The sequence below is a fragment of the Rattus rattus genome, chromosome 11 (assembly GCF_011064425.1).
Source record: "Rattus rattus isolate New Zealand chromosome 11, Rrattus_CSIRO_v1, whole genome shotgun sequence".
NCBI lineage: Eukaryota > Metazoa > Chordata > Mammalia > Rodentia > Muridae > Rattus > Rattus rattus.
Window position 1 is genome coordinate 30,354,803 of NC_046164.1, and position 144,179 is coordinate 30,498,981.

The 144,179-nt window shown below is 44.7% G+C and overlaps 3 protein-coding genes across 5 annotated transcripts; 1 reads left to right on the forward strand and 2 right to left on the reverse strand.

Annotated features, from left to right (window-relative positions):
- Nucleotides 1-40,519: 40,519 nt before the first annotated feature.
- Nucleotides 40,520-66,184, reverse strand: Lrrc66 (leucine rich repeat containing 66). The gene is made up of 5 exons (XM_032916121.1): nt 65,947-66,184; nt 63,172-63,618; nt 49,364-49,530; nt 44,244-44,433; nt 40,520-42,730 (listed from the first exon to the last, which is right to left on the reverse strand). The coding sequence occupies exons 2-5, from the start codon at nt 63,611-63,613 to the stop codon at nt 40,956-40,958; spliced, it is 2,574 nt and encodes an 857-aa protein (XP_032772012.1). The 5' UTR covers nt 63,614-63,618; nt 65,947-66,184; the 3' UTR covers nt 40,520-40,955.
- A 112-nt stretch (nt 66,185-66,296) lies between these two features.
- Nucleotides 66,297-81,391, reverse strand: Sgcb (sarcoglycan beta). Of its 2 annotated transcripts, none has more exons than XM_032916119.1 (6): nt 81,328-81,391; nt 77,821-78,030; nt 73,835-74,020; nt 72,945-73,136; nt 72,538-72,669; nt 66,297-69,235 (listed from the first exon to the last, which is right to left on the reverse strand). In XM_032916119.1, the coding sequence occupies exons 1-6, from the start codon at nt 81,364-81,366 to the stop codon at nt 69,032-69,034; spliced, it is 963 nt and encodes a 320-aa protein (XP_032772010.1). In that variant the 5' UTR covers nt 81,367-81,391; the 3' UTR covers nt 66,297-69,031. The 2 variants fall into 2 exon arrangements, with proteins under 2 accessions (XP_032772010.1, XP_032772011.1); XM_032916120.1 differs by lacking the exon at nt 81,328-81,391 and adding an exon at nt 78,521-79,628.
- Nucleotides 81,392-86,539: 5,148 nt separating this feature from the next.
- On the forward strand, nt 86,540-120,004 carry Spata18 (spermatogenesis associated 18). 2 transcript variants are annotated; one of them, XM_032916360.1, is made up of 13 exons: nt 86,540-86,822; nt 94,371-94,476; nt 94,644-94,759; nt 96,114-96,220; nt 101,596-101,691; nt 103,716-103,922; nt 105,314-105,668; nt 107,006-107,164; nt 112,184-112,359; nt 115,465-115,588; nt 117,547-117,666; nt 119,533-119,578; nt 119,887-120,004. In XM_032916360.1, the coding sequence occupies exons 1-13, from the start codon at nt 86,736-86,738 to the stop codon at nt 119,892-119,894; spliced, it is 1,707 nt and encodes a 568-aa protein (XP_032772251.1). In that variant the 5' UTR covers nt 86,540-86,735; the 3' UTR covers nt 119,895-120,004. The 2 variants fall into 2 exon arrangements, with proteins under 2 accessions (XP_032772251.1, XP_032772252.1); XM_032916361.1 differs by having other exon boundaries at nt 86,575-86,822; nt 117,547-117,630.
- Nucleotides 120,005-144,179: the final 24,175 nt, after the last annotated feature.

A 144,179-nucleotide genomic window follows, 5' to 3' on the forward strand; every position in this document is an offset into this window, starting at 1 on the left:
CAGGCCACACTATGTCTTCTTCTCTCAGCTTAGTGATTCATTTATGTTCCTTGGCCTTTGGTGGTGGTTCTGTGATGCATCCTGAGAGAGAGGCTGTAATCCTTTGACAGTATGAAGATGTGACATCACGCCTCTTGGCAGCCCTTTCTTGTGTCTCAGTGGGCATGAACCCCTTTCCACCACCTCTTCCACCTCAAGACTGATTTGCAAATTTGGCGTAGCCGTCTAAACCTTCATTGTGTAAGGCAGGCTTTCCATGTGAATTTGGTAAGAGGGTGCAAAAAGGATCAAGGAGTAGAAAGTCAACGGATAATAGAATGAGAGGGCTGAGAATAGCTCATGGACAAAAGAGTTATTTAGGCTTATAGTTCCAGAGGACTAGGAGTCTATCATGGTGAGGAGTCATGGCAGCAGGCACTCATGGTGACCAAAGCAGGAAGCTGAAAGGCCACACAGCTCTAATTACAAAAACAAAGTAGAGACTGGAAGTATGGTGAGGTTATGTAATCTCAAAGCTCACCCCTAAGCAACATGGCACCATCTAAAACCTCTCCAAGCAGCACCATCAACTGGGAATCAAGTGCTCAAATATCTGAGACTAAGGGGGACATTTCTTACTCAAACCACCACAGTAGGCATGAGCCCCCCCCCCGCAACACCACCACAGTAGACCAGCTGGCTCAGCTGAGACATCCTCAGCCCTGTAAGTAGAGGGCTAGATGGAGAAGGCAGAGGCTCTCAGAGGGCTGTGCACACTCGTGGATCTAGTTTTGCTAGCTTTGTGAAGCCTGGATGTCTACAAGCTGTGAGTTCACAGTTGAGTCTAGTCGATGGCTTACTGACTTATACATGGCAGTTCTAGGAGACCATGCTTCAGCCAGACAAGGCTCTACATGCTGGTCTCACTGATACTCTGGGACATTTTAGGAAACATACAGAGAAAATAAGGTGAAAGGGTGATACATTTAGTTTGGGGTTTCATTGTGGTTCCTGAATTTCCCTTCCCCAATGCAGGCGGAATACATACAAGCTAGAATGTCTCTTAACCCAGTTAAGTCATAGAAGCTCTTCCCCACCTGCCTCTTGGTCTTGGATTAGCTATAAATTATTTCTCTTAGCTATCTTGGTCTGATACTCATAGACCTTTTCCTTCTAGAAGGTGCTGCCCCATAATCTGGAGAGAAGAATGCCTTCCTGAGACCAAGAAGAATCTAGGCAGGTCTTGCTATGTTTCAACCCAGCCTACCAGTGCTAAGGCATTTATTTCACTCCCATCATATTCTAACGCACTTCCCCATGCCTCATTTATACCCAGCCAAATCCAAAGCACAGGAACTTCTCAATGTATGGCGGTTACTGGGGTGTGATGGTCCCGGAGGGGGCCTAACAGCTCCATACCCTGTCATTTCATTTGTGTCCCAAATAGTATAATCTGGTAAATAGGGGTGTCTCCCCCAAGCTCTTCGAACTCACACAAATTAACTCCAGGGGCAGGTATGGAAACCTCTTTAATAGCCAGCCAATGAAAAGCACCAGGAAAACTCCCAGAACTCATGACTGACATTTGGAAGTTAAGGGCTGAGCCTCAGCTATGGGATTTGGTGCTATCTCTAGGAAACAGTCAAATTGAATTATAGGACATCTAGGTGTCACTGGCTCTAATCAGTCATCTGTGTTGTAGAGAGATGTTCAGAAAAAATATTTTTCCAACACAGAGTCTAGTGTTTTTTTTTTAAGGTTAAGTCCTTTATCTGAATAACTGGGAAGCTGATATTTTTCTCCATTACTATTTGGTGGGAAGGCACAAGATACCACAAACCTCTGTCAGGAGCTACAAAGATCAGCGTGGGTAATCTCTGTGGGCTGCTTGGTTCATTTAAAGGCCACACATGCTCTTTACAGGAGTCCCCTCTTTGTTCTTACCCCAATCCAAATTTTCTTTCCTCCCTAATTTTTCCAGAATGCCATACAAATGGAATCCTATAGTAACTACACTCCTTGGTATATACTTAAATACTAGATAGAAAAACAAATACTTAAATCTGTAATGTAAACTTCCCAATTGTTAGAAGATAAAGAACTAAAAGAAGAAAAAAGTAAGGGAAGAGAATGTGGGAGGGGAGAGAGAGAGATTGAGAGATGACTTAGTGGCTGTCACAAAATTTGAATGCTGGAATTCCAACTTCTTGTATGAGGGATATTAGGAGGTATCTGGGTCATGAAAGGATTAGTATCTTTTATTTAAAAAAAAAAAAAAAGAGTCCAAAGAATATTGTTTCTGCCATTGGAGAAATGGAGGGAAGTTGGCAGTGCCGTCTGGAGAAGTCTCCATAGACTCTTGACTGTGCCAATATTCTGACCTTGGACTTGCTGTCTACAGAGCTCTGAGAAGTGCACTTCTATTTCTTATGAGGTTCCTGGTTGATTGTACTTTGTTATAGATGCCATAATTGATAAGCCTGGCACACACACACACACACACACACACACACACACACACACACACACACACACACACACACACGGTGGCAATGGGAGGAAATACTGGGACAATTACAGCCTTGGTGACTATAACGTCGCGTGGAAGACTGACATTTATAAACTGCCTTTCACTATTACCATACTGCGTTCCCTTTGCCCTGAGCAAGCATGTCAGCTGGCCATAGTTATTCACCAGGATGAATGGGCCAGCCAGACCTTCGCCCTTGAAGCCTTAGGAGTTTTTCCTAAATTGGGCCACCGTAGTTTCCTTTGTTCTTCTTCCTTTTTAAAATGTATTTTATTTTGTTTTAAGATAAGGTCCCACGTAGGCTACTTTGGCCTTAAACTCACTATGTGGCAGGAAATGACTTGGAACTTGTGATCCTTCTGCCTCTAAGGGCTGGGATTTTAAGCATGCACCATCACGCCCACTTTATGTTGGGCTGCGGATTGAACTCAGGGCTTTGCACATGCTCTTCCAGGTGAGCTACAGCCCCAGATCCTTTCTCACGAGACATAATGCCCACAGGAGCTCCTGTCTTTTCCTTCTACGTGGAGTTTCTCTCTGCACTTACGGCGTGCCTCCCTCACTAACAGCGGCACGCGCACAGCATGGCTTGAAACCAGGAAACTCACCTCACAGAAAAATAAATGAATGCAGCCATGAGCCGTACCCAGAACTGGCTGAATGTGTTCCCACCATAGAGAAATGAGCACAGTTTCTCCTTGACAGGATTGGTGTCCCTAAACCACCTGTAATCCCTTTTGTTAGTTCACAGGTATGACCGTTCTAAGAAGGCCAGCAGCAGCCTAAACTTCCAGCTCAATACAGCTACTGTTCTACCCTCTGGTGGAAACATCCTCCTTTGGGCACCAAGATGTCTTGGCCGGCAGAGCAAAGGCCACAGACTGAGGAAGTACATTTTGCAAGTGACTCACAACAGATGATAACGAATGGTGCCACTCCCGTTCCCACCTCATGAATCCAGGCTTTCAGAAAATAGCACACCTGATTCAGGGCATGTACGGCCTTGTGGAGATTCTTGTCCCAGCTTTGCAAAGTATTGCTATCTTGTGAGTTTCTATTATGCCAGCTACCTTAAGATGGTGGGAACATAATCAGTGAGTCCCTTGAGCATGGCCCGTGGCTGCACTTGCCTTGCGGTGGAGTGAGTTTCTTGATTGTGGCATGTAGTTGCTGCTGAGAGTAAGTTCACAGTGGGAGTTTGACTGAATATGCTGCGTGTAAGGAAGGCAAATCCACGTTCAGAGTCAGGTGTCTAATCAGATAGGACAAAACATTGTCCTGTCCGGGATGGAAGCTGTTCAGTGCAATCCAGCCGCTGTGAGAGAGCTCACTGATCACCCCGGAAGAGTGGTTCTTACGGTGCTTCAGTTGTTAGTCCGGTGCTGGCACACTGACCACCCAGCAATGATCTTAACCAGATCGACCTTGGTTGCTAAGCCTGATTGCCATGTCTGCTCCCACAGTCCTTTGTTCATGAACCAACTGAACAATGACAAGACTGTCTGGCAATAAAGACTGGCTGATGTCCACAGGGAAGATCAACTATCAGTTGATTAGTCAGGTCTTCCTCTGTTGGGAACACCTTTTGGTGAGCATTCATACAGGATGTACAGAAGTTGGGTTTGCCCATCCTTTTCTTTGTCTCCAATTTTACAGTCTTGTTTATCCCAACTCTCTGATCATCCAGCCAAGATATTAGTCACAGTTCATGTATATCAATGTCTGGCAGTCCTCTGTTTTGAGGAGCTGGGAGGATGTCCCTTCACTACTGTCCTTCAGAGATGTTCCAGGAAGGGCCATGGGGCTGCAGCCACCTTCTTTAAGGTGGTCCCTACATATCACAAGGAGCCATTTATAATGAACACCTAAATCTCTATTCTGTTGTCAGTAGGTAGCGAGGGAATTAATCCCTGCTCCTGGTCCCAGGAGCAGCTGGGATAGAGAAAACAGCATAGCACGATAGAGACCCAGAACCATTATATAAACCTTTCTTTATATGATTTATGAATGCTTTCTAGGCCTGCTCAGGCCTGGTCTCATACACTCACTCCCCTTCTGCTTGATGATGAAGTACTGAAGTGCACTTAACTTTATGGTCTAGAGGATCAGCCTACACCCAGCTCATGATGGGCAGTTCAGGTCTCATAGTAATTTAGTGCCTGTGGTCAAGCACTTAGTGTTTGCTCAGGCCCAATAACTGCGGAAGATATAAGGTGGATCTCAACTCAAAAGATTCCGATGAAGGTGGATCATCCTACTTCAAGTCAATCAAGAAAATCCTCCACAGGAGTACCCAGGTGCTTGAGTTTTGGTTAATTCCAGATGTAGTCAAGTTGATAACTGAGAATAGCCGTCTCACTGGGTCATGAACAGTCAAAGAAGCAGAACAGCCTACAGTGTCCTAAACATTACAAACATTACAGACATCTTCTTGTATTCTGGACCCTACTCACTCAAAATCTTTGACCCTGAAAGTCTGAAAGTTGATCAGTGGCTATGATAATGACCTTTATTTTAGATCTCCTTTCACTTCCCCACTCCTAGCTGCACACCTCCTCCCAAGGAACCACACCTCCTCTGACAAGGCTACACCTCCTCCCATGAGGCCACACCTTCTAATCCTTCCGAACAGTTCATCAACTGGGGACTAGGCATGCAAATATGGGTGCTTATGGATGTCATTCTCATTCAAACCACTCTACTTAAGAAAAAAGATGTGATAGGGCCTCTGGGAACAGGAAGATAGGGACACTCATTGCTGCAGTCCAGACACCGCCCGGATCTGAAGGGACCCAGTCAAACAGCTCCCTGCACCCAAATCCCGTGGGAGGAAGAGTTAGACCTTCAGAGGGGCAGACATGCCTGGGAAGCCAGAGGAGACTACTCTCTGCCCACATTTCTGACGCCAGAGGAAAATGCCTAGCGCCATCTGGGCCCCCTGTGCACAGGGTCCCAAGCGAAGGAGGGGCAGGCCCTTCTGGTTGCTGCCCTCATGGAGAGCTGAAACCCGGATCTGAGAAGTGACTCCAGGCCCGAGACCAGAGGCAAGACCAACTTTCTGCTCCAAGTGACCTTCCTGATGGACTCAGTACAAATGCCCACAGGAACACCTGAAGACCAGTAGACAGGAACGACTATACCCCTGAAAGCAGAACACTCTGTTCCCATAACTGGCTGAAAGAGAACAGGAAAACAGGTCTACAGCACTCCTGACACAAAGGCCTATAGGACATTCTAACCACTGTCAGAAATAGCAGAACAAGGTAACACCAGAGACAACGTGATGGCAAGAGGCAAGCACAGGAACCCAAGCAACAGAAACCAAGACTACTTGACATCATCAGAGCCCAATTCTCCCACCAAAGCAAACACTGAATATCCAAGCACACCAGAAAAGCAAGATCTAGATTTAAAATCATATTTGATCATGATGCTGGAGGACTTCAAGAAAGACATAAAGAACTCCCTTAGAGAAATGCAGGAAAACACAAATAAACAAGCAGAAGCCTATAGAGAGGAAATGCAAAAATTCCTGAATGAATTACAGGAAAACACAATCAAACAGGTGAAGGAATTAAAAGTGGAAATAGAAGCAATAAAGAAAGAACACAGGGAAACAACCCTGGATATAGAAAACCAAAGGAAGAGACAAGGAGCTGTAGATACAAGCATCAATGCAAGAGATAGAAGAGAGAATCTCAGGAGCAGAAGATTCCATAGAAATCATCGACACAACTGTCAAAGATAATGTAAAACTGAAAAAGATACTGGCCCAAAACATACAGGAAATTCAGGACACAATGAGAAGATCAACCTAAGGATAATAGGTAATAGAAGAGAGTGAAGACTCCCAACTCAAAGGACCAGTAAATATATTCAACAAAATCATAGAAGAAAACTTCCCTAACCTAAAGAAAGAGATGCTCATAAACATACAAGAAACCTACAGAACTCCAAATAGATTGGACCAGAAAAGAAACTCCTCCTGTCACATAATAGTCAAAACACCAAATGCACAAAACAAAGAAAGAATATTAAAAGCAGTGAGGGAAAAAGGTCAAGTAACATATAAAGGCAGACCTATCAGAATTACACCAGACTTCTCACCAGAGACTATGAAATTCAAAAGATCCTGGAAAGATGTCATACAGACCCTAAGAGAACACAAATGCCAGCCCAGGTTACTGTGTCCAGCAAAGCTCTCAATTAACATAGATGGAGAAACCAAGGTATTCCATGACAAAACCAAATTTACACAATATCTTTCTACAAATCCAACGCTACAAAGGATAATAAATGGTAAAACCCAACACAAGGAGGCAAGGTACACCCTAGACAAAGCAAGAAACTAATTGTTTTGCAACAAAACAAAGAGAAGACAAGCACAAACATAATCTCACATCCAAACACGAATATAAGAGGAAAACAATCACTATTCCTTAATATCTCTCAACATCAATGGTCTCAACTCCCCAATAAAAAGACATAGATTAACAAACTGGATACGCAATGAGGACCCTGCATTCTGCTGCCTACAGGAAACACACCTCAGAGACAAAGACAGACACTACCTCAGAGTGAAAGGCTGGAAAACAACTTTCCAAGTAAATGGTCTGAATAAGCAAGCTGGAGTAGCCATTCTAATATTGAATAAAATCTATTTTCAAACAAAAGTCATCAAAAAAGATAAAGAAGGACACTTCATATTCATCAAAGGAAAAATCCACCAAGATGAACTCTCAATCCTAAATATCTATGCTCCAAATACAAGGGCACCTACATACATAAAAGAAACCTTACTAAAGCTCAAAGCACATATTGCACCTCACACAATAATAGTAGGAGATTTCAACACCCCACTCTCATCAATGGACAGATCATGGAAACAGAAATTAAACAGAAACATAGACAGACTAAGAGAAGTCATGAACAAAATGGACTTAACAGATATTTATAGAACATTATATCCTAAAACAAAAGGATATACCTTCTTCTCACCACCTCATGGTACTTTCTCCAAAATTGACCATATAATAAGTCATAAAACAGGCCTCAACAGATACAGAAAGATAGAAATAATCCCATGCGTCCTATCAGACCATCACGGGCTAAAGCTGGTCTTCAATAACAGTAAGGAAAGAACACCCACATATACATGGAAGTTGAATAATGCTTTACTCCATGATAACCTGGTAAAGGAAGAAATAAAGAAAGAAATTAAAGACTTCTTAGAATTTAATGAAAATGAAGGTACAACATACCCAAACTTATGCAACACAATGAAAGTTGTGCTAAGAGGAAAACTCATAGCTCTGAGTGCCTGCAGAAAGAAACAGGAGAGAGCATATATCAGAGCTTGACAGCACACCTAAAAGCTCTAGAACAAAAAGAAGCAAATACACCCAGGAGGAGTAGAAGGCAGGAAATAATCAAATTCAGAGCTGAAATCAACCAAATAGAAACAAAAAGGACCATAGAAAGAATCAACAGAACCAAAAGCTGGTTCTTTGAGAAAATCAACAAGAGAGATAAACCCTTAGCCAGACTAACCAGAGGACACAGAGAGTGTGTCCAAATTAACAAAATCAGAAATGAAAAGGGAGGCATAACAACAGAATCAGAGGAAATTAAAAAAAAAATCATCAGATCCTACTACAAAAGCCTATATTCAACAAAACTGGAAAATCTGGAGGAAATGGACAATTTCCTAGACAGATACCACGCACCCAAGTTAAATCAGGAACAAATAAACCATTTAAACAACCCCATAACTCCTAAAGAAATAGAAGCAGTCATTAAAAGTCTCCTAACCAAAAGGAGCCCAGGTCCAGATGGGTTCAGTGCAGAATTCTATCAGACCTTCATAGAAGACCTCATACCAATACTATCCAAACTATTCCACAAAATTAAAACAGATGGAGCACTACCGAATTCCTTCTATGAAGCCACAATTACTCTTATACCCAAACCACACAAAGACGCAACAAAGAAAGAGAACTTCAGACCAATTTTCTTTATGAATATCGACGCAAAGATACTCAATAAAATTCTTGCAAACTGAATCCAAGAGCACATCAAAACAATCATCCACCATGATCAAGTAGGCTTCATTCCAGGGATGCAGGGATGGTTTAATATATGGAAAACCATCAACGTGATCCACTATATAAGCAAACTGAAAGATAAATACCACATGATCATTTCAGTAGATGCTGAGAAAGCATTTGACAAAATTCAGCACCCTTTCATGATAAAAGGGAATTCAAGGACCATAGCTAAACATAGTAAAAGCCATATACAGCAAACCAGTGGCTAACATTAAACTAAGTGGAGAGAAACTTGAAGCAATCCCACTAAAATCAGGGCACTAGACAAGGCTGCCCACTCTCTCCCTACTTATTCAATATAGTTCTCGAAGTCCTAGTCAGAGCAATCAGACAACAAAAGGACATCAAAGGGATACAGATCGGAAAGGAAGAAGTCAAAATATCACTATTTGCAGTTGATATGATTGTATACTTTAGTGATCCCAAAAATTCAACCAGAGAACTACTAAACCTGATATAAACACCTTCAGCAAAGTGGCTGGGTATAAAATTAACTCAAATAAATCAGTAGCCTTCCCCTACACAAAAGAGAAACAAGCCGAGAAAGAAATTAGGGAAAGGACACCCTTCATAATAGTCCCAAATGATATAAAATACCTCGGTGTGACTTTAACCAAGCAAGTGAAAGATCTGTATGATAAGAATTTCAAGCCTCTGAAGAAAGAAATTGAAGAAGATCTCAGAAGATAGAAAGATTTCCCATGCTCATGGATTGGCAGGATTAATATAGTAAAAATGGCCATTTTACCAAAAGCGATCTACAGATTCAATGCAATCCCCATCAAAATTCCAACCCAATTCTTCATAGAGTTAGACAGAACAATTTGCAAATTCATCTGGAATAACAAAAAACCCAGAATTGCTAAAACTATCCTCAATAATAAAAGGACTTCCGGGGGAATCACTATCCCTGAACACAAGCAGTATTACAGAAGAATAGTGATTAAAACTGCATGATATTTGTACAGAGACAGACAGATAGACCAGTAGAATAGAATTGAAGACCCAGAAGTGAACCCACACACCTATGGTCACTTGATTTTTGACAAAGGAGTCAAATCCATCCAATGGAAAAAGATAGCATTTTCAGCAAATGGTGCTGGTTCAACTGGTGGTCATGTAGACTGGTTCAGCATGTAGAAGAATGCAGATTGATCCATTCTTATCACCCTATACAAAGCTTAAGTCCAAATGGATCAAGACTTCCACATCAAACCAGATACACTCAAACTAATAGAAGAAAAAGTGTGGAAGAACCTCGAACACATGGGCGCTGGAGAAAATTTCCTGAACAAAACACCGATGGCTTATGCTCTAAGATCAAGAATCGACAAATGGGATCTCATAAAACTGCAAGGTTCTGTAAGGCAAAGGACACTGTTGTTAGGACAAAACCGCAAGCAACAGATTGGGAAAAGATCTTTACCAATCCTACAACTGATAGAGATCTTATATCCAAAATATACAAAGAACTCAAGAAGTTAAACCGCAGGGAGACAAATAACCCTATTAAAAATGGGGTTCAGAGCTAAACAAGGAATTCACAGCTAAGGAACGCTGAATGGCTGAGAAACACCTAAAGAAATGTTCAACATCTTTAGTCATAAGGGAAATGCAAATCAAAACAACTCTGAGATTTCACCTCACACCAGTGAGAATAGCTAAGATCAAAAACTCAGGTGACAGCAAATGCTGGCAAGGATGTGGAGAAAGAGGAACACTCCTCCATTGTTGGTGGGGTTGCAGACTGGTACAACCATTCTGGAAATCAGTCTGGAAGTTCCTCAGAAGATTGAACATTGAACTACCTAAAGACCCAGCTATACCTCTCTTGGGCATATACCCAAAAGATACCCCAACATATAACAAAGATACATGCTGTTCATAGCAGCCTCATTTATAATAGCCAGAAGCTGGAAAGAACTCAGATGCCCTTCAACAGAGGAATGGATGCAGAAAATGTGGTACATCTACACAATGGAATACTACTCAGCTATCAAAAACAATGACTTTACAAAATTCATAGGCAAATGGATGGAATTTGAAAATATCATCCTGAGTGAGGTAACCCAATCACAGAAAAACACACATGGTATGCATTCATTGATAAGTGGCTATTAGCCCAAATGCTCGAATTACCCTAGATGCACAGAACACATGAAACTCAATAAGAATGACCAAAACGTGAATGGTTCACTCCTTCTTTAAAAGGGGAACATGAATACCCTTGGGAGGGAATAGGGAGGCAAAGTGTAGAACAGAGGCAGAAGGAACACCCATTCAGAGCCTGCCCCACATGTGGCCCATACATATAGAGCCACCAATCTAGATAAGATGGATGAAGCAAAGAAGTGCAGGCTGACAGGAACTGGATGTAGATCTCTCCTGAGAGACACAGCCAGAATACAGCAAATACAGATGCGAATGCCAGCAGCAAACCACTGAACTGAGAATGGGACCCCCGTTGAAGGAATCAGAGAAAGGACTGAAAGAGCTTGAAGGGGCTTGAGACCCCATATGAACAACCAGAGCTTCCAGGGACTAAGCCACTACCTAAAGACTATACATGGACTGACCCTGGACTCTGACCTCATAGGTAGCAATGAATATCCTAGTAAGAGCACCAGTGGAAGGGGAAGCCCTGGGTCCTGCTAAGACTGATCCCCCAGTGAACGTGATTGTTGGGGGGAGGGCGGCAATGCGGGGAGTGTGGGGAGGGGAACACCCAAATAAAAGGGGAAGGGAAGGGGTTAGGGGGATGTTTGCCCGGAAACCGGGAAAGGGAATAACATTCGAAATGTAAATAAGAAATACTCAAGTTAATAAAGATGGAGAAAAAGAAAAGAAAAAAGAAAAAAGATGTCATGCTCTGGTCCTTTTGACCCATATGTAAGATCCACATGGTGATGGAGAATAAGTTTCACTCAGGAATTCTGAACTCCCCAATCTTCCTTATGCTCAACTCTCTTTATTGTTCAAATCTCAGGCAGAGTGGAGGAAGTTATGGCCTCGTCAAAGATGAAGGCCATCAGAGAATGTCATGTGCTTCACAGTGGACAGCCCTTTTTCACAAACACTAGTTACTTAGGCTGAGCATGTGTGCCTTCTTGTATAAGAACAGATCATATACAGCATTGGATCTACAGTTCCAGAAAACTCTTGAGAAAAGTCACCAGGTGTGACAGTCATCACAACAGTCAACAGTAAGTCCCTCTTGTTATGAAAGTGAAAAGGGGCCCCAGAAACAAGACCAATTCTTATTCTAAAATGGCTTTTGTTCTGCTTCCAAAAGTGGCTAAATTGCTTGAGTCAGTACCTGTTAAGAATAATTATAAAATTTAAGCGTAGTAGTAGTAGTAGTAGTAATAGTAGTAGTAGTAGTAATAGTAGTAGTAGTAGTAGTAGTAGAAGAAGAAGAAGAAGAAGAAGAAGAAGAAGAAGAAGAAGAAGAAGAAGAAGAAGAAGAAGAAGAAGAAGAAGAAATTGCCAAGCTACTAAGAAAATAAATATCCAGGCAGCAAACATCTGGAAGAAGAAAAAATCTGAGGTGTTCCTAGTATATGAGGTCGCTTTTTCTCCTGTAGGAAGTTGTCAGGTCCAAAACTGAACCCAGAGGCTGGGGTCCTCAGGAGACCTCTAGACAGTACCACTGGGGGACAGTAAAGAAAGATCAAGATCACACTGGCCAGACAGAGAAGGTTTGGTAAGCCTTCAGATGTGTGAAGAGGGATCTGAAAAGCCAAGAGCTCCCAGTAAGGACACGACAAAAATAGACCTATAACCAGAGGCTAACAACTCAATCCTAAACGGGCACACTCCCTGCTGGGACTCGGGTGGGCGCTCCAGCCTAACTGCCTGCCACAACCAGAAGTAAAGACTCTCTGGAAAAATCCATTATCCATCAGCGGCGACACAGACGTAAAGTTTGCCCTCACTAGTGAAAGACTCACATTGAAGACGAGATGCATTTGAACTTCAGTAGCGCTAGTAGGTAAAAAGAAAAGCAAACCAGGAAGTCTAATGACAGGGCCAGAGTTCATTTCCTGTAACCTCAGACATGGTTTCCTCCATGTCGGCTGAGATTTCACCCAAGGGTTACCATTTGTCTCGTTTGAATATTCCCTCTCTTCTTCCTGCTGTGGATGACTGGCCCAGGGTGCGTGCCCATCTCAGAGGAACCGTAATACGCCGTCCCAAACTCAGTGATGACTTAGCTTGTCATTTTATTTTTCCAACTTCCAATAGTATAAAAGCAATACACACTTAGTGGAAAACACCTTATTTTGACTTTGAATTTTTATATTTCCAGGGGCTTGTGATATAGAGGACAATATACTCTTAAGACAGTGGGCAAAGGACTACAACTTGCAACAGTAAACAATGACCACACAGTAAAACAGACCAAAGGGAAGCCTCAAACACTGAGTATAAATCCTGTCCAGGCCTCTGACTCATCCCTGATCTACACAGAGGTGTACTCGTGTGTTCGGAGGACGGGGTGGCGGAACCGAAGTCACATTGGAGTGTCCAATCTGAAGAACGTGGTGTGTGGGGAAGGACTGAAAGGCACACATAAACACAACAGGAGAGAGGGTGGGGGAGGCCCCTGAATAAATTGGGAAGAGGGACAAGTTGCAATAAAAGACTTTCCTCTGTAGGCCTCCCCACCTACTTTCTTTTGGTCCGAGCATTTTTAGCTTCTATTGGCCTGTGTGCTTGGGTATGTGAAATAAATGAATGTCTACTTTTCGCTCTGGTGTCTCTCATGAGCCGCTGGGCCAGTGCAGGAATGTGCCTTAGATTTGGACACTGTCTTAGTTAGGGTTTTACTGCTGTGGACAGACAGCGTGACTCTTATAAAGGACAACATTTATTTGGGGCTGGCTTGCTGGTTCTGAGGTTCAGTCCATTATCATCATGGCGGGAAGCATGGCAGAGTCTAGGCAGGCATGGGGTTGGAGGAGTTGAGAGGTCTACATCTTGATCTGAAGGCAAACAGGGGAAGACTGACTCCTCAGGCAGCTAGGAGGATGGTCTCTCAAAGCCCACTGCAACAGTGACACACTTCCTCCAACAAGGCCACACCTCCTAATAGGGCCACTCCCTGGGCCTAGCATATTCAGACCACCACAGACACTTTCCCCCACATCTAAACAACAAGAACATTCTCTACCTCCAAAGCTTTACACCCACTAGATTGGACCTCCTCTTATGGTAGGTGAAAGCTTCTTCAAATGTTTGTCTAAGAAACAAAATGGACGGTACACAGGGGGTTGGTGGCCAATGGAATGTCACCGGATCATTTTGACTCACTTCCGCACGTGACTCTGAGTTTCTGGAAATGTTTGCTTAGAGAAAGTTCTATGAGAGGACTTATCTATAAACAGGACCTGGCTCAGACTCGGGGTGCCAGGCTGGCTGAGATCTCTGCTTCCAACCCAGGTAACGGTTGGGCATCACCCGATAGCTGAGCATTACCTCCGATAGCTGAGCATTACCTCGCTGGAATGAAGTGTGGACGAAGCCACACACACTCCTGGAAACATTGCCCAAGGGTGAGCTCAGCACTTTCGGCTCCTGCTACTTATGGCTCATGTCATGCAACTTAATGATAAAACAATTAGTTTTGAGGCCATTTTCTCTTCCAGTCGTCAGGCTGATGAAGCAGAGGTTTAGAAACGCCAAGTATACAAGAGTCTGGAATCGAGCGACTCGTAACATTGGTTTCTTGGACAGGAGCTGACACAGATTCTCTCAGTGATTTGGGCTCTGTTCTGCTACAGATGGAATCAAAGGTGGGTTCCCATCTCGGTGAGAGCAAAGCTCACATCCGAGACAAAAATGAGCAGAGAAAGATTTCTGTCCAGGGCTTCCCTCCAACCAAGGCAGCCTGTTTCATTCAGGGGCCCTCCACATGTTCCTAAGGGGCTCATCCATTCCTGAGCGTACTCAGATTAAGGTCATGGAGATTAAAGCAAGGACGGGACATTAAAGAGTTGGGCATGCTCAGGGTTCATGCTATAAAGTTTACCTCCAATAAATGAAAGGGCTCTTGGAAGGCCAACACAGGAGTCTGACCCTGAAGGCCTTAGTGGCTGACGATGACCCAAGCAGAAGCTGTGAACCATAATGTGTAACTGAGACCCTTTGCTTCCTATGAGTGACTTAGTGATAAATGCGATTTTCTGTCCCTTCCACACCTTGACCATCATTTTATCAGAGTAATGCGAACGTGGCTCCAGGAATTGCATAATTCACCGAGGCTTGCAGGGAAAGCCCGAAGCCCTGCGCACCACCAATCTCAGCTTGGTCCACTGCCTATTTTAATATCCAAGAGCTTTCTCTTCGTAGTTGCTCATCTGTTCTCCAATGTATGTTTCCCACTGCTTAATTTTACTCAGTCGGTTTATTGTGGGCAACGTTTGGGGACTTTATGGGAAGTGACGAGCTGCCAGAAATATCTTTAAATTCAGCTATTTTTGAGTCTGTTAGACGACCTAGACTGCAAGGCCAACAGCTGACTGGAAATCCAAGGAAGGCAGGTGTCTTAGTTAGGGTTTTACTGCCGTGAACAGATACCGACACCATGGCAAGTCTTATAAGGACAACATTTAATTGGGGCTGGTTTACAGGTCCAGAGGTTCAGTCCATTATCATCAAGGTGGGAGCATGGAGGCATCCAGACAGGCATGGTGCAGGAGGAGCTGAGAATTCATCTTCATCTGAAGGCTGCTAGCAGAATACTGACTTCCAGGAAGCTAGGATGAGAATCTTAAGCCCACACCCACAGTGACACACCTACTCCAACAAGGCCAGACCTCCCCAGAATGCCACTCCCTAGGCAAAGCCTATACAAACCATCACAGTGGGTATTTCTGAAGAGGAAAAGGCCATAAACAGAGCAGCTGCTTCTACGCCATTCAAACCTGTAAGAACACCACCAAGGTATCCAATACAACATGGAAGCGTGAGTTTGAGCTAGTAGAATTTCAGAGGTCACGGGAGAGCTGCCCGGCTGGCGTTCTCACTGGACTCCACCAAACACTCACCAGATAGTATGCAGCAGTGGAGGAACGGTCTGTGCCATGGCCAAGGAACTCAGAGAGGGAGTCAGCCTCCCCTATAGTTAGCTACTGAGAGAGGTGTCACTTTATCCTTCAGGCAGCTTATGGTAACAGGACCCTGAAGGGGTCAGAGATGACAGCATCATATTCTTAACATTCAGTCAGACCACATGGAGCTTGCCTCTCGCAACAGGGTGCAGACATAGTCTCCACAGACTTGCCTCAGAGCTCTTTAGGGCCAGAGTTGTCTAATAGACATCTGGGTAGCAGCCATCTCAAGTGTCATTTGAAGTAGGCTATGGGTCTCAAGCAGGAGAGGCGGGACCTTTACTTGTGGCCAGTTTTCTGAATGAGGTATGAGACGAATAACTAGGGGAGGGTCAGTCTTGCTGCCCTTCAGTCTTGGGAGCGTCTCTTCTTTACCGTCCTGCACGAGGGGATAACACAACTATAGGTTTGGCTTGTGTACTGTATGGAGTGGAGTCCTGAGAGGTCAGAGTTAAGTTGTGTGACTGTTTTCAGTCTGTGTGTACCTGTGGTTTATGCTGGGGAGCTAGCGACTGTTCACTCACACAAACAACGTGCAATCTTTTTGCGGAGCATTGACTCTCCCAATGGAGCATACTGTTGTCTTACAAGATGGAGTCACTCAGGACAAAGCACAGCTATATGACGTAAAGAAGCTCAGTTGGGAGCACCATTTAATCTTCACAATGAGCAAAATATTTGCTCCGTAGAGGCAGCAATAAGCTTGATGGGAATGTTTCTTGTTATTGGTGTTTTATTTGCAACTTAGTTTCGCTTCGCCAGCCTCTGCCCCGGAGGGTATCATTTAGGGAATGAAAATCCTTAAGTGTCTTGGAATCATAGCTTTTTAGAGCAAGGGGGAAAAATGGCAACAATTCAGTCTACTTTTGTGTAATAAAAGCCAAGGTCACTGGGTCACTGGTCAAGGCTGTGACTAGAACGCAGTCCAAAGCTCTTTCTAGTGAGTCACATGGAACTTCATGGATATTAAATCAAGCACTAAATGACCAGGTGTCCACGGCCTCCGCCAAGCCTAGGATTCGCTGAGTGACCAAGGCTGAGAGCAGAAGGCTGCTCAGAAGCATATGGGAGGATCTGGAAATCATACCAACGCAATCGCAGTCCTTGTCTTTGGAAGGCTCACAGAAAGCTAATAAGTAATAGGATAAAATTCTTTATCCCCCTGACCTGGAGTGATCTCACAGAGATGCTCTCTGTGCAGTGCCCTCCATGGTAAAGGGAAATTCTATGTATTACCTGCAGTTCTCCCCACTGTCCTGTAAGGACTCTGTCAGGCTCTAGAAAATTCCCTTCAGAAGCCTCTAATCAGGAGTCTGTCTCCTCTGAAGCGTTCAGACTGGTCTTTTGGCGGCTGGATGTGAAGTGGTTGTTAATCTTAATCTCTGATTCTTCAGACTTCCTGGATGGAAAAAACAAAACCACGTGTTTTTCCCAGTGGCTGTTGTAGCAAACAAACCAAGCATCATCTCATTCTTCTCTTTGCCTTTGGCATAGCTGCTACCCTGAGGGGAATCGTTTTACACCCAATAAACATCATAATGGGTCCTGCGGCGCTCCAAATAATGTCCAGTTCCCCTCGGCTTCCAACTGCCGGGATAATTTTCTCAAACCCAACTATGCTGCAGTCTCATCTGAGATCACAAATCTTGTGAATGAATCAAAAGAGGAAATATTCACGGGAGGAAGGTGATCGCAAGTCAGCATGACCAGACTGCCTTGCCACTACGGCAGGAGACTGGATTCTACTGCTGACTCACCCACTAATTCTTTGCTGTTCTGGCAATGTGATGCTTTCTATGTGCCTCAACTGTTTTAACTGTTAACTGTTTAACTGGGCATAGTTAGGCACTAGCTATGGGGAGGTTTGAACCATGAAGTCCAGAGCTTCTCCATGGAAGGTATTCTGCCTGTCCCTCAATCCTTGTAGCAGGCTCTTTTCATTCTTTTCTATTACATTCTCTCTCTCTCTCTCTCTCTCTCTCTCTCTCTCTCTCTCTCTCTCTCTCTCTCTCTCTCTCTCTCTCTCTCTCCTTTCTTTCCTATTTTTCTTTCCCTTTTTTTTTTTTTTTGTGTGCTAGGGCCTTGAGCATTCTAGGCAAGTGCCCTAGCACTGAGCTCCACCCACAGCAAGCTTTCAAGGTGGTCCCCTCCCCTCATCGCTGCTCTTCATCTCTGTCTGGAAGAAGGGAGACTGATCACACAGAGGCCAGGTCAAGACCCATGGTGCCGGGACATTGCTGAGTTGAATGTGTATGAACGCTAACGTTCCCCAGTAGCAACCAGATGTTTTATTGGCTCGCTGGCTTCCAAAAAATGCAAAATGCTTTCCAATCCCGTATAAGCTCTACTGGAGTGGTGGGAGGAACGGTGGCTGTCCTTAGGTTAAAAGTTTGTAAGGTTAATTATTTATACCAGGCTCGAGTGAGCGCCCTTGGGAAGAGGGAAGGAGAAAAGTGTTTTTCCACTTTCTCAGTCTGGCTCTCTTAGGGTTTAAATCTCGGCCCATGCCCGGATAGAACACACCAAGCCAACATGGTTCCACGTGGAGAGGTTTAATGAGAGAAGAAGAGGAGAGGAGAGGGGAGGAGGCCGGCCATGGGCACGTGGAGGGAAGGTGGGGGGGAAAGAGAGAAGGGACAGGGAAGGGGGCAGGAGGAGCGAAGAACAAAGAGAGCAAGAGGGAGAGGAGGGGCAAGCAGCCCCCTTTATAGTCAGGCACAGCTGGCTGTTGCCAGGCAACTGTGGGGCGGAGCATACCTGGCTGTTCCCGGGCTGTGGGGGTGGAGCTTAGACAGAATACCAACAGGCTCCTCCTCCCTGCCCATATCCTTACTGTAACTCTCTCCCAGCTCTCCAGCCAGGCTAGCTGCTGGCTTGCTCTCCTTCCCTCCTTCACCCTTGATATTCATCCAGGCCGCTTTGCGCCCTCTCAACAACCAGCTAGAACAGACTATGCTCTTGGTCCACAGCAGCAGACTGGGGAATTTTCAGAAGTTAAGACGCTCAAAGACAGGGCTGGTGTTGAACTGGTATTCACTATTCTGACTCCAGTGGTCCTGGCAATGTGAAAGACTTTGGCATCCAAGCACAACCTCTTCTACCTGGAAAGGCTCTCATCGACATGGTACTTCAGCCAGATCCCTGTGCTAGAAGGTGGCAAACACCACTCAACGGATTTGAGCCTAGCATTTAGAAGAGTAGAATTTCATCCGTCATCTATCTATTAAACCGTGCGTTTCCATGCTCAGAATCCTTTCTTAGAACCAAGAATGGTTAGAGACAAACATGCTTCCCCTGCCTGGGACATATTCCAAGGCTCCTCCCACAAAGCTGACTTGATGGTACTTGTGCTCCTTTGCAAGCCTGCACCGTGAGCATAAAGCTCATTGGTTGGAAGGTTCCCAAGTAGGCCCTGAGGTTGTGCCCATTGTCAAGATGGTCTTGTCAGCCTGCTGGGATGTGACATACTCATGGAAAGTTTTACTTTCAAAAATGAGGTTGGTGGCTCTATTTGCTTTATTTGTTTTTACTTGTGAACCACGCACAACATCAACTTTCCCATCCTTACTGTTGAAAATGGCTGGTAGGATTGCTGTATTCACATTGTTAGGCTGTCTTAGGGTTTCGTTGTTGTGAAGACACACCGTGACCAAGGAAAGTCTTGTAAAGGACAACACTTAACGGGGGCTGGATTATAGGTTCAGAGGTTCAGTCCACTGTCATCATTGTGGGAAGTGTGGCATCAGGCAGGCAGACATGGTTCTGGAGAAGCAGCTGCGAGTTCTACATCTTGACCTGCAGGCAACAGAAAGGGACTGTGTGCCACGCTGGCACACCTGGGACATAGCAGACCTCAAAGCCCATCCCTGCAGTCACGCACTTCCTCAGACAAGGCCCTACCTATTCCAACAAGGCCACACCTCCTAATAGTGCCACATCCCATGAGCCAAGCATTCAAACACATGAGCCAATGCAGACTGTTCCTATTCAAACCACCACACGGGCAGTGGTTCTTTAGAACCTTCTCACATTACAAGTTGAGTCTCTTCATCCACTAAATAATTTTGGGTTCTCTCCTTACTCAGGCCCTGCCAATTGCCATTTTCCCTTCTCATGAGCTTGATTATTCTGGGCCCTATGTGTAACTGGAATCACATAGCATTTGTCTCTGCCACCACCTCAGCTCACTTTGATAGCCTCCAAGTTCATTCACATAGCAGGTGTCAGAATCTCTCTCTCTCTCTCTCTCTCTCTCTCTCTCTCTCTGTCTGTCTCTGTCTCTCTGTCTCTGTCTCTCTGTGTCTCTCTGTCTCTGTCTGTCTCTCTCTCTGTCTGTCTCTCTCTGTCTCTCTGTCTCTCTGTGTGTGTGTCTGTCTGTCTCTGTCTGTCTGTCTCTGTCTCTGTCTCTCTGTGTCTGTCTGTCTCTCTCTCTGTTTGTCTGTCTCTGTCTGTCTCTCTCTGTGTGTCTGTCTGTCTGTCTGTCTGTCTCTGTCTCTCTGTGTATCTCTCTGTGTGTCTGTCTTTCTGTCTCTCTCTGTCTGTCTCTCTGTCTGTCTGTCTCTGTCTCTCTCTGTCTGTCTCTGTCTGTCTCTTTCTCTGTCTGTCTCTCTCTCTGTCTCTGTCTGTCTGTCTCTGTCTCTCTCTCTCTGTGTCTGTCTGCCTCTCTCTGTGTGTGTGTCTGTCTGTCTCTGTCTCTGTCTCTCTCTGTGTCTGTCTGTCTCTCTCTGTCTCTGTCTCTGTCTCTGTCTCTCTCTCTGTCTCTGTCTCTCTCTCTCTCTCTCTCTCTCTCTCTCTGACTATGTCTCACTATATACTTCAAGCTGGTCTGGACCTCACAATGTGGCCTAGGCTGACCACTACAGTACTTTCACTTCAGTTTCCTGGAGTCCTGAAATTATAGGTGTGAGTCAACTACCATATCCAGCTCCCTTCCATTAAAGGTTCACTTGCGTTCTACTTTCCTTTCTGTGAGTGTGATAAAACACTCTGGTCAAAAGCAACTTAAAGAAAGAAAGGGTTTGTTTCAGTTTAGAGATTATAGTCCATTATCAAGATAAGTCAGGCAGGAAATCAAATAGGTACCTTAAACAAAAACCATGGGGAATATTATTTGTTGACTGGCTCAAAGACTCACACGTAGCTTCATTTCTGATACAGCTCAGGACTACATGCCCATGCCCAGGGAATGGAGCCACCCATAGTGGGCTGGGCTCTTCTTCATCAATTAATAATAAAAGATACCAATCTGATCTAGAAAATTTCTCAATTGAGACTCCTTTTCCAAGTGACCAGAGTTGGGAAGTTACCACTGTCCACCACTGTCCACTACTGTTGTCCACTACTGTTGTTCACCACTGTAAACTACTGTCTACCACTGTTGTCCACCACTGTCCACTATTTCCCATCACTGTCCACCATTGTCCACTACTGTCCCCCACTGCTGTCCACTACTGTCCACTGCTGTTTTCACCACTGACCACCACTATCCACTACTGTTGTTTACCACTGTCCACTACCGTTATCCACTACTGTTGTCCACTACTGTCCACTACTGTCCATCACTGTCCACTATTGGTATCCACTACTGTCCACTGCTGTTGTCCACTACTGTCCACTACTGTTGTTCACTACTGTCCACTACTGTCCACCTCCATCCAATACTGCCCACTACTTTCATCCACCACTGTTCACCACTGTCCACTACTGCCCACTACTGTTGTCTACCACTGTTGTCAATGGAAAGAGAGGCCCTTGGTCCTGTGAAGGCTCAATGCCTCAGTGTAGGGGAATGCCAGGGCGGGAGGTGGGGTAGTACTCTAATGGAGGCAGTGGGTGGGGGGATGTCATAGGAGGTTTCTGGAGAGGGAAATGGGAAAGGGGAAAACATTTGAAACGTAAATGAAGAAAATATTCTACACTAAAAAAAAGAGAAGATGGTGAAACAAATATGATACACCAGGAGCAGAAAAAGCCAATTCACTCTATGTAGTGTAGAAAGGAGAACAGCGTATGGTAAGGCCAGGGTAGAGATGGCCAGGACAACTAGCAAAGAGCATTGTCAGTCAAAGGAGAAGCTGAGTGTCTCAGTCAGGGTCTTACTGTGAGCAGACACCATGACCAAGGCAACTCTTATAAGGACGACATTTAATTGGGACTGGCCTACAGGTTCAGAAGTCTAGTCCATAGCTATCAAGGAGGGAGCATGGCAGCATCCAGGCAGGCATGGTGCAGGAGGAGCTGAGTTCTACATCTTCTTCTGAAGGCTGCAAGCAGAATACTGGCTTCCAGGCAGCTAGGATGAGGGTCACAGCCACAGGGACACACCTACTCCAGCAGGGCCTCCTTCTAGTAGTGCTACTCCCTGGACCGAGCACATGCAAACCGTCACACTGAGTTAGATGGTTTTCTATAGGACAGCAGCTTGCTCAGGCTACCCCGTGGAAATGTCTCTGTTGTTTTAATGGAGAACAAGGACATCTGTGCATTTGCCTCCGGGTCAGGATTCGCAATGCTCTTAGAGAAATTATGGTGATCTTATTCATATACAAATGAATGCAAATTTCCATGTCTTCCAGTATGTCGGATTTTGCCCACATATTGAGTTTTGTAATATTACATACCCCAAGACAGAAGTTCCACCTGCTTCCATTTGTAGATTTAGATGGTCCTGAGTTGCGGGGTCTCCCTAACTAAATGGAAATAGAATTTTGTTCATGAATTTGCAAATTGATTTTCTCTTTAGTGACCTATGTGGGCCCATTTTCTTCTGCATGCGATGCCAGTGCTATTATTTAACTGTTTAGTCTAAGTGATACAGTGACATCCCTTCTGCATAAATCCATGAAGCGTATTACGATATGGGCAGCAGTGTAGCAATGGGCTTCACCTCCCTTGCCTTTCAGTCACCCCCCAACCCCCAATCCTTTCCTTCCCAAACCTGAAGCTGATCTTCCTCAACAGCTCATGCCTGTATTTCTGGGGAGTCTTTCCCACCAATGCTAAGGTTCCGGGTTCTCTGAAGGCGAAACTGTCTAATCTCTACATCCTGCCTCCTTCACATCCCACCTGCACCCTGGGTTTGTGGGAGCATTGTGGACATGGGGCACTGTGCAACCTAGCAGTGTTCAGCTTGACTGAATGACAAATGCTAGAGTGTTTCCCTATGTGTGCACACTCGGTTTAGCTAGTCAGAGAGATGCTTATGATAGTGTATGGTTTTTATTTCCTTTTTCTCTTTGAGATGGGTGTACATATAGCCAAGCTGGATCTTGAACTTCAGATCCTCCATCTCCTGCATGCTGGGATTGCAATGTTAAATGCTATAAGTGCTGGGGTTCCAGGCATGGACCCCACTTCCAGTTAATGTGATGTTGGCGTGCCCTTCACCAAGCTGAGCTACATCCCAGTCAGGCAGTGTCATTTTACAAGTGTAGCATAGCGGATACAGTGGAGGAAGGTAATTTCTTCTAGCTTTTTGAGTCAGCCATAGTCAAAGTTGGTGCATCTTGAAGCCATTAGGTCCACAGGGAGCTGAAGGATGGGCTCCGATGCCCCCCCAGAGCTAGAACTTAATAGATCAGAAGGCTCTCAGGAAAGCTCTCTGCAAACTGTGTGAGTTTTACTGAATCCCCATCCCCCTCTTTCTGAAGAGAATTAAACCACACCAAGAGGCAAGAGACCAATCACATTTACACGTTTTTGGTTTTTGTCACACTTTTAGTTTTTCCTTGGCAATTGAGGGGGAAGACTTGGTATTCTGAGAGCCCTACGCAGGTTTGGGTGTGAGTGAATTTCTGATTTCACTACTGTGTAAATCGTTGTTCAAATGGCAGAGGCATTTTTGCAGCCACGCATGCCCGACGCCATGTGCATTATCATCTTTGCTGTATTTTTTATCAGCTGCATCAAGGGAAGCTCACGACACTTGCTTTTCTCCACCTCCGGCAATTGCTCTCACATGGCGTGGAACAGGTTTTGTTTTTTTTTTTTTTTTTTTTTTTTTTTTTTTTTTTTCCGGGTTGTTTTTTTGAATATTAAAATAGCATTGCCAGGTAAAATAAATAAAATAAAATCTGTTTGAATTTCAAATAAGCAAACACAGGATATAACGTGCATGGCACATGCTTAAATATTAAGAAGGCATTGTTTATTTGAAACGCAAACTTACCTGGGAAGCCTGTATCTTTATTGCCTGAATCCGGTAGCATGAATTAAAGAAAAAAGAAAAGAAAGAAAAGAAAACAAATCATAGCTGCAGTCAGAACTGTTGGCTAAATGTCTCCCTCAGGAAACAGGAGGGAATTGATGGAACATTTTTCTGTCTCAGCATCTTCTGATCTGTTCAGACTTTCCTTGGGAAAGGAGCAAGGCCTGCTGGGTATAGCCAGTCATGCTGGGCTGGCAGAGATGTGGATAAGGAGGCAGACAGACCGGTGTTAGAGAGAAAAAGGCCTCCATTAGCTGCCTTGCAACTGCTGAAGACAGGAACAATTCCCAACAAACACACTGGAGCTGCTAAAAATAACAGGGAAGGGGCGGGGCCAGCTGACTTTCCCTCTGGCTGAGGCTGCTGCCTGGGAGAGTTTGTGTCCAGGTAAACCTGGGGAGAAGCCAGTGGGGGGCTCATTGCCGGAAGCAGGAGGGAGTGAGCCATAGGGCTCCCTGGATCTGAAGGGGAGTGATGGAGAGGGGGGAGGAGAAGGAGAAGCAGGCAGAAGCCCTAGCTTTTGAAGTGGGTAGGCACTACAAGGTCATTTCAGAAGGCAGGAACTTGATGGTTCAGGCTGGGAACTGTAGATGACATCCACCTGCAAGACTTAGCTGTCACCGTCACAGTGAGGGGCAATCAGGACCAACTGCCACCACAGATAACTGCTTATTCCAGGAAGCAGTGTCTGCAGCACGCTGCGACATCCTGTAAAGAGTCTTTCTAAAATCACCCCATGCCAGGGCTCCCTGTCAAGCAGAAAGCCAGCAGGCAGGCGAACAGCAAGGGCAATGGCTGGGAGGATACGGGGTGGACTCATTTGATGCCAGGGATTCCAAGGGAATTCTGGGTGGAAATAAGAGCTGACTTGGTGACCGGGGCACCAAATGTGCCAGCCTGTGATCTTGAGAACAGGTTCTTGTTAATGGCTGGTTAATCCAGACTAATCTCACTGTTCCACTGGGAGTTGCTTCAAGCCAGAATTATGCCACCCCGGTGTCAGTTCAGGTCCTCCCTCAGCTGTGAGAAAGAATAGATGGGTGAGTCAGAAAACAGAGAGGGAGAGGCCATGCATTCTTTATTTTTCTAATATTTTTCCATTTTTATTAACTTGGGTATTTCTTATTTACATTTCAAATGTTATTCCCTTTCTTGGTTTCCAGGCCAGTATCCCCCTAACCCCTCCCCCTCCCCTTCTATATGGTTGTTCCCCTCCCCATCCTCCCCCTCATTTGTGCCCTCCCCCCAACAATCTAGTTCACTGGGGGTTCATTCTTGGCAGGACAAGGGCTTCCCCTTCCACTGGTGCTCTTACTAGGATATTCATTGCTACCTATGAGGTTGGAGCCCAGGGTCAGTCCATGTATAGTCTTTGGGTAGTGGCTTAGTCCCTGGAAGCTCTGGTTGGTTGGCATTGTTGTTCAGAGGCCATGCATTCTTATTCTGCATAATTCTCACATCTCCTTCCACTGGCCCGCATCACAAGTTCACTTCTTAAGTGCTGAAGGATGTGAAGAGGGCACCCAGGCACAGCGATAAACAGCCATGAATTGATGCTAAGGCAATTATCATACTGACAAGGTGTCTGAAAAATCTGGAAACAACTATAAATAATATTGGTTCGGATGGAAAACATTTGACATTGTGTGCCTTCCCCTAGGCTTCTCAGGGTTACGAACGTCTTCTGTCAGTATCCAGTGAGCGTGTATAACATTTATTATATGCAGATTTGTGAATCAGGAGTGGCTGTTTATGTTTTTACCCCCAGAACTCAGAAGGCAGAGGCAGGAGGATTGCCATCCTTTCGAGGCAAGGCTGTGCTACAGAGTGAGGTCAAAGCCATCCAGGTTATGTACCAAGACCCTGTCTTAAGCACAAACAAACAGACCAATCTATGTACATGAGGAAAATATAAATACTGTTTTTTTTTCAGAGACAGAAAAATATATGTAAAGACAAGAAAACAAGTTCTGGGAAAAATGTTAATTTAAAGAAAATCTAAAGCCTGTCTGTAGTACTTGGCAGTAACTCAGTTAGTTGCGAGCTTTGCATCCTGGACGCCTGTCCTTCATCACCATCAACACACTGGTTATAACGTTAACAAAGATACTGCATGGTCAATTGTGTTCACTTTGAATACATTTGTAATAAATAAAAGTCACTGTATTCGTCAGGGTTCTCTAGAGTCACAGAACTTATGGGTAGTCTCTATGTAGTAAGGGAATTTGTTGATGACTTAGTCTGTAGTCCAACTCCCCAACAATGATCAGCAGCAGCTGTGAATGGAAGTCCAAGGATCTAGCAGCTGCTCAGTCCCACAAGGCAGGCAGGCTAAAAAGAGAGACTCTTCCTTCTTCTAATGTCCTCACGTAAGTCTCCAGCAGAAGGTGTGTCCCAGGTTAAAGGTGTGCACTACCATGCCTGGATCTGGGACTTGCTTTGTCCCAGATGACCTTGAACTTTGCCTTTGTCTTCTGGGATCCATAGCCACTGTGTCTCAAGATCTCCATGCCAAGATCCAGGTCAGAAACTTGTATCTCCCAGCCTCAAGATCAGGATCACAGGTGAACCCTCCAATTCTGGATTGTAGTTCATGCCAGATAAAGTCAAGTTGACAACCAGGAGCAGCCACTACAGCCACCAATAATGCATTGGTGTTACATTAAGAGAATAAATCAAAGTGCTTCCCCTTAGTGTCAAGGGGAACCAAGATTTGAATGTTCTTCTTGCTCTCCCTGTGCCTTCTATCATCCCTGGCTTTGGTTATGCGTTGGAATCTGTGTCTGCCTGAAGATTCCTGATTCTGTCCCTGTGTGTCTGTCACTAACAAAGGGCTTTACTCTTTATTTTATTGAAGAGTATAGAAAGCATCATGAAAGGAAGGTATGCAGAATAATTTCCAGAAATATTTAAAAGATTTTTTTTTTTTAAAAAAAGGGATTCAGTTACTGACTCCAACTGGCCACAACTGACCTAAATAACATTCAGTATCACAGACAATATCAAGAAATGCCTGTACATTTTGCATTCAGCATTTATGGTAGATATTTATTTTATAAGATTTTTTTCAACTTACATTTGCTCTTTTCAGCAAATGATGATCATAACACTCGTTCAAACACTCGTGCATTAATTACTCTTGGTCTAGAGGCACAGAATCACACATGATTTAAGATCGCAGCTAGCCATTAGCTTTGGTTGTAAAAGTTGATAACGTGAGAAATTCAGGGCAAAAAAGGCTGATTGATCCTTTGTTCTCTTCAAGGAAGGTCAACAAACAGCCAAGAACACAGTAGGAGAGCAATCTTCAGTGACCGCAAGGTGTATTATTAACTTTGGCTGTGCCGTCCAGCAAGAGTTCCAGCTCTTAGAATAAAAGCAATATTTTTTATCATAATGCATTCACAGTCAGTGAAGATCTAACTCTAGGTTTTCTTCATAGGCGCACATAGGTAGAAATTCATTACTGAGATATAAAAAAATGACATCAATATTTACACTGGTATTATTAAGGCTGTCTCTCATAGTGGAAGGGTTCATTTCACATGAAAATAAAGAACTTATAGAAAATGTCAAGTACTGAAAAGTGGCCATCCTTACACACACACACACACACACACACACACACACACACACACACACGTATCTCGGACCTTTCCGTCTGACTTTGGAAGCATTTCTAACCTCTATGCCAAGCTGTAGTTTGATAATTTTGGCAACTCCTAGGCCCATTCTTCCCTGCAGACTCTTTACTGAGTGTGTTATAAGGGGGTTAATGACTGCAGTGTTAGAAGACATTGTGCAGGCAATCTTTGTGTACTTAAAGTGACAATGTATGCGCTGAGGAGGTTCTGCAGGCTCTCCTGGTCTACTTAAAGCAACAATGTAGCCAGTTTCAGTAAATCTGAGCAATCAACTCTTCTGTTGAAAGGAACCAGTCACAGGCAAGATTTCATGAAATTTTGCTTCCTGGAGTTTGGTTCCAGATGTGACATTAGAGTACAGTGGGCAAGAGAAAGGTATCCAACTTGATCCTGACCCCCTTCTTAGTCACAGTTTCTAATAATGCTGTGATAAAACGCTATCTGGAATCACCTTGGGGAGGTAAGAAAGAACTTATTTACTTGACTTAACTTCTTAGATCATGCCCCACCATGGGGATTCGAGGGACATCAGAGCAGAAACTAGAAAGTCAAGGTAGGAACCTGGAAGCAAGAATTGAAACAGAGACCACAGAGGAGCACTGCTTACTCCTCATGGCTTGCTCAGCCTGCTATCCTATACAACCCAGGACCACCCGCCTAGGGGCAGCACCACCCACGGTGGGCTGGCTTCTTAAACCTCCAATGTTACTCAAGAACATATCCCTACAGACTTATCTACAGGTCAATCTGAAGGAAGTATTTTCCAATTAAGCATTTTCTCTTCCCCAATACATCTAGGTTTGTGTCAAATTGATAAAAAATAAAAAATAAATTAAAAAAAACCTAGCCAGGACACCCTGTGTGTTCCAGATGTATAGATGCTGCAGGATACAGAGTGCAGTAGTCTTCATCTTACTAGTTCCAGGATGACCTTGAACTCACCATGTAGAGAATATTTATGCAGTTCTGTAAGGCACAGGAACCATAACCTTGCCCCCAGCTTTAATGTTTTTCATCCTTTCTGGGTACAGCTTAGAATATACTAGAGAAGGGGGGCAGGTTCACCTGATACTATGGTGTCTGAATTAAGTTACTTTTGCATTGCTGTGACCAATAATCCAGATGGAAACCAGTTAAGAGTCTGAGTTACTTTGGCTCCTGGTTTCGGAAGTTAAGCCTGTGGTTATTGGCATTTAGGCAGAATGCTATGGCAACAGAAGCAGGGGGTAGAGAAGCATCTTCACATCACAAATAAGAGGCAGAGAGTGAGGAGACTGGGGGCCTGATGGACTTTCAAAGGTGCACCTCTAGAGACCTACTTCTAGAACCTTCTGTTCCTGTAGCCTTCTCAAGGAGTATTGATATCTGGAGAATAAGCATTCAAAAACACACGGGACACATTCTGTATTCAAATCATAATCCACCTGACCTCGATCCCCAAAGGCTCTTAGTCATTTCATAACAAAGAATGCATTTAGGCCATCTTGAAAACCTTAATAATTCTGATAGTTCTGGGGGAAAAAAAATCCAGATTTGGTTTCTTTTGAGACGTAAGGCAATTTTTTCGCTATGGGTCTCTCTATAAAATACTTACAGAATATAATGTCACTGTGTAAATACCCCCAACCCAAAGAGGAGGTGTAGAGAGAATCTCTCATAAGCGTCACCTGTCAATAAAAGAAAGCTCTTATGGCCAATGAGCTGAGGCAGGAAATAGGAGGTGGGACATCCAGCAAAGGAGGGTGGGGATTCTGGGAAATAGTAAGAGGTGAGAGATTTGCCACCCAGACACAGAGGAAGAAGCAGGTGAGTACTGAAGGAGAAGTAACTGACTAGCAGGTAAATACATTCAAGTTAGAATAAAGGAGAGATTCACCCCAAGAATTCTGAGGAGATGGATGTAAGAAGCCAAGGAGAGGAAACCGTCCACGTAGCTGAACCAAGGTTAGAATAAAAGAGATAATAAATTAAGAGTAAGGCAGAGAAAAAGCTGAGGCTTATGGCCTAGGCATTTATTAATTAATAATTAGCTATTATTAATAATTAATTGTTAATAAATAATTAGTCTCAAGAATCTTCATTCTGGGATCAGGGGCTGGGAGAAAAAACATTTTTTTTTACCAGGAGAGATGGGAGAGCAGGAAAGGAGGACTGAACAAAAGCAAGACCTAAACCCAGTAGCACAGACATTAAATTCTGTCGCTACATTCCCATTGTCTGGGGCACATGCTGGCAGGATGAGACTCAGTGAGCCTGGACAGCCCTGCTCACATGGTCTCGATACTGGTTGGCTCTACACATTGCCCATGGCATTCCTCCTCAGACATCCCACATTATTGGCATCTTCAACACACTGAGGCCTCTGTTGCAGCTTGGCCTTCAGCTACATAGCTTTAGGCATACCAGCTGCAGGGACCTTAATCTTGTCACATGTTGCCTGCATCTTTTATAATCTTGTAACTGTCCCTATGTACCTAGAAAACTAGCATCACATGGCTAATGCCGGGGTCAGCTGCTGATTTGAGCAGGACCTGGGGGCCATAGCCTCAGTGGTTTCTAAGTGCCTGGGTAGCTGATGTTGGGAAAGCATTGCCCTGTGTAGCCTGTCTTAGTCAGGGTCTCTATTGCTGTGATGGATCAACATTACCAAAAGCAACCGGGGAAGAAAGGTTAATTTCTCTTACTGTTCCACAGCACAGCCCATCATCAAGGAAGTCAGGGAAGGAACTCAAGAAGGCCAGGAACCTGGAGGAAAGACCTGATGTAGAGGCCATGGAAGGGTGCTGTTTATTGTCTTGCTCCCCATGACTTTTACTTTCTATAGAACCTAGGACCATCATCCTAGGGATGGAACCCCCCTCCCCACTCCCCACACACAATGAGCTGGAGCCTGTGCCGTCAATCATCGATTAAGAAAATGCCCTATAGGTTGCCTACAGCCAGATATTATGGAGGGATTTTCTCATTTGAGGTTTCTTCCTCTCACATGACTCTCTATCTGATAGCATTCTTAGTCTGTTGGTTGATTGGAAACTAGAGTGTCTATGCATTCCAAAGGATTTGCCTTATGGTCACAAAGATGCTATGCCTCGGACAGAAGAGGGCACTCACTGCCTATTTGAAGGTCTAAAACGCTCGGGGGGTAAGGTAGCTCTGGACGTGCAACATTGTTGCACAATGCTGTTCTCCAGCTAAGCAGCCCGGCGGAAGGCTGGATGGGAATCACTGCATTTTCCAGGAGCTTTCATTGACCTTGGCTCAGTGAATTGTAAAAGAAAGGGAATTAAAATCAGTGTCTGGGATGGGAAGTGCAATTTATGTTAGGTATATCACAAGACAAACTTGAGGCTAAACTTAGAAGATCTTAATGTGCACTCACGCCTGCCAAGGAGATCATGTCCAGCTATACCCCTGTCGTAGCCCAGCCCCCAACTCAGCACTTCAGGCTATTGTGCCTTCGTACCTGGTTTTAATAATTAGCACTGTATATTTACATTGGTTTTTTCCTCGTGTCTTCAATACAATACCTGATGTAAACAACTAAGAGGAAGGGAGGATTTGTTTTGGCTTCATGGTCTCAGAAAGCTTCGTCCATTGTGGTAGTAGGAGCAGAACATCTCACATCATAATGGGAAGGACAGAGGGAGAATACAGAAATGCATCAGGGCAAGATCCAAACTCAAGGAGGGACCCCCAATGGCCTGCCGACTCCACCAAGACCCACCTCTCATCTTTCTCCTTCTCTCAGTAATGCCAAGACACTTTAATCCATCGTGGGAAAAGCCCAGGCGTGAGGTCAGAGCCCTAAGGATCCGTGATTGACTCATCCCTGGAGATGCTTCCACAGACGCATCACAGATTTGAGATGTGCCTCACTAAACTCCATGACAACTCCCAGTCTGTCCAGCTGACAGTCAAGATCAACCAGGACAATATCGACCTATTTTACGGTTAGCTGTGCGTAAACAAACCAAGCCGCTTCAGCAACTCGATGTTATTTCTCAGAGCTTGGAGGCTGATGATGCAAACCAAAGTTCCGAGAAGGAAGAATAAAAAGGAAGCCACGTTTACTTTGAAGATTCCACAAAGCTGATTGGCTCAACAGAACTTCACGACTGTGGGAAGATCAACGTCACATATCCAGAATCTTGGCGGCCATCTTTAGTAGCCATTCCTCACCCTTCTCTATATCTAACATCCTTCTAACTATTAGGTAAAGGAATGTGTTAACTCAGCAGAGCGCCAACCGCAAAGCTAAGCAGGCCATCAGCCAACGTCTGAAATCTGAGTTAGTGATGTCTCTTCTTTGCCGCAAGCCGACAGATGTATGGTCCAGAGTGTTTGGTATATACCTCGCTCTTTGACTTTCTCCTTTTCTGTGACTATAAAAGTTTGTGTAACACTTCCACAGGCTGTCTGGATCATGGGCCATAGTCACTTACATTTGACTCAGAATAAACTACCTCTTAATCCTTTGGAGGTGAGAACTGTGTTTTACACTGACAATGAGCTACTTTATTCTTAATATAAATTATCATTTTATAGACATTATCATATCTATAGTCAGCTGCGGCCAAGGCAGAAACCATTGTCATAATTAAACGTAGGGTGGTACCCAGTGAGTTTTGGCTACACCACTTTGGCTCTTGGCAGATTGCATGCGTGCACTCGCCCAGGAGCTATCTTTGGATCCATGAATGAAACACACACACACACACACACACACACACACACACACACACACACACACACACACACGAGCTTATTTTTAAAGGCCATGGCTACATCAAAGGCTGAGCACTGCTAAACCTTCCCTGCTACCTCAGGCCCAGTTGGGGAAGTGGCCATTGGCCACTGACCCAAAATCTCACATGGCTGATGGGTCTTATCTCCTGCCACTACTGTGTCCCATCCTTCTACCTCAGTCAAGGCAAATCTCCCTCGTTCTTTTCTGCATCCTTGCCTGTGCAACTCTAAGTGTCCCACCCTGTGCCCAATCATTAACCGTTGGCATCTTTATTGATCACTCAAAAACCAATTGGGGGTCAAGGTCTTCAGCATTTGGGCATGCAGATTCCCAACAGAATCAAAGCATTAGAACCAATCTCCAACAGTACCCAAGTTAGGCTGTCTGGATCAATAGCCAGCTGGTGACACATGACCTCTTCATGTCCCCAACCCCAAGCAGAGGATGAATTTGCACTTCCTTACAGCCTGGTTGTCTTGGGCTCTGAAGACCCTTAAACAGTGGCTGATTCATCCAGAACATTCCAAAACACCCAGTCAAAGTTGCAAATCATCTCCTATGTTCTCAGAAGCCCTGTGGTGTCACTGTGGCTGTCTGCCCCTTGGTCAAAGCAGGTCAGTTCAGGATCAGAAAGAGCAGATGTGCCTTAGGTGTAGGGAGGGGGGAGATTGATAGCTTCATCAGCGTGTTTCCATAATTTTAATTAGTCCAGGAACGAGTATACAAAAGCCCTAGGGGACCCCCACAGAGATGCACCCATGCCAGGCCACTTTTGGGTTTCGTGCCTAGGGAGTTCCTATATGAGTTCTTCAGTGTACATTGTCCAAGCATCCCATGGCTCTGCTCCAACTGGGTCAGTATTCCATTCAATGGCTTCTGTGAATGTGTGTGTGTGTGTGTGTGTGTGTGTGTGTGTGTGTGTGTGTGTGTGTGTGTTAGCCCAGAGGTTGCCTAGGGACCCTTCTGTTCTTCCTGCCCAGCACTGGGATCTCAGGCCTGAGTGTGCCGAAAGCGTTTTTGCCAACTGAGCGTCTCCCTCACTGCCTCTGATGTGCATTTTAAAACTATGGGTTCATCCTCCAGCCTGCTGGGGATTTCCAAAGATTTCCAAGGGAATCTGCATTCTGTTCCTGAGGCCATGCCCCTATCAGTAGTCTCCTCTACTTAGTCTGCCCTTGGCTTGTAGTGTGTGATTTACAAAGTGAGCCTTTTAGGTGATGCAAATTTCCCAGCAGAAAAAACCCAAAGTCATTATTCTCCACGGAAAGAAAGCAGAGCTCCCTGGAGCGAGAGCAATTTCCATTCTTGAGGAACATTCTGGACCACACTAAAATATTTATTACTGAAAAGCAATAATACTTCAGGAATAACAGAGAAAGACACAGAAAATAGCTTAAGGTGGTGATGGTGGGGGGAGGGGAGCCTATGGGTCCCTTTGTGAACATTTGAACATCTAAAAATAAAACAAAATTATGGTGAATTAAAATTATGTTGAGCTGTAAAAAGCTAGTCAGGAGTGATAGCCAAAGGAAAGTAATGAGAAGTTTCTTTTTAATTAACAAGACTTTAAATCCAGGATGTATTTACTGAAGTAAACAAAGATGCTATTCACGTTTAGTCCTATGAATGCACACACATGCACATGCACATGCATGCACACTCACATGCATATGCACACACACATACACACACATACTCACACATACACATACACACACACTCTCTCTCTCTTACACACACATACTCTCTCTCTCTCTCTCTCACACACACACACACACACATAAAATAATCAAAGCTGATTTCTTGTCTGTGTTTGGGATGTCCTTGGCTGCACTGATTAAAGAGCATTGCTGTCACGCCCACCTCGGCGGGCAAGGAAGACGCAACACGGTTGGATTCTTCTCAACAGCCTTTACTGCAGGACACCTTCATTGTTGACACGGGGACCACGAGCGGCAAATTCGCTCGCCTTATATACACAACAGTATGCTAATAATCTCTCAGGGATTGGTGGGGCACGGGTCACCCCACTATCACCCCACTACTTGTCCTCCAGGGATTGGCGGAGAACGAATCACCTCACTAGCATGGTACCGCCCCTCATTAGCATATTAACGGCCAACTGACACCAGGTGCAAAACCTGCACATGCGCAGTACCGTCATTCACTACTGGAGGGCGCCCTACACATTGCCATTTGCCGTGTTATTATAAGAGTGTGCAAAGTCTTAAGATACAGTAGTACTTATAGTAGGCTGCCCACATTGCCTAAAATTTTGAGCTAGGAGAGAAACATTGAAGTGGACATCAGGACATAAAATTTGGACAAGGGTTGTGCAAAAGTGGGATTTAGCTAGCTGTAGGTCTTTTTTCTGAACTTCTGGAATACGAAATATGAGATTCCCAGAAAATGAATGGCTGAGGCCCTTTCTCCCTTTTGTGCTGGCAGATGGGCTTCTGAGACCAGGGACTGAAGGCTGGTCGCTTGTCTCTGCTTGGCAGCGGAGTCTACTATGAGCACCACCGACCTTCATCAAACCTCTTTATTCACAATACGTGGGAATTCCTAACTGACTTGCTTTGTCGCCTTTGATCTGAAAGTGCTTTTGAAAGATCCCACGCAGAGAGACCCTTACTCAAGTCTTGGGAAATCGCAGACCCCAGACACAGAGAGACCATTTTGGATGTAATAAGCAAAGGCGAGGTTTGAGACCTATTACAGAGATCTCCGGGCCGACATGTCAGGAGACAGAGGTGTCGCCCCGAGAGCTGGGAAAAGAGCATTTAAAGGCAGGGCTGAAGGGGATGGGGGGGATGTCAAGGATGCACCACAAGTTACAGGATTGTTTTATGGCTCCAGGAGATAAGGGGGCGTAAAAGGTTTTAGGGATTCCTGGAACAACTACTAAATCAGGAGAACAGTTGGGCCTTTAGGTCCTTTATTTTAAAAGTTTTCAAAATTGATGACATTTGTATTTGAAACACCTCTGGTTAGGCTTGGGCTGCCCGGTTTCCTGGAATCTGTGGGACACAGTGGCTAGAAGGCACATTTGCTTTCAGGGGCTTATCAGGGTCTGGAGGACATCTGGTTAAAGTTGACTCTGAGTAAGCTGGGGATGTCTTTGGATGGTTTATGGCTCAGTCCTCGATAGCCTGAGCTGGTTTTTGCATTCCTTTTCTTTATCTTTATGGCCTGCTATTCAAAGCCCTAAGTTTGTGGCTTTTGGGGCTTACTCTTTTAATTTTATATTTTAAACCTTAAAGTATAACTTTGGAGCCCAGGGAAGAGTAGGGTTTATATTTTAAATGACCAGAAATGTGCGAGCATCTGCTGGCTTGCATTTATTTGCTGTTCTCTGTAGCCATTTCTGGTCTTCCTGGTTATTCCAGTGACTTTGTCCTGGCCCTATATGGTCACTCAAAATAACCGCTCAGTAGAAGAAACATGGAGCCCCAGACCTCGCACCTGCTACCTTTCTAGAGGCTGCAGAGAAAATGCTGCCAGTCAGACACCCAAGGGTTTCACTGAGAGGTGGCAGTAAAGGACAAGTGACTCATGACCAGGGCCGAGACTTATTTATGTAACGGTTTTGGAAACAGAGGAAGGTAAAAACCAGGGGTTTTTCTTTAAAGCTTTTCTTGGGCTAAGACGTGCTAGTATGGGACTGTAAGGCTGAGGAAAATTTGTTATAATTTTCTTATAACAAAATTATATTTGTTATATTATTTGCTATAGATTTATACATAAATGTATATTTCTTATAATTTGTTATAATAAAATTGTGCTATAGAAATGCAAAAGCGCAATCTGAATCGAATCAAGATGTTTAAAAGTCATCTGGGGGAATAACAGAACCGGAGACATAATCTCAGAGGAAATAAACAGGAGAAGTCGAGTGAGAGGGCTCCACAGAACTCAGGCTGAGATTTGAGTATCAAAATCTGGACTTATAGGCTTCCAGTCCCAGCCAAGCTGACAGCAGGCTCACTGAGAGGGGATCAAATGTGTTTCCACAAAGCCTAGGGGCTCGCTGAGCAATTAGACTGCCGTGGTGCTGAACTATTTCTGCTGCACTGTGAGAGCTTTTCTTGGAAGTTGGGAAGAAAACAGGAGAACAAATGGAGACAAAGCCCGGTGTACAATTTTCTGTGAGCTTCTCGAGCAGAAAGCAGGTTTTCACCTTATGAATAAGTGCCAGCAACAAGATGACTGTCATCCTCTTAGATTCCACATTGAAGCTGAATCCTACCCAACTGTTGTGAGGCAGGGGAGTAGCACGGTAAATGAGGTCAACATTAGCATATTAAAGGAACAGTTGGCACAGAGACTAGAGGCTCTTCGCCACCAAGGCTGTAACAAACAGAGCATAAACAGAAAAGGCCCCTGTTGTGTGGATAACTCCAAAGCCTGGGATATAAAAGTTCACAGCAGTTTGTACAGTGTTTGACCTTGAACCTCTAAACTTCCTCCTAGCTCTGGCCGCTCTCTGCTCCTGGATAAACATTGTTTCTCCATAAACTCCCTCTGTGTTTCTCCCATGTGTTTCTGTCGACGTTTTGGTTCTGGGACACCAAAAGTTTGAAACCCCAGTGGACATTCAATATCCACCAAGAGTTGGAGACTGGCTAACAGAAAAGTCTAATGTGTTCCAACCAAGCCTTATTAAGTCTTGTTGCTTCCACAAGACGAATGGAGCTATGGTGACCGCAGTGAGGGATGAAGTGGTCATTTCTACCTGCGTGGGATGAGGGGGAAAAGACTTACGAGGAGGTGCATCTTAAGTGGAGTCTTGAATGAGGAGTACACAGATGCTGGGGCTTGGAAACACCAGACACAAAAAGTAGGCTGCAGCACAGCTCAGTCATGCCATTACATAGGCTGGCGTTGGTAAGCATGAGAATTTGTATGACTGGAAGGCTTGGTTCAGATTGTCATAACCAGGCAGGATGTAATGAAGGATAAGCAAGCATAGGAGAAGCGGGAGCTGATCATGGAATGCCCTGGTCTGTACTACAGAGGCTGCTCTTTCGTTATTTATTCAATTAATGCATATATTAAGAACCTACTAAATGCGAAGTCTCAGAGAGACAGACACATGCGGTTTCTTTTGTTTGTTTGTTTTTATTGCTCTCGTGAAGCTTTTAGTGTAAAAGGGGCAGACAGATATTAAGCTGATGATCGTACAATAAGTGTTTTCTTTGTGAAAGCTAACAATGTGTAATGAGAGTTGTAGTAGGGGAATCCGACTGATTCTAGGGCCTAAGAGTTCCCCCAAGGAGGTAACAAGAAAGCTGAGCCCTGTGTAGATGCGAGAGTCAGCTAGAGGCCGCTCATGGGGGAGGGGGTCAGAAGGAGGAGTTGGATGTGACATGGACAAAGGTCTGGAAACAGAGTTAGGTGGAGTTTATCAGGCAGGAGGGAAAGCCTCGTGGTCATATCTGTGTCTCAGCAGCCATGCTGTCTGCACGGTGATGGATGCAGGACAGAGAGTATGGTGGTAGATTTATGTTGTGAGGGCAAAGGGGTGGCCAGGTAGCAGGCAAAGCTTTACTTTTGCGTGTGCCTAGTGTCCGTCTCTGGAAAAGATTAACAATTGATCCAGTAGACCTGTGAAGAACACAGCCCTCACGTGGGAGACAGCATCAACCTGTCTACCAAAGGCCCAAGAAGAACAAGGCAGAGGAAGGAGGGGGTAGCTTTCACTTCTTGGGCTGGATCCTTCCATCTTTTCACCCTTGTGGTGAGGAAAAAGAAACTTGACAGATGGTTAGGGTAAGACCTACCAAGTTAACCTGCTCTGTCCTGACCAGGAGCCAGCAACGCTCTTGTTCTGACCTGACTGGAAATGTCAGAAATGTGTTGGCCAGAAGACATCAGTTTGGTTCATGTCCTAGGTTATGTATGTATGTATGTATTTATTTAATCTTTCTTCTATTGCATAGCAACCCAAAGAGCACAGCTGTCTGGAAGCTATGAATGAAGAGGTAACTTCGCTGGTCCTTGAAGAGAACCTCAGCCCAGTGACAGGGATAGAGAGGCACATGGACACTCTGTAGGGCCCTGTGGTGGGACCTGTGGTTGGACCGGCTGGGCCAGCCCATCTCTTCTTATTCCTCAGCCCAGTCACTTCAAAGACTTGTTTACTTCTTTAGTCAAAAGTCTCATTAACTCTTTGACAAAGACCCTCAGAGGCGACCTTCTCCTGAGGCCCCTTCTACTTTCTGTACTTGCTCTCTCTATATAACAAAGGTCCTTAAATCATCTTCATCATCTGTGAAGTTTGCAACCCAAAGAACCTGGAATATCAGTAATTTGGTAGAGGTTTTGGTGACCGTGACACTGACCCTGACCACTGAGTCAAGCCCACTTGAGACTAGAAGGTCTCCATCATACCTAGGGGCTACCATTTTCCCCACTTCACTTGGACGTCAGTGATCCTGGTTCTCAAGGCTTTGGATTCAGACTGGGATTCACAGCATTAGATCCACGTAGTCCTAACTTTCATTGTCTGGGTGGGACTGGAGTGGTGGCTTACATGGGCACCAGCGTGGGGAGAACAGATCAAGGGACGTCTGTGTCTCCATCATGTGTGTCATCTTCCCACAGTAAACCCTTCCTTACTGGTCTCCAGGTGCTCTGTAGGATCTGTAGATCCTATTTCTTTGGAGACTCTCAGTTAATACAGAATTTGTAAGAGGCAGTTTGTGTGTTGTTGTGACAGATCTGGTGGGAGTGACCAAGTGAGGCCTAAAATTATGGCAGAACGGATAGGGAAGGTGGAGCAGACCTCACAGATATTTAGCATCTGAACTGTTTGCACCTAATGACAAATACGTTAAATCTGGGGATCACGGAGAGATACTTCAACAGGGCAATCCTTAGGTATCTGGGTGGAGCCATTGTCTGAATGGAGCAATGACGGTGTGAAGGACCAGAGTTGCGGTGACTGGGGGGACAGAAAAAGCTTCAGTGTGGATACACGCACCTTGAAATTGGATAGGCACCTGGATGTGAGCATAGAACCTTGAAGAGATTTCAGAGCTAGAGTTACAGAAGCAGAAAATGCTAGCAGAGAGGGTATGGTGCTGAAGCCCAGAGACCTGAGAACTCTCCAAAGGAATGGGAGCCAAAGGAGAAGGCAGGAGAGTCAAGCCTGAGCCTTCCGAAGAGTTGTTGAGGAGCTAGAGGTCCTGGAGGACTAGCAGTGATGCCATGAGGTGAACTGGGGACTCTCTGGGCCCTTCCTCCAAACTCTATTACTTCTCATCTTCCGTGCAAACCTTAATTCAATGCAGATCGTCTAGCCTGGATCCAGACTGCACACCAACTGCGCCCTCACACAGACAGTCGAGAACTCACGCTGTGCTTGTGGGTCCCAAACACAAAACAGTGGTTCTCAACCTGTGGGTCACGACCCCTTCAGGGGTGTTGAATGACCTCTCACAAGGGTCAAATATCAAATATCCTGCATATCTGATATTTACATGATGATTTATAATGGTGGCAAAATTATAGTTATGAAGTAATAACTAATTTTATGGTTGGGTGAAGTGGAAATTTCTGGTTTCTTTGTAAACTCAGTTTTGTCATGTTACGTCTTCCTGGAAGCTGTCTCGTGAGAGCGCAACATGATGCTTTTCTGGAAACGGTCTTTTGAGAGGGCATTTGATGCTTTGCTGGAGCAGACACTTGAGAAGGTACGTGATGTTTAGAAAGAATATAAATATAACTGCACAGACAGGGAGGGGATGTTCCTGCATTGCTACGTGCCAAAGAACTTCTCGTGGTATTCTCGCTGATTCTCGAAGCTCCTGCTGACTCCTGCCGATTCTGCAGAGCACTGCAGTTTTTGCCAGATAGAACTGCTGCTGCTGCTTCTTGTTTTGTGCTTGCTACTGGGCTGGGTTGCTGATATCCTGAGCACGAAGATTGGAATTGTCCCAAAGAACTACTTCTAAACAGGTCACCCCCTTTTCCTATTAACCTTCTTTCTCCACTACCTCTGGTTGGTGGGCTAGAAGGGAGGTTGAAGTGTTTAAGAACCCTAATTAAAGTAGGTTTTGAAAAATTTAGGCTTACAGTTGTGGTTCACTACCACATGAGGAACTGTATTAAAGGGTCACGGCATTAGGAAGGTTGAGAACCACAGGGTTAGAGGCTATGTAGATGTAGGAAATAAAAGAGAAGTCAAGACTAAAATCTGTAAATGGGTTTACTGGGTGGACACTGTTGACTAAAATAGTGAATTTTGGAGCGCATATTTCTGAAGAAAAAAATATAGCTTTTAGGTTCCAGGATGACCATGCAGATTTGGGCAACTGCAGTTGAGGATGTGGTCCTGGAATGTGAGTGGGAGACGGGGTCTTTGTAGGGCTGACATCTCTCACAAGCTGACTGTTGGAGCAACAGAGCCCACATTTGCCAGAACATTCCATCATCTGCTGTGCAAGAGCCGTTTCAGTCTCACGCCTGTTTCCTGCCTCTGCCTCCCAAGGGCTGGGCTGACAGTACGTGCCAGTGTGCCCGATGTCTCCAGTGCTGTGGTTTGCACCCAGGGGTTTGTGCATGGTGAGCACACACTCTACCAATGGCGCTCTATCCCCCAGCTTATAAGGCTGCCATGTTTACTTCTATTTGGTGTCATGCTCCTCAGGATCTGAGGGATCTTGATCAGAACACGGTGGTGATGGTGAACTATCTATATTTGGGAATTCCAGGTCTCTAAGGGAGTAGAGCCAGTCTACTGCCTCAGACTGGGGCCCTGTGTCACCATACACAAACGTGCCTAGAGTCTCATGGTGTGCTAGCTTATGGTCTGGGGGTTGGGTCCATGTTGGTACATTCTCAGGGTCAAGGGGGCTAGAGTCATTTTCCAGATGTGTTTCACACACACAAGAGTCTGGACCAGAAATGAGAGTGTTTCCGAGGTGAGCTTCCTGCGCTTCACGCTTCTCTAGAGTGTGTTGTGACGTGATGTCTTCAACACTTTCTGCTGATGTCACATTGTCCTTGTATTCCCCCAAGTTCCTGCTCGGGAGGGGCTGGCTGTCCCCACCACTCTCCACAAATGCCTGTTCTTCAGTCAAGCTCCTTGTGTCCTGAGAACCCTCAGAACTAAGGGTAAACAAAGAGCCCTCATCAGAATCAGACTCGTAGTTGGTCACCAAGTCATCATGAAGGTCAAAGGAAGCATCTCTCTGCACAGCCTCCTCAGTAGCAGAGGCGACATCATAGCCACTGCCGCGTCTTGGCATGTGGGAGGGTGGGTCATTGTATAGGGCCTCACTGTAGACGTGGGCAAGTCTTTCCTCAACATCGACTTCCTGGAAGCTTGGCTGCTGTGTGGCCAGCTCTCTATTGGAATTGCTCACTTGCCTTTCCTCAGAAGATTCCATCTGGGAGCTCACGGCTCCCAAAGGTTCAGGGAAGCCCCTTCCCACACTCTCCTCAGCCTCTCGAGTGCTCATATGTGCTAGGGTTTTGGAGAAGGAAGCCACAACATCCCTTGGCTGTGAAGGGCACAATTCATCCCAACCACTATTGATAGAGTTGGGGAAAGTTCCCAGACGGCCAGCAACAGAAGACCTATCCATCGCATTGTCAAGGAGAGAATATTCCTGGGCCACTGTGTCGTAATGTGATTCTTCAGGAACGTCATAGTGATCCTGCCCTGGTGAAATCGGCTTCTGAGCATCAGCCCTTGGAAGCCCGTGGACTGCAGGGTGGGCTACACGGCCATTTGGAAACAAGCTGCCATCTCCACTTCTTGCCTCACCGCTGTCCTCGAATTGTCCTGGGCTCTGCTGACTACTGGGGTCCATCCCATTGCTTCTCAGCATCCGTTCTGATAGGACAGCACCATGTGGGATTGCCTCTGTCCCCCAGGAAGGATCCTGGTTCTCAAACAGATTTAGGTGGTGGGTAGTTTGGCATAGATCTGTCCCTTGGTGCTGTACATGTTGGGCAGCTTCCACGTCGTCATAGAAACCCTCGTTTGAGTAGGCATTCTTGGAGCCAGGCCTTTTGTTCAAGCATCTTTGTTGCCATAGTCTGTCGATGTAGGGTCTTGCAAAAGCCCCCAGGCAGAACGCCACCACAAATGTGATGAACACTGACAGGCAGACGGCCAGGGCAAGGTCTGGGGGTTTGTCTTCCTTTCTGTCAGGGACAGGTCCATCCTGGGGGTCTCTGAGCTCCATCGGGGACTGCAGCCATATCCCTTTGAGATCACCAGAGCCAACCTGTGCCTTCTTCTCCAGAGCGGAAAGGTGTGCGTCCATTCCTGCCCGGGGCTTCTCTGCTTTGCTCTGGATGAGGCTTTGCAAGTCGCCGGAAGGAGAGCGAGGAAGGTGTATATCCCTGGAAATTCTGATCTGGGGAGCCTCCACATACGGTTTCTCATTCTCTGCAAGAGGGAGATAGAAAAATACTCTGATGAGATGTTGGAATGACCTCAGGCTTCCAGAACTCCTGTGAACCCGCCCCAATCTTTACCTAGCTATATTTTCAAGCATATATAAGATGAGAAGCAATTTTATTCATTCATGTATTCATTCATTCATTCATTCTTGTTCAAGGCCCACAGTGTGCGTAGGGCTCTGCATACATTTTTGTAAGACTGGGAGGTATAAGCCTGTTTCTCATGTGCCCAGGAGGTTGTGTTTCTGGCTTCCTGCTTCCCTGACACCCATAGAGGAAGAAGCAGGATGAGAGGGCTAACACATGGCTTTTCCTTCCTCCATACACTCAACTACTTCGCATTTGCTAGAACATTCTATTGAACCTCTATTGCACCTGCCTTATTCTAGTGCCTTACTTGTTAGATGCGTGTAATAGTGTTAGTATTATAACTATTCTCCAGTTCTGGTAAACAGTAAAATATCCAAAGTGTCTTCTGTGCTCACAATGCCAGTCCTAGCTGATCACCACTTCCCTCTGCTCTTCAAGAATGTCTTCTAAACTTGGTAGCTACGGCCTTGCGTCTGCTTTAGTGGCAGACCCAAAGAGGTCAGAGTCAAGGGTGTTTTACTTTTCATAAGTCTTGTTTTCAGGATCGTTAGTGTAGCAGGGGGATAAACCCTTCCCAGTTTGCCCCATCTCCATGGTATAATCTGCTCATGGGAAAGGGATGAGGCTCAGATCAAATGTAACTTTCCTTTTGAAATCTCTGTGCATTTGTTCTGTACACAGAGGTCACACTGTAAAAGATAGTAAGCATTTGGAATAAATGTTAAAGTTTCAGGCTTTAAAGCTATTTCTTTAATCGATTATTAAGAATTGGGATGACCTTGTGATATTTTGGAAGCTTCTAGGCAAGATTTCTTTTCTAGCTAAAGACCTGATTCGTTTGTCTGCTTCTTTGACCACGTGAAAAAGACCACCAGAAGCCAAGGGAAATGCTGACGTGGCAGGGATTGTCCCGTGACCCAGCCCTGTGCTGACTGGAGCCATGTGGTGGTTTAAAAGAAATGGCTCCCATATGCTCATGGGGAGTGGCACTATTAGGAGGTGTGTCCTTGTTGAAGGAAGTAGGTCACTAGGGGAAAGATTTGAGGTCTCACAAGCTCAAGCTAGGCCCAGGGTGGCTCTCTCTTCCTGCTGCCCGCCTGCTCAGGCGTAAAACTCTCAGCGACTTGTCTGTCTGCACAGCAATGCGGTCCCTACCTTATGATAATGGACTGAACCTCTGAACGGTGAACCAACCCAATGAAATGTTTTCCATCATAAGAGTTGCTGTGGTCACGGTATATCTTCAGAGCAATAGAACGATGACTAAGACAGGTAGGTACTAGCGTCCTTGCCTTTTCAAAAGCCTGTCACTACTTTTAAGGAGACTGCCTTCTTACATTCACTTCGCAGGTAGAAATGGAGCCATTTCAGAAAAAAGAAAAAAGAAGACAGAGATGCCCCTCACTTACCCACAGACGTGTTGCAGACGGCTTTCCATATTTCCCTCCAGGATACAGAGGCGATGTTTTGGAAGTTGGCGTCGCTCTCATTACACTGCCGCTGGTTATCAGCCAAGCCAAGTTCCAGGTTGGGCCATTCTAGAGCAATGGTCACAATTGGTACAAGCGTGGTCAGTGCACTGCTTCTGAGGTCTACCACCTGCTTGAAAGAAAAAACAAATGTAGGTCAGTCTGGGCACACGCTATTACTGTTCGGAATAGCATCCAGGCCAAGAATTTCTCAAAATAGCAGAAAATTTCTTGGAAACAGCAGAGGATGGTTACCGAGGAGGCTGTGGAACCCAGGAGAACTGTGGTTGCATTTACTATCTCAGGTAGGAGCACATGGTTCTCTGTGCATTGGTGTCCGGCTATTCAGTATCTACGAGATGACGCAGGTCTCCCGCAGAGTTAGAAACGTGTGCGGAACCAGGGGACAGAAATGATTCAGTGGCTCAGTGTCAGGGCAGGCTGTGCTGAAGCTGGACACCACAGTACATGACACAGCAGGGTAAGTTACGTTAGGTCTGACTGTGACTAGTGCTATCCTGGTGTACTGTATGCCAGGCATTCTGCTGAGTGCTTTCTTTCTATATATCATCTCAGAGTCTCCCAAAAACTGCCACAGTTCCCCTTTTCCACAGAGAAGTCAGCTAAGCCACACAGTGTATTCCACACAGAACGTAGTTGGTTTAGGGGTCTGGGTTAGCACATGTACTCAGTAAATAATGCAAATTGTAAACCTGGGGTGGTAGAACACACTTGCAATCCTAGTAGATACAAACAGGAGGGTCAGAAGATAGAGGTTGGATAGCTTGAGACCATCCTCCTGAGCTATGTTAAGACTGTCTCAAAGAATGGGAGTGGGGGTTCCATAGGCTTAGAGGACAGAGTTTCAATATCTTCTGGCCTCGTAGCTGTGTGTCTTCGTGCCAAAACAACCCTCTCTGAGCTACCATATTAGTCTGAAGGAAACATTTGGAGACAGGTGGTGACAACAGAACAGAAGCTCAGAAAACAGAAAATGCCAACCTTGCTTTAACAAAAGAGGGCACGTTTGACAACTAGAAAGGTTGCATAGTGCCAAGGTCAACAATTTTTCACCTGTCCACCAAGAATGGCCAGAAATTCTCTATATGATCCAGGCTGGCTTCAAGTTCATGCCAATCCCCTTCCCTCAGCACCTTGACCAAGGCCAAATTTTAAATAAGTGTCTTAGATTATACAAATTCTTGAGATGAGGGAAGAGAAACAACCAAACTTCATCATGAAAAAAAATCACTAGAAATAGAGTTGAGTCTTTCATGAACTTAATGAGGGTGACTTCCTGTCCTGAGCGGCTAGCTATGTGGTTTTGATGCGCAGGGAAGGCTGCTGAAAATGGGAGGCAGAGGGTCGGGACTGGGAGGGAAAGCACTTTGCTTTGGCCTGGCATTGCCCTGGGTCAAAAGCTTCTGCCCTGTGTGCCTCAGCCTTACAGTGAGTTATCATGCTCTCTGGGCAGACATTTTCTTTTTTCGTCTATTTTTGCATCTTAGCCTTTTAAAAAAAATTACAAATCATGGCACTGAGAGCCAGTCTGGAGGGAAGGAAATGAGGAAATAATTCAGAAAGAATAATTTCGGAGAAAAGATGAGAGTGGAATTGCAATTTAGCAAAAGAAATCCCCATCCTGCAGACTTTGAAAGGTACATATATTCCGGGAAGGCTGGGAGACCGGTAGTGTATTAAAGCACAAATCACCGTGTCGAAGGAGACCGAGATAAGATTAAGAAAAGAAAAGCTAATTTGAAACGTCAGTGAAACTTATTTCATCCATTGAAGTATGCTGATGGATTTATGTTTTGAAAATCTATTTGGCTTCCGGGAAGGTACCCCCACGGGAAGATGAACATAACAGGGCAAATGTGAAATTCATCTTCCAGAGGGGAGAAGCCAACCGCTGTGATATGCAGCTCCCTGGTACCAAACGTCTTCCTCACGGTCCACCGCCAGTATTTAGAGCTACTGCCAACAGCACAGAAGGGAGTGCCAAGCACAGGATTGGGAGAGGGTTCCTGGTTCTGGTGAGCTGCGGATTATGGCTTTCTTCCCAATATGCTCAGAGTTGATTTATAGCTATTATTTTTAACCTTGAGCTTTGAAGACTTATAAAGTAGAATAAAATGCACAGGAGGGAAAACACAGGACAAATTCCACATATACATGTGCCCATAACCAGGTATGGCTCCTTCACAACCTGCCAGTCTCTTGCCATTGAAGTAGGGAGCACCGCCAAGTGAAATGGGGAGCACCGCCAAGTGAAATGGGGAGCACCGCCAAGTGTAGTGGGGAGCACCGCCAAGTGAAATGCGAGCACCGCCAAGTGAAATGCGAGCACCGCCAAGTGAAGTGGGGAGCACCGCCCAGTGAAGTGGGGAGCACCGCCAAGTGAAGTGGGGAGCACCGCCAAGTGAAGTGGGGAGCACAGCCAAGTGAAGTGGTGAACATCGCCAAGTGTAGTGGGGAGCACAGCCAAGTGAAGTGGGGAGCACCGCCAAATGAAATGGGGAGCACCGCCAAGTGAAGTGGGGAGCACCGCCAAGTGGCGAGCACCGCCAAGTGAAGTGGGGAGCACCGCCAAGTGAAGTGGTGAACACCGCCAAGTGTAGTGGGGAGCACAGCCAAGTGAAAGTGGGGAGCACCGCCAAGTGAAGTGGGGAGCACCGCCAAGTGAAGTGGGGAGCACCGCCAAGTGAAGTGGGGCTTTTCTGCTCTAATAACTTCCATGGCAGACAGAAGCCAAAGTGGTTCCCCATAATCCTACGTTCTGGCACTCAGGCTCTTAAGCAATTTCTTTCCTCCAGTGTAGGTGGACCGTTTGATTCGGTTTCTAGCCAATCGTCTCCAGCAGTAACAGGGGAATGCTGCTTTCGTGATGATCCTCCATAACATAGAGATGCTTTTCTTAAGGAGGGCAGAGAACACCAGAGAGACTACTACCTCCAAAGAAAGATGGTCAGTCTGGTGGAGAGCACCTCAGGGCAATAACCTGAGAGCAGACTTAACCCAACAGCTGATAAGGAGTTGAGCCCTCAGTCCAACCTCCCAAGAAGGACTGAAGTCCTGCCTACCTTACTTAGGTGGCTGTTCAGGTGTGACTGCAGCCATGACACCAGTGACGTCCCTTGAGTGACCATCAGCTGGAGGACCCCACCCCCTCAGCTAAGCTATGTCTGAGTCCCTGCCCCACAGACATTGCAAGGTGATCTATGTGTGCAATTTTAGCTAAACTTAGGTAAATCGTGCTGCATTGATAGACAATGAACACAGCTACGCCAGAGCTTCTCCCATTAGCCATCCCTTTGTTTATTCAACAGGTGTTTTAAAAGGCACCCGGCTTAGTTCTAGAAACAAAATCAGGGATGATGTGTGCTCTGCAAGTACGTGATGACCCTTCGGTGTTGGTGAGGACAGGTAGGCATGAACAAGTAACTCTGCTGGCACCAGTGCAGTGAGGCAACACGGAGCCATGTTGAAGGCTTCTGAAAAGAGAGTAAGGAAAACCTCCTCGAGGAAGTGACAGTCAACCGAAGCTGGGGGAACTCATGGCCTTGCTCTTTTTGGGTAGGAGAGACCCGGAGTGTACTCAGGCAAGGCATTCATGCACAAGGCGACAGCAGCTTGAAATGAGGCTGGAGAGGCAGGCAGGGGTCAGGCCCTGGCTGTAAGGGTTCTAAGCAAGTGGAGTCACACTGTTAGATCTGTATGTTACAGAACAGCTTATAATCACCTCAGGCGATGTTTTAAGCTCGTTCTTGCAGGGAACCACTGTACAGATGGGAGACTAAGGCACAGAGACCCTGGAACTTGCTTGTGACGAGGTGGAGAGTCTAGACTGGACTCCACCCCACCCCCAACCCCCACTTCATCACTGCTTCCTCAGTCTGTCTCCATGAGGAGCGAGGGGTATTCAGGGAGCCATGGTGGTTAGAAGGGAGCAGTGGAAGCTTATCTTTAATAGTACTTTATATAATGCTGGGGAAAAATCTATGATCTCTGTCCAGGCTGCCTAATAGGACAGCCATTAGCCACATGTGGCCACCGAGAATTAAAATGTGGGGATATAAAACATGCGGCAGAGATCAAAGGCTATGTTTGAAAAATGGAATGTAAAATATCACCTCAATAATTTTATAAAAATTATTCAGGTAAAAGATAATTTCATGTTGCCCTACTGTGGACACCAGCGGTGTTTGGAGTAACACGTGGTGTGTGGTGAGTGGTGCACACACATATGAACTGATATCACTGATCACTATTGATTTTACTGCCCATGTATGCTTTGGACATAAAAACTAGTGGGTCATGGCCAGCAGTAGCAGGGGCTGGGCTGGTGATATCTCATCATGGTCCTCTGTGGCTCAGAAAGACGTCCCAAATGATCCAGTTTGTGCAAGAGCCTGGGCAGGTAGTATCGTTTCTTTGTTTGCTTGTTTAAGACAGTGTCTCATTCTGTAACCCTGGCTGGCCTGGAGCTCCCTATGTAGACCAGGTTGCCTTCAAACTCTCAAAGAACACATTTAATTCCTTGCCAACTGGTCAATGAAAAACTGGAGTTGAATTTAATTTGATTTGGTAAGTAATATAACAATTTCTTCTTTCCTTCCTCCCTCCCTCCTCCCTCCTCCCTCCCCTCCTCCCTCCCTCCGTCTTTCCTTCCTTCCTTCCTTCCCTGCTGGCCTTGAACTTGGTATGTAGCTGAGACTGATCTTGAACTGAATGATCCTCCTACTTCTACCCGTCCCCAGATTACAACTAGAGATTGAACCTAGGGCCCATGGCATTCTAGGCAGGCACCTTCCCAACACGGCCACATTCAACCTAATACGTGACTTCTTGCTGTTGAGAATTCTTATTAAGTTCGTGTCCATGGTTGTGATCGTTAATTTTTGAGCAACAGAGTTCATTTGTTTCAGGAGGTCTTAAATAGACACAAACTTTAACAGCCAGTACCCCTGCACACGGAGGCATTTAAAAGGAAACAGCCCTCTAATCTAGTTAACCACAACCCTGGATATTTAAGATGGTTGTAAGATAGATTTTAGAACCTGTAATTTTTTGAGTCCTTTGAAAGCTTCTGGGTGAATCGTGCGGATCTTGTTCTTTAAATAGATGCTCTCCAGCTGCAGACAGCCATGAAAACCAGACAGCCCAATGCCGACTCCCCTGTTGAGTGACAGATCCACACTGCACAGTGGCTTCAGCTTCCACAGTCCTGTGAAAAGGAGAAGCAGATTAAAACCTAAACCGGGGCTATTTGCTGCTGCACGGAGTGTGGTGAAAACTGGAGATATTAATGGCTCTCGGGTGGGAAGCTGTTAGAGTGTATTCACGCTGTGAAAAAATAAGTGGTCTTAAGAGAAAGCAGGGCCAATCGGCATGTGAACTTACTGAACAGGAAGGGAAAACAATGAAGTCGAAGTGTACAGACTCTCATCACAATGTTCTTGGGGGGATACGCATTACAAGCATATGTAGGTATGCATTTTGAGTAGGTGGAAGTAAGGAGGTGAATCAAATTATTAATTGTCATGACAGTGTGGTGTTAGATGGCTGACGGAGGGAAGAGGAGGTTGAAAAAGCTTTCTGTCAACTTTATGTACACTGGTTCTTTCTTTCAAATGATCATGTGCTAATTTTAATCACACATTCACTTATTAACTTATTTGTCTGCTTTATATTTCTATGTTCATGGTGCAGTGCATGTGCAGAGGACAGAGGATAACTGTCTTTTTCTTTTCTTCCACCATGGGGGCCCCAAGATTTGAACTCAGATCGTCTGGCTTGGCTGCAGGCACTTTTTTTTTTCCTGCTGAGTTGCCTCGCTGGTCTAATGTGTGCTCTTTTTAACTAAGAATCAACTTCTAAAAAAAAAAAATCGAACTATGATTAAGTGAGGTGATTAACAGATGTTTGTTAATTTGATTAACTATGAGTAAAACCGAATGATATGCCTATGTTAGCATAGGAAAAAGTCACCCCGAGGCTATATAAATGGATTCTTCCAATTTCCAAGTTTTCGTATTCATTTTTTAAAGCTTTTTTTTTTTTAAATAAAAGGTTCTCCTTGTGCATATTCACTCTTCATGGTCGTGTAGTACATAAGAATATTTTTGTGCAGGTGTATACTGTATGTTGAGCATCTACCCCTCCCCTATCCCTTCCTGTTTGTCCCATTTGTTCTGTTGGAGGGTTCTGGTAGGTGCTATTTTTCAAAGCTATTTTATTGGTTCTTATACCTCTACCTCCCTTCCAACCGTCCGATACTAGGTAGGAGAGAAAGGTTAGAGGGGAGAGGGGGCCCGTGGGGCGCTTTAGACTACTTCCTGCTGATTAGGGGTATTGAGTTTCTTGGGGCCATTCCAGTCTTCATTGGAACCCTCCAACTTCTTCCTCTCAGCTCTTTGCTCATGACCACTTGACAAACCCCAACAGCAGGGACCAAGAGCAGGGGAAGCAGCAGCCTCCACAGGCTCTCTCTGCGCTCTTTTTACATCCTCTCCAGAGTCCCCAGCATTAAACTATCGGCAACTGGTAGAAATCACGCCCCTGCCAGTGCACGAGACAAATCGTAAGCACCTGCTGTGAAGCAGCCTCTTACCCCACTCTTAGGATTAACACAAGAACATGTTTATAGGAGATATCTGGGTTTTAAACAAGCCGAAGTCCTCACTGTGGGTTCTTATTGTACTTCTAGGTCCCACATGTGCACATCTTTGTTTTTAGCCGCATCCATTCTCATAACTGTGTATCACTGGTGTTATGACTATTTTTAAATATTCTTGGATTTTTTTTAAAGATAAAGAGATGGCAGGCAGGCTTTTCTTTCCAGCGTGAGAATGAGATGGAGATCTAGCCTCTGCCTTCCCATTTCACAGAGAGAGAGAATGAGGTGGAGATCTAGCCTCTGCCTTCCTGTTTTACATTGTTCTGGGAAGTATGCAGAAGTTCCCGTTGGCACTGAGACGGTTAGACAGAGAAGGAGGTGCCAGTCACAGCAGCCTTGCAAACTCAGTTCCCAGATGGGTCTCCCAGGGAGGTGCTTGCAATTTCACGTTTTCTTCAGTGCTGTTCTCAAACGTCAGTCTTTAACTTCTATGTAGCAGACCAAATTGGTTTGGTTTCAGAGGGTTTATTCTGATTATGAGGAGAGAGGGTAACATAACTGAAATATGTAGGTGGGCTTTGCTACTTTGTGGGTTCTTCTTTTCTCCACTCTTTACCTCCTCCCCATTTACCCCCATTCATTAGATAGGAGAGAAAGAAGGACAGGATGAGAGAGAGAGAGAGAGAGAGAGAGAGAGAGAGAGAGAGAGAGAGCTGTGAATCTAACTTTTTTCTTGTTTCTTCTTTGAGCACAACTACTAACAAACTGAAACTAACCCCCACCCACTTCAACAACCAACCAACAACCGCCCACCCCATCAATCTGAGTCCTAGCATTTATATACCCTCTTAAAAGTTCCCAGTATTCCAAATATCACACAATTGCAGAAATTATCGGCAGCTGGCAAACCACACCTCTGTGCTCTGTTCAAGCACGAGGCAAATCAGAGTCAGCTGCTACTGACAGTCCGAAGCAGCCCCATATCCCCACACCTGGGATCAAAACAAAAACACATTCTTATAATATTTCTCTTTTTTAAAGAAGCCAAAATTCTAGAATTCTCACTACAGAAATGTCTGTACCATATAGGTAGCCTTATACTCAATTAAGTTACATAGATTAAGCCAGAGAACTTTAAATTCAAACATTCATCAAAAGATTATGATGCTCTTGGTGCTGACAACAAGCTTTCCCTTACTTTCCCTTGAAGCTCGGTGTGGTGGAATAAGACACGGAGAAGAGAAATATTACTTTTTAGGCAGAGTGGGTTCATTGTCCACACCACACCTCTATACAGTTAGCTGTTTGTCTGTCCTCCTGACTACCAAATGGTCAACTCTTTCCTGAGCAGCATGATGTGAACCCTGTGATGCTTGGAGTGTAGTGTTTGGCCTACCCAGAGATCCAAAATCATCTAGCTAAAAGGAGTCAATACAAAGTCTTTATCTCTGGCTTCTCTGGAAAGATTATGAGTTCCAGCTTGTGTAACTGATTGAAGGCAGCCTGCTTTAGATGGGGCATGAGCTTGTAGAAAGCTATTATTTCTTTGAACGAGAGAGAGAGAGAGAGAGAGAGAGAGAGAGAGAGAGAGAGAGAGAGAGAGAGAGACTTGGTCAGGAAAACTATATCAGAAAGTGACGAGAGAAAGCCAAAGGTGATACTAGTTAGCATTCATGTGTGAGAAATACTGTATTACTTTGTAAACACCAGTGCCCCATCTTCCCACTCTTCCCAATTCTTCACTCAGCTCCTTCTCTGCTCTACCACAGTGCCGAGGGGCATTCAAATGGAGGCTGAGGAGGAAGGCCAGTTGTCAACAACCTCCAGAGTTGAACGCAACCTCTAAAGAAGACACATTTCTTCGTGCAGAGGCTATTCCTCCACATTTAAATGTGCAAACATATGGGCCTGGGAGGGGCATGTAAGGCAGCACTGGGAGAAGCACCACAGGCTCTCTGACATTCCTTGTGCTTGTCTCGCCTATTTAGAAATGTGAATTCATGCTTCCTAAAATATCCCAATGCTTAACTGAACTAAGTTTCTAGGAGCTCGATGGAGGAAGAGCATATACTAGCTTTGATGGGCAAGGAAGCAACTATTTGAAAGTCCTGCTTAACTGTGCGCTCTTTTTCCTTTTCCTTTTTTCAAGACAGGGTTTCTCTGTGTAGCTCTGGCTGTCCTGGACCTCACTCTGTAGACCAGGCTGGCCTCAAACTCAGAGGTCGACCTGCCTTTGCTTCCTGAGGATTAAAGGCATGGCCACCACCTAATTTTTATACTCTAAGCACTTCAAAAATCTTTCACTTTTAATGTTCCCAGAGTCCTGAGGTTTCTTGCCATTTACAAATAAAACACCAAGGCATAAACTTTCCCAGTGACAGGGTAGAATGACCTGAGTCAAAGCTCAGATGTCTTAACTATTCATGACCCTGTATCTGGGCCTCAAAACTGTATACGACAAAACAGACACGGGCAGATACCAAGAGAACTTGAGTGTAAAAGGGAAAAGACAGGATTAAGAACTCACAGGGTGTCTTAGTCACTTTCTTATGGCTGTGAAGAGACACCATGATCAATGCAGCTTATAAAAGAAAGCATTTAATTGGAGGCTTGCTTCTAGTTCAGAGGTTTCGTCTTTCATTATCATGGCAGGGAGCATGGCAGCATGTGTGCCAGCATAGTGTTAGAGAAGTAGCTGATAGCTCTACATACAGATCTACAGTCAGAGAGGATCTGGGTCTGGCATGGGATTTTCAATCCTCAAATCCCACTTCTACTGATACATTTCCTCCAACAGGGCCGCACCTTCTAATCCTTTCAAACAGGGCCATTCCCTGGAGACTCAACATTCAAACCTATGAGCCTATGGGCCACTCTTCTTCAACCTACCACATTCTACCCCTTGGTTCCCATAGGATTACAGTCATATCATAATGCAAAACTGCATTCAGTCCAAGTCTGTCACTGTGTCAGTCAGTCTGTCACTGTTTAAAAGCCCAAAGTTCAAAGTCTCTTCTGAGACTCAAGGCGATCTCTTAACCGTTAATTCCCTGTAAAATCAAAATCAGAAGTCAGATCACAGACTTCTAGCGTACAATGGCCCGGGACATCCATCCCCTTTCCCGAAGGGGGGAAAGGGGACACCGTGAGGAAATACTAGACTAAAGCAAGACCTAAAACCTGCCCGGCAAACTCCAAATTCTGTGTGTCCCGAGCTGATGTCAAGGGCTCCTCAGATCTCTACCTTCTCTCATCTTTATCGACTGCATCACATTTCTTTCTTCTGCTCCCCGTTAGCAGCTCTCCTCTGCATGCATCCGGCAATGCTGGCGTCTCCAGCATCTTGGGGTCTCCAGTGAAATCGAGGCTTTGTCTTCAAGGCCTCACGGTCGTCTCTGGGCCTCCATGCAGGGACACTCCTGATACACGCCTGGCTTTTGCAGCTCTTCTTAGCTGCAGAGGGAGATGCTCACAACTCCTGTATCCTTCCCTCTTAAAGCCAGAACCACGCGGCTGAAGCTAACAAGTTCTGGTGCTTGACGTGGATTCTACTTGGCCTCTTGTTCAGTGACCTCTGCAGCAGCTTCCTGTTAGGGGTCACTGCCCTCACTGCCTAAGTTTCTTTAACTCTTTTCACAACTTGGAAGCTGAGCTGGGTGGAACCTTGCCCTGAGGTCACTATGCTCTTTATTCTACTTAGCACCAGGGTTTTCTTTAAACATTTTTAACTCCTTGAGCGTGGCTTTAGCTCCTTTCCCTTTCCTGATGCTCCCTTTCTTCTCAAAGCATACACTTTGCATTTCTCCTTGTCCCCATGCTCCTTTTCATTGCAGATCTGCAGAAGAGTCACCACTGGTAACCATGAGATACAGTCAATACGAGGCCGAGGCTGTCTTGAAATCTTTTCGACCAATGCCATTGATCCAAAATGCTGCAGTTTAGCCTAAGGCAGATTTTTTTTTGACAAGGGCAAAAAGCAGCCACATGTTTGCCAAAATACGGCAAGAATGGTCTCTAAGCCACTCACTAACATTCTCTTCTGCAACTTCTTGAGCTGGGCCCCACAGCTTCCCTGAGCATTGTCTTCTATGCTCTACGATTGCCCATTAAGCCTCATTTAGATTGTCCAATTGCTTTTCTAGTCCAAAGTCCTAAAGACTTCCATAGTCCTCCAACAAACAGCATCGTCAGTTCTGTCACAGCAATACCTCAGGGTCCTTGATACCAACTTCTGTCTTGTTTTATTATTTTATGTGTATGATTTCTCCTCCGCTCTCTCTCCCTCTCTCTCTCTCTCTCTCTCTCTCTCTCTCTCTCTCTCTCTCTCTCTCTCTCTGTGTGTGTATCATGTGTAATCTTGATGCCTATGGAAGTCAGAAGAAGGTGTTGGGTCTCCTGGGACTGCAGTCACAGATGCTTATGAGCTGCCATACAAGTGCTAGGAATCAAACTTAGGTCTTCTGTGAAAGCAACAAGAGTTCTTTTTTGTTGTTGTTATTTTTTAAAAGATGTATTTATTTTATTAATATAAGTATACTGTTGTTCTCTTCAGACACACCAGGAGAGGGCATTGGACCCTTTTGCAGATGGTTGTGAGCCACCATGTGGTTGCTGGGAACTGAACTCAGGACCTCTGGAAGAGCAGTCAGTGCTCTTAACCACTGAGCCATCTCTCCAGCCCCCACAACAAGGGTTCTTAACCTATGAGCCATTACTCTAGTTCTGGATGGATCGTTTATATAAGCCAATTGGATCAAGCATTTTGATTAGACTATCACTTCAGCGAGATTCTTACCGATTGTGTGTCTCCTTGATTTATTGATGAGGGATGTTGAACTATGGGGTTTTTTCCTTTTTCCAAGTATCCATATGTTGCATTGTTAAGTGCACTTATGTCTGGGAATATTTCAGGTTATTATTATCTTTAAAGAATTACCCTCCTTATCACTATGTAGAACTCTTCTTTATTCTGGTAATTTTTCTCATTTTGAGGCTTTTATCTGGAATTACTGGAACTTCTCTGGGCTGGGAAGTGGCTCAGGAGATAGAGTGCCTCTGGGAAAGTGTGAGGACCTGGGTTCAGACGCTCAGCGCTCTCATTACATCTGAGCATGGTAGTGCGAGTCTAAAACCCCATTGTGAAGAGGCAGACTCGTGGGAGCTTGCTGGCCATCCGGTCTCGCCAAAATGGTGAGTTCTGGGTTAAGTGAGAGACCCAGACTCAAAAATTAAGGTGGAGGGCTGGAGATATGGCTCAGTGGGTAAAGTACTTATCACACAACCATGAAGCCCAGAGTTTGGCCCTCATAGAAAAGAAACCAGGTGATGTGGTAGGCCACCTGCAGACTCAGCAACCAGGGGTTCGAGTCAGGATCTCTGGAGCAGGGTGGCTAGGTGCATTCGCCAAAACTGAACACCCCAGGTTCGGTGAATGACCTTGCCTTAACAGAAGGTGGAGATCATCCAAGGAAGCCACTTGTCATACTTGGCACATCCTAGAAATGTTTTAATTGGATAAATGTCTAATCAGGTTGGTTTGTGGACAGACAGGTCTGTGAAGGATTATCTTGCTTGATCGTCCAACCCATTCTGGGCAGCACCATTTCCTGGTCAGGTGATTTTAGCTCCTGTAAGGAATCTAAGTGCAAGCCTTTAAGCCAACCAGTGGGCAGCATTCTTCCACGGCTTCCGCATTCAGATTTCTGCCTTGAGTTCCTACCAGACACCTTCAGTAATGGAGTGTGACTCGGAAGTTTAAGCCAAATAACCTCTCTTGCTCAGGCTGCTTTTGGTCAGGGTGTTTTATCAAAGCAATGAAATAGAACTAGAACACTCGGTGGTAAACTTGGGCCTTCACATGCATGCACATACGTATGCATACATGCTCATACATAGGTGTGCTCACACAGAATGCAGGCGTGCATTCACACTCACACACATGCATACCTCATGTTATATACATATAACACATTAAGACAGAAATAGAGGAAAATATGTGGAGTCGACATATGCATCACACACACACACACACACACACACACCCACACACTACTTTTCCTTTCTGTGTCTGTCTAGTAGTTTATCTTTCTCCATCCAGCTTCACTACAGCATTTAGACCCTCCCCCATAATAGTCTATCTACCAACAGTCAATGATGGACTTATATCCATCAATAAAAAACAACAAAAATGTAGTATTTATGATAACATGAGTAAACCTCAAAATAAATACACTGAAATAATGATGCTGGACTGGACCAGAAAGTACACACAGATGCCTCCTGATGGACAATGACTTTGCATTTCAATAAGCCCATCATAGGCTAAATATATCATGTCAAAAATGCCTTTAGTAGAACTAACCTACCAAATAAAACTTTACATTATTAATATTATAAACATTCATAGCTTAATATGAAGTACATGGTTATTGGCTATTTACCCTCATGATCAAGAGGCTGACTGGGAGCCATGACTCTGCCACTGTCCAGCGTCACGCAGAACTATAGATTATGTATCAAAGACCCCAGAGGAACAAAAACAAAATGCAAAGTATGTTTAGGTTTTGACTTTTACTGTCTATTGGAATGTTTGGGCCCCCAAGACTTGGAGTCTGCACATAGCCGCTGGGACTGTGCCTCCATGTTAATTATGATTGGTGAATAAAGATGCCGACAGCCAATAGCTGAGTAGAAGAGACATAGGTGGGGGTTAGGTTTCCCAGGCTTGGGACCACAAAAAAGAAGAATGTGAGGAAAGGAAGGAGAAGGGAAGCATTGGTCCTGAGGGCTGCTCAGTTGGAGTTGAGGGCAGTCCAGAGGAACTGGTAAGAAATAACTCTGGGGATAGGAACGTAGAACTTAACAACATAAAGGGTAGACAGTCGCCTAGCTATTGTGCTGCTTAAGGCTTGTTAAAAAAATATAAAGGCTATATGTGTTTTTATCCGAGAAAAGGCAGGGAAGAAGCCCTGATCCGGGATTTAAATAAATTTCTACAACTGAAGTACAGTTTCTACGGACTGGGTGTTGTTCTGTCATCGCTGTAAAACCAAAGACATATTCAGTTTGAACCAGCGCAAGCCAAGCTCTGTCTGTACTGAGTAAGTCCATTCATATAAATGTGAGCTCACAATGCAGGAGAGAAACCAGTGTTTGCTTGAGCTGAATGGGGAGATGAATGGGAAGGACAGAGTAGACAAAGGGTGTGGAGAAATGTCTGTGGTGATGGCTCGATCATCTCTGGAGAGGGGAGAATGGCTTACCATGAGAGCACAGATCCAAGAATGCTTCAGGCAAGCAAGGGTAGGGGCCTCCAACACGACAGAGGTCCACACGACCACGAACTTCGCAACATGGCAGTTGAGAAATACCCTGAATTGCATACAGAGCTCGAACATTTGCAGATCATCTGAATAACTTTTAATATTCTACTGTACCCGAAATCAAAGAAGAAACGAGGACAGAAATGACTGGGGTGGGCCTCACAGTAAGAGTTGCAGGGCTATCCATCAGCACCAAAGGGAGCAAACTCTCTCTTGCTCTTTCCCTCTGATCCCCTCTTCCCTCTCTGTCCCTTCTCTTCTCATTCCCTCCCCCTTCTACTCCCCACCCAAGTCTCCCAAACTCTAAATAAACTCTATTCCATACTTTAAAAAAAGGGAGCAAACAGTGTTAAGCTATTTTATACGATGCCACTCTGAATTCTGCTCTTTACACCGTATCTGTGATCTTTGCTGACCCTGCATATACCTCATATATATGTAAGACTTAGGTTAAGTGAGCTGTTTAAGGTCAGTAAGTAAACAGAATGAGGTAAGATGCTTTTATTCAACTTCTCTCACAAAGCCAACCTAGGATTTCCCAGGAAGGGTAAATTTGAGACTTAGTATCAGGAACCTCTTCCAGCCTTAGAAGGTTAAATTTTTGTTTTATTAAGGAACTGGTGTGGTTTTTATAAATGACCTTGCCCACATAAGGTCTCCCAAGATGGAGTTAACCAATCCATGTTAATGGATAATCCAGGGTGCATTTCCAAGTGGGGAAAATGTGTTTCTTATTTGAGCTACTAATGATGGGTAGTTGAAATGAACAAAATTGCGCTGTGCTGGCCGGTACTGGGACATCCTGTGGCAGTTAGATTCCATGTTTTCAGAGAGAAACATCTGATGCTGAGAAGAAAACTCAGAAGTGGCTTTGAGGAAATGGAATTAACTACAGAACTTCATTCCGATGATTACCTAGGATATGAAGGGACGGAATTGAATCATTCAGTATCTCAGGGGCCAGAGACAGTCCTATTATTTCCTGGAAATCATATCAGGGTCAGTAAGTAAAAGGGCGGTGCCCAGAGTCTAGCCACCACTTCAGTGAACACTGTCTTGAACTTTGAACTTCTGCATACCTTCCTATGTGCTCATAAGGTAACAAAGCACATTGCCTCTCTGGGGTTATGGCTTCATGCTCCAGGTACTAAAAACTGGAGTAGTGTCTAAAATGATCCATGGAGAGACGTTTTATTCAGTGTCCTCCCTTACTGTGATCAAGGTATGAAAGTGACTCAAAGTCTGGTCCTCTTAGCTTAATGTTGTCATACATTTTACGTCTTTAGAAATTGAATTGATTTGGGGAACAATGGTTATTTGTATTTCTATAATCCAAATCTGGTGGATAAAAGAATACAGAAAGCTTTTGTTTTATAAGACACCGCATTTTGCTTTCTTGCTCAATTCTGTTCCTTTCGAATGTCAGTTCTCATCTCACTACAGCCCTCTGGTTTCTGAAACTTGGGTGGGTTAACCTGAGGATACCAGCCTGACCTGTCAGCCTCCCTGGAACCACAGAAAGGTGTTTGCCCCAGCATAATTACTCTATAAAGTACTGAAACACTGCTTGGTGTGGGACTTAGGGGCTGACCCCATTGCTTTAAATTTCTAAACTATGATTGCTGTGGCCCAGGTATGTGTCCTCAAGACGACATGTGTTATAGGCTTAGTCCCCAGTTCAGAGCTACTGAAAGAAAGTGGAACCTTGAAGAGACGGTGCTCACCAGGAGGTTGAGGCCACTGAGGACATGCCCACGGAGGGGACTGTTGGTTATGGAGTTCTTGTGCTCTCTCACGGCCTGATGATACCACAAGGTTAGACACTTTACCAAGTGCTTCTGTCACGATGTACAGATCGAAACAGGCCTTAGAGCAACAGAACCAACTGCCCTGGGCTGAAAACAATGATGTAAAACTTTCCTCTTTTTGAGTTGGTCATCTCAGGTAATATGTTAGTTATACAAAAACCAGTATGCTGATTTTTAGGCTATTAAATGTTAGTAATTAAGTTTTTGGAAGTTAATTAAGTTAAACTACTCCAAAGTTATGGGTGGAAGGTACACACGTATCCTTAAGGTTAAATCCACGTCTGGCTTCTCTTTTGTATTGATCAGCACCTGACCCGGGTGCTTCCTCAACATAAAGCTTATTGGTGACGTCACAGCAGACTCAACACAAGATTACTCGCCAACACCTTAGTCATTGTGGGGCTTCAACTTTATAATACGGGGCTTCTCTGAGTGTCATATAAACAGGCTCTATTTAAAGATACAAGCCATGCATTAGGAAGCTGTGTATGCTACATGACTAGTTGCTTGAGAGCTGCTTCTGGGCAGCTGCCCTCTGCTCATGAATTAGAGTGGGTTATGGACCCCATTCATGGCAAGAGCTATTTAACATTTTAAAAGAGAGTTTGAGATCTAGAGAGAAGCAGATTAATCATTTATTTCTAAGTATACTATTGTCAATTTGCGCCAAGAGAGCAATAAAAACCAATATTTGCAAATCATTTTCAGGTTTCCAAACTACCTTTCCATCTTTTAATGGCTGCCACGCGCTGAGCACGCATGACTTTCTGCATTCCAGCGGCGTGAGGGATCTTTTACAGAATCTTAGCAATTTGAATATAGCTTACGGAGCCTGATTTATGACGACGCGAGTTAACATTACTTTTTTTTTTTGTTTGTTTGTTTACAATGTATGGAAGTGTGTCACACAACCCCTGGTTCACACCTGCTGTATTGCGTTCAATGTTACATGAGCTATCTACCCAAGATTTTATCAGAGAATGGACTTTGTGTTCCACAGTTTTCTTCAAGCTGCCTGCTAACGTAGGTGTCCTGAGAATGTCTAAGGGAAGGTGAGTCCAGCAGCACCGCCTGACGGGTTAGGTGCCTGGTTAGTTTCTTTCCTGTCGCTGTGATAAACTATCTTAGTTAAACCAACGTATGGATAGAAGGGGTTTGACTCACAGTCCCTGAGGGCCAGAGCCCACTGTGGCCGAGGAGGCGTGGCCACGGGCAAGGTGGTGCAGGAAGAACGACTGGCAAGGGACCCAAAGTCTGCCCCAGTGAGGTACTTCCTTTAGCAAGATTTTTGTTCCCTTCTAAAATTTCTGTGATCTTCCCAATCAGTGTCACCAACTAAGGACCCAAGTGTTCAAACACACAAGCCTTTGGCAGGAGTCATTTGATCCTGAAACTCCATCAGGCGTGTATAATACGTGCATTCCTGACTTTCGGTGTTTGTGACCTATGGTGGGTTTATTGTGATTATAGACCAGGGAGCATCTGCATTATCTAGACGTTATCATTAGGCATATAAGCAGAAAAGCCAAGGAGAAAAGGGCAGGTCAGAAGTCGGGACATGCCCCAAGTGGCACGTCTCACTAACTCCTCCCCTCGGAGGTGGCATTCAAGGTTGCATGGCCAGTCCTAGTCAGAGTTGAATAATGGGTGTTGCAGGACATTCAACCTGGGGCAAACTTCAAGTGTATGTTGACAGCAGGTAGTGAACTCACATCACAAAGGGACTGGCTAAAATGACTGTGATGCCCAATTAGATCCACACGTTACATAGATTGTGGGGTCCAAATCTTCCTGTCTTGAAGGCATCATTTGCCAGAGTTCTAACAGAATTCCAGAGGCAGGGGTGGCTTGGTTTGCTTTTCCATGGTTTCCTTTACCATTTCCCCTCTTCTATTCTTGAAGCCAGAAGTTTAACCTCACAAGGAAGAAGCCCATCTCTACCCTGGACCTTTGGCCCGAAAGTGAAATTACATTGGTCTTAGCCCCCTGGAGAACACATCTGTCTTCAGGAGGGAGGGTCAGATCTCTTCACTTCTTTTTCACCCGATGACCCTGTTTGTCCCCCAAGCTGCCCGTTCCTTTTTCTCTCTATCTGAGGAGAAAGCAGGGCTGCGCTTCTGTCAGCTGCAAAGCTTAGGCAGAGGAGCCCCGAACCTCAGAGGGGGGAATTGCCAGGGTTTTCCTCAAAGGGCTTTGAAGAAGCACAAAGAGAAGGCTTTTCTCCAAACTGAAAGTCTGAAAGGGGGATGTTCTCTGAAATTCCGTCCCAGCTGAGGAACAGGACTTGGAATGGGAAGAGGAGGACTGGGATGAGTCTCTTCCCCTGAAAACACCCTTGTTGGGGCTCTGAATCAGAAATTCCCTTGTTCCAGAAAACTGAAGGCCTTGTCTCCAGGGCCCAGCTTAAGCTGCAGCAAGGAATTCTGGTTTTGGTTTCATAGTAGGAAGTTTTATATGCAACTCTATAATATTGAGATATTCCTGGTCTGCATTTGGATGACAACTAAAAAGGCAAAATGTGTTTTAAGAAGAAAGAAAATGTGTAAATATTTAATGTTCAATTTAAATTGTATTATATATTAAAAATACCTTATACATTATTTCTCACTGCTGGCATGTATTAGTAAGTATATATAGCAAACAGAATAGATAGCATTGCCAAGCCTGGTGGCTCTCATGTTAATCCCAGTACTTGGGAAGCAGAGGCAGGCAGATCTCTGGTCTACATAGGGAGTCCCAGGCCAGCCTGGGCTACAGAGTGAGATTCTCTCACAAACAAACAAACAAACAAACAAACAAACAAACAAACAACTGAGCACCAAACCCCAGACTAAATACATCAGAGATTATTATCTAGCACCCAGATAGTCCTGGTGTTTCTTGACAAACTCATACAACATTAATGTGAATGAGAAAGTGGGACATTATTCTGCACTAATTGTAAATTCCTCTGGCAGGCAGTGCCTCCTGGAAACGCCTCGATTGTATTTGCTGGGTCACCGCTTTGCTTTTTCAGCCGCTTCCTTGAAACTGAACATAACACAGAACTCTTGTTGACCTAACACGTCAGTTCCCCACATACTCTTTCTCTGCCTCACCCAGCCTTTCAAAGTGCTCACCTTTAGGAATAGGACCGAGTTGATTCCTTTGAAGTAGCAGCACCTTTAGCCGGGGATGTCGGCCATGGAAGTGACTTCTGTGGCGCTTTTGCTGTGAGGAAGAAGGCAGGGGCAGATCCAGGCAGAGGGAGTGGATAACGTAGTCGCCAAGGTTTAACATCTCCAAAGCATGCAAATTCGAGAGACGGCTGAGGGTCACTTTTGACAAGCGATGATTAGTGCGGTCCAGATGGTTCGTGTGGAAGAGAACTCTAAAGAAACAGGAGTTCCTGTCCACGGCGTCTGTTTTCTGGGACGCATGTCTTGTAGAAGACCAGTTTGCCAGAAGATCCCCATCCTGCTGATGAAGGGAAAGACTGCTTTTTCTTGATGGGTTTGTCACTGTTCCCATAAAGCAAAGACCTGTAACCATGACAGTAACTCTGGCGTAGAAGTCTTTCATAATGCCTGGGAAAGGGCAAACAAACCAGACCACTCAGAGTAACGTATAAGACCAAACAGCCAATCAACAGCAGAAAATTTAATCTCCAACTTAAGATTTAGAAAACACGCGTAATTATCAACCGAAGCGAACATTTGATTTCATAGAAATTGGGTTCTGAAAAGAAACTGCCCAAAAGGTGTAACTGCAGACTGAAGTGACGTGGAGACATTTAGTGGAAAGACCTCCCCTCTGTCTTCATGAAATGCACACTGACCAAAGCCTTACCTCTGCTTTCCCAGTATCCTCCAGCCTGCGCTCTGCTCTCTGGTGAGTCCAACTTCCTCCCACAAAGCCTCGGCTCGGTGTCCCCAGCATTGGGCAAAGTCTGCTCTGCTTATCTAGAGCACCGCTGTCCTGAGCTTTATGACATGAATGACTGCAGTAGCACTGAAGCAGGAACCTCACGGGTGCGTGCACACAAGGTGCAGTCACAGACCAGACACTGGAGCCTTCCTGACCAGAGCCACACCAGAGCTTTATGTTTATGGCTTTTGGTACTTCTCACATGATTTTAAAACCTTTCAAGTATGCACAAAGTAAAAAAAAAGGGGGGGCATGAAAAGGACATTCTGCTCCCAAGCCAAGAGATGTCATAAAATATGGAAACTTCGAGTCTTTCCCCTCTCAGTCTGCAGGAGGAACTGAGGAGTTTGAAAGCAGTGTGTACTCCGTGCAAAGACTGAATGATCGAAGCAAAGCACCTGTAAGAGGTGGGGGAAATGGATTCACTCGTGAGATTTGCTCTAAGCTAAACCCTGTGAAGACAAAAGCAGAATACAAACAACTTTTCTCAGCCGCCAATCACCCGTTCCCGCCTGGTCTCACTGTCATGTTTGAAATACTAGAGTAGCTTTGCTGGGCTTCCTGCCCCCCACCCCTCATGCTCGTCCTCTCCATGGTAGGTAGCTCCAGGGATCATCCATTCCCTCACCCCAAGCCAAACAGCATTTTCCACACGCATTTTTCTCCTTCAAAAATTTTAAGTGTTTTTTTAATAGCCTATAGTCCAAATTCCCAAAGTAGCCATTCAAAACTTCCGACTGTAGCTACCCTAACCCTAACCCTGATGAGCCACTCTTGTAGGGTAATTGCAAGCTGTGGTCTGGGTTAGGGATGTGTCTGTCCACCTCACAGTAGGTTTTTCTAATCTGCCTCTAATCCTCGATCGATGCCATTCGCTGCTGCAGTCTGAATCATGCACATCCATCAAGTCTCATCTCCATGCGTAGGGTCTGAACCTGCCTTTCTCACAGTCGCCAATGAGCCTTTGCTCCCCCGGTATGGTCAGTGAATATTGACAGAATGGATTCAGTACCGTTCGGCGTGACAGAATGCCAATGCTATCCACATTGTTAGCACACAAAGCAAAAGAAGAGCAAGGATCTCCCCCCTCCCCTACAGTGTGCCTCAGAGCTAAGGCTCTGGAATCTGTCGCTGTCTATGCTTTCTCACAAACGAACGCACAGAATGAAGGGCATTCTCCCTGCAACTTCCAAACTTTTGTTTCATGCAAGGTCGACTCTCCCATATCTCAGAGGACATCTAAATTTAGGTACAAAAACTGCAAAGGTGCCCTACCTCAGCGAGGAGTAAATGATAGCATCCCCCTTACGCAATACCAAAAACTGAAGTAATTTTCTTGGTCAGAGAGAGATTTATTTTGACACTAAGGTTGCAATCATTGCCCACACAACCGGATGCCAATCTGATGTAATAATAGCAAAACAAAACACAAAACAAAACAAAAACAATGATCATAAGTTTGCACATTCAACAGGGAGGAACAAGATGGGGTTCAAAGGTACATTTTTAAAACAGGATATAAATGAAAGGTCTTTATAGTCCTTTCAAGGAGAAGAGACTGATACGTGGATAGATTTGCACTAAAAACAGGCAGATTAGTATAATTTTATGTCTAAGATGAAAAGAAACATTGTATTACACACAAATGTCAATGTGTGAGGCAAAACAAAAACAAAAGAAAAGCAAAACCCCCCCAAACCCCAAACCAATCAACCAACCAGACAATAGCAGCAGAGCACTCCAGAGGAAAGGACAGTGATTAAGGAGAAGGTGTCTCTTTCGATTCCTTCAGGTTCAAGTGTGAGGAAGCAGTTAGAAATAACTAGAGACGTGTGTACGTCAGAGTGAGACAGAGAAGGTAACAGGAAAAACCCAAGTAGAGAAAAGATGAAGATTAATTCTTTTCTAAGAAATTGGAAAAAGAAACTGGAAACAGTGAGTGAAGCCCTTCAGGTAATCAGACCCGGGATTCCGTCCCTGGGGCCTACCTTAGGTGGTTTCTAACTGGTCTGTCTCCAGCTGATCCAGCCAGGGGTGGATTTTAAATCTGTGCCCTTGAGGCTCCGCCCACCTCACCCGCTCTGCAGCCAGCCCAACCCTTTCATCTCTGGGCTCTGCCCTTACGGAGTCCACACCATTTCCTGGGCCACGGGGGAGAAGCCTTCTTATAAGGCCCAGGAGGTGAGAGCATCTAAACTGCGAATGGGCAGCTTTCTACCTCTGACTGCAGAAAGGTCGAGTAAACAGGTCTCAACGCCCTCTCCTCCCCCATATTTAGATTCTGTGTGTTTGTGCTAATGTAGAAGCTCATTAATAAAGTCATGAAGAAACCAATAGCCAAGTTCTCAGCATTTTATTGTAAACAGAGGTCATCAATCAGAAATACATAGGTATATTTTTTGTGTGGCATAACTTGTAAACTTTGTCCCTCTTGATGTCATTCGAAAGATTATAATGACCAGCACTTCAATGGTCTCCTCTTCATTAAGTTTAACACAGTAATTATAACCCCTTTATAAAAACACTCATCAAAACCAGGTAGAAATTCTACCTTTCATCATCAAAACTAGCACACAAAGTTTACTTTGCTCCTGTTGCAATGCAAAAAGATTGCCAATAAAGTGATTAAAAGACTGCTGACGTTGGCAGGTAGCTCTTGCTTTGTGTTGTGGATGCCCTCCCCCCACTGGACAATCCAGAACGAATCTTACTTTTATTTTTTTCTATCTCTTTGCATTGATATTCATCTCTAGAATACTGTCCTTACTTTAAATGTGTGTTTGTTTTCCTCCCTGGGTTCCTCCTGCATCTACCTTCCAGAGGCCTGCAGTAAGTCCTCTCAGTGTGGTACGTTCAAAACAGATGAACGCATGAGAAGGAATATGCCCCCTGGTGGCCCTATTTAACAGTGCGGCTTCCCTGTACGCCAAGCTTGGCTTGGGCAGAGTTTCCAAGTCAGTGTGTCAGTGGGTTTACCACAGTGTGGTCTAAAATACCATACTTAGTAAGCACGAGTTTTACAAAGCATCAGGATATTCTCAAACTACAAAGTGCTCAATGGAGATGTATCAAAACACAAGTGTTTCTCACAGACATGTAAAAATACACTTTTTAAAAAAATGAATTGCATTTAGTAAATAATACTTTGTAATATAGTGTTCTGTGGATTTAGTAAAAAATATTTATTTAAAGAAATTCTCAAAACAAATTTAAATAGAACATGTAACAAATGTATAATTTAAAAATACACTGAGCATGGAAATGAGAATTCCAAGCATGATTTTTCTGAGCATTATTTAGTTATTAAACAATACTTGAATATATCCAGAGGTATAAATTGCTCTCTTTCTTTACATCTAAAATCTGCACTTAGTGTCAGGTCTCAAGTCAACTCTTACCTTAGCCTGAGTTCACAATCTATAAGGTATTCAGTTTTTCCATTTGACAGAATTGTGACAATATTGAATACAAATTGTTTTATATATTGATTTCTTATCCACACAGTTCTAAGTGGCCATGACAGACTACAAACACTTGTCTCTGTAGCTAGGCCCAGGATACCTCCCTACTGTACTTTAGAGCTATGTCTCTTCATCCCCCATCCCATGTGTCTTAGTAATATCAAGAAATTCCTTTCAAATCAAGTATAAACTATGCTAAGAATCAACTGACTTGGGGGCTGTAAGTAATTAAAATGAGACTGAGATGAGGAGCAGAGATAAAAGTTTTATACCTAGCTAAAATGACCTGCTTTGTCTCCCGAATTAGCACCCTTTATTCTCATGTATATTAATTTCTAGGCACAGTGTACTTCTAAAGGGTGATGCCGGTATGGGACACTGGAGGAATAACATCAGGACAGCTGGGCCTACTGAGGCCTAGCTTCCTCCCTTTCCACTGAGCTTCCCCAGGGCTTAGGGAAAAATGTGTTGGCTTCTCTATCACTCATTCAGGTGCTCTCACATGTCAAGCAGACCAAGGAGACCGGTTTATTGAATGACAGCTTAGAACTGGCTCAAAATAGTTTAAAATCTGACAGTGATTGGTCATGTTTTGCTAGCACTGTTATTTTAACTAGAGAGTAGCACACGAGCTAGATTTTTACCTGTTAGGTAAATTAGGATTTGGCTTTTCCCATTCTTTGAGAGTTTTAAATAGTTGAAAATTCAGTGTAGATTGTAAAAAAGGCAGAAACATACTTGGAATAGGTTCCCCTGGGTTGGAACTGTACTTGACTTCTAACCCTGAGTCCATCTTTTACCATACAGTATGGGTCAATTTTCTGAACCTCCCTGACGTTTCAGTTTCCTGATGAGTAAAGCTGGGAGTGAAGCACTTGCTTAGAGAGGTGCAGCCGGAATAGAGAGGTCCAGCGTACAGTGCCCAGGACAGTGCTCGGCAAGAGGAGGCCTGGGGATGACAGCTACTGTCACAGGAGTGAGAACCGTGCTTGTGTCTAATGTCCACACACTATAAAAGCTTACATGTATCATTATTCCAAGTAAACATAGCTGACAGTATTTTCTTTAGTGCAAAACTAAGGAAACATAGCTTTTTACAAACTTATATATGGAAAGCTCTTTAATGACTTGTTTGTGAAAATGTGGCTTTGGGTTAATGCATTAAAATACCTGTTGTGCCTTCCCCTTTAAAAGCCAAAGACAGAGCACAAACAGTGTCCCTGTGCCCTCCAAACATCTCTAGTGGATCTCTCCCCACGAGAAATGACCAAGGGCTTACTGATGGCGAGTCTTAACTGCTTCAGCCCTTTGTCCTTTAGGATAAGAGATAGTAGAATGTTAAAAACATTTCAAAGATTAATTTTGATTTTATTAATTTCTCATAATTATTTTAGAGAGCTGTCCTTTGAGTATCAGTGCAACTTACTAAATTGTATTAGAATTTAGGCACTCAAAACCCCTTAAATATGGAGAGCACATAATAGATACAGTGGTGTTTCCCAGTTAAAATAATTACAAGTTACGCAAACTGTAGAAACATGGCTCACATGCATTCTTCAAAAGGGGAGGGTCGAGTTAGATCTGAACACGCTGAGCCCTGCGGATGCACCTTCTAATGGGTGTTTCCACAAGGGTTGTCAGAGACCTGGCAGCCCATGTTGTGGCCTGTTACTTGTACTTTGAAGAGTGTGCCGTCTGCACACATGCAGAGCTTGTACCGCACCCAGTCACCACTGCCTGACTGGTCCCCGCCGGAGGAGCTGGGCAGACGTGTTGGGCTGACCATCACAGTGCCATTGAGGATGATGCTGTTTTCCTATGCGGAGAGTAACATGGTTTAGTCACTTCCTCCAGCGGGCACAGAAGAACATTACTAAACTAGACAAGACTTAGAGACATAAAGAGGAAGAGGCAGCAGTCAGAGAGTAAAGCCATGACCAAAACAACTGCGGCCACAGCAAAACCAAAATACACACCAGGATTCAAAGGCGACTCCTCGCTTAGTCAGCCCATACTGTGCATCAGCAAACCTGCAAATAGCTTGTAAACACTAGGCAAATCACATCCTGCACATAGTGTGACTGATAACACAGTTTTGGATAATTTTCACTTTTTGACTCCAGAGAATTTTTACTGACTGATGTTGATATTAATGGGGTGGGATTATTTTTCTCTTATAGGAAACTAATTTTAATTAATAGAAATTCAATTACATATTAAAACTATATAGTTTATTAAATTAGACCTTCAAAGAAACTGAAGTTTTATTTATACTCATAGCTACAGAACCATTCTCATCTGTAGACTCTTAAGACCGTGTGTGTGTGTGTGTGTGTGTGTGTGTGTGTGTGTGTGTGTGTGTGCACACGGAGCTCAGAGGTTGAACATGTGTGTCTGTGACAATGGCTTTAATAGCGTGCTCCTTGTTGCAAGGCCTCTCTTTCACTGAATCTAGAACTCAGCAGGTCAGCTACACTGTCTGACCCATCTGCCTCTACTGCCTTGGCACCATGGCTATAGGCTCATGCCGCTGTCATGTGTGGCTTTTTATTTGGGTGCGATGGTTCTGAACTCATGTCTCCATGCTTGTTTGGAAGCACTTGGCCAACTGAGCCATCTCAGCCGCCCAAGAGACCAGTAAGTTTCTACTTCTCTCCCTTCTGCCTCTCTTCTTCTTTACCATTTAACAGTTACTAAATACTATCATCTGGCAGACACCATCCTGGCATGGGGAGATGACAGTAAGCGCATGGGCAGCAGGCACACTCTTACAGAGTGACATTTAGCAGAGGGAGGCGATAAGAAACCAGCACACAGGAAACTCTGTAGGGCATGAGGTGGGATACGTGCTACAAGGGAAGACAAGCAGGGGGAATAGAGTGGGTGGCTGACGACTGTAGTTTATACAAGGTACCAGAGACAGTCTTCCTGATAAGGTCACATCCCAACAGAAGTGGAGCTGTGAGTGAGTGGGCCACGTGGGTCACTGGGGAAGGCACTCCAGTGGAGGACACTGACTGGAAGGCCCCCAGTGAGGGGGAGTGTTATGTAGGCTCAGGGTGTATGAAGCACAGAGGCTAAGGAAAGGGACACAGTAGGATGTGAGACAAAGAAATAATGGGGGCAGACCTGTAAGACTGGGGAGAGACGTGGGGGGTTATTTGGAAATAGAAGAAAAGCCCACTTAGAGGGTGATAAGAGACGGTTTTTAAAAAGGTTCCTCTGCAGCAGGCGCTGTGACACAGATCTATATCCACCCCCACATTCCGATTCAGCACTTGAGAGGCAGGAGGATTTGAGTCCAGGCTAGTCTAAGGTACAGGTGAGACCCCACCTCATAGTTTCTGGGTAGAGAAGTAGCTCATATCTAATGGATGAAGCAAAGGGGAGCCACCAGGCTGCCCCAGGCAGTGCAGTAGCCCGCCCACACATGCTGCATTGGCTAGGAGCAGCCAGGGCTGCAGGTGCCCTCCCTGCAGGGGAGCTGGGCCTCTGTGCTTCATACATCCTTTATCCCCCTGCTTGTCTTCCCTTGTAGCGTATCCCACCTCATGCCCTGCAGAGTTTCCTGTGTGCTGGTCTCTTATCGCCTCCCTCTGCTAAGTGTCACTCTGTAAGAGTGTGCCTGCTGCCCACGCGGCTGCTGGAGCCAGGGCACCAAGATTTTACACCCGAGCAGTTCAGATGCCTGTGGGTGTGAAAGTGGGGAAGGGGGTGGGCAGCTGGACCAGAGAACCCCAATTAACAGGAAAGGCCAGCACGGAGGTTGTGAGCATGGGGGGTCATCACTCAAGACTGTCAGAGGGGCAGAAATGGCAACTGCTATGGAAAGGCCTTGGCCTGGAATGTTTGGAATAGAACAGCTTCCTATTTCTGAGATTATTTATTTTCAGAACAAAACACTCAGTATTATTCTGAAAGTTGCGTGTAGGAAATGCAGCGGTAAGGGCTGTTTCAGATTTTGTTTCTATGCTGCCATCTTGTGGTCATCTAATTTTACTCTCTTGAAAATATTTCTTAAAGCGCATTCAATACGTTGTAGCATAGGGGCGAGTAAAGTTAACAGGATTCGTGTACTGAAAGTGGAGAGAGATAAACTCGAATGCTCTTCATCTAAGAGCATTGGGGATGTCTAGGATAGTATACATTCTGATTACTCTAACCTGATCATGTGCACATATATCCAAACATACAATGTACCACATAAAAAACAATATCGCAGGTCAATTAAAAGTGAAACATTTAAAAAGTAGTTTGGTGAAATTGTTGCTAATGATTAGCTTACCCTCTAAATCTAACTATTGATATCAGCTGACGTACAAAGCTGAGTATTTTTTTCAATATTAGAAATTAGGGGGAAACTGTCAAAGCGAAACACCTACTTTTCTTTCTAAAGTTTATTATTTCTAAGAATTATATTACTGAACGCTTTTTGAAAGGGGACAACGACTTCTAACCTGACTTCTGTTCAGGTTTAAGGCTGCTATTGTCAGATGCTCCTTGGTAACACACATTTCCTCAGCCCTAGGTAAGCAGCGTGCCTGAGGTGCCCAGAGGCACGTGTAACTCCATTCTGGCTGAAACTGCAAGCTCGTAAGAGGGGTGCAGGCTGCAGCTCCCCTGCTTGAAGTAAGACTGACTGAAGCTCTGGGAAAATCTGTGACGCTGAAGTAATGTCACAGTGATGACAGACTCCCTCCCTCACAGCTCACAGGTGTCAGAGAAAAGCGTGTGACCCCATTCAAGCATTCTTCTCTTGTAGCCTTGGACACAAAACTTGGAAATGAACAGGAATGACCTTCAATGGACCAACAGCAGCTACTTTAGGGACACATGGTTTGATCTCCTGAAATTATCGGAGGTCTGTTTGGGTTATGTTTTTCCTCCTTTTAAAATAACAGAAAAAATGTGAACAAGCAGAATTACAAATCAAATCACCTGTTATTCTACCATTCTTAGCTAAATATTATTAATATTTACTCCATCCTTCCAGATTTTATAAACTGTACATGTTCTGAAAAAATGAGATATTTTACAAATTTTATAATTTTCTTTCATTTCACAGTCTATCTTATCTTATTCAAAATAATCAATTCACACAGAAAAAAAGATACTCACAGCCTTCAGTTCCACATCCCCTCGCATGTGAAATTCAATGGTTTTGCCCATGATGAACACGCCTTCATTGCCTCGCACAATTGCACGCCCATCGACTTTGATGTTTAAGTCACTGGTAGCGTTGCTGGTGATCTAAAAATGAAAGCACATGCTAAGGGGTTTGTGGGTAATGAGAGAATCTTTATCACAGAGAAGGGAACGTCTCAGCTCTGGACTATGAAGGGCAGGTTTGTAACTGTGGGGATTAACATAAAGAGAGGACTTGGCAGTGCATGCGCAGGCTGAGGACAGGGCTCTGCAGGCCTCCAGTGGTCCAAAGTATGTTTTCAGGTGGCCCAAACCCTTCCCCCAGGGAATAACTGCTGACAAATTCCCCCATCAGTGATGATAAAAAGAATGAACCAAACCCTTTCAGTTGACGCTTTCTGAACGTTCAAACTTTTCACTCCACTTGGCAGGTGAAACTCATGAGTCTCGTAGTCTGTGCTGAATAAGATATTTTGTGTCCTTGGGTCAAAAAATTGCATTCCAATGTCGCTGGTGATGGAGGTTTTGTTCTTTTCAACACTCAGCTTGGTTGTCCCTTGCTGAAAAACAATCTTGAGAAAAATGCTTCATTGTCAGTATGATTGCAAAGAATGCTGCAAACAAAATTTATGAAGACTTGATTTTAGGAGTACCACAGAACAGTACGGACAAAATCTAATATGACAGTAAGAGCCAAACGTTAAATTCTTTTAATTGCACCTGCCCATTAAACTCTGGATGGTACACAATTTTAAAATGCAGGTCTGTACACTCCTTTGCTTATACATGACCTACTGTACGACAACACAGGACATGGGAACATGGCCGGGCCCTAAGACAGCCATGGTGGAGGTAAGGAACACCCTTGAGGTTTCATTCAGTTAAAGGCCTGAGTTTTAGTAGCCACCGTGACTTATCTGCCACCAAGTAGCATTTCTCTTCCTGATTCGCAGAATCTGGGCCTCCAGATCTGGAAGGGGGCTTTTACAATGGCTTTGTCACATGGAAGAGAAAATAGTGATCTCCATATTCTTACATCAGTGAGTGCTTCTACTGGGAAAATCTGGAATAGTAAGTACTTAGCTCCAGCAAGATTATAAAGCCAACATATCTCTGACTGTTGAGTGTTTATGGCTATGGGTAAGTTTGTGTACTGATGCATATTTTAAAAGGGAAGATGCTGATTTCCAGCTTTCATCTGTAGGTTCTGGTGAGAACTGTTGTCCACGCCCCTCCACCCCCACACACTGCCCTCAGTGTGGAGACGTACCGGCTGGTTGTTGCCAGTGATGACCAGGTTTTCATTCCGCCTTCCTCCCACTGTGCTCTTATAAAGCGGATGGATGACACCCATGTCGGACACTTGCTTGAATCGCAGCAGACCGCTCTCATGAAACTCCAAGCTGTCACAGCCATTTGGCCCAATGCGAATCACGGCCCAGATGACAAGTGTAATCTGAAAGACAGGCATGTTTACTCTTACGAGGACCCATGAGACACACCTGGAAGCAAACAGCAATGCTCTCCACGTGTGAGGTCTCCTGACACGTTTAATCAGTGAGATGAAAACACCACCCGGTGGTCGTCTTAGAGGATATTTTTATGAAGATGGCCCACGGTCAAGGGCCAGGCATGCCAGAAGGTCCATCATACATGGCAGTGTTACTTTTCCTATTCCATCGAGACCTGATCTCCCTTTCTTAAATAGTGTATCCTTTACTTCTTCTTTGCCGACTAAGGCTGTATCTCCTATTTTAGCAGATGAGAATTTGAGCTCACTGTTATGTCTTTTCTCTTCGAACTCCAAACAGACTTGGTGAAACCTGTGTGTAGCAATTACTGACCATGTAAGTATTCTTCACCACCAAACGCTATACCCTAATCTTCTTTTAATATTTATGTCTTCATAGTCCATATTTTCTTTTATTTGATAAATTGAACTAAATCTTGAACACTTGTATATTTCTGCAAATCTCTCAGTAAAATAAACATTCTGCAATTCAAGCTGCTCAGACAAGATCAGTTCTGCCTTTCTCCTCTGGTGAATTTTCCTGCACCTGGTCTCTCTGCTCACTGGGGACTGGCCATTCTCTGGGCCACCCACATGATGGAGCTGTGAACTTTCTCCCATGCTTTCTCACCATGAGATGCCCAGTTTCCTGTGTCTGCATCTCTCATGCTGTAGGACTTTGTTTTGGTAGCACAGAGGCTTATTTAGAAGGAAACTGTTTGGCACATGTGTATGGTAAGATGGTATACAGTCCCTCATGTATGTGAGACAATATGGTTAGACATGTGCTTCTGAGACCTGACCTCTGAAGGCCATAGCCTTATTGTCCGGATCTTTCCATTGCTCACAACAGGTCCAGGGACACCCTGTGCTTGGATCCTTCCCACAAAACACCTTTCTCACCTCTCTCGAAAAGTTTTAAATATCTTATTTACAGTTTTCTTAGATTTTATAGTGATAGTGTGGTCTGTCTGTCTGTCTTTCCCTCCTTCTGCTGCCTTCTCTTTTTAGAATGTATTACACTGAGCCCAGACTGGTTTCAAATTTTCTAGAGGATTTTCTCTTTTTACTTTTCTTTCTTCCTCCTCTTCCTCCTCCCTTCTTCCTTCTTCCTCTTCTTCCTCCTCCTCCTCCTCTCCCTCCTCCTCCGCCTCCTCCTCCTCCCCTGCTTCTTCCCCCTCCTCCACCTCCTCCTCCTCCTTTTCCTCCTCCTCTTCCTCCTCCTCCTTCTTCCTCCCCCCCCTCATCCAGACAGGGTCTCACTCTATCCCTGGTGGTCCTAGAATCCACTCTGTGGACTAGGCTGGCTTTGAACTCACAGAGATACTGCCTTACTTCCTGATAGCTGGAATTCAAAGATTGTTGCCACGACACTGGGCTTCAGAGAATTCCCTTAAAATCATTCTATTTGATTTATTTCCTTCAATGCTTTCTCTGTTCTCATTTTTGGAACCTCCTTTTATTAGCATGTCCCAGAATGATGGTTTAATGTTGTAGGACTCCATGGAAGAGCTTCTGTTTCCCTTTTTAAAACTTTGTTTACTTTTTGTGAGTATAGGCGTTCTGCCTCCATGATTGTCTGCATCCCATGCATGCAGTGTCCTCAGAGGCCGGAAGAGGACATCACGTCATTTGGAACTGTGCAGTTGTAAGCTGCCATGTAGGTGTTGGAAACAAGCCTGGACCTCTGCAAGAGAGGACAGCGCTTTTAACAGCTGAGCCATCTCTCCAGCCGCAGTGTGACTTTCTGTGACTTCTTTATTTAATTGCACCATTTGAATGTCACGTTATTTTTGTTTCATGGATGGAATATCACATTTCTCTGAAGATGCTAATTTTAGTTTTAAGGAGTTCTTTGTGTTGTAGTTTCCTGCGACAGGACCTCATGCAGTCCAGGCTAGACTTTCATGCCCTATGTGATGGAGGCTAGCCTCTAACTCCCAAGGACTGGGTGACAGGAGTGTGTGCCATGGCTTTGGGCTTTTGTTTTTTGCCGTTCATTTCATTTTTCTCATCTCTCCAAGTTTCTGCTTTGCCCATGGTGGTTTTTGGTCTCCATCAGTTTCCAGCTCTCATAGTTAGGCTCACAGTCTCCTGAGCCTTGACGGGGTACACTTACTTAACTGTGCAGCTGTAAAAAGCCCAGAGAGAATGAGTGACCCTGTCTCTTTAGCATCTCCTGCTGGGATTTACCAGCACAGCAGGCCCACAGAGGACTCTGTGGGTGGGCCCCTGACCTATGGGCTTTGCAGTAGGGAAAGCAGGCTTTTTATAGGCCCTGTCAAATCTCACTGTCATGTGGTGTTCTACCTCTGGGTGCTTTAACTCTCCAGGGAGGGAGGAGTCCTCCATCTCTGGTCTGCTTGGAGTAGCTGGAGGCAGAGGATGAAGGTAAAGGAGTGTAGGAAGTGAGGCTCTAGTGAGGCTCTAGTGAGGCTCTAGTGCTCAGTCAGGATGCCCGGCTTTCAGGATGGTAGCTCGCTCATGCGGTGGTCCAGGGCGTCTGATATATACAGTTTGGCTGTGGTTAGCGGGGGAATCTGCTTAGCTGGGAAATGAGGCTCAGGGAATTTCACTAACCACAGATTTTTCCCACAATTCATCTATTTCAATTCCTGTCTTGAACCTGGTTGGTAAGGCCCTTACTTTCTAATGCTGGCTTCTGTAAAGCACTTTGCCAATACAGGTTGTGACCCTTCACATTCACAACACACACACACACACACACACACACACACACACACACACACACGCACGCACACACACACACACACACACACTGATAAGTTATCTGCCATTCTCCTTCTTCTTTTGTCTTCATAAATTATGCCTGAGGGTTTCGGTCACCTCTCACTGCCTTCAAATACGACTGTGTCTCCTGCCACTGTTACTTTAGAGAGGGGGTTGGGATGTCGTAAGCACATGTGTAAGGCACAGTGGATTTAGAATGCTGAGGAGAACTACTGATGGTGCTTTGTTTAAACTGTGGCAGCTCTGATCTCAGTGGGGGATTAGACACAAATGTTTTGGAAGAACACGGAGTCCAAAGCCTTCTCAAGAACACTGGGAAAAAAAGAGAGAGAAAACCCACTGGCTCTCTTTTAACAGACGGTATCCTTCATGGAGAAGCTGGTGCCAGAGGGTTCCAGGGTTAACCGCCAGAGTTACAATGCCATATTAAAGAAACATTAAGTATCCAGGAGAAAACACAGGCTGGGGCCTCAACCTCAGTGAGAATGGGTCTGGTAGAGCCTTCAGCTTGACCCTGGGGGCTGAGACTACATATAAGACACAGACTGTCAATGCCGCTAGACTGCTCATGTTTTACAAACAACATTGAGTGAAATTGGTTTTTTTTTTTTTTTTGAGAGAAAAGGGCAATAAAGTCACAGTGAAGTTCTCTTCCACTGACTTTACGCAGCCTATATTAAAAGATAACTCCTTTAAAGGGAGAACCCTCAATGTTTTTCTAGATGAGATTAATATATGGCTATATTATCTTATAGGATTTCTCAGGTTTGCTTACTTATTTCTGTGGGACTGGAGAGAGAAGCCTATTAGGTTTTTATGTCAAGCACTAACATTTTATGTCGTCCACTGGGAGAGAAGAACACATATAGATAAGACTGTCCCAAAACACAGTACTAAGCAGAAACTATGATCCCATCTATGATTCCCATCTATGGTAAAAAGATGAAACTACCCCAGGGTAACTCCAGAGAGAGTGCAGTGTCCCATCTACTCACAAGCAGGTTGATGACAGCCAGGATAAACAGGAGGACAATCACGCAGATGGCTAAGTTGCCCTTTCTCCCTCTCAGCCCGGTTTTATGCAGCCGGTCTTCATCGATGGGAATGTACCCAGCTTTGAAGTTGCTGTTGTGCTCTTTGTTGACGTTCCTTCGTTCCACTGCCTTCTCCCGCATGGACTTCTTCACTGGCCCGTTGGAACCTTGCTAAAAACAAAACAGAATGCAACAGTCATTTGCAATGACCAGAATGCAAACGCCTTTTGATGTGTTTGTTAAATCCAAATTCACAATTAAAGAAGGCTGAACTGGTTGTTGGTAGATGTCCCACGAATAAGTTGCAAGTCACAGTGTGTTGCAGGTTTCAGGATTACTGTCATGTAGCACACTTTCTGCTTTCAGTCATCCTCCTGTCAACATGGGTACAGCTCACTTCTGGGCAGAGTTGGTACACACACACACGCACACACACATGCACGCACATATTGCAGTGGATAATATTATCTTTACTAATGAGTGCACATATACGTGCACACATATATTGTATTGGATAATATTATCTTTAATAATGAGTGCACATACATGTATGTACACACATTGAAGTGGATATCTTTACTAATCATTTATTAGATTTTTACTCATATATTTTTCACTTACATGAAAAGAATTTGGAATGATTGACACAGTTGCTACTTACAACTCAACGGATTAAAGCCTACATTATTCTAGATCAGTAATTTTCCAAGTGCTCAGGGGCAGGTTCATGAGCATATATGTTTAGGACGGATGTCAACTGAATATTCTTCAGGGTCTGAAATGTCAGAAATGTTTTTAAAAACAACAGTAAGATTTGTGTTTTACTCTCCCACTCTTTTGGATGAATGCTGGTATCTCCAGAGGCCGTGTGACCATTTACAATAACAGAATTATTCTAAAAGCTGATAAAGTATTTGCTCAAGCATTCCTTGTTTTCATAATTTCTCAGGTTAACTTCTAATTATGATAAATACCAACAGATAGTTAAGAGGATAAGTAGAATCTGGGATTAAAAAGAAAAACTTGAGAACTTCTGACCTTGACTATAAGTGACATTAAGTAATCATGTTATGTAATAAAAATACAAAAGGACCAGCAGGAATGGTTACTGCCCAAGTTTTGTGTTCTTTTTTCCCAGAGCTCTGAGACGATTCACTTATTGTAGACGGCACTAAGGACGGTTATGCTCAGCACTGTCACAGTAAGTTGGAACTTAAGAAGGAGGACATGATCCTTTTTTGTAGGTATTATGGACCTGCACTGTGAGTTCCATGGCACATGCACTCTATATGTCAGGGTGCCCGAGTCAGTAGTGTAGGCATGGCATGTTGCAGAGTTCGGGAGAGCCGGGACACTCTGAGTTGTTAGGAAAATGGGAGGAGTGGGCGGGTCAGACATGGCAACACCGGAGAAGAAATGTGGAAAGAGGAGCCGGGTTGAGCCAGTTCTCAGCAGGGTGTGTAGACTCTATTCTAATCTTATGCTCTGTTTGGAGTCACTGGAGGTTTCTGAGCACACGGGACATGCGTTTCAGCATGTTGAATGCTAGGTGAACACTTTACAGAGGTCAGCAGGCTCCTGCTGATATGTTGATGGAGGTTTGAGGTAATGAGGAGATAAGCGAGGGTGGGCTAGACAGATACATGAAGGGAAAAATGAAGTGAAAGATGTGGTAACCAACAAAAGCGTCACCATACACGAGATGAACTTAATCCTCAGGGCAGTGCCTCTGAGGCTGCTGTGGCTGCTGCTGCTTCCTCCTGTTTCTTCCCACTCCTCCTGCTAATTTTCCTCCCCCTACTTCTTCCCAATCTTCCTCCTTCTCCCCATCTCTCCTGCCCCAGTCTCTTCCTCCTCCCCTTCTGCACCTCTTCCTTTGATTTCATTTAGTGTTGTGGGGGTGGAGGCACATGCATCACGATATATGTGTGTGGAGGTCAAAGAACAACCTTTGGGAGTTGGGCCTCTCATCTCACCATGACGGTTCTCAGAACTGAACTCAGGAACCAAGTTGTCAGGCTTTGTGGCTGTCACTTTATCTACTAAGCCATCTTGCTAGCCCCTACTGAAGACATTTACACTGAAGCAAACTCACACTCTAACTGAGAACTGGAATAAAGAGCTGGAAACGAAGACACCAACGTTTTCCTTGGGTGAAGCTGGGGGAGAAGCTTTAAGAAGCAGACCTGCCAGGACCCAGTGACTGTGACACAGCAGGGTCTACAGTGACTCCCACACAGAATAGATTACATAGTTAGTGGGATCCCAAAGACTAAAGCAACCTTTCCTGCTCAAACATAAAGTTGAGACTAAGCCCAATGTGTGTTTCTCCTTAGCTTCCTTCAGTCAGCCCTGCTCTGGGTTAGGGTAGCCAAGTGAGCAGGCCATTGTAACTTTTCAGTAGAGTAGAACCTCAGAGTACCAAGATACACCCATAGAAGAACAAAGACTCCTCTAACCCAGAGTTAAGGGGTACACTAGGAAAACCAAGGAATGGCTTCATTCCCAACAAGTTCACTTGCCTATTGTCACAGCAGACTTCGGTGTTTGTTTAGCAGATTTCATGTCTATTTTTCATATCCCCTAGAACGAGTCCTCCAGGAACACAAACTTAACACCCATCTGTCACTAAAATCTTAGCCACTTAAGAAAATATTCCTCAATTGAATATTATCAACTTCACTCCTTCACTTTCTCCCCACGTTGAAGTTGAAGAATGAGACTTTTTAGAGAGAAATCATCTTACTGGTTATTTATAAAGGGAAACAACAGTAAAGAAGTGACAAAAATAGCTTTTTGTTATAAGAAGTCACTTTGGCAACTACATGCACGAGCATGTATTCATGCCCTTCACGCACATACACGTATATGTGCATGCTCAAGTACAGCTTGATATTTGAGGGGAAGCCTTTAAACTATTCTACGCTTACAACGAAGACCAGGAAACATTTGATAACGCATTTCTTAGAAGTAATCTTAAATCCACTAGACAACGGTCAGTTTTATATTGGTGTCTGAATCTCCGAGAAACCAAAGTGGGCGGGGAAATCAGGGCCGTCTGCACATCGGGCACGCCAGCCACACAGAAACAAGACCTGGCCACGATCCACGCCAGGCAACAGCTGACCACGACTTGGCTGGTATCGGGCAGCCTCCCAGCCCCAACTGATGTTATTTTTATCCTCATAGTTTCTGGCTGCGGAGAGGCACGTCCAGGCGCAGGCTCCGCAGGCCATGACCCGTATCACTCCCGCAGAGGGACAGCTCCCCTCTCCGGCCGAGCCGCTGCCCTGGGTCCAGCCCGGCCTTCGCCAGCATCTTGACTGCGGACAGCTCCCGCCCTGCTGCCCCGCCCTGTCGCCTCGCTCTGCCGCCTCAGCTCGGCTCTCGCGCCCTCGTCCCCGCCCTCTGTGGGGTCGAACCGACCACCCGGCTTCCCAAACCCTCGGCCGCAGCAGGCTCACAGACCTGCTCGGTCGCCGCCGCTGCTGCTGCCGCTGCCGCCATCTTGGCCCGCCGCAGCCCGCGCTTGCGCTCTGGCACGGGGGTGGGGCTCACACCCTGGATGGCCACGCCTTGCCACGCCCTCGCCACTCCTCCGAAAGAAATCCAGAGTGGGCAAGAGTCTGTGTAGGCTCAGATCCCTGGAGGCCGGTCACTCGCGACCGTGAGTCACCCGCGGGTTGCATGGGCGTGGCAGGGATCGCACGCACTCTGGGGAGTCCTCAAGTTCTTCGGAAAGGACGCCCTCAAAATCCAAAACATGCCTTTACCTTTCATCAACTCCCCATTTTGGGATACTGTACCATCCTGAGCTGTGACAAAATGAGGGAGAGATGTCATCGAGAGTGCTGGTGTGTGAGGCTTGGGTGCAGATCAAGTGGAAACGTTAGGTAGCTTAAACCAAACTAGCTGCACCCCTACCCTCCCCGCTCCCCCAGGACTGTGAAGACAAGTCTGGCACTTTCTTTGAGGCATTAAAGGCAGACAGGTTGTTTGATCATATAATATTGGAGATGTGCTGACTATATTATGTCCTCAGGAACCTAATTTGACACACAGTACCAGGAAGACAAGAATTGCAGGTAACTGGTGCACATTGGTTGCTCTCTGCTCTAACAGTCCGTTAAATTGAGTACCATCCAAAGCTCAAGAACTGTTCCTCAGATCGTGAATAGTTTCTAGAAGGTAGCCTGGGCCACCCAGGGAGAATGTCTGACTCGAGTTTTTTCTCTTCAGGTACCGGTCATTTTGCTTTTGTAACCCAACTTCAATGCTTTCCCTACTTCTGAGGATGGCTGTGGAGTTAAATACTCTGACACATAACAAATCTGTCCCCCTCACCCCATGTCTGATTTTGGATATAAGCTGTATCTATGTGGTCATTTGCCTGTTCCTGTCTTCTTCCCCCACTGCTGAAACTGCTTGGCTCCATCACTGGGACAAAACTGCATTTTAGTCTGGAAGCCTATAAATCACAAGGTACAGGTTTGAGACTCGGCAGTGTCTGTGTAATAGCTTGGCTCTGATCCCATGTATCAGCTTTGACGACATGGCTTTTGACTGATCCCGGGTTCCTGTGCTTCACTGTTTACTGTGTCCAAGTGTTTTCCCCTTTCTCTGACAGATATACTCTTTTGTGTCCCCGAAAACCCATCAAAAGTCACATTCTATTCAGAGCCTTCCAAAGTTCCGATCAGCAGTATGAGGTACTGTTTCTAATCTTGTGTCACGTCTCGATCACTCACAATAATGAAACTCCTTAAATGTCTTCCAGAGCTGCCTGCCGCCCTAGATTCTAAGAAGAGAAGAACCCTCACCTTGCTTTTCTTATCTCGTCTCCACACAGGTACTTTAATAATGGATTTTTCTGAAGTCAGATGCCCCCTGGCTACCTGAAGATGACTGGGTCTCCTCTCCTTGTTGCTGATGCATGGCTGACAGGACACCCAGTCGTTCTCATCACCACTGTGTCTTTTGGCTGCTGCTGTTTCCTAAGGTTTGATATTATTTGTGTATGAATGTATGCGTGTGCATCACCTGCATGCCTGGTGCTGGGGGAGGTCAGGGGAGGGGTTAGATCCCCTAGGAGTTGCAGTTGTGAGCCACCAGACATGTGCAGGGAAGTAAACTCACGTCTTCTGCCAGAGCAGCCAGTGCTCTTAACCTCTGAGCCATCCCTCCAACCCCCCCCCCCATTTGTCTTTTAAAAAAGAGAACCAATTCACTGAATTAACCACAAGGGCAGTGCTAGTCATGTTGTTTTGAAGCTTTAAGACATCTGAAATATTTGGAGGGTGCTGTGTGCTTGCAATGTCTCAAATTCTCACAGCAGTCTCATTTTAACTGGAATTATATCAGTTCACTATGACACCCACTTGATAGTCAATATTTTATCGTGTATCATTATGCTTTTAACATAATTTTCTCCTAAGTAGACTCTGTGCTCCTTCAAACTGAGTGGAGTATATCATTAGATATTACTCCAAGTCCTGATCACAGAAGGAATCGAATACACAATAAATACCAAATAGCTTTGACGACTCAAGACTGTCTTGTTTTCCATGAATATAAAATGTCGTAAGCATCTCTGACATAGATCTGCTTTCACACTCAGTGTACAATACCCCAGAGAAGACCACATTCCCATCACTCTCTGCCTCCTAAGAGCTCTTCCTAAGGCTAGTCCCACCTCTTCCAGTCTCTAAGACAACCAATTACATATTATTCTGACTCTATCCCTGGCTGCCTTCTCACTGTCCATGAATTAAACATTAATCTTGGCCTGCCTCAGACTCTGTAGTCACAGTGGACACTACTGTTTCTTATCCTTGTGGTTTTATTTCTCTGCACCCACTTTCTTGTTTCTTCCTAGTAGACTCCTCCATTCTGACAGAGCTGTCTCCGAATGTCATCTTTTTCCAAGAAGACAGGGAAGGAGGAATCACTATCTATCGTTCTATTAGTGTGCTGCCAAGGAGCAGGAAGCCATTCTGACTTCACTTTATACCTGAGGCAGATGGGTGGGTCACCATGGAAACCCAGTAGGTGCTATTAAATGTGTGAAAAGGATCCATTTCCACATTACTGCCTTCATGCTGTCCCATGTCATTCTCCTGAGAGGCTGAAGGGTATCTGTCAACACTGACCATATGTCACTCCTCTGCAGTGTCTCGGTGCACGCTAAGACCTCCCCTTCAATGGCCGTTATCGAAGCACGGAGTATTTGCTACTGTATTGAGCTAGTAGTGCAGAAAAAGTTGAGGGCAGCGGTACCTTCTGTGTGTAAGTAATTATAACAGAAATCTTGGTTGGGATTGGAGGGGGGATATCTGGGTCAATACAATATATTCACTTTGTTTTTCTCTTCTGTATTTAAATTAGGTTTAGTTACTAAGGTGATAAAATTGTGAAAGACTACCATTTCTGCATTTTTCTGTGTATTTTAGGCAAACTGGGCATGGAGCAGGAAAATAATTCTGGTCTGGCCAGAGAGAATGCACGCAGGCATTGGCACTACACAGGCAACCTTGGTTTCAGTGCTTCCTAGCTGAGGAACGTGCCTTTGGCGTCCATCTGAACCGGCTGATTCTTCCACTGATGGGTGTTGGTTGTTTTTCTGTTTAAGTGGAAGAAAGCATAAAGGACAAAATTAAGTAATCTCTCTCTCTCTCTCTCTCTCTCTCTCTCTGTTTGTCTGTCTCTGTCTGTCTCTCTCTGTCTCTGCCTGTGTCTCTGTCTCTCTCTGTGTGTGTCTGTCTCTATTTCTCTGCCTCTCTCTGTGACTCTGCCTCTGTGTCTCTGTCTTTGTCTCTGTGTCTCTGTCTCACTGTCTCTGTCTCTCTCTGTGTGTGCGTATGTCTGTCTCTGTCTCTCTGTCTCTCTCTGTCTCTGCCTCTGTGTCTCTGTCTCTGTCTCTCTCGCTTTCTCTGTGTCTGTCTCTATTTCTCTGCCTCTCTCTGTGACTCTGCCTCTGTGTCTCTGTCTTTGTTTCTGTGTCTCTGTCTCACTGTCTCTGTCTCTCTCTGTGTGTGCGTATGTCTGTCTCTGTCTCTCTGTCTCTCTCTGTCTCTGCCTCTGTGTCTCTGTCTCTGTCTCTCTTGCTTTCTCTGTGTCTATTTCTCTGCCTCTCTCTGTGACTCTGCCTCTGTGTCTCTGTCTTTGTCTCTGTGTCTCTGTCTCACTGTCTCTGTCTCTCTCTGTGTGTTCGTCTGTCTGTTTCTTTCTCTCTGTCTCTCTCTGTCTCTGCCTCTGTGTCTCTGTCTCTGTCTCTCTTTCTTTCTCTGTGTCTATTTCTCTGCCTCTCTCTGTGACTCTGCCTCTGTGTCTCTGTCTTTGTCTCTGTGTCTCTGTCTCACTGTCTCTGTCTCTCTCTGTGTGTGCGTATGTCTGTCTCTGTCTCTCTGTCTCTCTCTGTCTCTGCCTCTGTGTCTCTGTCTCTGTCTCTCTTGCTTTCTCTGTGTCTATTTCTCTGCCTCTCTCTGTGACTCTGCCTCTGTGTCTCTGTCTTTGTCTCTGTGTCTCTGTCTCACTGTGCTCTGTCTCTGTGTCTCTGTCTCTGTCTCTGTCTTTCTCTCTCTCTCTCTCTCCTTATGTGTGGAGGCCAGATATTTCAATCTCTTTACCTTTTTTAATTTAATTTAATTTAATTTTTTTGATACAGGATCTTTGCCTGAACCGGGAGCTCAAGCATTATCTAGACTAATTAGACAGCAGTCCCAGGGAGTCTCCTATCTCAGTGGCCAGCTTTAAAAAAACAAAACCAAAAACCAAAAACCCAAAACCAAAAATGAAAAACGTGTCCTGAGAATCCAAAATCAGGCCCTCTAGCTTGCGTGACAAACACTCACGGACTGGGAAATTGTAGCGTTGCGGAAACTCTGTTTTAAAAGCAATTTCGTGCAAATGGAACAGAAACTGGGTTTCCTTTGAAGAGCGATACAGGTTCGGACACAGAGAACAGTAGGACAAGAGTGTCATGGCACCCGCCCACCCCCACTTCCCACACAACACAGGCTTGCATCTGTCCATGCTGAGGAAGACCTGACAGTTGGGGCAAGGATCCCGTCATGTAGTTGTGTGTGTCTTTCTTTTCAGTACAAATCACCTGACGGACCCACCGAGTAGGAGGAAACAAAGTCCACAATAAAAGTAGTAAAAACGGACATTAGAGTCCCAATTTCACAAAGACAAATGGAGAATTAAAGGCACGAGGGGTGGATGAATAAAGAAAGAGCCAAGGAAGTGGTTGCCGAAAACTCTACTCAAACTTTCACGAAGAAGTTAACTGGCTTTCCTAGACTCCCACTGTCACCCAGAGCCCGGTGCTGCCCCAGGTTAGGTGTCCTGCGGTCTTCCAGCCCTCTTCTCCCGGCTGGTCTAAGCCCAGCGCAGGGTCCCATAACAGCCCCCCACCTTCACCCCAGGGTCTGGATGTCCTCCAGAGGGAGTTCCGAAGGCTTCGGTGCCTTCGCCCTGGGCCCGCAGCGCCACGGTGGGGGTTGGGGGAGGTCGCGGTAGTGGCGGGTCCCCAAGGTCCCAAGGCTAGGCGCGAGGAGTTGGGGGCGGGGCGTTGCTCGGACGCTAGCCGCGGGTCCTTGGCAGCCGGCCGCCACGTCAAGGTTTGTTTAATAATCGCCGGGGTATTTATGGCCTGGCTGGCAAGCGGCTGCTGGGGAGCCAGAAGATCGCCGGGCAGGGGGGACCTGCCCGGTCGGACCGGAGGGCGAGGATGGACACTCCAGCTGCGTTCTGAGCCTGTGTAGAATATAACATCTTTGTAAACTACATCACCCCGTCGTCCAGCCTAGGCCACCAACCCCCTCGTCCCCTCTACTACTAGATCTCCCGAAGTCGGAAGCGCGAAAAAGCGCGCGATGGCAGATAACTTGAAGAAGCTGGCTCAAAGTGAATCTTTTCTATCGCTGCAGGATAAAGTCTGCTTCTGGGCGAACGACTACCAGGTGAGTCAGGGTGGGAGATCCCAGGGCTCACTCTGCTTAGTTTCTCTGCACAGCCTTGACCGGGAATGGCTTCTGTGATGTTTCTCCGCAAAGCCACCGCTCTTGAGACCCTAACAGGAATCTCAGACTCCTACCCAGATCAAAGAAGAAAGTCTATCGGAACACTTCACCAGGATTGAGGTGACTCCAGAGTTCGGTAACCATGGAACCCCGCGGCCTTAGCAACAGAAGGGTAGCATGGAGCTGCCAGCCACTTCCATTCTCTGGGCTTGCTTTGGAATTATCTTCCACTGCACCCTCCCCGCCTTGCTTTTCCACAAGGCTCTCACTTTTTAGGGATACCCAGGATCCTAGCAGAGTGAACTTTTCTAAATGTCACGTGGGTGTTATTATAGGGAAAGGGACACTTGTAAAAGCTGAACCTTTTGCCTGCCTGCTGGTGAGCATGGCAATTAGAAGGGTACCAGAGCAGCTTCCAGGAGGTGTTGATAAGAAATTACTGTGTCTGAACTAGACTGTTGGGGGGAGGGCGGCAATGGGGGGAGGGTGGGGAGGGGAACACCCATAAGGAAGGGGAGGGGGGAGGGGGATGTTTGCCCGGAAACCGGGAAAGGGAATAACACTCGAAATGTATATAAGAAATACTCAAGGTAATAAAAAAAAAGAAAAGAAAGAAAGAAAGAAAAAGGGAGGGGATACATGGGATAGGGGGTTTTTTGGAGGAGAAACCAGGAAAGGAAATAACATTTGCAATGGAAATAAAAAAAGAAATTACTGTGTCACCAGCATTCTGTCACACCCAGAAACACACTCCAAACTTCATTAATGCCACTTCGGCCGTGTTTCAACAGCCACATGTTGAACTTGGGTCACTTTGATGGAAATGTCTTCAGTAGGAGGCTCCGAGTTTTACCCAGGCGTGGAGCAGTCTTCAGAGAGACTTGTTGGGAATTAGAGCCTAGGTTCTCTTCTGTACGTGGCCATAACAAGCCAAATAACGTTTCCAAGCCTCCCTGGGCCTCAGCACCGTATCTGTTCCATTGTTGGAATTGAATTAAACAATATGTAAACTTAGTTTCTAGATCTCATTTTAAAAAAATCTAAATCATCTTGTTTCTGAATTTACATCTGAACCTATCTCATATTTTGTTATGTGTAGATTCAATTTGGATCTGTTGCTAAGCACAGTCCTGTAATCCCCCAAAGAGGTTTTATTAGTACCAGGGAATTTTGACTTAAACCTTAAGATGTATATTCATTGCAGCAAAACTCTAGTTGTTAAAATCTTAGTTGTAGGAAACTACATTTATTTAAAGCTTTAAGTTTAAGTTTAAGTTTAAGTTGATTTGGAAGGTTGACTTTGCGAGGTGTACTCATATTGGCTCAGTTAGAATCAGCATAAAAAAAAAAAAAAAAACCCAAGCCAAGCATAACCCTTTAGAATCATGAACACAATTATAGCCACGCCTCCAGAGGGAAACAATGCACATTCAAGTTTCTTCCAACTTATGATGATTCTGGCTAACGCCTGATTTAGCTTTCCCTTTATTTTCCTCATGAAGTTTCCTTCTCTGATCCTCTTCATCTCTGCCTTGATTTGGGGAGCCCCACCACTGCTTCACTGTGTACCCCACCTTAGTTTCTCAGCTTCTCCTTCCTCAGTGTCAGCTACCCACTATGGAAAACAACGACAACAACGACGACGACGACAGCAACAACAAGAACAACAAGAACAACAACAACAGGAATCTGGTTTGGAACTAAACATTTCAAACAAAACCAATTGCTATGGTTCGGGTTGTATGTGGAGAAGTGATAGGATCTCTACTAAAGGTTGATTCATTTCTTGCTTAAAGTTGTCCAGAGTATACACGAGCTATACACTACCCATGACTAATCACTGCCTCAGTTTCTAAGTGAACAGCTGATGTTCTTTTCGAATATCAGTTTATGCCCTAAAGCCTTAAAACTGGCTTATTTTTAATCTCAAAGTGTCCAGTAGTCTTCTGGGTTGTGCAAGAAACAAAACTCTCTTGAGGTTAGATGAGATGGCTCGTGAGGTAACATCCTGTGCTGACAAGCCTTGTTTGACCTGAGTTCCATTCCCAGGACCCATATGGTGGAAGAAGACTGACACCTACATGGTCTTCTGATCGCCACACGGGTACTGGGACACAATTGCGCCTTCTACCCATACTTCAGTGTAATAAAGTGTTATAAAATATTCCAGGAAAAGGGTGCTTTTCAACCATCTCCTAGAACAAACAAACAAACCAAAAAAAAAAAAAAAAACCCAAAACCGAAACCAACAACAAGTGGTCCTGCTTCTGTTTACCATTCTGGTGGCGATGCTAAACTTAGTGTAAGCCTCCTCCCAAGTGTCTTTAAAGATGTCTTCTTTAGCTTAGTTTGGATACATGGCTTTCAGATTGCTTGCTTACCGTCTAGACAGAAGCAATTACCAAAAGCTTAATAACTCCTCCCACAGATAGTTATGAGCAGTAAGTCGGTGAGTTAGGCACTGACTTTTTCAATGCATCCTTACTTGTTCAGCGTTCCCTTTTCAGAGCGTATGGTGTGCCTGTCTGTACTAGGTGTGGGGATTAGCATTAGAAGCCACATTTTTTAATTAAAATCTTTATTTTATGTGCATGGGTGTTTTGCCTGTGTTTCACTTGTGCAGTGCTTGAGGGACCAGAAGAAGGCACCAGGTCCCCTGAAGCCAGAGTTAGAGATGGCTGTGAGCTGTCAGGAGAGAACTGAACTAGGGTCTTCAGAAGAGCAATCAGAGCTTCTAACTGTGAAGCCATCTATCCATCCCTAATAGAGCTGAATCTTAATGATGAGCCTCAATCTGTAGAAGAGAAAGGACAGAGGGAACTCCATGTGTAAGACGTAGGATTATTGGTAGGGGCTGGGACTAGTTCCAATGGATGAGGGAGAGGAGGTGGAGGGTTGGGCAGATGTCAGAGAGCATTGAGGGGTGTGTTTGGGAGTTCAACCTTTGCTTGAGAGCCAAAGAGAGACTGAGAGCACAACGCAGGACGACCGCTTAGGATTAGGTTTCATATAGGCCATTCTAGTTATCTTGTGATGGGGAAAGGGGATCTCGAAAAAGGCTTTAGAGCTAGATGGTACTTGAAGCACCAGAATGTACAAGTGAGTCAGCCTGACATGTTAAGCAGACTAGATGAAGGACCCCAAGAACGTCCCTTAAGATTTATGTGACAGCATGCAGTTTAACTTCCTGAAATTTATGGCCCAACATCTGTATTGGTCACTTCTGCAAAAGGCATGAATCACCCTATGTGCAGAGCTGAATTCTAATGACAATTACTGCTTGACGATGTCACCTGAAATTCATCGTATGTTAGAATACCTTCAGTTGGTCAGCCCTAGCCTCAATCCCTCCTCCCTCTGAGATGCTTCTGTTTCCCCTCAAAGTCCTGTGGGCTAAGGAGTTAACCCGAGTTATTTGTGCCAAGACTCGACTCTGAAGAAGTGTGTTCTAGAATTACAGGGGCAGACGGTAGATATGCTGCCCTTTGCAGTCTAATCTCAAGATAGGCTAGATGGCAATCTTTTTGTTTTGTTTTATTTGAGACAGGGTCTTGTTATTTCCTGGGTTAACCTCTAACTTGCAGTCACTGCCTCAGTGCTGACTTTACAGGCATACATTATCATATCTTATATAAATGATATTTTCAAAGTAGTAGTAGTATGTATTTTCAAATACATACAAGGACATTATAATTCAGAAATGTTGTTTGGTTTTTGCTTTTTTTTTTTAACAAAAAGGGTCTCATGTAGCCTAGGGCTGGCCTCAAACTTTATGCATCTAGAAATGAACCTGAGTTTCTAACTTTCCTGCTTTCTCCTCTCATGTACTGGGATTATATATGTGAGCCATCATGCCCAGTTTATGTGCTGCCAGGGATAGAACCAGGACTTTTCGCATCCCAGGCAAGCATTCTATCAACGGAACCCTAGCCCCAAGAAAGATTGGGATGTTTAATTTGTGAGTGAGACTGATGGGAAAGCTGGTATTATAGGACTTCTCTCTGCATTACTCTTCTCTTACATTAATGACAATAGTTAAAAACACGGTATTAAATACCACCACACACAAGGAGATCTTACTGAGGCGTGCCTTCTGTTTGGTTTAGAATAGTTTCTGTGGTGAGGTCTGTCGGTGTTGCCATGGTGGATTCAAACAGACTCCCTGCCCATTGTAACCACTCCCTAGTCAGTAGACTAACACATTCTTCAGGAGGCAATCTAAGCAGTAAACTCATCTCTCCACTGTCAGGTCACGTGGCAGGAATGGACGATTCTCCGAATCCCAAGTCTCAGTGGGAAGATGTTTTTCTTGAACAATCCCAGGGAAGCTCTTGGTCTCTGGCTCTGTTCACCTTGTGAGAGTGTAGCTGGCATCCCATGAGTCACTTAGAAGGGCGGCAGAGAAGGAAGCAAACTTGTTCTGCTCTTAAATGACACATAGTTCTCACTCATCATCCCTTTGCCAGAAACATGGTTATGTGTCCCTTTTGAGAAAGGCACCCTTGGCTGACTGTCTGTTAGCATCATAGTGCAGACTTACCCAAACTGAATCATGCCATGGAACCTCTATCTTGTCTATGGGTGCCATAAGAGAAATGTCCTATGACCATAGTTCTATCGCACCAGTCTGATCGTCAGGCAGCTAAAGAGTGGCCGAGAGGGGAACCATCCTCAGCTTCTCTGTCTTTCTTTATCTTTTCCTCTTTTCCCCCTTTTTGGTCACCATTAGTTTTGCTCTTTACTGTACCTTCTTTCTCTGCCCACTTCTGATGGTCCTCCTTCTTGACCTGCGTGCACCCTCCCCATCTTATCTCTTCCCTGTGATCTCATGATCTCACTTCTATGGGCTTCCACTCTCTCCCATCCACAGCCACACCCCCAATCCTGTCTCCTGAGTTGTGGTATGAAGCATGTCTCACATGCTGAGGTTGAGGGAAGCAGTGTGGAGTCCAGGTGAGCCATCCTCCCTTCAAATGACCTAACTTTACTTTCCTGTTTGGTGAGTCTCTGGTAGTAAAGCATTTTATCCCTCTCCCCTTCTCTTCCCTTCCCCATTTCTCTTTTCCTTCTCCATATTCAGAGCTGGTTTCATTAGGCCTCTAGTTTCTGCTTGCACAGAACACTTGATATAGTCTGGGATGATCGTTTAGAGGTATAGGGTTATTTTGAGACTCATCCTGTAAGGAATATGTGCTGAGAGGTGTAGAGGCTTAGCTAGGGACTCTCAGAAGACGTTTCTATTTCCATCTGAGGGTCCTGCTGGGATTCTGAACTGCCAATACCAAAACTCATTATCCTTTGGTAATGCTGGCGCTGGCATCAATGGGACCTTGGCTGATGCAGATGTGATTAACAATGGGGTTCCACGGTTCAACACCCCTCAGCCTGACATCCCTTCAGTTGTACTCTCCTACTCCAACCCCACCCCCAGTCACTGTACTGTACACGCTACCTCTCCTCCAGAGTCACTCTGATGTGAACCCTATGAGATCTGTCCCTACAATGAGTTTTGTAAAGCAAGGAGCACCTGTGACCTTGTCAGGTGGCCACCTGCCCTCGCCTGCCCGGTTGGTGTTTTCATAAATGGATCAAGCCCAGAACCTTTCTTGTGGTAGGTTCAGGCTGTCTGTTGGGTCTTTGAATAAAGGTGGCACATTCTGGAGAGGTACCCTACTGTTGCTTCTTGCTCCTTTTCTTGAGATGCCCCCTTCCCCATCCTCAGAGGTGGTTTCATTCAGCCCCTAGTTCCTGCCTCCACAGAACACTTGATTGGTATGGTCTGAGGTGATCATCTACAGCCCATTTGCTTCTTGTTCTCTACCCACGTCACCAGCTGCTGAACTCATCCAAGCCAACATATTTAATTTTAAAAGTAACTTTGACATGGAGGCTGGCAGTCCAAGGCTCTAGGCAGACTAGGAGTCTGGGACTCATAAATGAATGAATGAGTCCGGAGACTCCGTGTTCTGGACAGAGTGCATTTACTTCCTATCTTTTCTCTGTTTATCAGATGGTGGAGCTGGCTGGATAATGTGTAACTCAGGCGTCTTATGCAATGCTTTGTGTGGGGTGCTGGCATGTTGTAGCATGTCTTGGGATATCCTGTTTGAATATTTGTGTTGTGTGCACAAATGCCCCTTTGGACACCGGGCACAGCATGAAAGCAGGTAGTGGGATGCCACGGACACGCTTTTAACTTAAGATCTATGCTTGAAGGTAGCTGAAAAAGCTAATTGCTTCCTAAATCTGGGGATACAGATCATCTCATTTCAATGTTCTCTCCTAAAAGAACTCGTCTATTAGTGGAGAATGGGATTTGAACCCAGGGATGCTTGATTCCTAAGCTCTGACAATGCTACATAGCATCTCAGAGCTGCCTTCTGCTTCTTGAAGGGCTGGTTATGGCTGGATACAGATTCTTTCTCCTAACACTCTGCAGGGTATTACCTTTCTATGGTATGGGATGGGAAATAGGCCCATTCAGCAAGACTGGGTAACTTGTGCCTGGCACCGACATACATCTATGTAATTTGGGCCCACGGGATTTGTTGCTTGTGGTTTTGTTCCTTTGTTTTCAGTGTTAGAATCAGTTTGAGGTTTAGCTATGAACGTTAAGCAATGGTCCAAGTGGAATCTAAACTAAGAGGCCCACATGACCTTCGAGTGTTCCATGCTCATTCCTGTTCCTCCCCAAACCATCTAGTTGATTTAATTTATTCACAGGCTTCAGAACTCTTCCCCAGCTTTTCAAGATGGTGGCACTTCAGTGGACTTGATGCCCCTCATACTACCGTTTTTCAGCTGGTAGACATGGATTTCCTATCGTCATGCTTTCCACTGTACCCTTGCCTAGCACAGTATCTTCTTGCTGTTAGAGGAGTTGTAGACGATATACATACAATGTTAGAAACTAAACTTTAAGGACATGACGAATCAATTGGTAAAGAGATAAACAAGGTAGCAGTGTGTACTGTGGTGTAAATGGCGTCCTCAGTTCATAAGGGGATTTATATTTTTTTTCTCTCTTTTGGGACTCTACTAAGTAGAATCATTGCTCTGAAAATAATTCCCCAAACCTCAGTGACTCACACACCCACAAAAGAGCTTTCGCAGCCATTTGTCAGTTCGGTGCCACTGTTTGTCAGGTCAAACTTGTCTCTCCCCTTAGAGATTTCCCATGCTTCCTCTGCATTTCGCTGACAGATTTGGAAATCTAGAAACAGGATTCCTCAGGTGATTTTTCTCTGCCAGGCCTGGTACGTTCACACCATTCCCCAGATCGTGAATTGAGCTCAGTTCTAAAGTTACATAGGCCACACAGTTCAATCCTGACCACGTGTCCAGGGGACTAGATTTTGGTGGTGCCCAGCAGTCTCTGTCAGAGCCTGTCAGAACCTGGTAACCCCTGGATCACACAGGTTCCTGTCTATCTACGGTGGCTTCCAAAACTATATTGTACTGATATCTTCTGTTTCTTCGATGTTACAGTCAAACTCCTGTGATCAAAATCTAAACTGTTGCATCGAACTCATCGAACAAGTGGCGAAGGTGCAGGCACAGCTCTTTTCAATCCTCACATCGACAGCCCAAGAAGGTGAAAGCTGCCTCTGCTTCCTCCACCCTTCTTCTCTTTGGTTTGCTTTATGCAGGTTGTGTGTGTGTGTGTGTGTGTGTGTGTGTGTGTGTGTGTGTGTGTGTGTGTCCTCTGGTCACGATTCCTTTCCCTCAACCCCTGCTGACCTTCCCTGCTCCTTCTCCTAGGGGGACATAATGAGGGTGTGGAGACAATCAAGAGTCGCCTTTTGCCCTTGCTGCAGACTTCCTTCAGCTCTCTAGGCGTGGGAAAAATTGTTCACTCCGAGATCCGTCCTATACAGGTATGGATGCCCAAGTTTCACACAGCACCGTGTTCCAAGATAGGACAACTAAGCAAAGTGTCCTCACCGGGCCTGGGACTGGGAACTTTCAACGATCAGTGTTAGCTTCTAGAACATCATCTAAACTTCCCTCACTGGAAAGACAATATACACCGCGCAGTTAAGGCATCCGTCATATTACATTTGCTATTGTCACAATGAGCTCCCTCCAGGGTAGCTGATGTACACATAGGTGTATTTACTTTACACTTTTGGAGTCTGAAAGACCAAGCAGCATGGTACAGACTCCAGGGAGCATCCCACAGGAGACAGCTTTCCACTGGTGGCAGTGTGTATGGATCCCACGCAAGACAGGAAGCCGAAGGGTGGGAAGAGCCAGGCTTACTCCTTCAATAACTCTTGAGAACAAGCCAGGGTCCCGTGAGAACCTCTGGCCTTCCATATTCTAATTGCTTCTCCTACCTATCACCTGGCCACACCAAGCCCCAAGCTTCTAATCTGTGTACTCTTGAGAGAGACAGTATAGCTATACTGTGCATCACGGCAGGGGGTAGTTTTGCTTCCAAAGGTTTAAATGGGTTTATATAGATTCCTTCTAAAAACAAAAAGTAGTTAAATCTGACCAAGAAGCAGTAGCTGGAGGATTGAACCAAACTGGAGAGAAACCCGTATGCCCGGCAGATCTTGGGAAAGCTGTGAACTTTTATGTTTATATATGCTTACTGGCCAAAAGGGGACAGTAATTCTGCCAATTTAATGGTAGGATCCTGATTTTAAAATGTAGTAGGTATCAAAGATAAAACAACTCTCTCTCTCTCTGCAGAGAACCTGGCACGCGGTATGACCTCTTCCTACCTAGAGATGCCAGTTATCATTAGTATTTTTTGAGGGCTTAGGCTAGTCAGAGTTTTACTTCCTGTGGGTGTTATTCGGGGTGCAGAGGTTAGGATCATGCTTCACACTCTTTTTATTATGGGCCTAGAGATGGTATAGAATGGTGTTTTGAAGTCCTCGCTTAAAATCAAGTTGTAATTTATATTCAGTGAAGCCCACAGCAGATGCGTTTTGAACAAGGAACAAATACAAAACTCATTCCTGTACCGATCTGCAAATCATCAGCAACCCCCGCCCCCCCCCGCCTCTGCCACCCCCACCCCTGTCCCTAGCCTGCCTGTGCCACCTCCAGAGCAGCCACTGTTCTAGTTTCTGTCATTCTGACTGAGGCTTCCTGCTGTAAAAATTCATACAAACGGAGCCGTGTTCTTCAGTGTATGGCTTCTTTTGCCTGGCACCATGTTCCTGTTTTCTATCTACATCATTTTCAAGGTCTGTATTACTGCTTTTTCCTTTCCAGGATTTCCAACTTAGAAGTAAAAATAGACAAAGTTCTCTGGATCAGGAACAACAGCAGTCGGATGGTGATTCGTTCATAGAGAGTCAGCCAACCCAGGTTCAAGACGAGTAAGAGGAATGCAAGTTATCTTTTTTTCAAAAAGAATTGTTCTAATGTGTGTGTGTGTGTGCGTGTGTGTGTGTGTGTGTGTGTGTGTGCGTGCGCGTGTGTGTGTATGTGTGTGTGCATGCATGTGTGTGTGTATGTGTGTGTATATACACTGTGTGTCTTCTTCACATCTGTCTGTGTTCCCTTGACAGCTCGTATTTTAAATAAAGATCTTTAGATACCAATCTGTTAGTCATCAGAGAGTGTGCAGAAGGAGGAAGATTAAGGAGGGAAAGGATGAGGCAAGGCAGACAGTCGAGAACTGTAAGTGGGACAGAGACAGAATATCTGACAGGAAACAGTTTAAGCAGTGTAAGGGAGAAAGGGTTAATTTTGGCTCATTTTAAGGAATACAGTCCATCACAGCAGAGGAGGCCTGGGGGCTGAGTCAGGGAGCAGCTGCTCACATTGCTCCCACAGCTAAGCAGCAGAGAGACAAGCACTGGGCTCATCTCCCTTCTCCCTTTCCATTTAAGCCACAGGTACTTCCTCCCACTTGATTTTACCCTAAGCTAGATGATCCCTCACAGACAAGCCTTACATTCAAGGTTTTTGTGGTGGGTTTTTATTGTCTTCTGACAAGATGTAGACCAGAGCTGGCCTTAAACTTAGAGACCCACCAACCTCTACCTCCTGAGAGATAGAGAAAAGACATAAAGGCAGATGTCACCATGTACCCGACTTCTCTCCTAGATCCTGCCAAGATGATGAACAATATCGACCATCACAGTGTATATATCCTCTTTGAAGGGAACATTTATATCTTGGAATCACACACACACACACACACACACACACACACTCACACACACACACACACACACACACACACACACACACACACACAAAGTTAAGCAATGCCAGGCAGCAGAAATAATAGCATCAGGATAAGCTTCTGGAAACATTGCAAAGAAATTTCACTCTTTGAGTCTGAACTCGAAGAAGGCAAGCATCCAACACGCTTAATGAAAACAACAACAGTAAAACAACAACAAAAAAGCCTCAACCCCCAGCATCCACCTCATTCCTACCATGGACAGGACAGCAAGGAAGTCAGGGGTGGAATAGTATGTGTCTCTCCATCTTGTTCTCTGATGAAATTTCCATTTCCTCTTTCTATGTGGAAAAAAAAAAACAAATTTCCTTCTTAAATACGTAGAAATAGAAATGTCAAGGGGAAAGCATGTTAGCTCACTCTGGCAACATTTTGATGTGCTTGACTCCAGGCGTGCTTCTGGGTGCTTAGACCTCCACACACATCTGTGCAGCAGCCAAGTGTGCACACTAAAGCTGAGTTCCTCTGAAGGACTCTGCTGTGTTTGAACCCTTGTTAGCTGATCCCTCTGTTTGCCATTGCTGAGTGGTACAGACTTATCTTGTTTATTATAGTCCTCTTTGTATAAGGCGTCTACTAAGTTCAAAGGGCCATTTCCCTTCTGAGATGGTTTGCTTTTTATGGGACTCTCTCCATGCTCTATTCTTGGGCATCCTGAAGGTGAGTCACTTGGGGTCTTGTGTTGCCCTGTGGTCCTTGTGGCCTTGGTCCCCTCTGGACACTAGTGTCTTACACTGGTAACTTCTGAATCAGGATTTGTCTGGTTCTATTTCCTGGAACATTAGCTGGTAGCTGCTTCTGATGATGAGGGCTCTATGTTTTCTCTAATTATAAAGGAAAACTTTGAGAATTGGTTGAGTTTTGATGTCTGCCAGCAAAGATGGGGCTGGGATTTCCTACTTCCCTTTTGTGAGTTGAATGGGTCTCACGCCACTCTTAATGAGTGACAGGACCAGGAAACCGTTTGGGCTGTACTCTATAGCTGTGAAGAGACACCATCTCCATAGCAACTCTTATAAAGGAAGGTATTTAATTGGCACTGGCTTAACGGTCTCAGACGTTTAGTCCATTGTCATTATGGTGGAGAACATGGCAACACACAGGCAGACGTGGTGCTGGAAAAATAACTGAGAGTTCTACATCTAGATTCATAGGCAGCGGGAAGAGAAAGACACTGGGATTGGCTTGGGCTTTGGAAACTTCAAAGCCCACCCCCAGTGACTCACCTCCTCCAACAAAGCCACACCCCCTCATCCTTCCAAATAGTGCCATTTCCTGATGACTCAGCACTCACATATGTGAGCCTAAGGGTATTTATTATTCTTACTCAAATCGCCACACTGGTGAGTGGATATTTTTGTAAGGAGAGTGCCCACACCCAGGCATCCTTTCATCTCAAGCACCCATTTTCTTGATCACTTCCAAGTGACTTGTTTTCACACTCACGTAGATGCCTGCTGCCACGTTCCTATCTTGCTTAGTTTGTTTAAACACTTCTTTGGTTCTTTATTTAAGATCTCCCAAAGGATGGAGTCTGAGTAGCTTTTATCTCAGAAATTTGCTCAAAAAAAAAATCAAGTCAATCCACACAAACCATTCAAATAAAATATATTAACCTGACTAAAACAATTTCTAGCTTAGGAATGTAGCTCTATCTTTATCTATGCTTCATGTCATCCGAACATATTAAATAGTACATGTGTCTGTGAGTGTGTCATTGTGCTTAAGGAGGGGACGTATTTCCTCTCCATGTCTGCACTTTTCTTCTTGGTCCATTTTCTCTGCTACTGTTCATTTTCTTCAGTTCTCTCTTGATTAAAAAAAATCATTTTTTTATTTGCCTTTAAATTATAAGATTTTTATCCTGCTTCTATCGTCTCAAGCCGCTCTCAAAGGGCAAAATGAATTCAATTCTTCCCCAAGAGTCACCAAAGTCTTAGGAGTTCTAGAATTGCTCAGAAGCCCAAGTTCAAAGTGTTCTCTGGGATTCAAGGCACTTCATTAACCCATATAAAACAAAGAAGCAAGTTCAACGATTTCAGCAGACAGTGACACAGCAAACATACTCATTCCTTAAGGGTATGAACTGAAGTACAGCAAAAAAGAAAGGCCAGATAAAAGCAAGACAGACTTAGCAGTTCCAACCCAAATCCCGAGGCTCCCTGTGTGGCACCTGGCATTCTTGAGGGATTATCTGCGCTCCAGTGGTTTTAGGGGAGGTAGCCCCATTTTCCTGGTCTCTCTAATATTCTGGGGTCTTCCCTGCAGTGTAAGCTGCACTTCCACAGTTTTGTGCACAGTGCGCTCTGGAGCTTCACGCTGACAAGCCAACCTTGAGACACATGGCCTGCTCTCAGTGGTTTTCTGGATCCTTGGTATAGACCTTCACGCCTCCTTCTTGCATCTCGCGTTCCTGCCATACCAGTACCAAACCAAACCAAACCAAACCATGTTGCTAACACCAAATTCTCTCACTGTCTTGACATGGAACCTGCACCCTTGAGCCACAGGTGCCTTCCCAGCTGAACTCAGCTAAAAACGAAAACAGGTTCTTATTCAGCTGTTTTTCTGGGGCCTTATCTTGAAGGTTTTGTCTTCCTAGGCATTCTCCTTTCAGATGGATTTGCATCGACATACCCACGATTTCTTGTTGGCTGGGATCTTGTCTTCTAGGCACCTTCCTATGGTCCCAAAGTTTCTCTTTAGTGGTGCTAACGTATTCAATCTCCACCTGCCCCATCTTCAACTTTATCTGGCTTCCAATTCCTCCCCCAGTAAACTGCACACTTCTCTTTGTAGCCTTACAACCAGGTTCCCGTCATTCTTTAGCAAATTGCATGGAGCCTTGATGCTTCATTGCCCACTCTCACTGTAAATCTGGGGGCACACGGCTAGCAATCGCCACACCGGGATCCAGATTGTACTCGGCCCTGAAATTTCCTCTACCAAACTAACTATGCACTGTCAAACTCAGCCTCAGGGCATGGACAGAAGGCAGCCATATCCTTTGACAGAATGATAGGAATGACTTCCAGTCCAATTCTCAATGAGGTCCTGTTAGTTTGAAACCTTGCGAGCGGAACCTGTCCATGCGTCTCTACTCCACACTCCACACTGTTCATGTCCCCGTTCTGGTCCTCTGAGCTCCCAGAGACCTATGAAACTCTTATAGTATTATAGGGCTTTCTTTCTCCAGCCTGCAGTTTCACATTCTTCCTTATTATTTTCACAAAACAGTTCCATGACTATGTGACTATGGTCCTACAGTCAGAGCACTGACCCCACTTTTTAGGACTAATTTTTGGTGTTAGTTACTTTCCTCGGTGCTGTGACCAAATGCCTGATGTCTTAGGGTTTCTATGGCTATGATAAAATGTGGTCAAAATCAATGTGGGAAGGAAAGAGTTTATTTCCTCCTACAGCTAGAAGAACTTCATCTCGGACAGGAACTCATGGTACCTAGTGGCAGGAATAGATACAGAGGCCGTAGAGGAGTGCTTCTTATTGGCTTGCTCCTCATAGCTTGCTCAACCTTCTTTCTATAGCACATATCTGCCTAAGGGTGCCACTGCCTGCAGTGAGCTGGGCCTTTAAAAAGCAACCTGGTAGGGGTATTTTCTCAATGGAAGTTCTGTCTTCCCAAATGACTCTGGCTTTTGGCAAGGTGACGTAAAACGAACCAGCACACCCGAAAAGATGAAACTTAGTGGAAAACATTTATGTTGGCTCGTGGTTTAGGGGGTTACAGTCCATCACAGAGAGGAAGGCATGATGGGAGGATAAGGCGTGGGTGGCGGCTGCTTGGTCAAGTCTTCACAGGTCAGGAAGTGGATAGGAGAGTGCTGGCCTTTGGTGGTCTCTCTCTTTCCCTACCTATAGTTAGCCCACAGGATGCTCCTGACTCCATTAAAGGACAGTCTCTGCCCTCCACCTTCCAGGAAATCTTTTCTGAAAATATCCCCATAGACATTTCTCCAAACATGTACTTCATCAAAGTGTTTCTTAATACAGTCAGGTTGATGCACCACAACTAATCACCATAATGGACAAGTGACTATTTTTAAGATGAAAAAGTACTAGAAAAATAAATGCAGCCCCATAGTGAAAAGCAGCAATAAGAACTGGTGTACGGTGTAAACTGGAGATCTTACATAGAGAGGTTACCCAAGGACTGGATGGAAAGGGTGAAAGACATGAACGGGTTGAGGCGGGAAGAATTGCATCTTTTTTCATCCTTCACCATGCAAAGCTGATAGATATCACAGGTTTTTAGGGACTAGCTCTGTAATCTCTGTGTTTGACCAAGCAAGGGACAATAGCATGTTTCTGTCTGAGTCCATCATAATGTCTGCAATGGTCTGAGGGCTGAGAATCTGACGTTGTTTAAGGGGAATTTATAACACAGGTTAGACGTTCCCTAGATAACCTATGTCTCAAGTTGGAAAGTCTGCCAATTTGGAAAGATCTGGTTTGAGTTACTGATTTTTTTTTTTTTTACAGTCTGACTGAAAGTGGAAAGAATCTTGAAGGAACCAAAAACGGATCAGCCATATCCCTCCTGGCTGCAGAAGAAGAGATAAATCAGCTAAAAAAACAGTAAGAAAAAAAACACCCTATAAGAATTCTTGTAGCTGCTAGAGACACTGAGTTTAGCTTTTCAGTCATTTATTACAATATGAGAATTCCCCCCGCAAATGAGGTAGGGCTTTTATGAATATCTAGTTTCTTTTTCTCATAACAAGAATGTCTTACTGGCTATAAGAAATCTGGCCACCAAGGCAAAAAAAAAAGACCTTGTGGTCTGGGGAAACCCTAAATTCATTTCTACATCCTGTTCCCTCCCCCTGTACCATCAACACAGACTTAATTCCTTTAAAACCAGAGACCTGTTGGAGCCTCACCCCCAAAATTGGTTTTCTAGTCTATTGGGCGATGTGGACTTTGCAGTGACTTCGCGTGTTCTTGGAAGATCGCTGGTTCCTTTTATAAAAGATTGTGGATCTTCAGATTGATTCTGCCATGTTCAGTTCTTGACAGTCAGGGTCGGCTTGTGGAAAGTTGTTAAACAACTTCCTTAACGTGAAATGTCAACCCTCACTCTAAGCTACTTCCCCTTTCAAAGCATTGAATGAAGACTTCATTGGGTTTTATAGTGGATTTCTGATTTTGGTAGTCTATACAAGAAGGGAATTTGAAAGTTCTTGTATATTGTTGACTGTCTGCCCATGTCTTGCCTGAAATACCATGATTGTTTATGAAAAGTATCTTTAATAAAGCTGGTTACAGTTAAAAAAAGAAATCTCTAAAGTGTAGCATGGTATCCAGGAACGAAGGACCCCTGCCGTTCTAGTGTACTTAGGGTTTCCACTTGCTATTTCTTCTAAACAATAGACTGAAACATCGAAGAGCAGTGTGGAGTCTCTGTGGCTTTGGACTCTACCTTTCTATTTTACATGATTTTGTTTGATCACTGAGGAAAGAGTAACGCAGATGTCAGTTTCAAATGGGTTCATCCTTTTCAATTTTTTTTGGCATCTTTTTTTTCCTGTTGAACACTTTCTTGGACACTAACTTTTAACGCTGCATGCAACATTGGGATGAACTTTTGTTAAATCTTAATTTAGACTTCAGACTAGTTCCTAAAGTTCCTATTGATTATTTTTACAGAAGAACAATAAGCACAGGTCCTTTATCTTTTCTTAATTTTGATTGCCTTGAAGCTTAACTTTGATGCCCCCTCCCACCTCCAAAGGAGCAAGTAGGAAGTTTATTTGCACACACACACACACACACACACACACACACTTTAGCTTAATTTAGTATCCACACATGTTCTAGTGTTAATTGGTTCTAGAACACACTCTGGAGGCTTATCAGGATGTGGTTGTGGTTCCCACTTCTTTCTTTCCTGGCCTCCTTTTGACCTCTTACATCCCGGTTGACCCAGAATCTTGAATTTGTGAGCAATATTACCCAGCTGTCTTCTGCTTCTCACGCACCTTTAAATTCCTCAGAGCTTCTGACTTCTCTCCATCCTAAACAGCCCCTCCTCTTTCCTCCCCTCTTCTACTGTTCTCTTTGCTTCTGTTTTACAGTGGTCACACCCCTTTGGATCTTAACGAGGAATGCCAATTTTATTTCCAACATTTTTATCTTCCTGCTCCATTAAGCCCATAACTCCAGCTAGCCTTGTACAGTCTTCCTTCATACTCTCTATTCAAGAAACGAGCTAGGGGGAGTAAGGGATTATATTAGTGTTGGACTAAGTTTGGAAGGTCAATTGATTTTGGAGTTTTGTTCAACAAAGATGAACACTCTTTGTTCCCAGGGGATCCGAATAGCCTTTCTTCAGAAAGTTTCCTCTGAACCCCCAGGGAGCTGTAGACGTGGGTAGGATTCCTGACTCTGCAATTTTGTTCTTTGCCTATTGTATGAGTTCACATATATTGCCTAGAGAGTTTTCCTCTGTGACGATGACATGCTGACTGGTGTCAATTGTTTGATTCCTTCTCTTTCCCATCCCTTTCTTCCTTTTCTGTTCCCCTCCCCCACCTCTTAGAAAAGTATTCCCCCTCTTCTTTTCCCTTTCCTTCTCACATCTGTCTGTTTTCTGTTGTTAGGCTCAAATCTCTTCAAGCCCAGGAGGATGCCCGCCACAAAACCTCAGAGAATCGTCGCGCTGAGGTTTCAAGAACCGATCGAAAACCTTCAGGCAAACGAAATCCAGAACGGCCCCAAGATGTGGTGTCCAACTATGAGAAACACCTGAAAAATCTCAAGGACGAGATAGCTGTCTTGTCTGCTGAGAAAAGTGGTCTCCAGGCAAGGTCTGACAAACCTTTGGGTACTTTTGATTTTGTTTTCTTCTGAGTTCGTGGTAGAAGTCTCTGCACAGTGAGAGAGTTTGAGAGAGTGGAATCAAACCCCTAGTGGCCTGGGACGCTTCCATTTGTAAAGGGGTTACCTTTTGGAACTGCATCTTTCTATCCAGAAAAAATGGCTGGAAGCTATGACGGGGATGTGTTAGCTTTGAAACCAGGCTTGTGCAAGCTAGCTCCTCTATGGCTAGTACCTGTTGGAAGAATGTTCCAGAAGTCCAGTTAGATACTAGAGATAACTGTTCATTTCACTACACTGCATTTTTTTGTTTGTCTTTTTTTGTTATTGTTTGTTTGATTTTTTTTTCTTGAGACAAGAGTCTCATGTTGTAGCCTGCAGCTCACCCTATAGTTGGGATTGACTTGCAATCCTCCTGCCTCAACATCTTGACTGGTAGGATTCCAGTTTGAACTACCAGGCTGGCATGTACTCTTTTCTCTTTCAGTCTGTTAATGGCCATGTGTAAGTCATTTTCATGAAATCCCTCCCATTCGTCATGACCCAAGGGGCAGGTGAGAATGTCAGTGTTAGGTGAGGGCCAAGCAGGCATCTAACTCTGCATTACCTGTCTTGCTCTACTCTCCTCACCCTGGCTCCAGACTATCCGGGTTACCTAAATGCTCCTTGAGTCCTTCCTTTGGAGGTTTTCCTCTGTGCTCTACTGGTATTGACTGGTACTGACCAGCCAACGCTGGAAGTTTTTACCTTGTGGAAATTGGCAACACCAGGCAGGGAGGCGGCTTTCTCCGCTCTCTCGCAGAGTCTGCTGATTGGCTGACTGCTTTTTCCTGCTCCTTGCCTAGTTCTTTCCCCTAAGACTTTCCTTTGGGGTCTCCTTGCCTTGAAGCTTGCCTTGGAGCTGCTGCTCTGACAGTCCTAACAGTTTATTTTGCCCTTGATAGCAGGTACCTGGGTGCTGCATGAGTTCCTAGCATCTGACTTGAGTGCTAACTTTGGCCTTCGCTACAGGAGTTGCCCCTAGACCGTCCCTTTTGTGAAATGACCAATAGTCAAAGCCAGAGACGCGGGCTGACTGAAAATATTAATTGAGGTGCTCCCAATGAAAGGGTTTTGTAAATTTGAATTCATTGGGTAAATATGTGGTGGTGTTCTGATTTCTGGAGGCCTTTGAAACCTTTGGAGACAAAAGTGTTGCCTACATTCCACTTTTAGAGGGGGAGATAATCCCCGCAGGCCCCTCCTCCACTCATATGTGTGGTGTGTGTGCTGCTAGTGTGTCCTCTGTGAAGCATACCAGGAGAAGAATACTAGTTTAGGAAGTCCAGGAAGAGGGGAAGAGTGAATCAGTCTTGTCCTGATAATTCTTGTTCCCCCACAGTCATAGGCAGACCAGGAGCCGGTCTCCTAGCCCAGGCCCCCGAGGCCCCCGAGGGCCCCGTGGCCGCCGCCGTAGCCGCAGCCACAGCCGCAGCCACAGCCGCAGCCACAGCCGCAGCCACAGCCACAGCAACAGCCACAGCAACAGCCGATCCAATAGTCCCTGCACCACAGTGGCCAAGGTCAGAAGCCCGTCCCCAAACCGAGCCAAAATGTCCAGCGTGGCTCGCAAAGCAGCTCTCCTGTCCCGATTCAGCGATGCCTATTCCCAGGCCCGCCTGGATGCACAGTGCCTGCTGCGGCGTTGCATTGACAGGGCTGAGACAGTGCAGCGGATCATTTACATCGCCACAGTGGTAAATGCGACATCTGCAGTCCTTGAGGCGGTGGGAGATCATAAAGTGAATGCTCGTGCATCTTGAAGTCACTGTGGAGGGAGGATACCCATCTCCCTATCAGTTCTGTGTCTCCCTATCAGTTCTGTATCTCCCTTCCTTCCTTCCTTCCTTCCTTCCTTCCTTCCTTCCTTCCTTCCTTCCTTCCTTCCATTATATATACATTTGGTAACTATTTGGTTTTTCATGACTTAAAAATATCGTACACACATCACATATATTAACGTTTATGTTGACCAGACATCTACTGCCCTGTCCATCACACAACACAAGACTATCTCAAATGTGTCCATGTTAAACTGACAGATACCATGCCTTTTGCCCTATATGACTACATGAGCACACAGTAGGGATATTGCTTTAAATGATTATTACTTATTGGTCTTCTGCCAGTCTTAGAAAACCAGAGGATAAGTTAACTCACCCTTCAACTTAAGTTATTTATGAGTTGCCAAAGCTGGCAAATGTCAGCTATTCCAGTTTTGTAAATTTAAAAGATACTTAAATACAAGTCCTGTGGGTGGACGGCATCTTAAGATCTCATTATAAGAATAAACATTATAAGAAGAAAGAAAACCAAACATCGTGTTAATAGGAGAGCAGATAGATTAGAAATCCTGGCTCTATTCATTTATGCCAAACGTCAGCAAAGTATGGGCCACATCTGGCTTGTTCCTAGAACATCTGGCTTGTGCCTAAGAACTAGGAATGAAGGATGGTTTTGTACTTTAAAAGGGCTGTGGTAAAAATATTAAGTGACAGAGGTGGTAGGCGGTGAAGTCAATACATTTACTGCTCAGCTCGTCATGAGAGCCTGGTTTATGTAACTAAGAGTCACTTATTGATTTGGTTAAAGCTGTATGCATTTAGAGACTGTATTTTCCTTGAGAAACCAAGTCTTACCAGCAAACACTGCATAACATGTACAGGATAAAGGCTTACTGAGTTTGTAACAGGAATCTGGGATGAATTGTTTTCTCTTAATGTCTTGGCTAGCACTACAGCATTACTATGGGGCCATAGGATAGGACTTATGGGTCTGCATTGTCCTGCTTATGGCCCTCAGAATTACCAACCCAAGGCTCACCTGTCTTAAAATTAGTGGATTGTCATGTATATTTCTACATACTTTCAAAGGTTGACAGTCGTGTATCTCACGGGTCGAAGCCATGTTTGACCAACTGTGCTTAGTCATTTGAACTCTGGATGGTGCAGTGTTGAACTCTTCCTAGGTCCTTTCTCTGAAGCTTTTCATCTCCTCTCCTCATTAGATTAACCTGCTGTGTTTTCCTGTACAGGAGGCATTTCACATAGCTAAAATGGCATTCAGGCATTTCAAGATCCGGGTGAGGAAGATGCTGACACCATCACACGTGGGATCCAATGACTTTGAGACCGCAGTCTCTGACTATATCGTTTGTCATCTGGACCTATATGACTCTCAAAGCAGTGTCAATGTAAGTCTTCCATCTCTTGTGAGGAGGGACATGTGGCTGATGACAGCTACTGATGACTCAGGAATCCATGCGTATACTTGACATTACTCGAAGCACTGGTCCCTATTGGCTGTTGTTTCCTTTTCCTCTTTCTTTCTTTCTTTCTTTCTTTCTTTCTTTCTTTCTTTCTTTCTTTCTTTCTTTCTTTCTTTCTTTCTTCTCTCTCTCTCTCTCTCCCTCCTCCTCCCTCCTTCCTTCCTTCCTTCCTTTCTTTTGCATGTATCTGCAAGTGTTTGGGTGTTGCATGTGTCTGTGAGGGTGTGCACACATCTGTAGAGGCCAGATGTTGACACCAGGTGTCTCTTTTGATCACGCTCCACTTTAACTTCTAAGCCAAGGTCTCTTGTTGGATTTGAGCTTGCTGACTTGGGTACCTTCAGCTAGCTGGGCTAACCAAAGACTCTCCAGCCCCTGCCTCTTCAGTACCAGGACAATTAGGCTTCCATGGCCACCCTGAGTTTATGTGAGTGTTGGGATTCCAACACGGGTCCTCATGCCTGCAGCAGATACTTTATCCACTGGGTCACTCCCTTAGACTCTCACGTAGACATCTCACAGGAAAACGTTCTGAGCTTTGTAGCCATATCCTTCAGGCGGATCTTCGAGATGGGGAATTAAATGCCTTACTTCTTTTTAACATAGTTATTTATTTTTATCTTACGTACATTGATGTTTTGCCTGCATGTATCTCTGTATGAGGTCGTCAGAGTCCCTGGAATCTGGCGTTGAGGCAGTTGTGAGCTGTCATGTGGGTGCCGGCAACTGAACTCGGGTCCTTGAGAAGAACAGCCAGTGCTTCTAACCACCAGGCCACCTCTCCAGTCCCGAAACATCTTAGTTATTAAGAGAGAGGGCTCTGGGAAATGAGTGCCGGTTGGATCTTGACTTTGCTACATGACTGCTTTGTTGCCTTCTGCATGCATTTAGACCCCTAGTGCCCTGGCTTTCTAATCTCTGGATGGGAGCATAGAGGTCTTTGTCTCACAGCGATAATGGGTGGGGTCAATAAAAGGAGGCGGGCCATTTGTCTAGCAGAAGTCTTGGTGCACTGCAAACACTTAATAAAAAAACAAGTTATTTTGCTTATGTTGTGGTGTAGGGAGGTATTAGCTAAGTTTTTGGCTGGTGTCTCATACATGTACTCACAAAAGAAAAGCAAGGAGAGGAGATAGCTTAGCTTGTAAAATGCCTGCCATGGAAGCATGAAGTTCCTGTTGTAAAATTATATAAAATAGAATGCTGTCTTTTACCCTCTCTAGATCCAGCACTACAGTGCCCCGTGATATCTGGTAGTTATCTTGCCAGAAACACATGTCCCAATTCTGTGGCGGCTTAGTGTCCCAGCTGCCACACACTCTCTTAAACTTAAATCGCCACATGAAAGAACACACAGCACAATAACCTCTGATCCAATTGATAAGATATAATTGCCCACCTAAACATACAAAGTCCTGTGCACATCCATCCCTTAAGAACATTCATAACAACCTGTAAAGGAACAGCGTGGAATCTTAACATCTGCCTCTTATGTTCTCTTGGCGGCTTCCTCTCTCCAGTCTCCTTCCATTCCAGTCTCCTCCTCCTTCCTCAAACTTCTCTCCCGCCCATCCTTCCTTCTCGTCCAATGACAGGCCTCCTTCTATCCTGTACCTGCCTTCACCTGTATGACAGTCCTACATTTCACCCTTTTTGTCTAATTCTCTCAAATATAAGCTGAGCACAACTATTATCATTTTGTAATTAAAAGCATAAAACATATCCAACACCCAGTCTAACACTTTATCAGTTAAACAGAACATTTTAGTTATCCATTCCAGCTAAAGAAAGGCTTAAAGTCTATATTATATCCTGGCTAGCGTGTATACTGTCTGATAACTATCTAATAAAATATGCGTTTTCAGAGTTAAACAGCCTGATAGGCTATGAGACTATAATCAGTCTCCAACCCCATCAGAAATCTGAGAATGACCAATTATCTATACACATAGGAAGCCTAACACGGCTTCCAGAACTGATCGGTTGTAGAGACAAATCTCCACTAGCACAGTCCTCTGTAGGCAACATGTGAGCACAAGTCTTTAGCCTTCTGGCCCAAAATCAACTGATAGACTCTTGAAATGTAGAAATCTTGAAGGGCTGATAATCCTGGCTTGGCAAAATTATCAGTCGACTATTCTACATAAGATATCCGTTTTGGAGAGTATTAGTCTGCAGATGAAACAGACAGTTTCTGCCTAGTCACAAAGTACTGCCTCACCTGGAGGTAGAGATGTTCAATTTCTTCGTTAAATCTGCCAAAGGGGAACTGTTAGGAGCAGATATGTCTCAACCAAAGATAAATAACTTTATATCTCATATTTTGTGGATTTCTGATGTTTTTGAAAACTATCTATCTATATAAGGTAACCTGGACTGTTGTCCATTAATTATCTTATTATCTTGAAAGTATTCTCACAAACTTAGAGCCATGAATGTTCTATTTGGCCCTTAACTACTCACATGTGTAATCAACTGAGAAGTTTGTAATAACAACAATAGAAGGACTGGCTCTAAACCTTGTACTTTTAAACTTATTCAACAAATAAATCCTATACCAAAACAAAGATATGATTTTAGCTTAGTTACCAAATGAGATTATGACTGTACAACTCAATCTAGCTAATTCCTCCCTGTTAAATTACAACCATTTCTAGATTTCTCATAAAACAACCTTAGAATAAGCACTTTCAGCTCCCCAAAAGTCCAGGGAATTGGGGCCATGACCCCTCTATAACTTCTTCAAGCTGACCATGGGCATTGAGATATCTTTGGGGCTAGGGGGTAGGAAGAATGAAGCAAATGCTGTAGCCAAATGTGTCCTGATTGGACCCTGCTGAAAGTCCTTGAGACCAGGAATCCAAGTAGGTGCACTCTGCAAAATACAACTCTCAAGACAAAAGTTTAGAATTGAGTTATCTTTTTGTTTGATTCTCTTGAATCTAGTTTTTCAGGTGGTCTCCCTCTCTCAAATCTGATCAGTATGACCCTGTGAGGTTTCCAGAGCCTAATCACACTTTTTAAAACCACTAAGACAAAATCTTTCTCCAAAAATACTGTGTTCCTTATTCTGTAACCAGAAAAGCTTGTATGTTGCACTCTCTTCCAGAGTAATAATATAACCATAAAACTCAAAGTCACACCCATTATGAAGATTAAACAATTTTTAAAAAAGAAAGTATGCTAAACAACAGTGTATGAGCCTGATAGGCTTTTGTAATCTTTTGTAATAGTTTCATATCAGGAAACTAACCCAAAATTCCTATGGAACCCATGCTAAGAGAATCTGAGCTTCCTGTTGTGGTAAATATCAAAAATAACCACAAACCCTGGCTAGCCGGCATCAACGAGTCATATGGCCTTTAGTGGGGGTAATTCATAAAACAAACTAAACACCTTCTATCAATTCTAATATCAACAAGCAACGTATCAAACCAGGACTTTAGCCCAAAATACATCGATCTGTCAAGCTCTCTACCCGGAGCCTCACATTTTTATTTAACCTTAATACCCAAGATATCTTGATCTGTTAATCTCTCTACCCAGAGTCACAGATTTTTATTTAACCTTAATAACTTGTAAATATCACAATTCTCTACTTGGAGTCAGTGACTAATTTTTCCCTATCCATGGATGAAAATCCCCATGTGATTCAGATAATCTCTGTACTCTCTTCTTAAAACAATCAGCTTCTAATAATACCTGTCATTAAGAAGTAGCCCAACTAGGGTTTCAATCCAAAATTCCCATGGAGCCCACTTAAGAAGGAATATGAGTATCCTGAAAGACTTTCTAAACAACTTTCTTTAAAATGCAGTTTTGATCTCTACCTCTCTGAGCTGTCACTATTTATCACACAGCAGGGGACCTAGAACATGTCAGCCCAGGCTGTTTCTGCTTCTTTGTTTAAAGTTCCCCAGCTTGAGACATCACATGACTCAACATGGCACTGGGCTCCTCTTAGAAAACAAAACCTTTTTCTCAACTCTTAGGATTATTAGTGGATTCTTGCCCATCAGGTTGGTTCCCCATCTATTGTAAAATTATAAAAAAAATAAAATGCTGTCTTTTACCCCCTCTAGATCTGGCACTACAATGCCCCATGATATCTGATAGATACCTTGCCAGAAACACACATCCAAATTCCGTGGTGGCCCAGTGTCTCTAACCGCCACACATTCTCTTAAACTTAAATCGCCACACGAAAGAACACACAACACAATAACCTCTGATCCAATTGATAAGTTGTAATTGCCCACTTAAACATACAAAGCCCTATACACATCCATCCCTTAGGAACATTCATAACAACCTATAAATACACAGGATGGAATCTTGTCAGCCTCCATGTTCTCTCTGCCACTTCTCCTGCAGTCTCCTCCTCTTCCCTCAAACTTTTCTCCCGCCCATCCTTCCTTCTCATCCAATGGCAGGCCTCATTCTATCTTGTACCTGCCTTCACCTGTATGACAATCCTACGAGTGCCAAGTTCAGATTCCAGGCACATACATAACATCTGGGCGAAGTAGCACACATTTGTAATCACAGCATAAGGGGTCAGAGACAGGTAGATTGAGTGGTCCATCAAGACATCTGTCATTAACCTCTGGACTCCACCTGTACCTGCATGCATATGTACACTCATGGACATGTGCCCCTCCTCCATGAACTAATAAAACCAGGAGCCTCGTCCTTGGTTGCTAAGAGCTATTTCTCTTGCTGTTAGCTTGTCATTTCTGCTCTGTCTTCTCTCTTTTTTCCTTACCAGCGAGCAGCAGCATCCTGCTTCTGTAGCATACCTGCCTCCCCTTCTGGACTGACATATTTGCACTCACACACTCTTCCTCACTGCCCATCCCATTCCCGTTGATGTTGGGATCCTCTGGATGCCGGAGCTTCTTGTCACATATCTGCAGCCAACTGATGCCATCTTTTGTTTTTCAGGATGTGATCCGTGCCATGAACGTCAACCCCAAGATCTCATTCCCTCCGGAAGTCGACTTCTGCCTCCTCACTGACTTCATCCAGGAGATTTGCTGTATTGCTTTTGCAATGCAGTCCTTAGAGCCACCCCTTGATATCGCATTTGGGGCAGACGGAGAAGTCTTTAACGAGGCCAAGTAAGAAAGACGCTCACTGTCTCTGCTCCCTAGGAAGATGAAGGGGGAAAACCTTGGGTAGAGAAATCAATAGCCACTCCCCTGCCATGAGGTTCTCTGTATCATCATCTGGACCCCCATCTTGGGCTCATTCTTCACTGAACACATTAGCATTGTGGAGAGCTAAGGAGATACCTGGGGCCTGGTTGGAGCATTGATTGCTAAAAAAAAAAATGTACCCTGTAAATACAATACAGTTTTAACGTTTTATTTTTTTCCCTGTGTGGTGTATAATGTGTGTGCACATGTGTGCAGACGGATGCTCCTGTGGAGGTCAAAGGTCAATGGTCTGAGAGAGCAGTTCTTATTGCATAATGTAGACCAGGTCTCTCAAAGTGTGGTGTGTACAGTGCAGGCATTTGCTAAGAATGCATACATCTACACCACACTCTGCTATTTTCTGCAGTGGTTCTAGCTCAGGGCACGGGAGGCTGCAGTTCACAAACACCAGGCACACTCATGCATGATGATGTGTGCAAAGGGTGGCTCTGGACTCCTGTCTAGAACCATTACAGTCTACCAAATTTTCCCATGGTGAAGATTCCTCTAAGAAGCCTGAAGTTGAAGTAATGTGGAACATTGAGTTTTGGCGAGGTCTTGGCTGTAGTTCAAGATTACCAGTTGTTTGAGAGGATAGGCCAGGCTAGTGGTTAAGAAGGACAGCTCTGGTTTCACGCTGCCTAGCTTGGAATCCTGTTGCTCTGTGATCTTGGACATAGTCCTTTGTTTTTCTGTCCTTCACTTTTCTTCTATTTCAAGGTGGTGGGATGGGGAATACTAATGCCTCTTCCCCAGGTCTGTAGAGGTCCAGCCAGGATAACCAGATGGAGCTATTAAGATGATGTCAGACATTTAGTGAGATCTCAGGAAATATGAACTCCAGGTTTTTGTTTAAGCCATAGTTCAGGGTAGGTAGCTGGCCAACATTCTTGCAAGCTTGTTGACGAGAGAGACACACATCTTTGTCTCATAACAGGAATGGGCTTTCTGGTTGGTCTGAGTTATTCCCTTGATATTCCTAGTTTCTTTCAGGTCTTTGTTCTTAGCATATATCCACTTTGGAAGAACGGGATGTTTGAACATTGCCCTGAAGTTGAGTCCTTTTCTTTACAGAAACCCTTACCACTTTCTATCTTTATTTCTTCTTTAGAATATGGGTAGTATCACTCAGATGTTCACCCATTTTGGTTTATGTAATCTGCATGTTTTGCAGACCACTGTTGGACCTCTCCATCACATGCCTTTAACCAGAGGAAACCCACTGTCTTGTGTGCCTGATGGCTGGGCAATTGAAGTTAGAGTTCCTAACTACAATTGAATTTGATTCTACTGTTGTTTCTCTGTGTCTAAAGGTCCCTATCTGTTGAGCCAACCAACCAGGGATTAAAAATACCAGGAAAAAATATGAACACATATAAGCTATTTTTCTTTGTCATTCCTTAGTACAGAGTAATAGTTGTCATATCTTATTTATATTGTATTAGGTATTATAAGTAATCTAGATGTGACTTGAAGTATGCAGGAGGAGGTCCATAGGTTATAGAAAATATAACAGCATTATGTATGTATGTATGTATGTATGTATGTATGTATGTATGTATGTAGTATACACATATTGTAAACAGTCTTACTCTGTAGCTAGAACTAGCCTGGGGCTTGTTACTTAGATCAGACTGACTTTAAGCCCAATCCATTTGCCTTAGCCTCTTTAGTGTTAGAATTACACGTGTACACCACACACCCAATCTATGAGACCATTTTATGCAAGGCATGTAACTATCTGTGGACTATGGTGCTGTTGTGTCCCAAAGCAATCCTCTGTGGATACAAGGAAGGGGACAGTGTGCTTTAGGAAGTCACAGAACACACCAAAGCATTTGGTACCTGGCAGCCTTTTTCAGGAAGCAAACACCAAAATTCCTTTCTTAGCCTCATGCCTCCACAGTCTTCCGAATGGAATGGGCTGGAGACTCCTTGACAAGTGGTTCTGATGCTTGGGTGGGCACTGCTCTCTGCTGAGTTTTCTTCTTAACGGAGGGTCAAAGAAGTGGATATAGGCAGCTCGGCTGAAGTGAGCAGCAGAGAGAGGCCCCTTTTAATCCTTAGTTATCCCTAGCTATGATGTTAGCTGTTATAGAAGTACTTTCTAAAAATTAGCCTCAGAACACATCATGGACTCATTTTAAGTAAAACTAAGCTTGCTATTATTGTTTGCTGTTTGTGCCTTGACTAAACCATGTATTTCCTCTGTTTGGATGCTTAGCACACCTTCCATCCTCCGCCACGCCCTCGTGTGTTCATACTAAATATTATCTTCCTACACTTGCATTATTGCTCCGGCTTATTGAGCTGTTCTATTGGGTACGGGTACTGTCACCTGTGGCTTTTTTTCCTTCTGCCTGCCTTTGAGTAAGTTTATTGTGTTTTATTCAAGACACTGACAAACAGGTTGACTTGTCATCAGATTGGGGAGAAGCCTGATGAGATGAGTCAGTGGTTAAGAGCATGGGCTACTTTTCTACTGTAATCCGAGCTTCAAGGGTTCTCCCCAGAAACTGCACACACACACACACACACACACACACACACACACACACACACACACACACACACACACGGGGAGAGAGAGAAAAAAAGAGAGAGAAGGAGGAAGAGGGAATGAAGGAGAGGGAGAGGGAAAGGAAGAAGGAGAGGGAGAGAGAGATCCTAACATTTTCATCCAGATACTCATTGATCTGTTAATTATCCATCTTTGGATATGACCGCCAAGTCATAATTCAATTTATCTATTTAAACACTTCTTTAGATTTCTTTTGTTTTGTTCACAGAAATAGCATGAGAAATGTTAGGAACTATAACAGTCTGAGAGCACATACCATCTCCTGAACCAAGGAATGAGGGCCTGATCACTATTTAGATCTAAGCTTAGTCAAACATGGCATTTCAGTTGGGTTTCCCTAGTTATGCTACAAGACACTTACCTTCCCACTGGTGGCCACACCTGGGTTTGGTTCACAGTATGGAAAACAGTTTCTTACTATCTTTGGTCTCTTTGTGTTCCCACAGGTACCGCCGCAGCTATGACTCGGACTTTACGGCTCCCTTGGTCTTTTATCACGTGTGGCCTGCTCTCATGGAGAATGACTGTGTCATTATGAAGGGAGAAGCTGTCACCAAGAGAGGGGCTTTTGTACGGTGGCCTTGCATAGTGACAGTTCATCCCCAGAGTTTGCTTCACAAGTTCGAGACTATTTATAAACCCAAAGAGTCTATAAAAGAAGTCGATAGAGTTGCTTGATAAGATCTCATACAAAGGAGAAGGAGAAATGGCTGCTTATTTATGGGCTGTCCCACAATTCTTTGTAATTCCCCCGGCAGTGACTTCATTGCTGATGTTGGGTCTGAAGATGGAGCTAGCTATGACTCATTTACCTCCTCCATCTTAGATGTTGACATCCCAATTATCCACTTGGGGGAACTTATACATTTATTCTGCTTTTTTCTCCTTGGTATGATGTGTATGGAAGGGAAGGATGGAGGAAAACAGGACAGAGGACGTGGGAAGAAAGTCATTTGGCTTTGGAATGGTGCTTCCTATAGTTCTTGCTTATAGATGGTTTGAACATCTTGGAAAATTAAACAGCCTCCCAAATGGAGCCTTTGGTGTGTGTGTGTGTGAGTGTGTGTGTGTGTGTGTGTGTATGTGTGTGTGTGTGTGAGTGTGGTGTGTCTGTGAGTGTGTGTGTGTGTATGTGTGTGTCTGTGTGAGTGTGGTGTGTCTGTGTGTGTGTGTGTGTATGTGTGTGTATATGTGTGTGTGTCTATGTGTGTGTGTCTGTGTGAGTGTGGTGTGTCAGTGAGTGTGTGTGTGTATGTGTGTGTATGTGTGTGTATGTGTCTGTGTGTGTGTGTCTGTGTGAGTGTGGTGTGTCTGTGTGAGTGTGTGTGTGTGTGTCTGTGTGAGTGTGGTGTGTCTGTGAGTGTGTGTGTGATATGTATTACTGTGTGAATGTGAATGTGTTTATATATGCCTGTACACACATGTGTGAGAGTGTGTGTGTGATATGTATTACTGTGTGAATGTGAATGTGTTTATATATGCCTGTGCACACATGTGTGAGAGTGTGTGTGTGATATGTGTTACTGTGTGAATGTGAATGTGTTTATATATGCCTGTGCACACATGTGTGAGAGTGTGTGTGTGTGGCTCTGTGCTGGGATTCATGGCCACAAAACCTTGGAGATGCACATGCCATGATGTAATATTTACTCCAGCCTTTCCTAGACAGAATCACATGTATTCCTAGTGGCACCCCTCTGCCCAGAACAAAGCCAGGGTGGTAGATTCTGTTCCTGTCCTCTGAACTGGGTGACAGAGAATTGCTTTGAGGCTGAACATAAAAGGGGATAGGGCAGTTTATTAAAAACAAACTTAGGATAGTGGTGAGTGCTTTACAAGTTAAAATACCATTGTAGTGACAACTATCTTCATTCGAAAGAGCCGAGCCTATCAAATTTGGACCTTGTCTCTCTGACAACGTGTGCTCTACAGAGAATATTTTCATGAAACAGGATTCTTGTCCTTATAACTCTCTGTTAGAAATTTTTTTTACTAGTGGAGTGCAGTCTGGAAGGGAGGGAGGGAACTCAGTCACACTTTCTATGCTCAAGTCGGGTAGCTATTTTCCAACGATCTCTTCTCTCTCGTCATGTGTGTCACCCACACTTGACCTTTTTATTGATTCACAGTTAAAACAGCACATGCATTTGCTGTAGAATCTTCTTCATATGGATTCAGTAGCCAGTCAACAGAGGCCTCTTAGTGAGTCCAGTGACATTTCTTCTGTAATATGTATGATCTCAGGGTAGCATTGAGGTGCTAGAGATCTAAACTGAATGTACCACCCAAGCCAGAAGTCAAACGTGATTTCTAATGGCTCGCTCTGAGAAATACTTACCTGAGTGGGAATCAGCCTTGAGTTCATTATGGTGGGATTTTACTGCAGCAAATATTGGGCATTGCAGGAAAGAATAGGAGGAACATTGTTCACACTGGTGATGAGGGAAGGGCTGTCCTGCCACTAAGGCCCGTGGTAAGCCACATCTGCTCTCACAGACTCATGAGTCTCTCTCTGTCTCTCTTCGCAGTGGACCACTGTGCGACCAGTAATGCGATGCCGTAGCAGGAGCTTAAGTCCCATCTGTCCTCGTAGTCGTTTCGGAATAAGCACGGTACATTCCTGTGTAACCATTCCTGCAGATGACCTTGTATGATGATGCTTTTCTAAGAGGGGGTGATTGCAAATCCATAAGTAGAAAGGGAGACTGTTGCCTTGATTTGACTTCCTACGTGATTTCATTTCATTCTATTTTTTTACACCATTATGACAAGAAGTTTAGCATTCTAGAAAGAAACAGAAGTGCTTGTTTTTTTCTTCAATTTTCCTATTTCATTATTTCAAGGAATAATAGACTTTACTTATCTAATAGTTTTATTCTTTTCATCCTTGAGCAAGGTGTTAGATATCAGTTGGACATGTGGACATGGGGCACTTGAGTCACGGATCTGAGCAGAGGTCCCCAGTTCCTTTAGAAATCCATACACGAATTTGAGGAAATTACATAGAGATCCTTGACTGGAATAGTTCCTAAAAGACAGTTAAGGTATTAATTTGTCCCCAAATTCAAAGTAGGAAAGATAAAATTAGTTGCTAAAAATTAGTTGATAAAATTAGTGTATCAATGCTTGGAAAGATTACTAATCTTCTATTTAAATTTGAAAAATTATATAAAAATCATTTTGAAAACTCACAGTATTTATATCCCCAAAAACATCACGGTGACCCATCTTTGTTCATTAACTCACCAAATAACCTTCAATCAATGTCTGTGAAATGTGGGGCTGGACCACGATACCCATCTGCTATCCTTTAAGTGTACGTGGTTATTTGTATCTGTGTTGGGCTTTGTTCTCAAAGAGGATCGTGATGCAGGTCAAGTTGGGAGATCCAAGGGGTGGCACGGTATGACGCAGTCTACCATGCAAAGATGCAGGGGTGGTGAGGAAGCAGCGCACAGAAGCTGGTGTTTAGTTTGGTCTTTTAGGATGGACAGATGTCACAGAGGGAGAAAACCACCTAAGAAGTGCCAGGGGACTGGAAAAGCTACAGAATAGAGGCAGTCCTTTTGCTCTTGGAGATTTTACAAAGTGTAACCACATATATTCAGGAATAAGTATGTTTAGTAGGTTGAGGAAGGGCTCATGTATTTAGTGACGTGATAAATGAGAAGGGAGCCTTAAGAGCCTCCTGATGGGATATCTCTCTATCCCAAGAGGAGACTGTGTATCCCCAGTGTTTGCTTCACAAGGACAGGGTGGTTTACATATTAGAGTTAGTAGATAGTCCCCTAGGCCCTGGGGGCTTGAACTCTGGACTTTCAGTAGAAGTTTTATTCAAGGGGAGTGTCCCCTGCATTGAGTCCTGAGACATTTCTGAACCCCCTTCTCTATCATTCTTTGCCTGGGAGAACGACATAGCATCAAGTGTAGATGAGGACATAAAATATATTCTCAAAGATGAGACTGAGCCAACTTCTCTCTGTCTCTCCCTTCAACAAAGCTAGGCACCTACAAGATCAAATGTCAATACTGTTGGTCTGCCTCTCAGGCTTAAATAAGGCCTCAAATTTTACAGAATACAGTTTGTCTTGGACACTATCCCTTTACCTAATATGTTTGAGACGTTGGGACAGGAAAGAGGCATGTAGCTGGTATCGGACTTGAAGTCTCAGTGTGGTGGTAGTTTCTGCTTAGTGAAGGTGAGATTTGAAAAGTGTTTCTTTCTTGGATGCCCAGAGCCTTCCTTAGTAGGGCAGGGTTTTGAGCTTAATGTCATAATTTTAGTTCTTATTAATTATGTTAAAAAGTTTCCCTTCTATTAAGCCATCGAACCCAACTTCCAATCAACAATATAATTTAAATCAAATTACATATACATTGACTTATCGAGCCTAGGAAGACACATGCCATTCAGCCCCTCAGAGAAACTAATTAGCTAATTTTAAGAACTAAGCAAGTCTAGGTAATCCATGCTCTGAGCTTGTGTAATCCGCATCGTTCTTTTACACATCTAGGTATCTCGGAGTCGAAGTCCTTCGCCAATAAGGTGTACATTCGCAAGTAAGTGTGATAACGAAGGCTGAGGAAACTTCCTGCTTTTTAATTATTCTCTGGCACGCGCCACACTTTGGAGCAAAAATGGTTATTCTTGGGAAATATCTTTTCTCTCCAATTCGCACCGTTCATTTCATCCCTGGGCCCTTTCATGGACGATGCTTGGGTAGCTCTCATGAGTTACAGGAAGAGCATCCTCCACAGAGAGATTTAACCGAGGTGACCCAAGATTGGTTATTTCTTTTCAGTTAGGCAGCTCTGAAGAAAGTGCGGAACATGACCACAGTAATGAGCTGTCCTTTTTTTCTCCCTAGGGTATTAAAACCACCAGCCACATCCGTTTGCCGCAGTTGGACCAGCCAGCTTCCCCAGAGTATCCACCCACCTGCCTTGTCTGCCTCCGACCTCGTTAAACATGAAATGAAAAGGCAATTCATTCTGTGCGTCACTGCTCACAGAGCATTCCGTACCGTGGTCAGGGCCTTTGTAACACTAGGTACATAGCAGTCCACCTTATTTTATAGGAGAAAATTCCATTAATTTCATAAAAACGATTATTTAGGCATATAGGATCATATTCATTTGAACACAGTCCATTTCAAAGGTATGGACTTCCCCTCCTGAAGCACCAGGGGGCTCTTTCATAGCAACTCTGGGAGCAAAAATAGAGTTATTATTCAGCTGACTCCCAAAGAAAGGACAAGAGATTTTAGTTTACAGATCAGCCATTAACACTCCCATTGTTAACATCAGAGTTTAGCCTCCCAAGAAGCTTTTCGTTGGTGTCCTGATCCCCTCTTAAGGGTTCAAAGGCAGCCATACCACTTACTGGAAAGTCATTCCAGTTCCACTTAGGGTAAGTGGAGACAGTAATAAGACATGAATTTAAAAGGATAGAATTAGTTAGCTTGCTTCTCTCTTTGAAAATGCTTGTGGGTTTTCTATTTTATATTCTCTCTGTCTCTCTCTGTCACTCTCTCTGTCTCTGTCTCTCTGTCACTCTCTCTGTCTCTGTCTCTCTGTCACTCTCTCTGTCTCTGTCTCTGTCTCTGTCTCTCTCTCTGTCTCCCTCTCTCTGTCTACAGATGCCATTTAATCAGTTCAGATTTGAAAGCTATGGCTTCAAGGGTCTGAGAACTAACACCCCCTCACATATTTCCCCCTTTATGTCTTTCTTGTAATATACACAGTCAATTAGCAAACTTAATCAATTAACTAACATGCAGGCTTAATTAACAAACGAAACAGTTCATAGGCAGGCAACACACTACAGATAGATCAATGTGGCGTAATAAAAGACACACCAGATGGGGCCATGTAGGAGTTTCCTGCAGAGTGCTGCTGCAGTCAGATATCAGTTTGAGACTGGTGTTGACCATGTGCTGTTTTCTCCTAATAAGGAGTTTTAATGCACGTGTTAAGCATAAAGCTTACCTGCACCATCTCTCCACCTACATATCTAGTTGTAATCGAAGACCTCCTATGAAAGCCCTCTGGCTAGAGGACATGCGCTCAAGGCTCCCCAAAAGGGGCTTGGTTTACCGATTTTTAATTGGAGTTAATTTTTCTTCACTGCTTCTCTGTGATGTAGTTGGGAGTCCAAAACATGGTAGAAATGGACTATTCCTCTCCAGATAACTAAGGTTCCTTTATTTTTCTTATTTTCCTTTCAGGCCAACCTTACACACATGCCACAGGCTTGCTGGTCTAAGGTCAGAGTACAAACCAGCAACTGATGCTTTAGGGCTGGAACAAACATGCAAAATGCAACCTCTCCAAGCATCTTGCTCTATGCTGGAGGGCGGGAGTGGAGACCTCCTTTAGTCTCTGCTCCTTGAATCCCGTGAACAGCAGCTTATTCTGAGGCTTGAGTTTTTCCTCTTTGTGTGTGTGTGTGTGTGTGTGTGTGTGTGTGTGTGTGTGTGCGTGTGTGCGGGATAACAGCACACACAAATGGTCCCTCCTTCCCCTGGCTAATCATAAAGACACACAGCCATAACCCCATGATCTGGGAAACTAAGGCTGGACTTCAATTCATAATCTCTCTGCCTTAGTTTCCCAGATCATGGGGTTATGTCTGTCTGTCAGTATGATTAGTGAGGCCTTACTTCACAGGTGCATGCGTGCACGCACACATACACACACACACACAGACACACACACACACCCAAAGAGGAAAAACTCAAGCCTCAGAATGAGCTGCTGATCACAGGATCAAAGGAACATTTTGTACCCTGGTAACGTTTGTTGCCCATTGGCCATTAACTTGGTGTGTAGCCTTGAGCAAGTTACCTGACCTCTCTGAGCTCAGTTTCATAATAGAAAGAGCAGACTGGATAAAAGTGAGCGTTCTCTTTAATTTTAACAGACTCATTGCTTTACATAGCAAAGCATTTACTCTGGATATTCTGGAATATCGACCGAAGTTAGTGCAACCTATATGGCCATACAGACTGTAAGGGATTTTTATTAAAACTTTTTAGTAAGGAACAGGCAAGGACCATCCTTGAAGGTAAAATTAAAGCATTAAGTGATCAATTCTACCCAGTATCCACATGTGAGGTCACAGCTAGTGCTACACATCAGCACGGATAACACCATGTCGGTGACTTTTGAGATGCTGGGCTATTCTTGATAACATTTCGAGTGACAACCAGTCTAACTCGACTTAGACGGCTCCAGCATTCCTGAACAACCGAATGCATGTTAAAACTGCAGCGGCACCCAATACAGAGACATAGTGCAGTTATTTACTCTGAATCCTATGGGGCCACTAACTATTCCCCAAGCATCAAATTTGAACTATAGCCACACAGGGAAAGCCAAATAGTCAAAAGTAACCTTTGGAAAGCATCCATAAACCCAAAGAAGGCTGTCCTGTCCCCACGGTATGCGGGTGCGGAAAGCTGCAAAGCTCTTGTTTCGTACTGAGTCAACGTGAGTGTTTGTGTTATTATTTGGCATTTAATAATAAAATCGCAATAGAGTTCTTCCTTCCAGACTCCTTCCAGGGTTCGGTGGTGCCCCCTACCACCAGGTTCACTAATCCACGAAAGCGAACCGCGACCACACATTCAAGTAAATTCCGACTGTACCCTGCCGCAGGTTGACCTGGGATAGCTTCAGCTCCTCGGGGAAGCATGGCTGCCTGCTGTGTTTCCCTATGCACTGCTGCTCTCACCTCTTCAGGACGCCCCCTGTGGAACCTGCTTAGCTGTCTTCTACCTACATTACTGCAGTGGCTACCACAATAGCCAGGACTGGAACGTCTGTCTGCCACTTATGTAAGAGTAAGGATCTACTCGTTTCTTCTGTTTCTATTGGTACACAGCACACCGGCTCTGTGTCAGGTTGCCTGTTTGCAGGGAATACATGTTATTTCTCAGATTTTGAACTATACAATAGATATGTAGGGAAAGGGCTGGTTTTCATGGAGTTTACTGTCCCGTCTAGTATTCCTCGGCGACTTTATTGTCATAAAGAACAGATATGAACACAAAAACGTGAAGCTGATGAAAGCTGGGCTTGTGGCAAGAGGGTTCCCAGAAGTTTGAGGCCAGCTCTGGGCTAGTGCATTGTGGCCAGTCTGAGCCACATAGGGTGGCCTTGTCTCAACAAGCAGAAAGCAAAACACACAGTAAGGCCCAGTAATAGAGCAAGGGAAATGCTACCTGTCAATTGAAGGATTCAAAAATATTATCAGGCAAGTATCTCTAAAAACATGGAGTGGCTGGGAGGCAGCTCCTTCGGTCAGGTCCTTGCCGTGTACATGTGAAGATCGGAGTTTGGATTCTGGCACTCAGTGTGACTGTCCATCCTGTATCTCACTCCAGTGCTGGGAGGGTGGGGACAGGCACATTGCAGGAGCTCCCGGAGAGCCTGACTAAGATGAACGGGTGAGCTCAGGTCGGCGGGAGTGGGGAGAGTGTCTGGAAAACAAGGCGGAGACAAATTTAGGAAGATATCCAGCCTCCACATTCAATTCATACATACGTGTACCCACATTCACATGCACACATCACTTATACACACACACACACACGCATCACACACACACACGCGCGCACACTGGGGTGGGGTGGGGTGAGTGCTATGAAAAGTAGGGTAGAACAGTATGGTCATATGTGCCCGAGAATAGAACTCAGTGTTGGAATCTGTAACCCTGACATAGGACATCGTCTGAACATGCCTCATTAGCACAGCTGGTCGCTCCACTCACTGTATGTTTAAGTTACAGTAGGGCATTTGCTAACCGTTCTATTTTGTTTCTAGGTACCTCATACATCCATGCTATGGTGGGCAGAGAGCTGCTGTCAATCTGTAGGGTTGGAGTTGGTGGAAGATTTCTTAGTGGTATTGCTTCGAGTAGTTCCATAGATATAATTAAGGGTAAAGCGTTTATGGAACTTTAAAGAAACTAGCATTCACAAACTGCATTAGATCATGGAACTATGAGCCCAGGAGCCACATGAATAAAAGATATTTCGAATGGCAGTTTAGCCTTAATCCAGGACTGAGCAGAGGCCTTGAGAGTAAGACGGGAACCAGATTTCTCATTTCAAATGAACTGTAAGTGGATAATTTCACATTTGAAAAGCTGCCCGGCAGGGGTTAGCATGAAGGATAACATTGTCACCTACGATTCTCCATCAAAGCTGGGAGTCTATTTCCTTCTACCGGGTGACTGACAAGTGTGTGTGTTGCAGATTTAGTTACAAATTGAGCTATAGTGCTTTTAGAATTTCAGTAATGAAATGATGTGTTGAACTGCGCTGTAAAAGGCACTAGAAAAGCTACGTAGGAATTGTTGGGCAGCTGTTGGAAGATGAGTCAGGTCCTTTAGTAACTCATTTCTCTTGTTGGGACACTGGGATCAAGGGATGGCATCCCCATGCTACTTCTGTCTCTTTAGATCAGAGCCTTGCCATAGATGTGCAGACCTCAGCACTGGTCCAGCCCTGGGGGTCATGAGTGTGAGGTGGGATGGAACAAGTTTCCTTCATTATCATTCCAGAAGCATTTGCTGCTGTTACAGGATAGCCCACAACTTTCAGTTGTTGGAGAGATTCTGCCAGAGCTCTTGCACGGTGGCATTTTAGAAACCAAGTTTCAGCCTTTAGGATGCATTTTTTTTCACAATTCAATATGAGGCTGACTAATGGCAATCATTATCTTTTACAAGAGATTGATATATTGGAGTGACGATGTCTAATAAACTACACTGGACATCTAGTAAAATGCTATAGTCTGTGCATACTGCAAGGTGGTGCTTCGTGAAATTTGACTCCCACTGCGAGGTGCTGTGTGGGTGGAATCTTAGTTCTACTAAGGTGTTTAGGAGGTGACAGTGCCATGGGCGGGGCATGATTCAGTCCTGGTAGCTGCAGAAGAGACATGAATACATGCACTCAGTATCTTCTGCTGTGTGGAGCTCTGTGCTGTCTGTGGACTCTGTTAGCAAGAAGACCATCACACTCTGTCCCAGGGACCGCCAGGACCTTAAACTACAATAAAGTTATTTTTTTAGTATAAATAATCTGCCTTTAATATTTTATTACAGTAGGAAAAGATGTACTAATACAACTGGTTACCCAATAAAAGGTCCAAATCAGGAATCTCTTGTGTGTTTTATACATGTTTATCTTTGTTTTCCAATATATATTGTGTATATACACATACATATATATGTATATCATACATATACACATATAAGTTAAAATTCCCTCCATTTCCATTGCTGGTACCAGAACTTATCCAGTGCGTATGTCTTTGTTTAAGTCCCTTACCATCTATCTTTGCATCTTCATTTCTAATTTCTCCCTGGTTCTCTTCGAATTTCTCTCTTTTCCCGGTTTTGGTTGTTCTCATCTGATTGACACCCATGCATTTTCCCTCAAATATAAGCATCTAACCTTTAAGTGAAATGTGAGTGGATCTGAAGACAGCAAATGACATTTCACATTAAGATTCACACATGTCCTGATTCGCATAATGCATTTATTTTACGGAACATTCAAATATTTCCAACTTTAAAATGTTTAGGCTGTTAAAACATCAATTTGAAAAAAAAAGATACATTAGAGGTGCAATAAATCAATGAAAATATTAGCTAGTATTTCCCAAATGGTTGACAAAATATTCGGTACGCACACTGACGGCCCATCTGTGTGCTCCCTACCAAGCCCGCGAACGGTCTCTGGGGCATTTGTGTCAGCACCAACAGGCAGATTGGGAAATATTGGCCTAGCGTCAGGCTTTATTAACCCTCAAACAGGATAGGACGGGCCTAATGTATTTCCTGGAACTTTCTAGACAGTCATGGCTGTGTAACCTAAAAACTATGAGTGCACTCAGCTACTTGTTTCAATCCAGATGTATGTGCACCACTGAAAATTGACCATATTTAATTATACGGCAAATCATAGGCCACACATCTAGATTGTTGATAAAAGAAGGCTGGGAGGGAATGCCATTTTATTTCCCATACGCAAGTTAATATTTTTTGTTTATATTGTTGGATAAATTTTTGTTGTTGTTGAGAAAACTATATCTCTTTGCTCCCTTACATCGCAGAGATCTGTGCTCAGCATGTGTGGGGTGACAGCTAGGATTATGACTGCCGTGAGTGTAGCTGGATAGCAGCTATCATATGCTGAAGGGAACCAAAAGTTCCTGGGATGGCCCAGGCTTGTTATTACTCCATTGTCTCTAGAGGGAAATCCCAAATGAGAGAAGGTGACATCTGAACATCAGGCCCCATGGGTGGCCTGCCATGACTGGAATTCCCTCAGACATTCAATAGAACAGTTTGGACTTCTACCTTGAAAAAATATCAGTGACACCAGAACTGTCAGAAATGAACTCGATTTGCTCCCTAATGAACAACCCCACCCCCTTCTTTGAAAGCCCAATAGAATTTGCATCTTAGTGGTGAATGGTAGATTCCAAAGAAAGAGCCACATGCAACCCTCATCTGAGTGAGACAACTTTGGAGAGGCGTGGCTCTCAATGTTAGCTGGAAATGACAGCTCTTTTCAATGTTTCTTTGCTTGACTCCAACCTTTTTCTGTTGAATATCCGGTCATGAGAATATAATAGGGAGCTGGGTTTAGGATGTCCAAGTTGTAATACTTCATGGTGTGACCTCCTCCCCCCTGAGTAGCTGCCCCACAGAAGTCCAAGTGGGCAGCATTTCCCAAGGAAACTCAGGCCAGTGGCCCAGAATTTCCCTGGGAAATATCTGAGAGAAGACACTAGATGGCAATATTGCTTAGGACATGAGAGGCTCATACTTGCTGTTGGTAATGGTTCAAGAAAAAAAAATAGCCCTCAGATCTTATCTACAACGTCATTACTAGCTTAACTGCTCACTGTAAACTTGGAACATATTTTATATTGATAATGAATGGACAGGATAAAAATATAGACTGTCAGAAAATCTGCGAAACAACTCAACTATTTCATAGCACCCCAGAAAGGATGAATGTGTTTGATCCTCTTAAGGCTCAAGAAGCAATTTCTTCTTTTAAAATTCTTTTTTACTTATTATATGTAAGTACACTGTAGCTGTCTTCAGACACACCAGAGGTCACTGGATCCCATTACAGACTGTTGTGAGCCACCATGTGGTTGCTGGGATTTGAACTCAGGACCTCCGGAGGAGCAGTCAGTGCTCTTAACCACTGAGCCATCTCTCCAGGCCAAGAAGCAACGTCTTAAGCACAAGGGGTGAGGGTGGGAGTATTTCTTGTCTGTCTATCAATTATCTATCTCAATCAATATCTATCAATTAGCTATATGTCTATCATTTATCAATCATCTATCATCAATCATCTATCTCTCTGTATCTATCATCAACTTATCATCCATCCATCTGTCTGTCTGTCTGTCTGTCTGTCTGTCTGTCTAGTATTTTAAAGATTCAATCTAACACCACCAACCCCGAGTTATTACTAAGATGCCATGCAATGAACTGCTTGGGATGTTAGTTTTTACTCTTCCTGTCTGGCAGAGAACCTGGGCTGCATTCCCAGAATTGACCAATGACCACCTTAACACCAGTTGCAGAGGATCTGATGCCCTCCTCTGTCCTCTAAAGCCATCTGCACATACATGGTGCACACAGACTCAGGAGGGCACATACGCACACACAGGGACAGATGTGGAGCTGGCTTACAGCAGCTGTGGTTTCCTGCAAAAAAGTATGCACAAGATCCAGCCAGGCAGCATCTAGCATGGATAGGGAGGCTCAAGAGTCCTGACCACTGAAGAGCTATTGACAATTGGCCGCTTCTAGTGGAGGGAAAACCCTTTTATTTCAGGGGTGTGGCTCTGGTACATTGATCACAATCCAGTGGATTGGCCCCACAACGGAGTATATGAGGCTATGAGTAACACAAACTAGGCTTGGTAGATCATTTAAGAAGAAACAGGACACAACCTTGGCACAGAGTGCAGAGAAAATGGGGACTAGATCTGGAAGGAATTAGGTGGACGAACTGGGGTAAATATCATCCAAACACATTGTTTGCTTGCACAAATTCTCAAAGTATTAATAAAAATAGACTTCCTTCAAAAAGGAAGTCTTACTGCAATTGAGAAAGCAAAATGGTCCTCACCAAGCTGCTTAGGGACACAGCCCATTTATACTGGGAGTGAGGTTTCTTGCTGAGAGGAACCAGCGGCCACATCATGAGAGCTGTGGCAGTGTTACCGCCTGAGACAGACCATTCTGAGAGCAGTGTACCCTGGAACTGCACAGCATCCAATGGCCTGCAGGGAACCTGGGTGAGAGGAGGAGGTTTCAAGAAAGATTTAAATAATATCTTCAAAGTTCTTGGAAAGCCTCACCTAAGAAGAGAACAGTGTGCTCCTCTTCCCCAGTTAAGCCAAATTCTTCAATAGGATTCATTCTCTCTCATTCTCCTCCCTTTTCTTCCTCCCTCCTCCTCCTCCTCCTCCTCCTCCTCCTCCTCCTCCTCCTCCTCCTCCTCCTCCTCCTCCTCCTCCTCCTCCTCCTCCTCCTCCTTCTTCTCCCTCCTTCTCCTCCTTCTCCTCCTTCTCCTTCTCCTCCCTCCTCCTCCTCCCTCCTCCTCCTCCTCCTCCTCCTCCTCCTCCTCCTCCTCCTCCTCCTTCGTCTTCGTCTTCGTCTCCTTCGTCTTTGTCTCCTTCGTCTTCGTCTCCTTCGTCTTCGTCTCCTTCATCTTCGTCTCCTTCGTCTTCGTCTCCTCCTCGTCTTCCTCCTCTCCTTTCTTCTATTCTGTCTCTTTTTTGGCTTCTCTAGGGAAAGTTAACAGATCAGCATTTGAATTCAAATGAGACAATTTAAGCTGTTGCTTTAGATGCCAAAAACTCAGTAGTAATGTTTTAATGCAGTATCAAGAAATAAGGGTCTAAATCTATGATGAGCTATGTCAACATTTTAGGGAATTATGGGAATGCGTTTTCCAAGCTCTGAATGTACCTGATTGTCTCCAAACCAGCTTGGCTTGGCTGGTGGACACCTATTGTGATTTGTGTCTGTTCTTGAAGTCTTGCTAGAAACAAAGTCCAACTCAAGAAGTGACTTTTTTTCTCATCCCAGATCAAATAATATGTATCAGTAACTTGTCTCTGTGGTTATGAAACCAAAGAATGAGTGTGTGTGTGTGTTTGTAACAATGCCTAGCTCAGTTCCCATATCTGGTGACATGGCTGTGGGTAGGCACGGATCCCACCAGTCAACTGCCACTTCATTCCTGGAGGTGTTTCAGGTCCTACCCTGATCACGGAGGTGAACTGTTAGTCTGACATTACTGGCTGTTCTAAAAATAGTGTGCTTAAACTTTTAAAGGAACAGTGAGCAAAACTGAAGGAATTCATCAGCCAGAGGCTCTTATTTGAGTAAAATATCTTCATTCATATTGAAAGAGAACATCTTGTGTTGGAAAGATGGAAAGACAGATACTGACAGAATGGAGCTTGGCTGACCACTGGATGCAGCTCTACTGTACATTCTTTGCCTGAGTGTTTGAAGTGTGTATCTTTTGGACTATGTTGCCTTAAGCAAAATTAGCTTAACACTAGCACTCCACAGTCTGAGATTTTGCTTGGAGAGACCCCACTAAGCCACCTCTCTGTTAAGATCCGCTTTCCCAGAGAATTAAATGCATCAAATATATCAATTGCATCAATATCATCAATTTCTAAATATGCCAATGTTTGCAGTAGAGCTGTGGGAACCAAAGACGTCTTCCTTTTCCCTTTCCACAAATGGAGGATCCATGCTTAATGCCAGCTATGGGACCCCAGCACATTTCTGTTTTGATGTTTAATGTTTGAAAAATAGAGGTGCTGGAGAAAGGGCTTAGCAATTAGGAGCACCGGTTGATCTTGTGGAGGTCTGGGTTCTATTCCTAGCATCCACATGGTGGCTCACAGCTGCCTGTAACTCCTGTTCTTGGGGGTCTGACAATTTTTTTCGGCTTCTATCGATAAGAGACACCCATTTGGTCTACTTATGCATAGTAAAAAAATGTAGAAGTAGTTAAGTAAGTTTAGGGTGGGGGTAAGCATCAGAATTTTGTTGTACTTCAAGCTTTTAGATAGAAAACAAACCAGCCTGGTGTCTCTCTCTCTCTCTCTCTCTCTCTCTCTCTCTCTCTCTCTCTCTCTCTCTCTCTCTCTCTCTCCTTCCTTCCTTCCTTCCTTCCTTCCCTTCCTTCCTTCCTTCCTTCTTCCTTCGTTCCTTCCTTCCTTCCTTCGTTCCTTCCTTCATTCCTTCCTTCATTCCTTCCTTCCTTTGTTCCTTCCTTCGTTCCTTCGTTCCTTCCTGTCTATCTGTCTGTCTGTCTGTCTTTCAATGTAGAGACTAAGTGGCCCCGACTAACTTGAAACTCACGTAAACTAGGCTGGCCTTAAACTCACAGATACCCACCTGTCTCTCTCTCCCACATGTTCAGGTAAAAGAATATGACTGACTTGTGTGTGTGTGTGTGTGTGTGTGTGTGTGTGTGTTTGTAAGGCTGCACCTTACTTTTCCCCCCAATGCCTTTGCATGTGAAATAATGCATGGGAACAGTCTGTCTGCTGAGCCCTTTAAGACAAGCTGTTCACTTGTGCTCTCCTCAATGTAAGCTGAGGCCTCTGTGGCCTTTCTCCAAGGTCCCCCATATGTGAAAGGCCCATTTTTTTTTTATTGTCAGAAACTCCAAACTATTGCCATGATGCCTTGTGTTTCCTTTGTTCCTTTTAAATGTGCACATGTACCACAATAGCAGACACCAGGGCCAGCAGGCTTGTTCTGTGATGCTCCTAGTGTCCCACAGTCTTGCCTGCACTGTCAGCTTCAGCCCCAGGGCTCTGCCTGACTATAGACCTTTGAACTTTGATGTCCTAGAGCCCAGAGGGCGGCACAGCAAACGTAGAGGGAGGAACAGGGATTGTGTGATGTTAAACAGAACAGTCTCCCCTCCGAGCTTTTTTGAGAGAAGACAGCTGGGTATGACTTCATCACTTTCCCTCATTCGGAGCTTTAAGAATAGCAGACTGCCTAGGCTCCCCAGGGAACATGGGCTTCCAAGTAACTTGGGATAGTCGGGTACACTGAGGGGAAGATATTGCCTGTTCCCAGGGATGGTTCCCTCATGACTTAGACCAGCACCTTTCAGGACCAGCCCAAGCAAAATGGGATTTGGTCTCCTTTGAAAGCATGCATGCCCACCTTGGACTCTGTCATGACAGAAACTGGAGACTGCTCTGGATAGTTTTCCCTTGAATGTGTGAAGTATCCTGGTAGAGAAGTTTGTGTGTCCAAAAGGGAAGGTTCAGAGTCTAGTCAGCCATGATTCTTGAAGCCACTCATCCATCCCAGAGTGGCTTCCGAGTGGAGTGGATGCCATCTTCAGACATGAGGTGCCATGATCCCTTTCGGATATGAACAGTCAGGTCAGTAGCTTCAGACCTGGAGTGCCAATATTCCTTTAAGAGGATGACAAATCCTCCCAGGATGTCAGAGGTTTAGTGGCATTTTGTTCTCAGGCAATCCTGGACAAAAGGTTGGTAGGTTGCTCTTTTAGGATCTTTCTGCATCTCAACTGGGTAGGAGAGACTTTACTCTGAGACGCAGAATCTCCAGTTTCAAGAGCTTCTATCCTTGTTTCCCAGGGTGTGTCCTTGAATGAGAAGTGGCCTCATTCACAGGACCATCTCATGCAGGGGCTAAGGGGTACCAAGGGCTCTGGTAGATATAGCAGAACCAAGAGGATAGAGACAGAGCAGAAGTGACCTACATCCACCTCCATTAGGGCATCACTGTACAGATTCGTACGGTCAACTGACTCCCTTTTAATCTTTCTTATCTCTTCTCTCTTTTGGTGTTTTCTTCTAGCTGGGAAGACAAGTTAACTCGAACTTAACTCTTCTAACTCTAACTCTACTAGCAGGTGAGGGTTCCTCTTGTGATACTGAAAGGGAGAGAGCAAAAGGAAAGGCTTGTGGAGGGGTCGGTAAGAGGGATGTATTTGAAGTGAGAAGGAGAGAGAAAGCCATGAGAAGCAGGTGGGTGTTGCAGCTTTGTGATACAGGATGCCAGGGCTTAGGCACCTAATAAGGATTACAATTCTTGCTCGGCAAGAGTGGACACCAGCATCTAGTGGACTTTGGTGAAGGCCTTTTGGTGGATTGCCTCACCTTGACGAGAGAGTACATGTGGCAGTGGTGGATGACAGAAAAGGATTCAAGGGGATATGCCAGCTAACATTTTCACAAGAAATACTCTCAGACTCCCATGACCTATTCTCTCCTGTGAGACGACATTAAGCCATTCATGATGATGCAAGCTGTCATGAGCAATGTCTTCCACTGGGTCCCCCATATTAGAGGTTCTCCTGCCTCAATGCCACTGTACTTCAGACCAAACTCCAGTACATGGACCTTTGGGGCACATGCTTCAACCATATTTAAACAGTGTCAGTGGAGAAGAGTGGCAGATACTGGTGGAACCAAAGACGTGAACACTGGCCTCTGCTTCTGAGATGGCAGCCATCTGCCCATTTTCTTTGGTCTCATACTCTATCCCTGACTCCTGGGGCCACATACAACTCCGTTATTGAATAAGAACCAACCCTTTGCCCTTTAGGTACCAGGATCGGGTGGTTTGCTCTTTGGGCTCCTTCTCAGATCTAAGGATTTAACCCTGGCTCTGCTTCTTTCTGAACTCAAGGACATTAAATAACTTTCCAGAGACTTACTGTGGTGGTTTGAATGAGAATGGCCCCTATAGACTCATATATTTGAATGCGTGGTCTCCAACTGTTGGAATGATTTGGGAGGGATTAGGATTAGGAGGGAGCATGTCACTAGGAGTAAGCTTTGAGGGTCAAAAAACTCCTGACATTCCCAGTTCTCTCTCTCTCTCTCTCTCTCTCTCTCTCTCCTTCCCCCTTTCTCCTCCCCTTCTTCCTTTTCTCTCCTCCTCTCCCCCTCCCACTCTCTCCCTCTTTACCCTCCCCCACTCCTGCCTGTGGACCAGGATATAAACTCTCTGCTACAGCACCATGCTTGCCTACCTGCTGCTCTTCTCCATATCCTGATGATTATGGACTCTACATGGAACTGGAGCCCGGATAAGACGTTTCCTTCCATAAGTTGCCTTGGCCATGGTGCCTTTTCTATCATGGCTATAGGAAAGTAAACTAGGACACTTATCTTTCTTGATAAATAAGATGGGATGTTTGTAAGAAGTGAATTTAACCATATGCTGAAGATATGCATGGAGAGCACAAACCACGGGACGTAAGGGAAGCAGCTGTGGAAGTTACCAGGCCCATCTTGAGCACCCTGCTTCCCTGAGAGACCCTACCCAGCCCCCAGCCCTCCATCCCCTGTCTCTGGATCACTACATTTTCTGGTTTGCCATTCCTGACCATTGACTGTCATGGGCATTCTAGCCACCCCAGGATTTTAACCTTGGGTCAGCATCTCGTCCTACTGTTGGAAGAACAAGTAGAGTGTGCAGGTTGTGCCCAGACAGGTTTTCCTAACAGATGCATTGGAAGAATTTTTTTGAAAAGTAATGAGAATTGTGCATTAAGGATTTTATGGATTTTGTTTGTTTTGACTTGATTTTTAAATGGGAAGGAGAGCAGACACTTTGAGAGCAGCCTTAAAGCTGCCAAAGAGAATATTGTGGCTGTTTCACCACAAAGGAATGATAAGTATTTGAAGCAATACATATGCTTATTTGTTAGAGTTGATCACTATACAATATATGTGTCACATTGAACTCATAAAACTAGATAATTATCATGTCGATTGACAAGAAAACAAACAGGGGCTGGAGAGAGGACTCAGCAGGTAAGAGTGTTTGATACCCTTGTTGAAGATTCAAGTTCTGTTCCCATCCCTCACATGTAGGGCTCAAAACTAACTGTAACTTCAGCTCCTGGGGAATCTAACATCCTCTTTTGACTTCTGTAGGTAGCTCTATGCATAGGTGCATAAACACAGATACATGCGCACGCGCGCATACACACACACACACACATGTACACACACAAACACATGCATGCATGCACATGCACACACAAGCAAAAAAGAATAATGTTTATTTAAAAATAAAGCAAACATTCCCCTCAGCCAACCATACCAAGAGTATCTCGCCATATCCTATCACCCTGTTTTGAAATACTTTGCAAGGTTATAAGATAGGAAGAAAAACTTAGAACTATGAGGTAAGGATTCTCCACTTTTGGTTTTGCCAGGAAGAGCTCACAAACACCAGGTACGAAACTCAATGCACCAACCCTTTTCTCTGTAATGAGACTGCTTCTACAGAATCCCCGTCGTACTTGAGCCAAGTAACTGGCATCATTTCTGATTGCTCTGGCCTGGGGCTCTGATAACAGGAAGTAAGACTCCATTTCTTCCCTGCACAGGCAGTTTTGACATCAAATGGGACTATTTACAGGCACAAATACTTTGTCTAGTCCAATGGAAGTCAAACACTGAAGGCTTTCCACTCTGCTAATGTAAAAATCTAGGAAAATAGGCATAGTCACAGCAGCCCCACAACCTTCATTTTCCTCCTAAAATAGATTACAGCAGAGTCTGAATAGTATTCATATTTTAATACTTTGGCAAATCCTTTGTGTGGCTGCTCTCTCTTTTAATAATTTAAAATTTAATTAACTTGAATCTATGAACACAGGCAGGGCACAAGCTTGGGTTTTATTTGGGCCCAACTTGAAGAACTCAGAGGCAGCTCATGGACTCCCCCCGCCCATGAACCTGCAGGGGCTTGTTATCCGGCCTCCACCTCTCTGACGGCCATATGCTTTCACCACAATGTTAATGAGGACCAGACTTAGCCTGATGTGAAATAAGATCTGAAGGCTTCAAGAGGTCACCCTGATGAAACTGGAGCAGCTGGGGCCCACAGGCTAAGAGGAGTGGGTTCAGAAACCATCATTTCAAGTCTATATTTCCAGTCCACCTTAAAGGGAACACAGCTCCTATCTTGGAGCCTTGGAAACACTGTCCGACCTTGGGGGCTTCCTGTGAACCTGAACTTGGCTTACAACTGGTTTAGGAAACGACACATGCTTTTTTGGATGATAATGTGGCTGGGTCTGCAACTATTTGGCTTCAATAAAGGTTTCAATATGGGTTTCCAGTAAATAGTAAGAAAGAGCAATGAACACTGTCACCAGTCAAGTCAGTATGTGTCTTTTCAAGAGTTGCTTTTAGTGGAAGACATCACTGCTGCCACAGGGAAGCTTTGTGGGATGGAGGAAACAGCCAACGAAGTATCCTTGGCATGAAATGGCACAGAGAATTGGGCCTGGAGCCTTAGCGGGGCTTAATGGATATTTGGGGAGAAGACTGGAGCACAGAGGCAGACAGGCTTGGCCTGATGACAGTCTCAGTCCAGTGTTTACTCTTGGGAGGAGTGGGATAGCAGTATCCCTAGAGAGCAGCATCCATGGCCTGCTGCAGGCTGGTTTTGCAATTCTTGGTGGAAGCATCTGGACCTGTAACATTCACTGGCTTTGTGCAGAGAACTGCCTGGAGACGCTAAATCTTCCCTTCTAGTCTTGTCACTTCCTAGGTTATGACTCAGAAGACTCCTTCATTTATTGTTTGTACAATGGGGATAGAAAGGTCGACCAGATGTACTTTACATGAGGCACCAGGGGAACTGTTACAGAAGTAAGCAGGATGTGTGGACCCCTTTGGTTATTAGAGTTTCAAGTTCTGGAAAGTCCACAATTGGCTTCTCTCTAATTATAGGAATAAAGAAAGTCTCTCTATTGACCTAGAACTGATGAATGTGCTTCCAAGGACTTCTCAATCCCATCTGTGGGGAGCAGATTGCCCCTAATGCAGTTTACACCTATGGGTTAAACTTAGGTTTGATCCAGTGTCTGAGAGAATAATTTCTTAGTATTTTACATCCCCTCTTCCCCCAACTCTTCGTCACGATGGTTCTGAAATGAGGATGGACCGGGCATCATAAGTCTGTGTGTCTATCATTTGGGGTGCATGATGTTCCTGAGCTTCGACTAGCCTGACTTTCTCTTCTGCCACCTTGGATGGTGTTTATGAGTTATTAATGTGTAAGCTAGTCCTTTTTGACACATGAAATATTATTTTCTCTTTTTTTGCTGTATATAATGTGCTTGTTTGCCAGCTCTGTAACCAAACACCTGAGATAATTAACTTACAGAGTGCAAAGGTTTATTTTGGCTTGTCTTTTGGAGGTTCCACCTTAAGAAGGGGCAGATCCATGGTTTGAGTCTCAAGTCAAGTGCTGGGTAGCAATGGTGAGAGAATGTGGCAGAGAAAACTACTCATGCCATGGCCAGGAAACAAAACCAACCAACCAACTAACCAACCAACCAACCAACAACAGAAACATAAAGGAAAAGTATGAAGGAAGTGACTGAGGTTTAATAGTCCACTTCAAAGGCACCCTCCAAAGACCTAATGACCTTCCATAAAATTCCCCTTCCTAAAGTCACACAGCACCCCCCTGTAGTACTATATGCTAGATGAAACCTTCGACACACGGACTTTTGATAGATTTTCAACATCCAAACTATTGAATGGAATACACAGGAGAGTGTCTTTTAAAAGATAAAGTTCCATATTTGTTAATAGAAAACTCAACTTTATTAGAGATAATGTGCTCAAAAGCAATTTCACAACGACACAAACCATCTTCTGGTCAAAACTAATAGTCTAAAATATGGGAGTGAATAAGTCTTCCCTGAGAATTTAAAATTTAATTTTGTTTTTCTGCAATGGGGGTCACATGTAGCTAAGGCTGGCTTGAACTCCGATATGTAACTTTGAACTACTGATTGATCCTCCTACCTACTCCCCAGTGTTGGAATTTTAGGCTCATGCAATCGTCCTCAGTTCCATGTGGAGCTGGGGGTCAAACTTGTGTACTCATGCATGCCAGGCAAGCACCTTACCCAGTCGTGACTTCTTACTACACCCTATACGCGTTAAGTAAAAAGTATGTGGTACTAATGGAATAGCATCAGTAAAATGGAAGATGGGGAAAGTGCTAGCAGTAAGCGAATCAGGAGCCACAGCTGGGGGCAACAGCAGGTTGTCTTCCATTCTGCTTTTCCAGCTTTTTCAGCTGAACCCTGAGCCGGTTGGTCAGTCTGTGTTGGAGTCTCCCTTGCTGTGGCTGCAGACTGATGTCTGTGCTCTGGCCAGGGATCTGTAACAGGACCGGGAGAAGGATTTCTTTCTTTCTTTCTTTTCTAATAGCATAGACTTTTAAAAATATTATTAGCTTTAATCTTTTGGTATAGTCTAGTGGTTATACCCTCCTATTCTGCCCTCTGACATTTTCTCATCCCATTTCTCCTCCTCTTCTCCAAGAGGATGTCCCCACACCCCCAAACCTCCCCACACCCTTCCAGGCCTTCCCATTCCCTGGGGCCTCAAGTCTCTTAAGGGTTAGATGCATCTTCTCTCACTGAGGCCAGACCAGGCAGCCCTCTGTTGTGTACATGTTGGGAGTCTCGTACCAGCTGGTGAATGCTGTCTGGTTGGTGGCTCAGTATCTGAGAGATCTCAGTGGTTCAGGTTAGTTGCCACTGCTGGTCTTCCTATGGAGTCGTCATCCTCCTCAGCTTCTTCCAGCCTTTCCCTAATTCAACCACAGGGGTCCCGGCTTCTGTCCATGGTTGGGTATAAGTATCTGCGGGTCTCAGTCAGCTGCTTGTTGGGTCTCTTAGAGGGCAGCTATGCTAGTCTCCTGCCTGTAGTACATCATAGCATCAGTAATAGTGTCAGGCCTTGGAGCCTCCCCTTGAGCTGGATACCAATTTGGGCCTGTTATTCGACTTCCTTTTTTGACCCTGCAATTTTTTCAGACAGGAACAATTCTGGGTCAGAGTTTTTGACTGTGGGATGGCAACCTCATCCCTCACTTGATGCCGTCTTTCTACTGGAGGTGTTCCCTCTCCCCACTGATGGGCATTTCATCTAAGGTCCCCACTTTGAGTCCTGAGAGCCTCTCACTTCCCAGGTCTCTGGTACTTTCTAGAGGGTCTCCCCACCTCTCACCTCCTGAGGTTATTTATTTCCATTCATTCTGCTGGCCCTCAGGGGCTTCACTCCTGGTCCCCCCACCAATACCTGGTCATGTTCCCCTTTTCCCTTGCCCCTCCTGCCTCTCCCACCCAGTTCCCTCCCTCCCTCTGGTTTCTTGGGCAAAAGATTTCTAAAAAAAAGTTTCAGTAAAAGGGACAGATAAGCCTTTCCCCTCCTTCCTCCTCTTGTCTTGGTTGAATTCCCAGCAGTCTTCAGGAAGAGGTGGCCCCATTAAAGATGTGTCCACAGCTGACGATGGAGCAGGACTATCGAAGAGGTGTAGGTACTTCCTGGAATCATGACAGCATCCCCGGAAGGCTGATCGGATCTCCAGGCCTCTTTCACATGGAAGAATAAATTCTTACATGATCAATCCATTACTTTTTCCATATCTTAGATTACCACAGTTGAACAAAGTTCCTAACTCCACTATTGGCTTAATAATATTTACTGTGAGAAGTGAATTATGAAAATCCATCAATATCAGTATCGCGCTGATTAAAAATGTGTGGTAAGTAGTTCTTGGTGACAAGAGCTTGAGATTCAAATGTCCGCTACTCTGAAGATGTATGTGCAGAAGCTGGCTCAGTGCAAATGAAGGATCTATGCTCTTCATCCTCCTCTAGAAGACACAAGTGTCCCTGATATAACTACTGACTATGCAAATCTTGAATTACAAGTTTTTCTAATAGGAAAAGTAGCTGGGTCTACACATTCATTCTGTCTGTTCGTCCTGTCCCTCATACAGGGTCAAATATGTGGTTTGTTTGCATTTGCCTGGGACAGGTTGAATGGAGTCAGCTGGGAGATTTCAGTTGAAAATTCTTGACTGAACCCAATGGTTATGTAACCTGGATGTCATCTGGGGTCTCCTGAACTTTTAGGATGGAGATGGGAGCAGCTGGACCAAACGTCGAATAAAGGCCAGCACCCACCTCAGACTCAGAAGTTCATGTTCACCTCCAACTCTGTTGTCCCCCTTCATTGAAGTCTTTCTTTGCACTCTGAATCTTTTTTTTTTTTTTTTTTTTTCCGGAGCTGGGGACCGAACCCAGGGCCTTGCGCTTCCTAGGCAAGCGCCCTACCACTGAGCTAAATCCCCAACCCTGCACTCTGAATCTTATACCCACCCCAAGCCCCATGTGACTACAGGCTTAGAGAGATCTTCTTGGAGCCGCCCATCCCAGGAATCATGAATACACGGGTGTGGCCTGTGGCAGCACTTTGGTCGAGGGGTTCTGATGGTCCTCCCAGGGAGCCTTGTCTCACTGCACAGTCAGCACATAATTTCATATTAAATCGTTTTATCCATCAGGGTTGTTCAGACACCCAGCTCTCTCAGGTGTCTCACCTGTGCTGTCATACCATGTGATGTCCGGGCTTCTTGTCTACCCTACTAACTCGACTAGCTCTTCTGTCTTAATGTCCTTGGTTTCTCTTGATTCCATTCTCCCTTCATGTGCACGTGTCTCCCAGGACTCCACGGTCTTCTTCAGCTCTTATTCACAATGTAGTCTGTGACTTACCACTTTGTCCCTTACAAAGAACCAGGTGGACTCTTGCAAGAACATGTCTTCTGACTGTGACAAGGGTGCACTCACAGTCTCTCAGCACCAAACCAGATGGGGAGCCAGTTCACGTGCCCCACCCACCCCCCACCTCCCGTCATAGTTAGGGTTCTACTGCTGTGGACAGACACCATGACCAAGGCAAGTCTTATAAATGACAACATTTAATTGGGGCTGGCTTACAGGTTCAAAGGTTCAGTCTAGTATCCTCAAGGGGGGAACATGGCAGCTTGTAGGCAGGCGTGGTGCAGGCAGAGCTGGGATTTCTACATCGTCATCTGAAGGCTGCTAGTGGAAGTCCGATTTCCAGGGAGCTAGGGTGAGAATCTTAAGCCCACGCTTATGGTGACACACCTACTCCAACAAGATCACACTTCCAAATAGTGCCACTCCCTGGGCCAAGCATATACAAACCATCACATTCCACTCCCTGGGCCGAGCCTATTCAAACCATGACATTCCACTCCCCAGGCCGTGCATATACAAACCATCACACCCCCTTAATTGAATGCTGGAAGGATGGCTCGTCAGTGCAGAGCACATACTACCCTGTGAAATTAAGCTCTTCTGGAGGACCCGAGTTCGAATCCCAGTGCCTGCATCAGGTGACTCACAAATACCTGGGACTTCAGCTCCAGAGGGATCTTTTGGTTTCTGCAGGAAAAATGCATTCACTCACATGCATATGCCAACCTTCTCTCATAACTGAAAATAAACATTAAAACAATGAAAAGCTACAGATGTCAGTAGATTCTGAGAGACAGTGTGTGTGTGTGTGTGTGTGTGTGTGTGTGTGTGAGAGAGAGAGAGAGAGAGAGAGAGAGATGGTGGAGGGAAGGGGGAGGGAGGGGGAGAGGGAGAGGGGGAGGGGGAGGGGGAGGGAGGGGAGAGGGAGAGGGAGAGGGAGGAGAGGAGAGGGAGAGGGAGAGGGAGAGGGAGAGGGAGAGGGAGAGGAATCTTCTCCAGGGTGACCTCCTCTGATAGGTTGGTTACTCAAGACTAAGTGGTCAGCCCTAACTCTGTGCATGTGAGCACACGAGGAAACTAATGGAACTAAATGTGTGATATAATAAATACAATAACAGTCATAGGGGAATCTGAGAGAAGTTGATACTGAGGGGCATAGCAAAAGTTGGAGAGAGATAAGGAGAGATAAAAAGGATAAAATATAATACATTTGTGCATGAAATTCTAATAGTGAGCTCTATTAGTGAGCTCACAAATAAAACATTAACTAAAAACAAGGATTCAGGTCTTAACGTAAGACAGACAGACGTTTCCTAGCCTCTGTGCTTACTGTTTGTCCTCCATACATGTAGTTTGGCTTATCTAATGTCAATTCTCTCAGTAAACTGAGCACAAGAACAGCTTCTTCTGGAGTTAAGGGAGACATCTCTGATGAGTGCCCGCCAGGGATTAGAAGGAGGGTAGGGATGACAGGCAGAGCGCCATGTTAATATTTGTAAAGACAGATACATCTGGTAAAGACCGTCCAGTGTACAATACAGTGAGCCCTAATGGAACCAGGGACTTCAGTCATTAACACAGCTCACTAGTAGACCAATACCTGTACCCAAGCTACTACAGTAATGCCGTGTCAGTCATGAGAAGTCAGGGTGGGAGGGTTTATATAAAAATGTTAACGTGACGGCTGCTGAGGAAGATGACCAAGTGAGTTATCTACTCAAACTTTCCTGGGTTGTTTGTGAGGAACAAGGACATGGGTACTGTGCAAAGTCCAGAACACCGTCTGTTCTTATACATCCCAGCAGCTGAGGAAGTAAGCCCAGCCCAGATCCATGGACTGGAGAAACAGAACACTCCTCCTGATGACAGGAGGCGCAGTGCACTGTGAGGGGCCCGAGCGGGGATCACGCTCAAGGGGCCTGGGCAGAAATCACACTTCGAGAGGCCTGGGTGCCGGATTCACACTGCATGGAGCCTGAGTGAGATCATACTGCAAGGAGCCTGGGTTTAGTTGCAGCCATCTTTCTTCAGATGATCTGCCAAGAGGATAACAGCGATGTCTGCTTATCTCTTCCTTTGAGATTTACATAGGAACCTTAGGCCTTTCAGCTGACCTGACCAAATTTATGGAACTGCCCGCCCGCCTGCCCGCCTCGCCCGCCTCGCCCCCGCCCCCTCGCCCGCCTCGCCCGCCTCGCCCCCCTCGCCCGCCTCGCCCCGCCCGCCGCCCGCCTCGCCCGCCCTCGCCCGCCTCGCCCGCCTCCGCCCGCCCGCCTCGCCCCCCTGCCCGCCCCCCGTCTCTTTTCTCTTCTCTTCCTTCTCTTCTCTTCTCTTCTCTTCTCTTCTCTTCTCTTCCTTCTCTTCTCTTCTCTTCTCTTCTCTTCTCTTCCCTTCTCTTCTCTTCTCCGTATGGGTGGGTGGTGGGATGTGCCTTCGCCCTGTCCTGGAACTCGACCCCAGGCTGGCCCTGAACTCAGAACTCAGGTATCCACCCGCCTCTGCCTCCCGAGTGCTGGGAGTAAAGGCAACTGCCACCACCACTGGGCGGAACTTTTTCTTTTTATCTAATCAGAGAGTTTGGGTTCTTAAACTTGAAATTCACTTAAGTTTAAGATTTTAATCCAGAAATAAAAAGGGAATTTTAAAAAAGTCACTCTGGTAGGCGCTCAAGTCTGCTTTGACCTTAAAGCACAGGAACTTTTGTGAAAGGGACTTCTAAACCTGTCACAGGCTCTGAGGATACACGTCAACAAGTCTGTAATTATTCTGTGTTATCAGGAGCAGGGATCTCAGTTGCTCAATTACATCGGAAAAAGACAAAGAAATGGCTTCTACTTACCACAATTTATGAAACCCAAGAAATTCAGACACAACTTGTAACTTTTGCTGTAAGGGTAACAGCCACCTGGGGATTAGCACACGTTGGGCTCAACTCTGCTCTAGACATTTTGTGACGTCAGGTGGAGGAATGCTCTAACTTATGGTCTGCCTGCCAAGGTTCTCACCAGCTGCCCTGGGGTTGCTATTGACGTCTGTGGAGAAACACTGTGCAATTTTACTGGAAAAGTATTAAGAAAAAAACCCACCCGCATTATGAAGAAACGGGGTTGAAAACTTTCCACCTCGCTATATGACTTATATTTTTAGTTGTAGGAAAATATTTGGCTTCTTCATCATGCTGGGTCAGCGTGGGACATCTGATCTTCCGAGGAAAAAGTCCCAAATTCCATCAGCTATTGAGTGTACGTGAGCATTGACCCTACCTCTGCTCCAGACACCAGGCACGGTCTCTCTGTCCCCTCTTGACTCCAGTATCTAAGATGTGCTTGCTAATGAACTAAAACTCCGTTTCCTGTGGAAGGGAGTTGCTGTTTCTTAGAGCATCTCCCCGCCCCCCTCTGTTTATCCTGGTTCTGCTTGAGCATGTCTCATTCTTAGTGAAATTCCCTTTCACCAACACCAAGGAGCAAGTGGCGGGCAGGCTTTCCGCTACCAGGGTCCAGGCCAAGTGGAAGAGAGACAGCGGTTCAGTCTTGGCTGCTGTTACACTGTAAATGTTTTTAGACTACTTCCCCAAGTGTATCTATGGAGAGCAGATCTGGTAGGACGTCCCGTCAGAAAATGCTTCGTACTTAGATAATGCTGAGGAAGGCTGGAAACCATAACTGTTCTTGGAAAGCTGTTATGCAAACCAGCAAGAAAAGCTCCAAGGAGACTCTCTGTCGAAAAAATAAAAAAGGCGCTTTCTTTTACACTCCAGTCTTCCACACAGGTTTAGAGGCTCTTAAGAGAAGCCATTGTAAATAATGATGCTGCTAAACACTGAGGCCATTCTGTCATGCACTGAAGTAGATCAGGGAGTGGGGGAGCATTCTGGCCCTTAAGGACCTACCTCATGGAGCATCTCTCATCTCATAGAAGTCCTGTCAGCAACTATAAACATTTATATTTTCGTTTCCGATCAGAACTGTAAGGGCAATGGCTGGACTATGGATAATGGCAACATGGTATGGTCAGAAATCAAAACAAAAGCTTTACCTCAACACACACACACACACACACACACACACACACACACACGTATATGCACAGAGACAGACAGAGAGAGAAAGAGAAAGACAGAGAGAGGCACAGGGAGAGACAGACAGAAACAGAGATGACAGGGACAGAGAGACAGAGAGACAGAGAGACAAAAAAGAGAGGCAGAGAGAGACACAGAGAGAACTGAAATGGATTCTCTCAGACGTGTTTCCATCTGGTGTATAGTGGGGGCGCGACGATAAATCACTTTTGGCACCTGGGACCTCAACATCCACCACTCACATCACCTGAGCCAGAAATAACAAACTCACCATAACCCACTCTTACTTTTTTTAATTAATGACTTCTGGCAGAGAGACAAGGTACAGAGGCTGGTTCCTGAGTGACTGAACTGGCTCCTTGTTTATAAAATATCGCATTAGGTGATTTGACTT

Excerpts from the sequence above, each read along its gene's own strand:
- Lrrc66 (XM_032916121.1), bottom strand. The coding sequence starts at position 63,613 with ATGAAAGACTTCTACGCCAGAGTTACTGTCATGGTTACAGGTCTTTGC. Across the intron at positions 44,434-49,363 it reads AAGGACTCAAAAAATTACAG|GTGGTAGACCTCAGAAGCAG; the intron begins GTTCTAAAATCT and ends TCTTTCAAGCAG. Across the intron at positions 42,731-44,243 it reads CGTCTGCAACACGTCTGTGG|AGAATGAGAAACCGTATGTG; the intron begins GTAAGTGAGGGG and ends TCCCTCTTGCAG.
- Sgcb (XM_032916119.1), bottom strand. The coding sequence starts at position 81,366 with ATGGCGGCAGCGGCAGCAGCAGCGGCGGCGACCGAGCAG. Across the intron at positions 78,031-81,327 it reads CAGCGGCGGCGACCGAGCAG|CAAGGTTCCAACGGGCCAGT; the intron begins GTCTGTGAGCCT and ends TTTTGTTTTTAG. Across the intron at positions 74,021-77,820 it reads TGGCTGTCATCAACCTGCTT|ATTACACTTGTCATCTGGGC; the intron begins GTGAGTAGATGG and ends CCTGTCTTTCAG.
- Spata18 (XM_032916360.1), top strand. The coding sequence starts at position 86,736 with ATGGCAGATAACTTGAAGAAGCTGGCTCAAAGTGAATCTTTTCTATCG. Across the intron at positions 101,692-103,715 it reads ATAAATCAGCTAAAAAAACA|GCTCAAATCTCTTCAAGCCC; the intron begins GTAAGAAAAAAA and ends TTCTGTTGTTAG. Across the intron at positions 117,667-119,532 it reads CCATTCCTGCAGATGACCTT|GTATCTCGGAGTCGAAGTCC; the intron begins GTATGATGATGC and ends TTACACATCTAG.